This window comes from Haliotis asinina, chromosome 7, assembly GCF_037392515.1.
Source record: "Haliotis asinina isolate JCU_RB_2024 chromosome 7, JCU_Hal_asi_v2, whole genome shotgun sequence".
Classification (NCBI taxonomy): Eukaryota; Metazoa; Mollusca; class Gastropoda; order Lepetellida; family Haliotidae; genus Haliotis; species Haliotis asinina.
This window is the reverse complement of record NC_090286.1, coordinates 66,410,889-66,551,788: the sequence shown is the minus strand read 5'-3', so window position 1 is coordinate 66,551,788 and position 140,900 is coordinate 66,410,889. Positions and strand designations below refer to the sequence as shown.

Below are 140,900 nucleotides of genomic sequence, written 5' to 3'. Positions count from 1 at the left end.
TTTGCTTATTTATTTTTTTACAAGTAGCAATGTATAGTATATGTCATGAATAATTGATAATTGTATTTCAATTATGTTTGATGTTTTGGTTGCATGTGACCTTTAAAGATATGGCTAATGGCTCCAGTTCTCGTGTGCTGTCATTGGTGTTCTGTGTGGATGGATAATGATATTACATATTCTGGTGAAACCGTATAGTTACGGATGTTCTAATGAATGAAGCATATTTTGTTCTATAGGTGACATTGCACAAACATCACCTATAAAGCTTTTTAGCAGATATTGCACACACAACCCCTACAGTGCTCTATAGCAGATATTGCACACACACAACCAATATAAAGCTCTATAGCAGATATTGCACACACACAGCCCCTGTAAAGCTCTATAGCAGATGTTGCACACACAACCCCTATAACGTCCTATAGCAGATATTGCACAAACATCACCTATAAAGCTTTTTAGCAGATATTGCACACACAACCCCTATAAAGCTCTATAGCAGATGTTGCACACACAACCCCTATAAAGATCTATAGCAGATATTGCATACACATCTCATTCAAAGTACTACAGTAGATAATATGCACACACAACCCCTATGAAGTTCTATATCAGATACTGCACACGCATCCCCCGTAAAGCTTTTTAGCAGATATTGCACACACAACCCCTATAAAGATCTATACCAGATATTGCATACTGCACACACATTCCCTGTGAAAATCTATAACAGATATTGCAAACACAACCCTTACAAAGTTCTATAGCAGATAATGTGCACACATAACCCCTACAAAGCTCTATATCAGATACTGCACACACAACCCCTGTGAAGATCTATATCAAATACTGCACACACATTCCCTGTGAAAATCTATAACAGATATTGCACACACAACCCCTATAAAGCTCTATAGCAGATACTGCACACACAACCCCTAGAACGTTCTATAGCAGATATTGCACACACATCCCCTACAAAGTTCTATAGCAGATAATGTGCACACACAACCCCTACAAAGCTCTATATCAAATACTGCACACACATTCCCTGTGAATATCTATAGCAGATATTGCAAACACAACCCCTATAAAGATCTATAGCAGATATTGCACACACATCTCATACAAAGTACTACATCAGATGTTGCACACACAACCCCAACAAAGCTCTGTACCAGATATTGCACACACAACCCCTCTGAAGATCTATATCAGATACTGCACACACAACCCCTATAAAGTTCTGTATCAGATACTGTAGGCACATCCCCTGTGAATCACCTTATCAGGTCATATGTGCACACTCACCATGCAGCCACCTCTTTTGTATTAGCTGATGATATATGTGCACTGAACTGATTTACTAAAATATGCCAAGACGAAATGTTTCATAAACTACATCTCGCATTAACTCTAGTCGGGTAGTGAGGAAAGACGCGATCTCCAGTGAAGTAAAGAGTCGTTATAACACGGTAGAGAGAGGAATACCAACGACAGTGGAGATCGAGTCCAAATTTGTCTTGCATGGCGCAATCCCATGATCCATGCCGAAGAACTGTTATGTCGGTAATCGAGTGTGGGACTAAGACTTCGAGCTAGCGCTATACCACTAGGAGGAGATTAGCTGTTGGCTGCTGATAGGAGGGAACATCGTGCTATGTACAGGTAGGAACCTGTCTGGTCTGGCGTGGTGAAGGCTCGGACAAAACATGGGGATGTAGGGTCCCCATGATGAAAGTCGTTGTCTTCAACACGCTACCGTTGTCGCGTATGGAGACGTCAAAACGAGCCTCATTGTCAGGGATGGTCCGTTCAACTGAACCTTCCGGCGGTGGCTCAGTAATCGTGTTGGACTGCGTGTCATGTAAATGCTGGATCTCATTACAGAACCCGGGACACTGTTATCAATTACTAACGTTATCAACAGAAAGTACTGAAAACCGCCATCGTGCTACTTTTTGGGAGCATCTCCTTGCCAACGCTACACCGCAGTTTTCTCGGACCGTCTTCACCCGTATGCAAAACATCGTCGTCGAAGGACATGGAAAATGGAACATGGAACATTTGACATGGACGTCAGGTTCCAGTTAGATATCCTCCTGTTTAGAATAAACAGAAATTAAAGTTTGTTTTTTATAGCATTTTCAAAATCATGTAGTATATTGGCACTGAATGCTGATACTGAACTTCCTAAACCATATGTTCTCAAGGTTTCTTAATCCATATGTACTCAAGGTTTCTTAATCCATATGTACTCAAGGTTTCTTAATCCATATGTACTCAAGGTTTCTTAATCCATATGTACTCAATGTTTTCAGTTGCATTACCACGTGCCGGTGAGAAGGCTGCATTTTTTCACGTGAGGAAAGGTGATAAGAAAAGGGTAATTCTGACAGCACTGATTGGATTGTACTTACCATCTGGCGTAACAATATACACATACAGCGGGAAATGAAACCATGTTAAAAAGTGACGATTTGGTTTCGGTACTGGGAGACCTGCTTGTTTCTGTAACTAGCTGCGCCTCACAAGCAATGCCGGATGTCTCACTCTGGACGCAAGCCGACAAGCAGACTGCGTGGATGAGATGGAGTGTCAGTTGCTGATGCTGTAGCAATTTACGGGATTTCGTCCACTAAAATTAATACGCACAAGCCGTAGACAAGTGCACGAAGAATAGTGTTGAAAGAACCCAGTTTGTTTTCTGTATTAGTGGAAGTAGCCTGAAGTGCCGTGGACCTTCCAGTAGGAAGCAACATCAGTCCCCCTCCCCAAATGCATCCACGTGCACGTGTCAACACGATACCGTGCAGCCGCGAGGAGGGGTTTACACGGATTTCTTCATCAGGTTTCTTTTGTACATTATGTTACGTCACAGCACGTTCTAGAAGGAATCGTTTATATTTCTATGGCGTTGTACGGACTGCTTCCTGTAGAGACAAACTTAAAGGAGCACTCTCCATCTTTCCAGGGCAGTTACGTCGGTGCCATTGATGCTGGGGTTTGTGAAATCACTACAAAATGCTACTCCATACCGGAAATCTGCACAGAAACACACAGAATGCTTTCATGGTCCACCTTGCTCGGATTTATAACATATACTCCTGATACTCACGTATGTCACTGTGAAATAATCAAGCACATCTCCCTATGTTGAAAACATTTGATATTACACATCTGCATCCCCATCTATCAGGAGCTGTTATCATCAGTTCCACTGCTGCCATGGTGGGTCCCCCTTCTGGGCATGTTTTGCAGCGATAATCCGGTGTCGTGTTCACATATCGATTCCTCCTGTGTAGGATATCTGAATAACATGTCATACAAATCTGTTTATGACGTGAAGTGAACAAATCCCACCAAACACTGGGTATAAACACCTTTATCTCTGTGGTAAACTCATGTCCCCGTCCATTATGAGAAGGAAGTGCAGGCAGGATTACTGGCCTTTCTGAAGCCGTGATAAGTACATACTTGACAGGATATAGGGGAGGAGGGTTGACGAGTGTTTTATGTGAATGTTTATGTTCCCACCTATCGTGGTATGAGCCACTATGGTCATGTTGAATAATTTATCCTTCACACCAGATCGATTACGATTACAGCGCAACCTAGAGTATCTGGATTATCACCTTCAGCTTTAAACTCTTGCATTAGTACATATATGGCCTTTGTGGATTCCACGTATACCTACACGACAAATTGAGAAATGGATTTTAGGAGTGACGTTCAAATTATGCTCAAAGAACAGATAAACGTTCACATTATTTATCTGAGCGTGTGTTTGTCAGCGCGACTCTTTTTGAAGGAGTACCTCTGTCCTGAGGCAAGAACAGATCCACAAGCGGGGATAGCCTGAATGGCAGGTCGGGCCGGCCCGGGTAATACTAAAAATGGATTGCAGAATATTAAAACGATATCAGCACGTATAGGTAGATACACTTCCTGCCTTCACAAATGCATAGTCCTGAATTTTAGGCGATTTAGTCATCATAAAGCTGTTATGGTAGGCGTTTGTGGCTTCCGATTGATCATTATTATCATAAGAGTGTGTTGCTTTAATTGGTTGTAGGCATAGTGTTCGTTAATGGATTTATTAGCCAATAATATGATTGACCCGCCTTTGCCCGGCCCGTCCCGACTTTGGGCAGGCCATCCCGCACAGTGCTATACACCAGTTCATTCGGATGAAGCACCAATATAGACGTTGTATACTTGACATATTTTTTCTAAACATTCTAATCGGTTGTTATTGTTAGGTTTTTCATAAATCCTAACCACTCTACCTTGAAATTGCAATGAAAGTGTTGTCAATGGTTGTGATGATATGAACCCATTACCGCATTACCTCGGCGAAGTTCCTCAGGCGAGTCAACATGGAGGACCATTCAAGTCGTTCGCAATAATTCTCCGAAAGATGAAGCTTACCTATTGACAACATGGAGTGATAAAATGAGGGTACACGTCTTTTTTCTTTATGCTATGAAGATGATGTTATGTTGAGATTACTGAGTGTGGATTCCTGGCCTGCAGCAGCGGCTGGCCACAATACCTTCTTATACAGATGCTAAGTAGATAACAGCAAGGTAAACACTTACTTTGTTTATGAATTGTCCAAATGAAATGAAACACCCCCCAGCAAGCACATTCCTCGGTGAACGTTTAATTAAAGTTGTCGAGTATTTGAAAATCAAATATCTTTATATGCACATAAAGCCTAGCTTGGTGTAGAACGTTCCCCGATCTATGGCTATTCTCCAAACCTTTTTCCGTGTTGCTATATATATCCAAGAGCATTCATTCATTCATTACCCCTCAGCTGTTTACCTGGAGACTGCTTCCAACACTGCACTTGACCTACGAGTGTTAACCCTCACACACAAACACACACACACACACACTCTCTCTCTCTCTCTTTCTCTCTCTCTCTCTCTCTTTCTCTGTCTCTCCATCATTCACTCACTCCCTATGTGATGCGATATTGCTAATTTGTAACAGAGAGACAAAGTAACTGCCAGCTCACTGGAGGATTTCATGAGAAGCAATAGTCAACAGACTCCGGAGCCCGTGTAATCTGAGGACTATTGAGTGGGAGAGGCACTGAATGACCCAGGTGAGGATCCTATGCCTGTTAACCCAACAAAGGGGTGTCTGGTCTTAGGTGTCTACTGCCACACTGACACGGCGAATATGTATGTGGCAGTGTCCGGGGACAGACGGAACAGGCGTTGATTGCTCTGTGTGAGGGGTAGGGATGATCATTTGTCCGACATCCGAATGTTACCCCAGTTTCTCCAGAAGTCTCCAACACAAAAAAACATCGTGTGTGGATTCGGCCACGTGGAGAGGTCTCAGTTAAAATGTCAGATTTATGGAAAGCATTCAGCTGAAAACTGAATGCGTATTTTTTTTCAGTTACGGGGCAAATGGTATTTGAATTATGTTGACTGAGCAGCGGTCTTGTAAGAAATCCACCCGGATGTACCGGTGTGATTCAATGTTCCATCATGCCCCATCGACCCTGGATAGATACAGCCTACAGCTACTGCTACAGGTCAGATCGTGGACTACAGATCACATATGATACGTCGTTGCGAGTAAATAAGTCAGTATTCGCGCTCTCATCGTTGCCTATACTCTTTCGGTTTTCTCGGAGTATTCAGTGTGACAGTGATGTTGGCGACGGGGCTCTATCACAACCCGGATATATTGTTCAGAATTCATAATAACCTAAATGTTTGATCGTTGCCCTTATGTATCGAGCGGACTCAGACAGACGTGCCCCCGTGACGTACATACAAACACGGTGATTGTGACATGCACACGTATCGATGTGACACCGTGACGTACATACGGACGTGTTGACCCGACAGTGAACAAACCCAGAAATACATGTTTCCGACTGTTCAGATGTTGTTACATCTTACATCTGTTGTTGACGTCTTTCAAAACTGGATTAATTCGCAGTCATATTAGTGACATTTCTCAGATTGTATTTAAAACAACCACATGTATATATGCCTAAGTCTATAATTGCTCACTTTCCTTGTTATTACTGCAGTTCCGCATCCTCGTACCAGTCAATACTTCGGCAAGTCATGACAGTTAACAGTATCGGGCCTGTAGCAATATTCACCCAAGATACCATCTCCATATTGCCGTGGGTCAGGTATTCTGAATGGTGTGGGTGTGGACCTTTCAAATGTTCCGTGCTGCTCACAAGTGTCCTGGCTTTGTCATGTTTCCAACATTAGTCACATGGATCATTCAACAACACCACCTCAGATATTCATTTACTTGTCTTTATATATTTAACGATTTATTCCATTGAGGGCTAAATGCAACAATCCTTGATTGATCTTTTACAGTTTCAGTTCATTTTCTATGAGTGTTGACGTCATCATCTGTGACAATGAGTGACTGATCGAGGGCGTCAGAGTCTGGTTTTGGGTCATCAGTGTCTACCACTGGAGCTAACCAACCGCTTTCCGCCGGTGCCAACCCACAACGTCTCCCCACTGGTGCCGACTAACATAGTCTTCCGTTGGTGCTCCCCTAGAGTCTCCCAAAGGTGCCAACCATTAACGTACCCAATTTGTAACATCCAACAGACATTTGATAGTACCGGCCAAAAGATTGTCTCACTGATTCCAGCCAACAGTGACTTTTGTGCCAAGCTACGTCTCCCATTGGTAACGTAACAACCAACAGTGCCGACATTTGTGCCAACTTACGTCTCCTATTGGTAACAACCAACAGTCATTTAATGGTACCAGCCAAAAGAATGTCTCACTGGTGTCAACAAACAGAATCTTCCCTTGCCGTCAACCACCAGAGCATGCTCTTGGTGCCAACACTCCTCGAAATATTACCTATCCGCAGCCAGAGTTACCTGGAAGTAAAGTATCATTGACTATAGATATTTCTTATATTGTTTCTCTACTGAGCATACATTGTTTGTGTGTATCTTTCCACAACGGGTGGGTGTGTTTTACACCCAGTTATCATCCACGTAAGGGTATATAATTCAGTTCCTGATGTTCACAAATAGCACGCCAAGGTCTGATTCATCGTGCAGATGACAAATGTCTGTCTACTTCCACCCTTCTCGACTCCCACCTTCATTAGGCAGGGTTGTACCTTCAAGTCTGGGAGTCAGTATGGTCTTACGCCACTTTGAACGACAGTCCAGTAATATCAAGTCGGCGGACACTAGAAATGGGCTTCACACATTGTACCAATGTGCAGATTCAAACCCGAGTGAAGACTTAAACCACTAGCCTACCCCGCCACCCACTTCAAGCCTGTGGGTAGTACTCCTTGCATTAGACTACCAGAATGCAGTGTGTTGTAATTAGCGATGTTATTTTCGTAACCTTGATAATCATCAAACACCAGGTGTTATTAGTATCAGCTATACCATAGCCACACTTCCATATGGGCAAACACTCAGATTAAGGAGATGAGGTGCGCCTATAGTGTCAGGTGTACCACATATTTCAGGGTATCTTATGGAACAGATTAGCGTGGCTTACCTTGTTATATTTAACACATGTACACAATGTAACATGCGTGCGAAATGTGTTGTTAATCTTCAGTGATCAAACATGATGTGTTCCATGTGTTGGCGGTGAATGCAACACCTGATGCGGGCTTTGTAATCTCATCTGGTTGGTTAATGCTGACTCGTAACCTAGGTCCTCTGGGCGAAACGGTATCGTATGGCGGTGAGTACACCTTATTGTTCAGAATTATCTCACCGACTGCACTGTTAATACTGACTGATATATGAAGAAAGCAATGACACACGCACGTGCAATGATATCATCTCTAGTGGGTGACATGATGACCCGATTGTCACACTTCCAAACAACTGATAGAGGAAGCAGCGGCATTAGAAGGTCATGAAGTGGCCTATTGCCACTAAACAAACGCCTGTGCAGATAGTCACAATCATTGGCGCAATCTTTCAGAAACGAATACGCATACTGTACGTAGAATGCATGCGACCGCAAGAATTCATGTGCATAAACTATGATGGTTCCTAACACTTATACAGGTCTCTGGTATCAATTGCGTGATAGGGCATTTGCACAACAGGTCAAACTAAATATCTGTTTCCGGGTCAGCACGTGCAGCAATTACAATGTGTCAGGACAGCAGACGACAGGTGGGTTGCGTGTAGCACCAACACCGAAGATAAACATCCTGAGCTTATCAGTGCTGATCGAAAACCAATGTATACACACCCTTTATGGTCATTGTAAATGACGGTAATTCAAGAAATACTGATGTCGCAAAGATTTATTTCCCTTTGTCCCCAAGTTACACGTGCCATTTCACGTGTTCAGAAAATAGCACCTGTTCTTATTATCATACCTGATGTACTGATTGGGCATTGACGTCGGTGGAAACACGTCTGTCAGTGACTGAAGATGATATGCAGATGTGATGAACATGTTGAGATGCTGCCCCTAAAATGTGCCCTCAAATGTTGTCAGTGGGAAGCGGTGTAATCTCTACATATATCCGCTACAACATTACCTGACATTTGTTTTCACGAAATATATTTACAATTTTTCACTGGAAGTTCGAAGATGAAACTCACACGGTCAACCTCAATCGCTCACGAAATCAACAAATGATCAACAAAGATTCAATCATATATTTAAACATACCGTTTGAGATTCACAAATAGAAGACCAGACAGCTGACAGCAGCAATAAATACAACCTCGGAATACTGACATTGATACAGATGTGTCTGCAAATATGCCGCTTTCCTGATACAACGACTTATCGTGAAACGTTCACCTACAAAGGCGGAGATGGTTCACCCTCTCATTGGATACCAGGTCCTGTCCATCGCTGACAAGTACTACAAGCACATTAATAACGAGAATCAACCGTAACATAATGTTGTTTGATATGTACACGCGTCCAAATAGATAGGATAATTGGAATAATACTGATGCCCTAAAGGAACTTTAGTTTGAAATCAACCTAGTGTAAACGCCATAAAGGATTGATACATGAAGTATAATTCAAAATAGAATTTCAATATCTCAAATGCACCTGTTCTGTTTTGTATCTAAATCCATCAGGTGAATTTCAATATCTCAAATGCACCTGTTCTGTTTTGTATCTAAATCCATCAGGTGAATTTCAATATCTCAAATGCACCTGTTCTGTTTTGTATCTAAATCCATCAGGTGAATTTCAATATCTCAAATGCACCTGTTCTGTTTTGTATCTAAATCCATCAGGTGAATTTCAATATCTCAAATGCACCTGTTCTGTTTTGTATCTAAATCCATCAGGTGAATTTCAATATCTCAAATGCACCTGTTCTGTTTTGTATCTAAATCCATCAGGTGAATTTCAATATCTCAAATGCACCTGTTCTGTTTTGTATCTAAATCCATCAGGTGAATTTCAATATCTCAAATGCACCTGTTCTGTTTTGTATCTAAATCCATCAGGTGAATTTCAATATCTCAAATGCACCTGTTCTGTTTTGTATCTAAATCCATCAGGTGAATTTCAATATCTCAAATGCACCTGTTCTGTTTTGTATCTAAATCCATCAGGTGAATTTCAATATCTCAAATGCACCTGTTCTGTTTTGTATCTAAATCCATCAGGTGAATTTCAATATCTCAAATGCACCTGTTCTGTTTTGTATCTAAATCCATCAGGTGAATTTCAATATCTCAAATGCACCTGTTCTGTTTTGTATCTAAATCCATCAGGTGAATTTCAATATCTCAAATGCACCTGTTCTGTTTTGTATCTAAATCCATCAGGTGAATTTCAATATCTCAAATGCACCTGTTCTGTTTTGTATCTAAATCCATCAGGTGAATTTCAATATCTCAAATGCACCTGTTCTGTTTTGTATCTAAATCCATCAGGTGAATTTCAATATCTCAAATGCACCTGTTCTGTTTTGTATCTAAATCCATCAGGTGAATTTCAATATCTCAAATGCACCTGTTCTGTTTTGTATCTAAATCCATCAGGTGAATTTCAATAGGTACGCTTTGTCTGAAAAGTTTTAATAAATGTGATTCACAAATCGTACCTGCCCATTCCCAAACTGAACCTGCAAGAATCTAAATCTACTTATAAGACCATTCAGGGTTAAAGTAAGATATGTTATAGACTCTGAATCTTATACTGTACTAAGAATTGTGTCATAAGATTAACTTGACTAACAAATCCATACACACTACTGCACCATACTTACAATACCAGCACACGAAAGCTTGGCATGTTGCAATGTTTCACGACAGTTCTTAAAGATGCCAGGTGCAATATTACCTAAGCGCATTTCTAACATGTTGAAATATGTAATTGGAAAACTGTTACGTTTTGTGCTGTCTGGTTGCATCTATATGATCAGTGTTAATAATGTGATATATTGATAAATAAGAAAATGCAATAATATGAAACTATATATCATGAGTGAGTTTTGGTTTTACACCGCTGTCAGCAATATTTTACCAATAACACGGTGGGGGATTGTAGATTGTAGATTGTACCCATTTGGGGAATAGAACACAAGCATTCGGCGTCACGAGCGAACGCTTTAACCGATGGCTGCCTACCGCCCCATCTATATCATGAAATAGATATTTTGATGATGCTTTTACTTATCTTTATCATTTCACAGATTTGCATGTAAACCTACTTCAGTGTAGAATCCAAGAGTCCCGAGCAGACCAAGAGCCGACCCCGTTACAGTAATACAAGCATGCTGTTGTGACGGTGGGGTCTGGATGTGTTGGTGTGTACAGGAAATATTAGCACAATAATAAGGAGAGTTTTTCAAGGTTGGAACTATAAACAGGAGGTGCATCAGACCCCTGTGCAAGGCGGATTTGTCCCACTTACTGTTGACTTAACACTCGTATGTTCATACAGTTATTAGCTTGGAAGTGTATAGTTGTGTAAATGCTCCGATATGCTTGGACGTGGACAATCGCGCACTTCATGCTGAGGGCTAATTTACACAGGTGTTGATACAGAAGCATGGCCACACGAACAGGTGATGTACGTGGGCCCATAGGCAGATCCGGGCTCAAGGTTCACTCTCTCTCTCTCTCTCTCTCTCTCTCTCTCTCTCTCTCTCCCACCCCTCTCTCTCTCTCTCTCTCTTCCTCCCTCTCACTCTCTCTCGTTCTCACCACGCCTCTTACCTACAACAAGTACCGCAAATGCAAGCAACAAACCGCTTGACGTCAGGTCCCTTTGTCAGTCTGTTCAAAACTACTGCCTTGCATCGGGGCGGGAAGATCTCTCAGGCTTTAGATGACATTTGGATGTTGGAATAGTTCCCTGATGTGGAGTTATGAGCGGGGACAGGGGATAACGTCTGGTACATCGGATCCTGGAATGATCGAGAGGAGGGTTAAGGGGATTTTGTTTTCCTCCCAGTAGACACCATCGTTCACTCTTCCCAACCAAGGCTGTTGTCAAGTTTCATTAAGTTAAGATAGACATAAACAAAACAACAAAGTGTAGTCAAACCAACTTAACAAAACTCCTGAGACACGTAAACCCCACTCTGAGCCCACGTCCATCACCTGTTCGTGTGGCCACGCTTCTGTATTAACATCTCAGTAAATTAGACCGCGAAGCATCGTGGCGGGATACAGAGACTGGCTGGTCTGTGGGCCAGGGTCCTGGATGAGAGGAAACAGGAAAGGGATCTAGAGACTACCTGGTCTGTGGGCCAGGATCCTGGATGAGAGGAAACAGGAAAGGGATCTAGAGACTAGCTGGTGTGTGGGCCAGGGTCCTGGATGAGAGGAAACAGGAAAGGGATCTAGATACTGGCTGGTCTGTGGGCCAGGGTCCTGGATGAGAGGAAACAGGAAAGGGATCTAGAGACTGGCTGGTCTGTGGGCCAGGGTCCTGGATGAGAGGAAACAGGAAAGGGATCTAGAGACTACCTGGTCTGTGGGCCAGGATCCTGGATGAGAGGAAACAGGAAAGGGATCTAGAGACTAGCTGGTGTGTGGGCCAGGGTCCTGGATGAGAGGAAACAGGAAAGGGATCTAGATACTGGCTGGTCTGTGGGCCAGGGTCCTGGATGAGAGGAAACAGGAAAGGGATCTAGAGACTGGCTGGTCTGTGGGCCAGGGTCCTGGATGAGAGGAAACAGGAAAGGGATCTAGAGACTGGCTGCTCTGTGGGCCAGGGTCCTGGATGAGAGGAAACAGGAAAGGGATCTAGAGACTGGCTGGTCTGTGGGCCAGGGTCCTGGATGAGAGGAAACAGGAAAGGGATCTAGAGACTACCTGGTCTGTGGACCAGGGTCCTGGATGAGAGGAAACAGGAAAGGGATCTAGAGACTGGCTGGTCTGTGGGCCAGGGTCCTGGATGAGAGGAAACAGGAAAGGGATCTAGAGACTGGCTGCTCTGTGTGCCAGGGTCCTGGATGAGAGGAAACAGGAAAGGGATCTAGAGACTGGCTGGTCTGTGGACCAGGGTCCTGGATGAGAGGAAACAGGAAAGGGATCTAGAGACTACCTAGTCTGTGGGCCAGGGTCCTGGATGAGAGGAAACAGGAAAGGGATCTAGAGACTGGCTGGTCTGTGGACCAGGGTCCTGGATGAGAGGAAACAGGAAAGGGATCTAGAGACTACCTGGTCTGTGGTCCAGTGTCCTGGATGAGAGGAAACAGGAAAGGGATCTAGAGACTACCTGGTCTGTGGTCCAGGGTCCTGGATGAGAGGAAACAGGAAAGGGATCTAGAGACTAGCTGGTCTGTGGGCCAGGGTCCTGGATGAGAGGAAACAGGAAAGGGATCTAGAGACTACCTGGTCTGTGGACCAGGGTCCTGGATGAGAGGAAACAGGAAAGGGATCTAGAGACTGGCTGGTCTGTGGGCCAGGGTCCTGGATGAGAGGAAACAGGAAAGGGATCTAGAGACTCACTGGTCTGTGGTCCAGGGTCCTGGATGAGAGGAAACAGGAAAGGGATCTAGAGACTGGCTGGTCTATGGGTCTGGGTCCTGGATGAGAGGAAACAGGAAAGGGATCTAGAGACTGGCTGCTCTGTGGGCCAGGGTCCTGGATGAGAGGAAACAGGAAAGGGATCTAGAGACTACCTGGTCTGTGGGCCAGGGTCCTGGATGAGAGGAAACAGGAAAGGGATCTAGAGACTACCTAGTCTGTGGGCCAGGGTCCTGGATGAGAGGAAACAGGAAAGGGATCTAGAGACTGGCTGGTCTGTGGACCAGGGTCCTGGATGAGAGGAAACAGGAAAGGGATCTAGAGACTACCTGGTCTGTGGATCAGGGTCCTGGATGAGAGGAAACAGGAAAGGGATCTAGAGACTACCTGGTCTGTGGGCCAGGGTCCTGGATGAGAGGAAACAGGAAAGGGATCTAGAGACTGGCTGGTTTGTGGACGAGTGTTATGGATGAGATGCACTGTGGTGGTATGTAGAGACTGACTGTTCTGTGAACGAGTGTTGTGCATGAGAGACAACATAATGGGATGTAGAGACGGTCTGAACTGAGGATGATGGTGGTGGATGAGAGGCCACCTGACGGTATGTAGAGAGTCGCAGGTCTATGGACGATGGTGGTGGGTGAGAGGCAACATCACGGTGTATAGAGACTGGTCTTTGTACGATGGTGGTGGAGGAGAGGCAACAGGAGGGTATGTAGAGACTGGCTAGTGTGTGCAAGATGTTGGTGGATGAGAGGGAATAGGGTGGAATCTAGAGACTGCGTGCTCTGTGTACGATGGTAGTGGATGAGTGGTGTGTAGAGACTGGGTCGTTTGTGGATGAGTGTGGTGGATGAGAGGCACCATGACTGTATGAAGAGGCTGGCTGGTGTGTGTACAATGGTGGTGTATGAGAGGCATAACGACGGTATGTAGAGACTGACTGGTCAGAGGACGATTGTGGTGGATGAGAGTCAACACGACGGTATGTAGAGACTGACTGGTCTGTGGACGAGTGTTGTGGATGAGAGGCAACACGACGGTATGTAGAGACTGACAGGTCTGTGGACGATGGTGGTGGATGAGAGGCAACACGAAGGTATGTAGACTGACTGGTGTGTGGACGATGGCGGTGGATGAGAGGCAACACGACGCTATATAGAGACTGGCTGTCGTGTGTACAATGGTTGTGGATGGGAGGCAACACGACGGTATGTAGAGACTGACTGGTCTGTGTACGAGTGTGGTGGATGAAAGGATACCTGACGGTGTGTAGAGACTTAGTGGTTTTTGGACGAGTGTGGTGTATGAGAGGCAATATATTGGTATGTAGAGACTGAGTCGTTTGTGGATGAATGTGGTGGATGAGAGGCCACCTGACGGTATGTAGAGAGTCGCAGGTCTATGGACGATGGTGGTGGATGGGAGGCAACAAGACGGTATGTAGAGACTGCCTGGTATGTGGGCGATGGTTGTGGATGAGAGGATACCTGACGCTCTGTAGAGACTAAGTGGTTTCTGGACGAGTGTGGTGTATGAGAGGCCACACGACGGTATGTAGAGACTGACTGGTCTGTGGACGATGGTGGTGGATGATAGGTTACATGACAGTATGTAGAGACTGACTGTTCTGTGGACGATGGTGGTGGATGAGAGATAACACGACGGGGTCTCTGTCACTTGGCCCTACCACCTACAAAGTGTGATGGTTTTCTTTGTCATAAACCGCGAGTCCTCTCCTCCGTCACTGGATGAGGTTGTACGCGTAGACAACGTTTTATCATCTAGATCATAGATATAAGACGATTGTGAAAGACAAGTTTTCTACATCTTTAACTTTAGTGTCAATTGCAAATCTTACAATTATTACGATCAATACACTCTTCATGTTCATTCAGAGGGGATTATCTTCTGGATCTCTTACGGGATAACAAGAGATGTTTCTCCAGATTGCTATATCTAAAAAGGAGTATATGGTCAGCATCTGTGACTTGTGGTCGTCTGGAACTCGGAATGACTGGGGAAGCACGTGGGGCTGAGGTACAGATTTTGTTTATGTGTGATGGGAAGTCATTAGCAGTCTAGTCCTGTATGCTACTATGGTAGTGTGATAGAACGTCAGTGGCAGGCTGGTGTAATATGAAGTCAACAGCATTCCGTATGGCAGTAGGGTAGTGTGATAGGAAGTCACTAGCATGCTGTATGGAAGTAGGGTAGTGTGATAGGAAGTCACTAGCATGCTGTATGGAAGTAGGGTAGTGTGATAGGAAGTCACTAGCGGGCTGTATGGAAGTAGGGTAGTGTGATAGGAAGTCAATAGCGGGCTGTAAGGCAGTGCGGTACTAGAAGCCACAGAAATCTAGGAGCACATGCACAGTTATACACTGAAAAATGTACTGTTTAGTGGAGAGGCTAAGCAGATAAAATTTTCATTTAATGATAAAAGCACGAAACGTTGCAGTGTTATAGATTAGTGCTTAATGAACATTTTAGGATGTGGAGGTACTAAAAATAATTTCATTTTTCTCATGCGCACCCGATAAACAGTCTTCACAAACTGGAGGCTGCAGCGGCCCGCAGATACATGCATTGTTTTGTACTGGGTTTTCTGCTATTGCACATTCTGTAACTGACCTGAAGCTGGAGAGGAGTTGCACGTATGCATGCTGTTACATCATAGAAGCTGTACAGAAGCTGCACGTGCACTATCATAGACTGGAAGCCATAGAGTCCTGTAATAACACTTTCTGCAGCAGAATAGAAGCTGCAGAGGAGCTCCACGTACACTTACTTTTATAGATTGGAGGCTGCAGAGGATGTGCATTTAAGCATACCGTACTGTTACAGACTGAAAGCCGATGAGGAGGTACATGTGTGCGTACTGTTACAGACTGGAAGCCGGAGAGGAGGTACATGTGTGCGTACTGTTACAGACTGAAAGCCGGAGAGGAGTTACATGTGTGCGTACTGTTACAGACTGAAAGCCGGAGAGGAGGTACATGTGTGCGTACTGTTACAGACTGAAAGCCGGAGAGGAGTTACATGTGTGCGTACTGTTACAGACTGAAAGCCGGAGAGGAGTTACATGTGTGCGCACTGTTACAGACTGAAAGCCGGAGAGGAGGTACATGTGTGCGTACTGTTACAGACTGAAAGCCGGAGAGGAGTTACATGTGTGAGTACTGTTACAGACTGAAAGCCGGAGAGGAGGTACATGTGTGCGTACTGTTACAGACTGAAAGCCGGAGAGGAGGTACATGTGTGTTTATTAAGGCTTAACCTGCCGACTGGCTCACAATATTGTTTCACAATTTATCTCTCCCTTTTGTGTGGTGAGATCTCTGTTAGTCTCTGAATCACGGTCTGTTGAGCAATAATTTTACATGAAACCACCAGTTATGTCAGCAATGTGTCTTGATCCCCGATTGAAATGCTCACTTGACTGTTTGTTTGTGAAAGATAACAGTACCTAACTTTTAGCATTGGCATGTACGAGGGGGATGTCAATAAGTTTTGAGCCTTGAGCATTTTTCATACCCAGGTGTCACAGCCTATGGTACGACATTGAACCTTGGGGTGTAGCTGATGTGATATATAAGTTTTGGTATCCTACTCTCAGAAGTTATTGAACAGCTCACATTGACAGGAAGAGACCCCCCTCACGGCAGTGAAAATGAATAAAATTGAGTATAGAGCAGTAAATAAGTTTTTAGTTCTTGAAGGAAACACGGCGAAGAACATTGAAGAAAGGCTTTCAGCAGTTTATGGGAAGTCTTCCCCTTCATCTGCTACCATCAAACGATGGGTCAATGGATTTAAGTATGGTAGAGTGAGTCTTGAAGATGACCCCAGGTCGCCCAACAACAAGCACTACTTTCAAGAATTGAAAAAAAACACACACTTTTAAACCACAGTTCTAACGGTACTTTAAATGCCACGATTGTCAAATGTGCAACGTGTACGTGCCGTTGGAATGTTGCAAGCTGGAAAATCAGGTACTGACGTCGCAAGGGCAATGGGATGCAACAGTCCTACAGTGTATGACTTGCAAGGTCGTCTACAACAAACTGGCACCACTTCTGATCGCCCTTGGTCGGGTCGTCTATGTGTGACGTCAAGAGCAGAAAACCATCAGACAGATTTCTGCCGGCTACACGAACCAGGACTGACATGTTTAGAGGTCGATCGTCCTCACAGACCATTCGAAATCGCTTGCGGGCTGCCAGTCTCCATTCTCGACGTCCATATCGTGGGCCAATCAATATTGACGCCGTTTCATCAACGTCAACGTCTGCTGTGCGCCCGACGTCGTGAACGGTATGCCCAATGTTGTGCACAGGAAGTCGACAGATTAGGAGGCGGAAGTTGCATGGTGTGGGCTGACTTCTGGTCATCAGAGGAAACCTCACAGCTGCTACTTACCGCGATCAGGTGCTCACCCCTGTTTGTTGTGTTTGGTGGGTTAAGTTTTCAAAGCTCCACAATGAAACAAAGCAAAACTTTTGGTAAAATCCCTGACTTACCCCGACACGTGCATCGTTACACATCATCAAAATGTACGAGTCAAGGAAAACTAGCTGCACATCATGTAACAACGCATGGGCAAAAGGTGGCAAGGGAAATCCTCGAGTTGTGTTTCTGCATAAGTCATTGACACCTTTCCCGATTCAACTACTTCCGGTTGATTTGCTCAATGAAGACACCAGGTCGGATTATACAGGAAAGACAACGTGGTTGCCGTGGGAAACATTGTGACGCGTACCCTTTGCATGTGCAGGCAGTTGCCAATGCCTGTAGCACATGAAACATAGGATGAATATTTGTATGTGATGAGGTGCTGAGAGAGACGAGTAAAACTGACAAAACCTAATTAGTCATACGGGGATTGAACCTCTTGGAAACTAGGGCTGGGGAGCAACCACCCGTGTGGCTCATACTTCATGGTTGATGTGCAGCTTGATATCACGTGACAACAGTTGTCTTGAGCTCTACACTTGATATAGCACACGTTGACATCGTCCCTCATCCCTCTTCTTGGTATAGCACACGTGTTTAAATGTTAAATTTCTAACATATAATGTAACTAACAGACTAGGGGTCCTGTCCGCATGTCTAGACTTGCCTGTTGAAAGTTTAACATTGTAGTGCCTGCGTAAGCTTAGCATTCAGCACTGCCTCTGAGGTATGGACACAAGGGGCGTGCAGGTCTGTACCTGGGGATACCTGAACAGGGTATGGACACAAGGGGCGTGCAGGTCTGTACCTGGGGATACCTGAACGGGGTATGGACACAAGTGGCGTGCAGGTCAGTACCTGGGGATACCTGAACAGGGTATGGACACAAGTGGCGTGCAGATCTGTACCTGGGGATACCTGAACAAGGTATGGACACAAGGGGCGTGCAGGTCAGTACCTGGGGATACCTGAACAGGGTATGGACACAAGGGGCGTGCAGGTCTGTACCTGGGGATACCTGAACAGGGTATGGACACAAGGGGCGTGCAGGTCAGTACCTGGGGATACCTGAACAATGTATGGACACTAGGGGCGTTCAGATCACTACCTGGGGATACCATTCCTCCGTCACTGCTCGACACCGCCTAGGAAGGAAGTGCGCCATTCCTCCTGTTAAGCGTTGGCAAGTTCTGCAAGTGTCTGGGGACCATGGTGATGTTTACGGGCACGTGGATCCATTTACGTTCGTCCCAAAGATGCTCGATCAGGTTCATATCAAGCGATTTGGAAGGCCCCGACAAGGACATTTGCATTGGCGAGAGAGGCACCTGTTACACGAACTGTAAACACCCCCCTCTGGCCGTTAAAAACTGAAACGAGGCGAGGTAGCAGGATTTGGTATTCATGTACTGTATGACTGTCTTGAACTACCACAAGCTCTGATCTATCCGTGTAGGACATAGCTCCCCACGTCATGACCCTTACTCCACGAAATCTGGCCACCTGTTCCGCAACTAGCGGAAAACGTTCGTGTCGTCGTCGGTTGTCACGTTATTTCCCATCACGTAGTTGTAGGGGGAAACGCGATTCATCGCTGAAACAAACGCGTCGCCAGTTCCCGAGGTTCCATGTCTGTACCCTGTTGCACCATTGGGTGTAGTCTTGGCAGGATATGTCCTACTTTCGGTCGATATGTAGACTTCCCACTTCTCCGAGATGATGTCTGATGGTTTGGTCTGCCATTCTTCGAAAACGAGGCACCTGACCTGCAGTGTCCGTTGCTGTAGCAAACCCTTGACGTTGGTGAAACATCGATAAATCAGTCCTGAGTGGTCGCTCTTCAACATGATCATTTTCAACATGATCAACGGAATTCAAACGCAGGAATTGTCTTAATGATTGGTTCACACCCTGTCTGTGATTCAGACATAAACCTGTAGGCCTCACCCTGTCTGTGATTCAGACATGAACCTGTAGATCCCACCCTGTCTGTGATTCAGACATAAACCTGTAGGCCTCACCCTGTCTGTGATTCAGACATAAACCTGTTGGTCTCACCCTGTCTGTGATTCAAACATAAACCAGAAAGTCGCACGCTGGGTGTTTGTACATTCTGGCAATGCAAAATACACAGTTCTAAGTAAGTGACGCATAACCGTTTTCTGCAGTTCATTTAGGTATATTTCGATACAGGTTTATGTCTCAGTCTTACACAGGGTGGGACCTACAGGTTCATGTCTCAGTCAGAGACAAGGTGGGACCTACAGGCTCATGTCTAAGTCAGAGACAGGGTGGCACCTACAGGTTTATGTCTCATTCAGAAACAAGGTGGGACCTACATGTTCATGTCTCAGTCAGAGACAAGGTGGCACCTACAGGTTCATGTCTGAATAGGGCAAAAAACCCAAGAACTAACGTGTTTCATCACAGTTTCATAATGATTCATAAACACTTACTTGTCGTTGCATTTGTTGGCGACTTCTTGTGACTGTGTAATGGGCTTCGCGAACGTACCATAGGGGTTCGCCCTGTCTCGTAAACCAAACGGTTTCATTAGAAAGGAACCTGTAGGTCTCTTTTTCTCAAGAAGATGAGTGTTTTACGAAGACATGGCAAGATGCATTGGTTCGTGTATAAAGGAGATGCTTAATTCTGAAGACGAAGCCTTGTTTACGAGGATAGGGTGAGACCAGGTCCATGTGAAGATGCGCGGTTTACGGCTCATGTTATCGAATGCAATTGAATAGCTGTAGATCACATGGGCAACCGATCTGGGGTGTTTGGAATTGATTTTACTGGTCCTTGCATCTTGATGGTTGCATTTCCGGACACGAAGAAAGTTATATGGGTTACGTCACCACGTAAAGATTACGTTATTATGTTTTGAAACAAAACGAGTTATGTTACAGTTACGGCTGTTGAAATCCATTCTGCAGAGGAATGACATTTACATAACTGTCAGCCCTTTGGGATAGTGTACCTTAGCTAAAGCAGTGCATGCAAGCACCTAATCGCCAGCACACAAAGTCAGCCACCTAGCCCGCTCAGCCACCGCGACTTCCACAAGAGCGGGCTAGGCGGCTGACTTTGTGTGCTGGCGATTAGGTGCCTGACTCTGAGGGTGCGGGTTCGAATCCCGGATGGTACTAGAATTTGTACTTTACTAAGAAAGTGAAATCCCAAATATGACATATGTTGCATTTGACCACTTTCTAAATGGCATCGTGTAATCACAAAGTGGATATTACGTAGAAAAATTGTAGACAAGATGTAGGCATTGAGTGGACAATATCTAGTGAGGACCAGACAATGTAGGGGTTGACATAGTCTGTCTGTGGAATGGGAATACTACTGGATGTGAAGCTGAACCACGTCAGCGACGCTTACAACCAGTTGCCAAAAGAGGCATTCATAGCCTTCTGTCATGACCAGTGGTTGTTGTGGGTCAAGTTCAGTCTGGACCCTCACGGGTTGTTTGCTGTTCCTCGTGTGTTGACACTCCACTTGGTGTGGAAACGACTGGAATGTGCTCACTGATATCGACATGTCATCTGAAGACAAACGATAATTAAATATTGAGGTGCAGAGGGCAGGAATCTCGTGCGTCCTCGTTCTCACTCATGCACAAATGGTATTCATAAAAAACGCATTACATGTGGAAACATGCTCCTTTGATTGGGATGAGAGAAATAAATTATTTATTTGTGCTAATCTCCTTGGTTTTCTTTAGAGATCGAAGATAAGAAAAGAAGTTGCAATCAATATTAGGAGTCTCTGGGATGACGCAAACGAAATGAGGCATTCAAACCTCTGTGAGTAAGTGTACTTTGTTCAGTCGATGTGTAATTAGGAAAGTAGCGTGAAAGAACACATATCAGCTCACAGCGTGAGAAATATACTCCCGTGAGATATTCCTTTGCACATAAAATAAATTAGCCATGATGGGATTTGTTCCACTATGGGAAGCGTTAGAAGGCAGTGAATCAATACCCTTCCCATCAGTGAGCTGCGACCACGTGATAAATATGTGTCGTATTTACGAAATACTCACAATACTGAAACCAAACTTCACAGGACAAGACAACTTTGAAGTGTGTCTATATTTCTTGAATTCATTATTTATTTACTTATGGTATACAGTTTCAGCATATGTTTAAGCCATTTTGCTGTTGCTGTAGTTAAATTGTTTGTTGTTGTGTGTGTGTCAGGCCGACAAAAGCATGTTTCAAAGGAAGTTATTTACGTTTTCCCCTAGACACTTGTAGTGTGACACTTCGCAGACTCTGCGTGTGAAGAGCAACACAAACCTCTTTCAGAACTCATTATAAATACATCAGATCCTCGACTTCCACGCGGTCACGTAGTGCGATCTTACATGCTCCAACTGGCTCGTATACCCAACACCACACTCACTTCACACTTAGATATACTCCATGTGTCACACAAAACGTTCATGTCTAAATTTATGTTATACAATACGAATACTTCCACACATATGTCGTGCAACACGCATACATTATAACCCATGTCATACAACACGCACACTTTATAACCCATGTCGTACAACACGCATACTTTATAATCATGTCGTACAACACGCATACTTTATAATCCCTGTCGTACAACTAGTCCACTTCATAATCCATGTCATACAACTAGTCCACTTCATAATCCATGTCGTACAACTAGTCCACTTCTTAATCCATGTCATACAACTAGTCCACTTCTTAATCCATGTCATACAACTAGTCCACTTCATAATCCCTGTCGTACAACACGCACACTTCATAATCCATGTCATACAACTAGTCCACTTCTTAATTCATGTCGTACAACTAGTCCACTTCATAATCCATGTCATACAACTAGTCCACTTCATAATCCATGTCATACAACTAGTCCACTTCTAAATCCATGTCGTACAACTAGTCCACTTCATAATCCATGTCATACAACTAGTCCACTTCTAAATCCATGTCATACAACTAGTCCACTTCTAAATCCATGTCGTGCAACTAGTCCACTTCATAATCCATGTCGTACAACTAGTCCACTTCATAATCCATGTCATACAACTAGTCCACTTCTACATCCATGTCGTACAACTAGTCCACTTCATAATCCATGTCGCACAACTAGTCCACTTCTTAATTCATGTCATACAACTAGTCCACTTCTTAATCCATGTCATACAACTAGTCCACTTCTTACTCCATGTCATACAACTAGTCCACTTCTTACTCCATGTCATACAACTAGTCCACTTCATAATCCATGTCATACAACTAGTCCACTTCCTAATTCACGTCATCCAACTAGTCCACTTCTTAATCCACGTCATACAACTACTCCACTTCAAAATCCATGTCATACAACTAGTCCACTTCTTAATCCATCTCGTACAACTAGTCCACTTCATAATCCATGTCGTACAACACGCATACTTCACAATCCATGTCGTACAACTGGTCCACTTCATAATCCATGTCGTACAACACGCATACTTCATAATTAATGTCGTACAACTAGTCCACTTCATAATCCATGTCATACAACACGCATACTTTATAATCCATGTCATAGAACTAGTCCACTTCAAAATCCATGTCATACAACTAGTCCACTTCTTAATCCACGTCATACAACTACTCCAATTCAAAATCCATGTCATACAACTAGTCCACTTCTTAATCCATGTCGTACAACTAGTCCACTTCACAATCCATGTCATACAACTAGTCCACTTCATAATCCATGTCGTAGAACTAGTCCACTTCTTAATCCATGTCATACAACTAGTCCACTTCTTAATCCATGTCGTACAACACGCATACTTCATAATCCCTGTCGTACAACTAGTCCACTTCTTAATCCATGTCATACAACTAGTCCACTTCATCCATGTCATACAACTAGTCCACTTCATACTCCATGTCATACACATTAATCCACTTCATAATCCATGTCATACAACTAGTCCACTTCCTAATTCATGTCATACAACTAGTCCACTTCATAATCCATGTCGTACAACTAGTCCACTTCTTAATTCATGTCGTACAACTAGTCCACTTCATAATCCATGTCATACAACTAGTCCACTTCTTAATCCATGTCGTACAACTAGTCCACTTCATAATCCATGTCATACAACTAGTCCACTTCTTAATCCATGTCATACAACTAGTCTACTTCATAATCCATGTCGTACAACACGCATACTTCATAATCCATGTCATACAACTAGTCCACTTCATAATCCATGTCATACAACTAGTCCACTTCTTAATCCATCTCGTACAACTAGTCCACTTCAAAATCCATGTCGTACAACACGCATACTTTATAATCCCTGTCGTACAACTAGTCCACTTCATAATCCATGTCATACAACTAGTCCACTTCTCAATTCATGTCGTACAACTAGTCCACTTCATAATCCATGTCATACAACTAGTCCACTTCATAATCCATGTCATACAACTAGTCCACTTCATAATCCATGTCATACAACTAGTCCACTTCTTAATTCATGTCATACAACTAGTCCACTTCATAATCCATGTCGTAGAACTAGTCCACTTCTTAATCCATGTCATACAACTAGTCCACTTCTTAATCCATGTCGTACAACACGCATACTTCATAATCCCTGTCGTACAACTAGTCCACTTCATAATCCATGTCATACAACTAGTCCACTTCTTAATCCATGTCATACAACTAGTCCACTTCATAATCCATGTCATACAACACGCATACTTCATAATCCCTGTCGTGCAACTAGTCCACTTCATAATCCATGTCGTACAACTAGTCCACTTCATAATCCATGTCGTACAACTAGTCCACTTCATAATCCATGTCGTACAACTAGTCCACTTCATAATCCATGTCATACATCTAGTCCACTTCTTAATTCATGTCGTACAACACGCATACTTCATAATCCATGTCGTACAACTAGTCCACTTCATAATCCATGTCGTACAACTAGTCCACTTCTTAATCCATGTCATACAACTAGTCCACTTCATAATCTATGTCGTACAACACGCATACTTCATAATCCATGTCGTACAACACGCATACTTCATAATCCATGTCATACAACTAGTCCACTTCATAATCCATGTCATACAACACGCATACTTCATAATCCATGTGATATCAGTACCAGTCTTACTGATCTAGTCCAAATATAGAACACTAAACTAATGCTTAGTCTCTGTGTATATACATAGAGAGAGAGAGCGACAGACAGACAGACAGGCAGACAGACAGACAGACAGACAGACAGACAGATAGATAGATAGATAGATAGATAGATAGATAGATAGATAGAAACAAACCCATTGAAATGGAGTTCCAGGGAGACCTGAGATGTAGAACCTCAGTCTGAAAAAATCTAGACCTGCTTAATTTAAGGCGTTAGCATTGTCGAGAGGGCTTGAAGTAGGGAAAATAATGTGGTTCAGGGACTGTGAGACACACTTACACTCCTCATGCAAAATCTTCGCGTACAATGTACTACACTGAGAACACTGTCATACACTAAATTAACACAGTGAATAACACTGTCACATGACGGCTTTATGGAAGGGTTGTCACGTATAACACTTGGAACACTGTTACACAATGAATAACACTGTCACATGACAGCTGTATGGTTGCCATGTATTACAAATTATTAATTTATTGGGCATTTTGTCTAAAGTGTTGACAAGTACATGGAATCTTGCTTTGGGCTTTTGACAGATATATATGATAAAATATCAGAATGTCAATCTGGCTCTAGATAATATATTTATAGTAAATGCTATTATTCAACAATGTTTAGGTAGGTCTTGTCGTAACGTATGTCTAGCCTTCATAGACTTTTCAAAGGAGCTTGTGGTTGTTAGGCGTTCACATTTGTGTAAAATATTTGAAAGCATGGTTTAAGCTCCATATAAGAAATATTTTGGCCAAATGATTTCTTCGTACACAAGGTTGTTTTGACCCGTCCTGTTTTAGCGGTTCAGAATTGAAATAATACATTCAATACATATACATACAATGAGCCGCATTGGGTATATTTGTTTCAGCGTTTGTATGACAGACCTTTGGTGTACATCGAGGTTTAGATGCAGTGCGCACAGGCAGGAAATATTAATTGGTGGAATGGTAGAGAATTTAATTTGTGAACTGCAAAGCGAGTTTCATTACCGTGTAGGGAGCCCGGCATTAACTCACCTATGCTCTACACTCCTTCAAAACATCACACCCAAATTACCATAGCTGTCAAATACATTCATCCACCACCAACACAAAGCTCATGTTTGTGTCGCTAAATAAATAAGTAGATATTATATACGAGACAAAAACATGTTGATTCGCAAAGTTCTTTCATGATGGGTTGCCTCTCTTGGAAAGATCACACATAGTTCAGACCTCCAAGGTCAGTCGAATGGTCAGCTTCAAATATAGCCGTAAAACGTCTGAAACAATGTAGACAATGTAGAAAATGTAGACAATGTAGAACATGTAGACAATGAAGAACATGTAGACAATGTAGACAATGTAGACAATGTAGAAAATGAAGAACATGTAGAAAATGTAGACAATGTAGACAATGTAGAAAATGTAGACAATGTAGACAATGTAGAAAATGTAGACAATGTAGACAATGTAGAAAATGTAGACAATGTAGAAAATGTAGACAACGTAGACAATGTAGACAATGTAGAAAATGTAGACAATGTAGACAATGTAGACAATGTAGACAATGTAGACAATGTAGAAAATATAGACAATGTAGACAATGTAGAAAATGTAGACAACGTAGACAATGTAGAAAATGTAGACAATGTAGAAAATATAGACAATGTAGACAATGTAGACAATGTAGACAATGTAGAACATGTAGACAATGAAGAACATGTAGACAACGTAGACAATGTAGACAATGTAGACAATGTAGACAATGTAGAAAATATAGACAATGTAGACAATGTAGACAATGTAGAAAATGTAGAACATGTAGACAATGAAGAACATGTAGACAATGTAGACAATGTAGACAATGTAGACAATGTAGACAATGTAGAAAATATAGACAATGTCGACAATGTAGACAATGTAGAACATGTAGACAATGAAGAACATGTAGACAATGTAGACAATGTAGACAATGTAGAAAATGTAGACAATGTAGACAATGTAGACAATGTAGAAAATGAAGAACATGTAGAACATGTAGAAAATGTAGACAATGTAGACAATGTAGAAAATGAAGAACATGTAGAAAATGTAGACAATGTAGACAATGTAGAAAATGTAGACAATGTAGAAAATGTAGACAATGTAGACAATGTGGAAAATGTAGAAAATGTAGACAATGTAGAAAATGTAGACAACGTAGACAATGTAGACAATGTAGACAATGTAGAACATGTAGACAATGAAGAACATGTAGACAATGTAGACAATGTAGACAATGTAGAAAATGTAGACAATGTAGACAATGTAGAAAATGAAGAACATGTAGAAAATGTAGACAATGTAGACAATGTAGAAAATGAAGAACATGTAGAAAATATAGACAATGTAGACAATGTAGACAATGTAGACAATGTAGACAATGTAGACAATGTAGACAATGTAGACAATGTAGAACATGTAGACAATGAAGAACATGTAGAAAATGTAGACAATGTAGACAATGTAGAAAATGTAGACAATGTAGAAAATGTAGACAATGTAGACAATGTAGAAAATGTAGAAAATGTAGACAATGTAGAAAATGTAGACAACGTAGAACATGTAGACAATGTAGACAATGTAGAAAATATAGACAATGTAGACAATGTAGACAATGTAGACAATGTAGAAAATGTAGACAATGTAGACAATGTAGAAAATGTAGACAATGTAGACAATGAAGAACATGTAGACAATGTAGACAATGTAGACAATGCAGACAATGTAGAAAATGAAGAACATGTAGAAAATGTAGACAAAGTACACAATGTAGAAAATGTAGACCATGTAGAAAATGTAGACAATATAGACAATGTAGAAAATGTAGACAATGTAGACAATGTAGACAATGTAGACAATGTAGACAATGTAGAAAATGTAGACAATGTAGAAAATGTAGAAAATGTAGACAATGTAGACAACGTAGACAATGTAGACAATGTAGAAAATATAGACAATTTAGACAATGTAGACAATGTAGACAATGTAGACAATGTAGAAAATGTAGACAATGTAGAAAATGTAGATAATGTAGAAAATGTAGACAATGTAGCAAATGTAGACAATGCAGACAATGTAGATAATGCAGACACTGTAGACAGTGTAGACAATGCTGACTACTTCAGTGGAAGTCGTGTTGACTGAGCGAGTTAATTGGCTGACTTTGTGTGCTGGCGATTAGGTGCCAGACTCTGAGGGTGTGGGTTAGAATCCCGGATGGGACTCAACTCAAAACGTACTAGAATTTGTGCCTCACCAAGAAAGTGTAATCCCAAATATGACATATGTCAAGTATGTTACATTTGACCACTTTCTAAATGGCTCTGCATAATCCATGTAGACAATGTCGCAAATGTAAACAATGTAAACAATATGGACAATGAAGACAATGTGGACAATGTTGACAATATGGACCGTGTAGACAATGTGGACAATGCAGACAATGTAATGAATGTGGACAATGTGGACAATGTAGACAACGTAGATAATGTGGACAATGTACTGCAGTTATATCTAAGGACGATTGCACTGAATAAGCAGTCCAAACCTGTACAAAAAGGAAATGTATTGAGAGTATATCTAATATGTGGAACTGTCCGTGAACAAGCCAAACATGAACAATAATCTAATTCCTGATTTCCTCAATAAAGCCTATGTAAACAATGTGGACAATGTAAACAATGTAGACAATGTGGACAATGTGGACAATGTAGACAATGTAGACAATGTAGACAATGTAGACAATGTGGACCATGTGGACATTGTGGACAATGAAGACAATGTTGACAATGTAGACAATGCAGACAATGCAGACAATGAAGACAATGTAGACAATGTGGACAATGTGGACAATATCGACATTGTAGAAAATGTAAACAATGTGGACAATGAAGACAATGTAGACAATATGGACAATGTGGACAATGTAGACAATGAAGACTATGTAAACAATGTGGACAATGTTGACAATGTTGACAATGTAGACAATGAAGACTATGTAGACAATGTAGACAATGTGGACAATATCGACATTGTAGAAAATTTAAACAATGTGGACAATGAAGACAATGTAGACAATATGGACAATGTGGACAATGAAGACTATGTAAACAATGCGGACAATGTTGACAATGTAGACAATGAAGACTATGTAAACAATGTAGACAATGTGGACAATATCGACATTGTAGAAAATGTAAACAATGTGGACAATGAAGACTATGTAAACAATGTGGACAATGAAGACTATGTAAACAATGTGGACAATGTGGACAATGTGGACTGTTCTGAAGATTACGTTTTTTGTTCCTTGACATGCAAAATTTGGCTTGAAAACGCAACACAGTAAGTGTTCATAGACAAGAAACACCACATCAAAACACATCATCATGAGAAAAAGCAGGATTCACGTGCTGCTTGCTGGACTGGGGTGAGCGGACCACGTGGGTTGGCGGGATTGGTTGGGCTAGCTTGTGTGGCTCAGAGTTAGTTTTTGCCGTTTGTGATTAGATTTTTTATACACTCTGTGGAGTTTAGCAGATAAATTTCAAATCTGCATAGCCTGAAATATTCGTACAGGTCATTAGTTTAGCAGAAGTCATTTAACATATAGGAAATTCTCACATTTAGTTTGAAAAGTAAGAGTCATTCACATTTAGTTTGTTGAGTTCAAGTTATATCATTTTTTATCGTCTTAGGTTATAAATGTTATCATCCTGAGTTGTTTTTGGAGAAAAAGTTAGTAGTTCGTTTCAACATTTGGTAGCAGAGCGTGGTTGATTCTTTAGTTAGTTTCGAGTTTACAGTTTTGTCATTACATATTTTGCACAAAGTAGGCAAACGTTAGAAACATGTCACACTCGAGTGATTTGGTTGATTTAGACAAGAAACTTGTCAGTTTGAAAAAGAAAAAGGCTGTGTCCAAATCAGCTTTGACAAAATCTAAAAACAAGCTAGTTAGTTTGTTGGAGATTGAACCTTTGAACAAAAAGGTTGTTAGGGACACGGTTGATGAGGTTTCGTCTTTACAGGCCAAAGTAGTTGGTCTTATAGCTGACATGTGTCAGATTTACAAGGATTCAAAAAATGATGACAGTTTCCAAAAATTGTCAAATGAGTTAGATGAAGTTGAAGAGGAAATAGATGCTGTTATTCGGCAAGCCAACTCTTTTCTTCGCAATTGTTCTGATACCACTTCAACAAGAAGTATAAGTCTGGTTTGTCTAGGTTGTTCAAATCTGAGAAGCCAAAAGTTGATCATAGAAAAAAGGTAGACCATAATGTATCAATTGCAGACAAGCCAGTTGAACAGGCAGAGGCGTGTAGTGTGCACTCTGTAACTGCACTTCCTCCTACTTTTAGTAGTTTGCCTTCCATGAAACATGATCTTGGGGAGGACATGTGGAGGCAATTGAAAAGAGTCACAATACCAGTGTTCACGGGTGATGTCAAATTGTATGAAGGATGGAAAGCAGCCTTTATGGCATGTGTGGATCGTGCCCCAGCTACGAATGAATATAAATTATTGCAATTAAAGCAGTATCTTGGTGGTTCTGCTGCTCAACTTGTTGCCAAATTAGGTCATTCTGCAACTGCATATGACGTCGCTCTCGAACGACTTGATCGTAAATATGGGGGTACACGCAGGCAAATTGCTCTCAAACTTGAGGAGATTCGAAATTTTAGACCCTTGAGACCGGAAAATTCTAAAGATTTAGATAAATTTTCAGATATGCTTGATCTCGCTGTTATCAACTTGCGTGAGACTGATAAAGTTGAGGAACTTGGTGATGGTTGCCTCTATGCATTGTTGTTAGGCAAAATGACTGAAAGTATGATTACCCATTACAAGAGATGGGTGTATGAGCATGAACGGCAAGAATCAGTAGAATGCTTGAGAGATTGGGTATTGAAAGAAGCTGAATTTCTGACAATGGCTTCTGAAGCTAAACATGGTGTTTCAGTTAACAGTGGTTCTGAAAATCGCCGCTCTAAATCCGAAATGTATTTTGGCATGCAGAGTGGAAGTACATCTAAAGGTTGTGCCTTCTGTCATGAATTAGGACATGGTATTTGGAAATGCCGCAACTTTATATCACTTGAAGTTGAAAAGAGATGGCAAAGGGCAAAAGAGTTAAGACTCTGTTTTAGATGTCTTTGTTTTGGCCACCAAGGTAAGTCATGTAAAAGGTTCAGTAAATGTGACATTAATGGGTGTAATGCAAATCATCACCAATTACTGCATGTACACAAACCTGATGCAACATTGAAAGTTCAGGTGCCAAATAGAACATCAGTCAATAGAACATCACAAACTACGATGTCCACCTCCAGGGAATCTTTCTATTCTGCTCTTAGAACCATTCAAGTCATACTCAAAAATGGAGAGCGTAGAATTATGGTAAATGCTCTTCTTGATGATGCGAGCACTTGCTCATACATAAATGAAGATGTTGCATTTGAACTTGGTTTAGAGGGCCAGTCTGAAAGGATATCTGTCAATGTTCTAAACAACATGACCAGAACATTTGACACAAAGTTGGTGACAATGGGTTTGAAGAGCACTGATGGATCAGTAGATACAACAATGGAGGCTTTGACCACTACGAAGGTTACAGGTAAAATGTCAGTCATTGATTGGCAGTTATACAGACACAAATGGTCTCATCTAAAAGGAGTGCCATTTACAAAAGTAAGTCGTCGTCCTATAGTTGATTTACTGATTGGCATGGATTATATAGAGCTCCATTCATCTATCCATGAAATTGTTGGTCTTCCTGGAGAGCCAGTTGCCAGAAAAACGCCTTTGGGTTGGACTTGTGTGGGAAACGTGTCAGGTGTTTGCAATGACATCCAGTGTAGTCAATCTTTCTTTGCTAGCTCAATTTCAGGATACTCCAGTTCAGATGATAACCTGGATAATCTGTTGCAGAAAGTTTGGGATGTTGAAAACATTCCTTCCCAAACAGTGTTACCAATGTCTGCTGATGATAGGTGTGCACTTGATAAAGTTCAAGAATCATTGACGTACACAAATTCCAGATATGAAGTCCAAATACCTTGGAAAGGTGATAAAAGTAGTTTGCCAAACAGTCGTGATATGGCGTTAAATAGACTGAAAAATGTAGAAAAGAAACTCTTAAAGAATGATGCTCTTGGAAAAGGTTATGATGAAGTCATACAACAGTACTTGCAGAAAGGTTACATATCTAAGGTGACAGATGATGAAACCATTGCTGGTACATGGTACCTACCCCATTTCCCAGTTGTCAAACTCGATCGACAAACAACAAAGATTAGGATAGTGTTTGATGCTTCAGCTAAGAGCTGTGGTGTCTCGTTGAATGATCTCGTCTTCCAAGGCCCCAAACTCCAAAATGATGTCTTTGATATATTACTTCGGTTCAGAAAATACCCTGTGACGATCATCTGTGATATTGCAGAGATGTACCTGCAAATTGGTATTGCTCCAGAAGATCGAAGTTGTTTGAGGTTTTTATGGCGATCGTTGGATCAATCAAAAGAACCAGAGGTGTTTGAGTTCAACAGGGTTGTATTTGGTATGAACTGTTCTCCTTTTCTTGCACAATATGTCACCCAAGAACATGCAAGACGTTCAACTGATAAACACCCATTAGCTTCTGAAACCATTTTGAAATCTACATACATGGATGACACCATTGACTCTGTACAAACTGTACAAGAGGGCATTGAATTATACAAAGATCTAAAGGCAGTTTGGAATTCAGCGGGCATGCATGCCCACAAATGACTGTCAAATTCTGCTGAACTGCTGAAAATCATTCCTCCTGATGATAGATCTTCCAAGATTGATGTTAGTCTACAAGACCTCCCTTCGGTTAAGGCTCTTGGTCTAATGTGGAATGCAGAGTTGGATGAATTTCGTTTTTGGAAAGGAGAAAATACACCTTCCATCACTATTACCAAACGTACATTTCTCAGTGAGATTGCCAAGATCTTTGATCCCCTTGGGTTTTTAGCGCCTTTCACCATTAGGGGAAAGATGATCATGCAAAAGATGTGGCTATCTGGAGTAGCCTGGGATGAAAGGTTGAGTCCTGAAATTGAAAGCAGTTGTTTTGAATGGCTATCCGAACTTAAAGTGTTGGAATTGTTGCGCTTCCAGAGATGCATCAATGTTCCCAGTCTGCCCTCTGATGCAAAACTGCATGTTTTTGTTGATGCTTCTGAAGGAGCGTATGGGGCCGTCATATACCTTAGTACTACCCAGAATGATGAAAAGTCAGTCTCTCTCGTTGCATCAAAAAGCATGGTTGCACCATTGAAATCGGTGAGCATCCCAAGATTAGAGCTGATGGCAGCAGTGCTAGGTGTGAAACTGGTGACGGCAGTTCTGAATGCCTTAGGTGCATCGATTCAGTGCACAACATTTTGGTCAGACAGCCAAAATGTCTTGTGGTGGATTCGGAACCAAAGTCGTGTGTTTAAGCCATTTGTGGCGAATCGTGTGGGATACATACATCAGCATTCATGTCCAGGTCAATGGCTGTACATACCATCTGCTATGAATTCTGCAGACATGCTTACAAGAGGAGTTTCTGCACACATGCTGAAAGAAAAATGCTGGTTACACGGTCCTGAGTTTTTAACTCATGATGAAAATGAATGGCCACCTCAGCCCGAGGTGTGTTCATCAAAACCAAAGTTACAGTTGAAACAGACCTCATTGTGGGCCAATGCAATGCAACTTGCCGATTTCAAGTTAGATCCATCTCGGTTTTCTGATTGGTCAAAGTTATGCCGAATCATGGCATGGGTCTATCGGTTCATCGATAACGCCCGGAAACCTCATTCACTACAGAAAAAAGGTGAGCTTGAGGTTGAGGAGATGGATGATGTTGTAACACATCTCATTGTTGATACCCAGAGGAAAGGCTTTCCTGATGACTATGCTGCTTTGGCATCGAAAAGGAAGCTTGCAAGCTCTAGTAAAATTGCAGCACTACAGCCTTTCTTAGATGAGGATGGGCTAATGAGATCAGCTGGACGTTTAGCTTATGCTGACCTCCCATATGATGCCAGATGTCCTGTAATACTTCTTCGAAAGTACATGGTAACAAGGCTCTTAGTCAAAAGGTTTCATGAGAAGTGTCATCACATGGGCACAAACAGTACATTAGCAGCTCTGTCTGCTAAATACTGGATTCCTTCTGCCCGAGAGGAAATTAGAAGTTGGGAGAGAGAGTGCGCCGTATGTGTCCGTCGCAAAGCCAAACCATCTTCTCAAATCATGGCACCATTACCTGCTGTCCGTGTGAAATAGTGGTTGAGGGCCTTTGATCAATCTGCTGTTGATTATGCAGGACCATTTGTGACAGTACAAGGTCGGTCGAAAAAGCGTCAAAAACGCTATCTTTGTCTGTTCACGTGCATGTCAACACGTGCCGTACACTTGGAAATGGCGTATGGTCTTGATACCAATTCATTCTTAAATGCATTCTTTCGGATGGCATCCAGACGAGGTATGCCAAGTGAAATGGTGTCAGACAATGGCACAAATTTTGTGGCAGCATCCTAAGAACTGAAAGACGTTCTTGGTCAAATAGATCAAGATAAAGTTCAAACTTCGTTGGCAAAATCTAGAGTGGTTTGGAGATTTAATCCTCCTCATGCACCCCATTTTGGAGGAGTGTTTGAGTCACTAATCAAATCAGCTAAACGGGCAATGTTTGCTATTTTGACAAAGAGTGACGTTGCAGATGAGGAACTGGTAACAACTTTTGTGGGAGTTGAATCTCTTTTAAATTCCAGACCACTCACTTATCAGTCTGCACAACCTGCTGATGAGATACCCCTGACACCCAATCATTTCTTGATTGGACAAGTTGGAGGTGTTTTTGCACCATCTCTGGATGATGTGTCATTCAATCCCAAGAAGAGATGAAGACGGGTTCAGGAACTCATCCGCCATTTTTGGAAACGGTGGAATGAGGGAATGGCTTCCATCTCTTGGAGTCAGAAAGAAATGGGTGTCATCCAGCAAGGATATTGCAGTGAATGATATCGTCCTCGTTGTTTCAGCAGATACTCCACGTGGTTCATGGCCATTAGGAAAAGTTCTTCAGGTGTTTCCTGGTAAAGATGGTCATGTGAGAGTTGTGGTCCTACAAGTTGGGAAATCCCGATTGACAAGACCCGTAACAAAGATTTGTCCATTGGAATGGACTCTGGATTAGTTCTCAGACTTTGCTTCCCAGGATAGTTACATGTGTAAATAGTCGTCTGTAAATAATCTGCTTTTTGTGTGAAACATTGTTGTTGTTTTTGTTTTGTTTAAATGATAGACAGTTCTATCATGGAAGGGGGTATGTTCTGAAGATTACGTTTTTTGTTCCTTGACATGCAACATTTGGCTTGAAAACGCAACACAGTAATTGTTCATAGACAAGAAACACCACATCAAAACACATCATCATGAGAAAAAGCAGGATTCACGTGCTGCTTGCTGGACTGGGGTGAGCGGACCACGTGGGTTGGCGGGATTGGTTGGGCTAGCTTGTGTGGCTCAGAGTTAGTTTTTGCCGTTAGTGATTAGATTTTTTATACACTCTGTGGAGTTTAGCAGATAAATTTCAAATCTGCATAGCCTGAAATATTCGTTCAGGTCATTAGTTTAGCAGAAGTCATTTAACATATAGGAAATTCTCACATTTAGTTTGAAAAGTAAGAGTCATTCACATTTAGTTTGTTGAGTTCAAGTTATATCATTTTTCATCGTCTTAGGTTATAAATGTTATCATCCTGAGTTGTTTTTGGAGAAAAAGTTAGTAGTTCGTTTCAACAAAGACTATGTAAACAATGTGGACAATGTAGACAATGAAGACTATGTAAACAATGTAGACAATGTGGACAATATAGACAATGTTGACGATGTAGACAATGAAGACTATGTAAACAATGTAGACAATATGGACAATGTGGACAATGTAGACTATGTAAACAATGTGGACAATGTTGACAATGTAGACAATGAAGACTATGTAAACAATGTAGACAATGTGGACAATGTGGACAATGAAGACTATGTAAACAATGTGGACAATGTAGACAATGAAGACTATGTAAACAATGTAGACAATATGGACAATGTGGACAATGAAGACTATGTAAACAATGTGGACAATGTGGACAATGTTGACAATGTAGACAATGAAGACTATGTAAACAATGTAGACAATGTGGACAATATCGACATTGTAGAAAATGTGGACAATGTGGACAATGAAGACTATGTAAACAATGTGGACAATGTGGACAATGTAGACAATGAAGACTATGTAAACAATGTAGACAATATGGACAATGTGGACAATGAAGACTATGTAAACAATGTGGACAATGTGGACAATATCGACATTGTAGAAAATGTAAACAATGTGGACAATGAAGACAATGTAGACAATATGGACAATGTGGACAATGAAGACAATGTTGACAATGTGGACAATGTAAACAATGTAGACAATGAAGACTATGTAAACAATGTAGACAATATGGACAATGTGGACAATGAAGACTATGTAAACAATGTGGACAATGTGGACAATGTTGACAATGTAGACAATGAAGACTATGTAAACAATGTAGACAATGTGGACAATATCGACATTGTAGAAAATGTAAACAATGTGGACAATGAAGACAATGTAGACTATATGGACAATGTGGACAATGAAGACTATGTAAACAATGTGGACAATGTAAACAATGTAGACAATGTGGACAATATCGACATTGTAGAAAATGTAAACAATGTGGACAATGAAGACAATGTGGACAATGTGGACAATGTGGACAATGTTGACAATGTTGACAATGTTGACAATGAAGACAATGAAGACTATGTAAACAATGTAGACAATATGGACAATGTGGACAATATCAACATTGTAGAAAATGTAAACAATGTGGACAATGAAGACTATGTAAACAATGTGGACAATGTTGACAATGTAGACAATGAAGACTATGTAAACAATGTGGACAATGTTGATAATGCAGACAATGTAGACAACATGGACAATGTGGACAATGTAGACAACGTTGATAATGCAGAAAATGTAGACAATGAAGACAATATGGACAATGTAAACAATGTAGACAGTGTAAACAAGGTAGACAACGTAGACCATGTGGACAATGTGGACAATATGGACAATGTAGACTATGTAGACAACGTAGACAATGTGGACAGTGTTGAAAATGTAAACAATGTAAACAATGTAGACAAGGTAGACAATGTAGACCATGTGGACAATGTAGACAAGGTAGACAATGTGGACAATGTAGACAACGTAGTGAATGTTGACAATGTGGACAGTGTGGACAATGTGGACAATGTAGACAACGTAGGCAATGAAGACAATGTATTGCAGTTATATCTAAGGACGACTGCACGGAATAAGCAGTCCAAACTTGTACGAAAAGGAAATGCACTGAGATTAATATGCGGAACTGTCCGTGAACAGGCCAAAAATGAGCAATAATATATTCCTTATTTCCTCAGTGACCTTATGTCACCCCAGTTACTATAGAGACCAGTCAAGTATTTACACTGTGAATCCCAAGACAAGCCATTATGAAAAGTATTTTTCTGTTAGCATCAAACTATGGAATGAACCTCCAAACGAGTATAGTAGCTCCCACATATCCAAGACAGAGAAAACACCTTGTATACATATCTTTCAAATGCGCAAATTGCGGATGTCGCACTGGTACACTGTTTAGATTAACTAGTTCATCACGTTGTTGACACGCTGTTCAGACAAGAACATTTCATCACGTTGTTGACACGCTGTTCAGACAAGACCATTTCATTACACTGTTGACACGCTGTTTAGACGCTTACACTTGAGAGCACACTCTATCACAGTGACATTAAATTTTGTGTTTGTTTTCCTGTTCTATTGTCAAAGTTTAGCATAACACCCATGTTGTTGTTGTACTATGCACGAGGAGCCCTCCACGGAAACACATGGAGGTTTACCATACAGGAGCACATCTTGACAGAAACACAACCCCGTTCAAGTATTTCTGGGACAAGGAGACATCGTTACAATATATTGAGCAACCCCGTCATTAGGCAACTCACGGTTGTAATTAATCTCCCACTCGCTCCACAAAGGTCGAATACTTTTATCTTCGCCATTCTAGCTCTAATCTTCCCGGATTAGGACGGAAGCGATTGCAAACTTGCCTCGTAAACAATTTCGACGTTTTCATTTTCAAGCATTCAGTTGCGGATTTGGCAGGCAGCTCGAGAAACCCTGCCTGAGGAAATACTGCTGGGACACCGTTTAACCCGAGCAAGGCGTATAGAGACGGGGCCCGGAAAACACAAGGAAGGAGTACAGGGTGGGGGACCGAGTAACGCAAGGAAGGAGTACAGGGTGGGGGACCGGGTAACGCAAGGAAGGAGTACAGGGTGGGGGACCGGGTAACGCAAGGAAGGAGTACAGGGTGGGGGACCGGGTAACACAAGGAAGGAGTATAAAACGGGGAACCGGGTAACGCAAGGAAGGAGTTACAGGGTTGGGGACCGGGTAACGCAAGGAAGGACTACAGAGTGGGAGACTGGATAACGCAAGGAATGAGTACAGGGTGGGATACAGGTAACAGAACGAAGGAGTACAGGGTGGTGCACCGGGTAATGCAAGGAAGGAGTACAGGGTGGTGGACCAGGTAACACAAGGAAGGAGTATAGAGTGGCAGACCTGGTACCTGAAGGAAGGAGCACAGGGTGGGGTGCACCGGGTAACACAAGGAAGGAGTACAGAGTGGGAGACTGCATACCATAAGGAAGGAGTACAGGGTGGGGAACAGGTAACAGAACGAAGGAGTACAGGGTGGTGCACCAGGTAATGCAAGGAAGCAGTACAGGGTGGTGCACCGGGTAACACAGGAAAAGAGGACAGGGTGGGAGACTGAATAACAAACACAAGGAAGGAGTACAGGATGGGGCACCGGGTAATGCAAGGAAGGAGTACAGGGTGGGGAACCAGGTTATATCAGAAAAGAGGACAGGGTGGGCGACCAGGTAACACAAGAAAGGAGTTCGGGGTGGGGCACTCGTAACACAAGGAAGGAGTACAGAGTGGGAGACTGGATAACACAAGGAAGGAGTACAGTGTAGGGCACCGGGTAACACAAGAAGCCAGTGCAGGGTGGTGGACCGGTTAACGCAAGAATGAAGTAGAAGGTGGGGAACAGGGTAACAAAAGAAAGGAGTACAGAGTGGGGGACCGCATAACACAAGGAAGGTGTAAAGGTTGTGGGATCGAGTAACCGAAGGATTGAGTAAAGGGTGGTGGACCGCGTAACACAAGGAAGGAGTATAGAGAGTGAGGCCTGGTAACACAGGGATTACGGGGAGGGGGGACGGGTAACACAAGGAAGGAGTACAGAGTAGGGGAGTAAGGGACAAATAGCCTAGCTGTCCTAGACTCGCTCTTCGGAGTTACGTCCCCTTGGATAGAAAAACGTTGTTGGATGGAATGGGGCTTCATCCCGCTTGTGTGTCTAGGTTTATGAACATCACGCATGTGCTCGTGGGTTTCAAACCTCTAACACCTGAAAACTTTAACTGTCCTACCACCCTACGCTGATACCACGAAATAATGTTTCCTAAACAACTTTCCCGATGGTGAATCGTGGAACAAACGTGTTTAGAGACATGATATTCCAAAGTTAGTCTCCATATGGCATTTTATTACGTATTCAATGTCCATGCAGCCTTATATTATGCATACACTGACCATAAGGCCTTATACTAAGCATACACTATCTATACAGACTTATATTACATATACACTGTCCGCAGGATGTTAGATTACGTATGCATTGTCTGTATGGTCTTATATTACGCATGCACTGACCATAAGGCCTAATGCTATGGATACATTGTCTGTGTGTCCTTATACTACGTATACACTGTCTGTATGGCCTTCCTATAGGATAGACTGTTCAAATGTCCCTCTCATGGGATAAACTGAATTGTATTCTACTTAGTGTCTTCATTTAGCAGTCATTTTAAGATGCTAAATAACACAATTTTACTCTTACGCTTTACACTACAACATTCCATTACGTATGGTAAGGGGTGTTTCTTTCAAACTTCACTCGATTGTGACGAAAACAGTTTCTTCATCTTATTTTTACGTCAGGTCACTACAATAGCGTTGAGGTCCATGCACAGTGGTCACGTTACAAGAAGATCAAGTCTTCATCTCTCGCCCAGCCTCCGCCTCCCCATTGATGTCCGAGGCAGACGACCTGGTTCTGAAGCAGACGACATCCACAGGATGAATAGGGTTCATTGAAGGAGTTCTCCTCAGTCCTGAAAGCTCACATGACTATCCCACCAGCCATAGCGCTTCAGACATCTAAGGTGAATGACAGTGCTCAGAGTGTTGACGGATGGGAATTTGCATGCGACCACCATATTAAATGTTTTCAAGGAGCTGTCAGACATTAACGGAAACATAGAACCGGGAATATAAAGGCTGTGAAATATCGTGGTTTTCGGCGCACTCCAGACACCTCACCTTCTATACACCTACACCCTCCAACCACCTACATTGTCTATACTCTTATAACCGCCATACCCCCACGCCTTCCATACACATACACCCTCCAAAAAAATAAATCCCCCATACTCTCACATCCCAAATGCATCCATATCCTCCATACTCTTACACCCTCCAAACACCTAGTACACTCTTTATACATGATCAACCTCCATACACTGAAACCCCACATATACCACAACCCTTCATACTATCACAAACTCTATAAACCCACACGAGAAATACTCGTACACACTATACGCTCCTACACACTTATACCCCTACACCTACATCCTCCATATTCTTACACTCTCCCTACACATACATCCTCCACACTCCTACACTGTCCCTACACCTACATCCATCACACTATTACTGAATCCCTACACCTCCATCCTCCATATTCCTACACTCTCTCTACACCTACAACCTCCATATTCCTACGCTCTCTCTACACCTACATCCTTCATACTCCTACGCTCTCCATACACCTGCATCCTCCATTCTCCTACATTCTCTCCACACCAACATCCTCCATACTCCTACGCTCTCATTACACCTACATCCTCCATATTCCTACGTTCTCCCTACACCTACATCCTCCACATTCCTATCATCTTCCTACTCCTACATCCTACAAACTCCTACACTCTCCCTACACCTACATCCTCCATATTCCTACGTTCTCATTACACCTACATCCTCCATATTCCTATCATGTCCGTACTAAAATATCAACAGTACTCCTACGCTTTCATTACACCTACATGTTCCATATTCTTACACCTACATCCTCCATACTCCTAGACTCTCCCCACCCCTACATCATTCATAATCTTACACTCTCCACAACAACCACATCCTTCATACTTCTGCGCTCTCCCTAGACCTACATCCTCCATATTCGAACCCTCTCCCTACACCTACATCCTCCATATCACTATACTCTCCCTACACCTACATCCTCCATACTCGTACACTCTCCCTACACCTACATCCTTCATACTCCTACAATCTCCCTACACCTACATCCCGTATACTCCTACGCTCTCCCTACACCTACATCCTCCATATCCCTATACTCCCCCTACACCCACATCCTCCATACTCGTACACTCTCCCTACACCTACATCCTTCATACTCCTACACTCTCCCTACACCTACATCCCGTATACTCCCACACTCTCCCTACACCTACATTCTCCATATTCCTACGCTCTCAATACACCTACATCCTTCACAACCCTACGCTCTCAACACACCTACATCCTCCAAATTCCTACACTCTCCCTAAACCTGCATCCTTCATACTCCTATTCTCTCCCTACACCTACATCCTCCATATTTCTACGATCTCCCTACACCTACATCCTCAATATTCCTGCACTCTCCCTACACCTACATCCTTCATACTCCTACACTCTCCCTACACCTACAACTTCCATACACCTACGCTGTCACTACACCTAGATCCTTCATACTTCTACTCTCCCCCTACACCTACCACCTTCATATTCCTACGCTCTACCTACTCCTGCATCATCCATATTCCTCTACTCTCCCTACATCTACATCCTATATACTCCTACTCTCTCCCTACACCTACATCCTTCATACTCCTACACTCTCCCTACACCTACATTCTCAATACTCCTACCCTCTAATTACACCATACATCATCCATACTCCTACATTCTCCCTACACCTACATCCTCCATACTCCTCCTCTCTCCCTACACCTACATCCCACATACTCCTACTCTCTCCCTACACCTACATCCTCCATACTCCTACACTCTCCCTACACCTACATCCTTCATACTATTACTCACTCCCTACACCTACATCCTCCATATTCCTACACGCTCTCTACACCTACAACCTCCATATTCCTACAATCTCCCTACACCTACATCCTTCATACTCCTACGCTCTCCATGCACATGCATCCTCCATTCTCCTACATTCTCTCCACACCAACATCCTCCATACTCCTAAGCTCTCATTACACCTACATCCTCCATAATCCTACGTTCTCCCTACACCTACATCCTCCACATTCCTATCATCTTCCTACTCCTACATCCTACATACTCCTACGCTCTCCCTACACCTACATCATCCATATTCCTACACTCTCCCTACACCTACATCCTCCATATTCCTACGTTCTCATTACACCTACATCCTCCATATTCCTATCATGTCCTTACTAAAATATCCACAGTATTCCTACGCTCTCATTACACCTACATGTTCCATATTCTTACACCTACATCCTCCATACTCCTAGACCCTCCCCACCCCTACATCATTCATACTCTTACACTCTCCACAACAACCACATCCTTCATACTTCTGCGCTCTCACTAGACCTACATCCTCCATATTCGAACCCTCTCCCTACACCTACATCCTCCATATCCCTATACTCTCCCTACACCTACATCCTCCATACTCCTAGACTCTCCATACCCATACATCATTCATACTCCTACACTCTCCCTACACCTACATCCTTCATACTATTACTCACTCCCTACACCTACATCCTCCATATTCCTACACGCTCTCTACACCTACAACCTCCATATTCCTACGATCTCCCTACACCTACATCCTTCATACTCCTACGCTCTCCATGCACATGCATCCTCCATTCTCATACATTCTCTCCACACCAACATCCTCCATACTCCTACGCTCTCATTACACCTACATTTTCCATATTCCTACGTTCTCCCTACACCTACATCCTCCATATTCATATCATCTTCCTACTCCTACATCCTACATACTCCTACGCTCTCCCTACACCTACATCATGCATATTCCTGTCATGTCCCTACTAAAACATCCACAGTACTCGTACGCTCTCATTACACCTACATGTTCCATATTCTTACACCTACATCCTCCATACTCCTAGACTCTCCCCACCCCTACATCATTCATACTCTTACACTCTCCACAACAACCACATCCTTCATACTTCTGCGCTCTCCCTAGGCCTACATCCTCCATATTCGAACCCTCTCCCTACACCTACATCCTCCAAATCCCTATACTCTCCCTACACCTACATCCTCCATACTCGTACACTCTCCCTACACCTACATCCTTCATACTCCTACAATCTCCCTACACCTACATCCCGTATACTCCTACGCTCTCCCTACACCTACATCCTCCATATCCCTATACTCTCCCTACACCCACATCCTCCATACTCGTACACTCTCCCTACACCTACATCCTTCATACTCCTACACTCTCCCTACACCTACATCCCGTATACTCCTACCCTCTCCCTACACCTACATTCTCCATATCCCTACGCTCTCAATACACCTACATCCTTCACAACCCTACGCTCTCAACACACCTACATCCTCCATATTCCTACACTCTCAATAAACCTGCATCCTTCATACTTCTATTCTCTCCCTACACCTACATCCTCCATATTTCTACGATCTCCCTACACCTACATCCTCAATATTCCTGCACTCTCCCTACACCTACATCCTTCATACTCCTACACTCTCCCTACACCTACATCCTCCATATTCCTACGTTCTCATTACACCTACATCCTCCATATTCCTATCATGTCCCCACTAAAATATCAACAGTATTCCTACGCTCTCATTACACCTACATGTTCCATATTCTTACACCTACATCCTCCATACTCCTAGACTCTCCCCACCCCTACATCATTCATACTCTTACACTCTCCACAACAACCACATCCTTCATACTTCTGCGCTCTCCCTAGACCTACATCCTCCATATTCGAACCCTCTCCCTACACCTACATCCTCCATATCCCTATACTCTCCCTACACCTACATCCTCCATACTCCTAGACTCTCCCCACCCATACACCATTCATACTCCTACACTCTCCCTACACCTACATCCCGTATACTCCTACGCTCTCCCTACACCTACATCCTCCATATCTCTATACTCTCCCTACACCCACATCCTCCACACTCGTACACTCTCCCTACACCTACATCCTTCATACTCCTACACTCGCCTTCAAATGTATCCTCAATATTCCTACACTCTCCCTTCACCTACATCCACCATACTCCTATACTCTCCCTACATGTACATCCTCCATACTCCTACAATCTCCGTACACCTAAATCCTCCATATTCCTACACTCTCCCTACACCTACATCCTTCATACTCCTCCGTTCTCATTACACCTACATCCTCCAAATTATCATCATCTCCCTACTCTTACATCATCAATACTCCTACACTCTCCCTACACCTACATCCTCCATACTCCTACCCTTTCCTTACACCATACATCATCCATACTCCTACACTCTCCCTACACCTACATCCTCAATACTCCTACACTCTCCATACACCTACATCCTCCATATTCCTATACTCTCCCTACACCTACATCCTTCATATTGCTACGCTCTAGTTACACCTACATCATCCATATTCCTACGTTCACCCTACACCTGTATCCTCCATACTCCTACGCTGTCCCTACACCTACATCCCTCATACACCTACGCTCTCCCTACACCTACATCCTCCATACTCCTACGCTCTCAGTACACCTACATCCTCCATGCTCCTACACTCTCCCTACACCTACATCCTTCATACTCCTACACACTCCCTACACCTACATCATCCATCTTCTTTCATTCCCCGTACAAATCCTTCATACATTTACTCTCTCCCTGCAGCTGCATCCTCCATATTTCTACGTTCTCCCTACACCTACATCCTCCATGTTCCCTTGCTCTCCCTACACCTACATCCTCCATACTCCTACACTCTCCCTACACCTACAACTTTCATACTCCTACCCTGTCACTACACCTACATCCTTCAGACTTCTACTGTCAAACTACACCTAGAAACTCCATCCTCCATACCCCAACGCTCTCCCTACACCTACATCTTTCATACTCCTACGCTCTCAACACATCTACATCCTTAACAACCCTACACTCTCAAAACACCTACGTCATCCATATTCCTACGCTCTCCCTACACCTACATCCTCCATATTCCTACACTCTCTCTACACCTACATCCTCCAGATTCCTACACTCTCCGTACACCTACATCCTCCATATTTCCACGCTTTCCCTACACCTACATTCTCCATAATCCTACACTCTCCCTACACCTACATCCTCCATATCCCTACGCTCTCCCCACATCCTTCATACTTCATACCCCTACACTCTCCCTACACCTACATCCTCCATATTCCTACGTTCTCATTACACCTACATCCTCCATATTCCTATCATGTCCCTACTAAAACATCCACAGTACTCGTACGCTCTCATTACACCTACATGTTCCATATTCTTACACCTACATCCTCCATACTCCTAGACTCTCCCCACCCCTACATCATTCATACTCTTACACTCTCCACAACAACCACATCCTTCATACTTCTGCGCTCTCCCTAGGCCTACATCCTCCATATTCGAACCCTCTCCCTACACCTACATCCTCCATATCCTTATACTCTCCCTACACCTACATCCTCCATACTCGTACACTCTCCCTACACCTACATCCTTCATACTCCTACAATCTCCCTACACCTACATCCCGTATACTCCTACGCTCTCCCTACACCTACATCCTCCATATCCCTATACTCTCCCTACACCCACATCCTCCATACTCGTACACTCTCCCTACACCTACATCCTTCATACTCCTACCCTCTCCCTACACCTACATTCTCCATATCCCTACGCTCTCAATACACCTACATCCTTCACAACCCTACGCTCTCAACACACCTACATCCTCCATATTCCTACACTCTCAATAAACCTGCATCCTTCATACTCCTATTCTCTCCCTACACCTACATCCTCCATATTTCTACGATCTCCCTACACCTACATCCTCAATATTCCTGCACTCTCCCTACACCTACATCCTTCATACTCCTACACTCTCCCTACACCTACATCCTCCATATTCCTACGTTCTCATTACACCTACATCCTCCATATTCCTATCATGTCCCTACTAAAATATCAACAGTATTCCTACGCTCTCATTACACCTACATGTTCCATATTCTTACACCTACATCCTCAATACTCCTAGACTCTCCCCACCCCTACATCATTCATACTCTTACACTCTCCACAACAACCACATCCTTCATACTTCTGCGCTCTCCCTAGACCTACATCCTCCATATTCGAACCCTCTCCCTACACCTACATCCTCCATATCCCTATACTCTCCCTACACCTACATCCTCCATACTCCTAGACTCTCCCCACCAATACACCATTCATACTCCTACACTCTCCCTACACCTACATCCCGTATACTCCTACGCTCTCCCTACACCTACATCCTCCATATCTCTATACTCTCCCTACACCCACATCCTCCATACTCGTACACTCTCCCTACACCTACATCCTTCATACTCCTACACTCGCCTTCAAATGTATCCTCAATATTCCTACACTCTCCCTTCACCTACATCCACCATACTCCTATACTCTCCCTACATGTACATCCTCCATACTCCTACAATCTCCGTACACCTAAATCCTCCATATTCCTACACTCTCCCTACACCTACATCCTTCATACTCCTCCGTTCTCATTACACCTACATCCTCCAAATTATCATCATCTCCCTACTCTTACATCATCAATACTCCTACACTCTCCCTACACCTACATCCTCCATACTCCTACCCTTTCCTTACACCATACATCATCCATACTCCTACACTCTCCCTACACCTACATCCTCAATACTCCTACACTCTCCATACACCTACATCCTCCATATTCCTATACTCTCCCTACACCTACATCCTTCATATTGCTACGCTCTAGTTACACCTACATCATCCATATTCCTACGTTCACCCTACACCTGTATCCTCCATACTCCTACGCTGTCCCTACACCTACATCCCTCATACACCTACGCTCTCCCTACACCTACATCCTCCATACTCCTACGCTCTCAGTACACCTACATCCTCCATGCTCCTACACTCTCCCAACACCTACATCCTTCATACTCCTACACACTCCCTACACCTACATCATCCATCTTCTTTCATTCCCCGTACAAATCCTTCATACATTTACTCTCTCCCTGCAGCTGCATCCTCCATATTTCTACGTTCTCCCTACACCTACATCCTCCATGTTCCCTTGCTCTCCCTACACCTACATCCTCCATACTCCTACACTCTCCCTACACCTACAACTTTCATACTCCTACCCTGTCACTACACCTACATCCTTCAGACTTCTACTGTCAAACTACACCTAGAAACTCCATCCTCCATACCCCAACGCTCTCCCTACACCTACATCTTTCATACTCCTACGCTCTCAACACATCTACATCCTTAACAACCCTACACTCTCAAAACACCTACGTCATCCATATTCCTACGCTCTCCCTACACCTACATCCTCCATATTCCTACACTCTCTCTACACCTACATCCTCCAGATTCCTACACTCTCCGTACACCTACATCCTCCATATTTCCACGCTTTCCCTACACCTACATTCTCCATAATCCTACACTCTCCCTACACCTACATCCTCCATATCCCTACGCTCTCCCCACATCCTTCATACTTCATACCCCTACACTCTCCCTACACCTACATCCTCCATATTCCTACGTTCTCATTACACCTACATCCTCCATATTCCTATCATGTCCCTACTAAAACATCCACAGTACTCGTACGCTCTCATTACACCTACATGTTCCATATTCTTACACCTACATCCTCCATACTCCTAGACTCTCCCCACCCCTACATCATTCATACTCTTACACTCTCCACAACAACCACATCCTTCATACTTCTGCGCTCTCCCTAGGCCTACATCCTCCATATTCGAACCCTCTCCCTACACCTACATCCTCCATATCCCTATACTCTCCCTACACCTACATCCTCCATACTGGTACACTCTCCCTACACCTACATCCTTCATACTCCTACAATCTCCCTACACCTACATCCTGTATACTCCTACGCTCTCCCTACACCTACATCCTCCATATCCCTATGCTCTCCCTACACCCACATCCTCCATAGTCGTACACTCTCCCTACACCTACATCCTTCATACTCCTACACTCTCCCTACACCTACATCCCGTATACTCCTACCCTCTCCCTACACCTACATTCTCCATATCCCTACGCTCTCAATACACCTACATCCTTCATAACCCTACGCTCTCAACACACCTACATCCTCCATATGCCTACACTCTCAATAAACCTGCATCCTTCATACTCCTATTCTCTCCCTACACCTACATCCTCCATATTTCTACGATCTCCCTACACCTACATCCTCAATATTCCTGCACTCTCCCTACACCTACATCCTTCATACTCCTACACTCTCCCTACACCTACATCCTCCATATCTCTATACTCTCCCTACACCCACATCCTCCATACTCGTACACTCTCCCTACACCTACATCCTCCATACTCCTAGACTCTCCCCACCAATACACCATTCATACTCCTACACTCTCCCTACACCTACATCCCGTATACTCCTACGCTCTCCCTACACCTACATCCTCCATATCTCTATACTCTCCCTACACCCACATCCTCCATACTCGTACACTCTCCCTACACCTACATCCTTCATACTCCTACACTCGCCTTCAAATGTATCCTCAAAATTCCTACACTCTCCCTTCACCTACATCCACCATACTCCTATACTCTCCCTACATGTACATCCTCCATACTCCTACAATCTCCGTACACCTAAATCCTCCATATTCCTACACTCTCCCTACACCTACATCCTTCATACTCCTCCGTTCTCATTACACCTACATCCTCCAAATTATCATCATCTCCCTACTCTTACATCATCAATACTCCTACACTCTCCCTACACCTACATCCTCCATACTCCAACCCTTTCCTTACACCATACATCATCCATACTCCTACACTCTCCCTACACCTACATCCTCAATACTCCTACACTCTCCATACACCTACATCCTCCATATTCCTATACTCTCCCTACACCTACAACTTTCATACTCCTACCCTGTCACTACACCTACATCCTTCAGACTTCTACTGTCAAACTACACCTAGAAACTCCATCCTCCATACCCCAACGCTCTCCCTACACCTACATCTTTCATACTCCTACGCTCTCAACACATCTACATCCTTAACAACCCTACACTCTCAAAACACCTACGTCATCCATATTCCTACGCTCTCCCTACACCTACATCCTCCATATTCCTACACTCTCTCTACACCTACATCCTCCAGATTCCTACACTCTCCGTACACCTACATCCTCCATATTTCCACGCTTTCCCTACACCTACATTCTCCATAATCCTACACTCTCCCTACACCTACATCCTCCATATCCCTACGCTCTCCCCACATCCTTCATACTTCATACCCCTACGCTCTCCCTACACCTACATCTTTCACACTCCTACGCTCTCAACACACCTACATCATCCATATTCCTACACTCTTCCTACACCTACATCCTCCATACTCCTCAACGCTCTCTACACCTACATCCTTCATACTCTTACACTCTTCCTACACCTACATACTTCATGTTCCTACGCTCTCCCTACACCTACATACTTTATACCCCTACACTCTCCCTACGCCTACATTCTATATACTCATACCCTCTCCATACACCTACATCTTCCATACACCTACACTCTCCCTACACCTATATCCTTCATACTCCTATACTCTCCCTACACCTACATCCTTCATACTCCTACGCTCTCCCTACACCTACATCCTCCATATCCCTACGCTCTCCCCACATCCTTCCTACTTCATACACCTACGCTCTCCCTACACCTACATCTTTCAAACTCCTACGCTATCAATACATCTACATCCTTCACAACCCTACACTCTCAAAACACCTACGTCATCCATATTCCTACACTCTCCCTACACCTACATCCTCCATATTCCTACTCTCTCTCTACACCTACATCCTCCAGATTCCTACACTCTCCCTACACCTACATCCTCCATACTCCTACACTCTCCCTACACCTACAACTTTCATACTCCTACCCTTTTATTACACCTACATCCACCTACACTCTCCCTACGCTTTCCCTACACCTACATCCTCCATACTCCTACACCTTCCCTACACCTACATACTCCATACTCCTGCACACTCTCTACACCTACATTCTTCTCACCCTACACTCTCCCTACACCTACATCCTTCATACTCTTACACTCTTCCTAAACCTACATACTCCATACTCCTACACTCTCCCTACATTTACATCTTTGAAAACCCTACGCTCTCAACACACCTACATCCTCCATACTCCTACACTCTCCATACACCTACATCCTCCATACTCCTGCACACTCTCTACACCTACATTCTTCTTACCCTACACTCTCCCTACACCTACATCCTTCATACTCTTACGCTCTTCCTACACCAACATACTCCACACTCCTACACTCTCACTACACTTACATCTTTCAAAACCCTACGCTCTCAACACACCTACATCCTCCATATTCCTACGCTCTCCCTACGCCTACATCCTTCATACTCCTACGCTCTCCCTACACCTACATCCCGTATACTCCTACCCTCTCAACACACCTACATCCTCCATATTCCTGCGCTCTCCCAAACATCTACATCATACACCAACAATCTCCCTACACCTAGATCCTCCATACTCTTCCACTCTCTCTACACCTTCATACTTCATACTCTTACACTCTTCCTACACCTACATACTCCATATTCATACACTCTCCCTACACCTACATACTTTATACCCCTACGCTCTCCCAACACCTACATCCTTTATACCCCAACGCTCTCCCTACACCTACATCGTCCATACTCATCCACTCTCTCTACACCTTCATCCTTCATACTCGTACACTCTTCCTACACCTACATAGTCCATATTCCTACGCTCTCCCTACACCTACATACTTTATACCCCTACGCTCTCCCTACGCCTACATAATATATACTCAGTCCCTCTCCATACACCTACATCCTCCATACTCCTACACTCTCCCTACACCTATATCCTTCATACTCCTACGCTCTCCATACACCTACATCCTCCATACTCCTACACTCTCCCTACACCTACGTTCTTCATACTCCTACGCTCTCCCTACACCTACATCCTTCATACTCCTACACTCTCTCTACACCTACATCCTTCATACTCCTACGCTCTCCCTATACCTACATCCTCCATATACCTACGCTCTCCCCACATCCTTCATACTTCATACCACTACGCTCTCCCTATACCTACATCTTTCATACTACTACGCTATCAACACATCTACATCCTTCACAACCCTACACTCTAAACACACCTACATCATCCATACTCCTACACTCTCCCTACACCTACATCCTCCATACTCCTACACTCTCTCTACACCAACATCCTTCAGATTCCTAAACTCTCTCTACACCTACATCCTCCATATTCCTACACTCTCCCTACACCTACATCCTCCATACTCCTGCACTCTCTCTACACCTACATTCTTCACACTCCTACCCTCTCCCTACACCTACATCCTTCATACTCTTACACTCTTCCTACACCAACATACTCCATATTACTACGCTCTCCCTACACCTACATCCTTTACACCCCTACGCGCTCGCTACGCCTACATCCTATATACTCATACCCTCTCCCTACACCTACATCCTCCATACTAATACACTCTCCCTACAAATACATCCTTCACACTCCTACGCTCTCAACACACCTACATCCTCCACATTCCTACGCTCTCCCAACATCTCCATCATACACCTACACTCTCCCTACGCCTACATCCTCCATACTCGTACAATCTCCCTACACCTACATCCTCCATACTCCTCCACTCTCTCTACACCTTCATCCTTCATACTCTTACACTCCTCCTACACCTATATCCTTCATACTCCTACACTCCCCCTACACCTACATCCTTCATACTCCTACACTCTCTACACACCTACATCCTTCACAACCCTACACTCTCCACACACCTACATCCTCCAAACTCCTACCCTCTCCCTGCACCTGAATCCTCCTTATTCCTACACTCTCCCTACACCTACATCCTCCACATTCCTACACTCTCTCTACACCTACATCCTCCAGATTCCTACACTCTCCGTACACCTACATCCTCCATATTTCCACGCTTTCCCTACACCTACATTCTCCATAATCCTACACTCTCCCTACACCTACATCCTCCATATCCCTACGCTCTCCCCACATCCTTCATACTTCATACCCCTACGCTCTCCCTACACCTACATCTTTCACACTCCTACGCTCTCAACACACCTACATCATCCATATTCCTACACTCTTCCTACACCTACATCCTCCATACTCCTCAACGCTCTCTACACCTACATCCTTCATACTCTTACACTCTTCCTACACCTACATACTTCATGTTCCTACGCTCTCCCTACACCTACATACTTTATACCCCTACACTCTCCCTACGCCTACATTCTATATACTCATACCCTCTCCATACACCTACATCTTCCATACACCTACACTCTCCCTACACCTATATCCTTCATACTCCTATACTCTCCCTACACCTACATCCTTCATACTCCTACGCTCTCCCTACACCTACATCCTCCATATCCCTACGCTCTCCCCACATCCTTCCTACTTCATACACCTACGCTCTCCCTACACCTACATCTTTCAAACTCCTACGCTATCAATACATCTACATCCTTCACAACCCTACACTCTCAAAACACCTACGTCATCCATATTCCTACACTCTCCCTACACCTACATCCTCCATATTCCTACTCTCTCTCTACACCTACATCCTCCAGATTCCTACACTCTCCCTACATCTACATCCTCCATACTCCTACACTCTCCCTACACCTACAACTTTCATACTCCTACCCTTTTATTACACCTACATCCACCTACACTCTCCCTACGCTTTCCCTACACCTACATCCTCCATACTCCTACACCTTCCCTACACCTACATACTCCATACTCCTGCACACTCTCTACACCTACATTCTTCTCACCCTACACTCTCCCTACACCTACATCCTTCATACTCTTACACTCTTCCTAAACCTACATACTCCATACTCCTACACTCTCCCTACATTTACATCTTTGAAAACCCTACGCTCTCAACACACCTACATCCTCCATACTCCTACACTCTCCATACACCTACATCCTCCATACTCCTGCACACTCTCTACACCTACATTCTTCTTACCCTACACTCTCCCTACACCTACATCCTTCATACTCTTACGCTCTTCCTACACCAACATACTCCACACTCCTACACTCTCACTACACTTACATCTTTCAAAACCCTACGCTCTCAACACACCTACATCCTCCATATTCCTACGCTCTCCCTACGCCTACATCCTTCATACTCCTACGCTCTCCCTACACCTACATCCCGTATACTCCTACCCTCTCAACACACCTACATCCTCCATATTCCTGCGCTCTCCCAAACATCTACATCATACACCAACAATCTCCCTACACCTAGATCCTCCATACTCTTCCACTCTCTCTACACCTTCATACTTCATACTCTTACACTCTTCCTACACCTACATACTCCATATTCATACACTCTCCCTACACCTACATACTTTATACCCCTACGCTCTCCCAACACCTACATCCTTTATACCCCAACGCTCTCCCTACACCTACATCGTCCATACTCATCCACTCTCTCTACACCTTCATCCTTCATACTCGTACACTCTTCCTACACCTACATAGTCCATATTCCTACGCTCTCCCTACACCTACATACTTTATACCCCTACGCTCTCCCTACGCCTACATAATATATACTCAGTCCCTCTCCATACACCTACATCCTCCATACTCCTACACTCTCCCTACACCTATATCCTTCATACTCCTACGCTCTCCATACACCTACATCCTCCATACTCCTACACTCTCCCTACACCTATATCTTTCATACTCCTACACTCTCCCTACACCTACATCCTTCATACTCCTACACTCTCTCTACACCTACATCCTTCATACTCCTACGCTCTCCCTATACCTACATCCTCCATATACCTACGCTCTCCCCACATCCTTCATACTTCATACCACTACGCTCTCCCTATACCTACATCTTTCATACTACTACGCTATCAACACATCTACATCCTTCACAACCCTACACTCTAAACACACCTACATCATCCATACTCCTACACTCTCCCTACACCTACATCCTCCATACTCCTACACTCTCTCTACACCAACATCCTTCAGATTCCTAAACTCTCTCTACACCTACATCCTCCATATTCCTACACTCTCCCTACACCTACATCCTCCATACTCCTGCACTCTCTCTACACCTACATTCTTCACACTCCTACCCTCTCCCTACACCTACATCCTTCATACTCTTACACTCTTCCTACACCAACATACTCCATATTACTACGCTCTCCCTACACCTACATCCTTTACACCCCTACGCGCTCGCTACGCCTACATCCTATATACTCATACCCTCTCCCTACACCTACATCCTCCATACTAATACACTCTCCCTACAAATACATCCTTCACACTCCTACGCTCTCAACACACCTACATCCTCCACATTCCTACGCTCTCCCAACATCTCCATCATACACCTACACTCTCCCTACGCCTACATCCTCCATACTCGTACAATCTCCCTACACCTACATCCTCCATACTCCTCCACTCTCTCTACACCTTCATCCTTCATACTCTTACACTCCTCCTACACCTATATCCTTCATACTCCTACACTCCCCCTACACCTACATCCTTCATACTCCTACACTCTCTACACACCTACATCCTTCACAACCCTACACTCTCCACACACCTACATCCTCCAAACTCCTACCCTCTCCCTGCACCTGAATCCTCCTTATTCCTACACTCTCCCTACACCTACATCCTCCACATTCCTACTCTCTCTCTACACCTACATCCTCCAGACTCCTACCCTCTCCCTGCGCCTACATCCTCCATACTCCTACACTCTCCCTACACCTACAACTTTCATACTCCTACCCTTTTATTACACCTACATCCACCTACACTCTCCCTACACCTACATCCTCTTTACCCCAACGCTCGGCCTATACCTACATCCTCCAAATCCCTACGCTCTCCCCACATCCTCCATACTTCATACCCCTACGCTCTCAACAGACCTACATCTTTCATACCCCTACGCTGTCCCTACACCTACATCCTCCATCTTCGTACGTTCTCCCTATATCTACATCCTTTATACTCTTTCACTCTCCCTACACCTACATCCTTCAGATTCCTAAACTCTCCCTACACCTACATCCTCCATACGCCTACACTCTCCCTGCACCTACATCATCCATACTCCTGCACTCTCTCTACACCTACATCCTCCATACTCCTACACTCTCCCTACACCTACATCATTCATACTCTTACACTCTTCGTACACCTACATTCTTTATACTCCTACATTCTCCCTACACCTACATCCTTCATACTCTTACACTCTTCCTACACCATACATCCTTTATAACCCCAGGCTCTCCCTACGCCTACATCCTATATACTCATAACCTCTCCATACACCTACATCCTCCATACTCCTACGCTCTCCCTACACCTACATCCTTCATACTCCTACGCTCTCCCTCCACCTACATCCTTCATACTCCTACCCTCTCCCTACACGTACATCCTTCATACTCCTACCCTCTCCCTACACCTACATCCTTCACAACCCTACAGTCTCCCTACACCTACATCCTCCATATTCCTACACTCTCCCTACACCTACATCCTCCATATTCCTACTCTCTCTCTACACCTACATCCTCCAGATTCCTAAACTTTCTCTACACCTACATCCTCCATACTCCTACACTCTCCCTACACCTACATCCTCCATATTCCTACGCTTTCCATACACCTACATCCTCCAAACTCCTACACTCTCCCTACACCTACATCCTCCATACTCCTGAACTCTCTCTACGCCTACATCCTTCATACTCTTACACTCTTCCTACACCTACATCCTCCATATTCCTACACTCTCCCTACACCTATATCCTTCATACTTCTATGCTCTTAACACATCTACATCCGTCAGAACATTACACTCTCCCTACACCTACATCCTCCATACTCCTACTCTCTCCCTACACCTACATCCTCCATATTCCTACGCTCTCCATACACCTACATCCTTCATACTCCTACGTTCTCCCTACACCTACATCCTTCATACTCCTACGCTCTCCCTACATCCACATCCTTCATACTCCTACGCTCTCCCTAAACCCACATTCTTCATACTCCTACGCTCTCCCTACTCCCACATCCTTCACACTCCTGCTCTCTCCCTACACCTACATCCTTCATACTTCTACACTCTCCCTACACCTTCATCCTTCACACTCGTACACTCTTCCTACACCTACATACTCCATATTCCTACGCTCTCCCTACACCTACATCCTTTATACCCCTACGCTCTCCCTACGCCTACATCCTATATACTCATATCCTCTCCCTGCACCTACATCCTCCATACTCCTACGCTCACCCTACACCTACATCCTCCATATTCCTACGCTCTCCCTACACCTACATCCTTCATACTCCTACTCTCTCCCTACACCTACATCCTCCATACTCCTACACTCTCCCTACACCTATATCCTTCATACATCTACGATCTTCCTACACAGACATTCTTCTTACTCCTACGCTCTCCCTACTCTCACATCCTTCACACTCCTACTCTCTCAACACACCTACATCCTCCATATTCCTACATTCTCCCTACTCCCACATCCTTCACACTCCTACGCTCTCCCTACACCTACATCCTTCATACTCCTACGCTCTCCCTACACCCACATCCTTCACAACCCAACACTCTCCGTACACCTACATCCTTCATACTCCTACGCTCTCCCTACACCCACATTCTTCTTACTCCTACGCTCTTCCTACTCCCACATCCTTCCCGCTCCTACTCTCTCAACACACCTACATCCTTCATACTCCTACGCCCTCCCTACACCCACATCCTTCATACTCCTACACTCTCCCTACACCTACATCCTTCATACTCCTACGCTCTCAACACAACTACATCCTTCATACTCCTACGCTCTCAACACACCTACATCCTCCATATTCCTACCCTTTCCCTACACCTACATCCTCCATACTCCTACTCTCTCCCTACACCTACGTTCTTCATACTCCTACGTTCTCACCACACCTACAACTTTCATACTCCTCCCCTGTTACTACACCTACATCCTCCATATTCCTACACGCTCCCTACACCTACATCCTCCATATTCCTAAACTCTCTCTACACCTACATCCTCCATACTCCTATACTCTCTCTACACCCATATCCTTCATACTCCTACGCTGTCCCTACTCCCACATCCTTCATACTCCTTCGCTCTCCCTACACCTAGATCCTTCACAACCCTACGCTCTCAACATACCTACATCCTTCATGTTCCTACGCTCTCCCTACACCTACATCCTTCATACTCCTACGTTCTGCCTACACCTACATCTTACATTTTCTTTCACTTCCCCTACACCTGCATCCCTCATACTCCTACTCTCTCCCTGCACCTACATCCTCCATATTTCTACGTTCTCCCTGCACCTACATCCTCCATTTTCCTTTGGTCTCCCTACACCCACATCCACCATACCCCTACACTCTCCCTACACCCACATCCTTCATACTCCTGCACTCTCCCTTCACCTACATCCTTCATACTCCTACACTCTCCCTACACCTTCATCCTTCACACTCGTACACTCTTCCTACACCTACACACTCCATATTCCTACGCTCTCCCTACACCTACATCCTTTATACCCCTACGCTCTCCCTACGCCTACATCCTATATACTCATACCCTCTCCATACACCTACATCCTCCATACTCCTACGCTCTCCCTACACCTACATCCTTCATACTCCTACGCTCTCAACACATCTACATCCTTCACAAACATACACTCTCAACACACCTACATCCTCCATATTCCTACGCTCTCCCTACACCTACATCCTCCATACTCCTACTCTCTCCCTACACCTACATCCTCCATACTCCTACACTCTCCCTACACCTATATCCTTCATACTCCTACGCTCTCCCTACACCCACATTCTTCTTACTCCTACCCTTTCCCTACACCTACATCCTTCACACTCCTACTCTCTCAACACACCTACATCCTCCATATTCCTACATTCTCCCTACTCCCACATCCTTCACACTCCTACGCTCTCCCTACACCTACATCCTTCATACTCCTACGCTCTCCCTACACCCACATCCTTCACAACCCAACACTCTCCGTACTCCTACATCCTTCATACTCCTACGCTCTCCCTACACCCACATTCTTCTTACTCCTACGCTCTCCCTACTCCCACATCCTTCACACTCCTACTCTCTCAACACACCTACATCCTTCATACTCCTACGCTCTCCCTACACCCACATCCTTCATACTCCTACACTCTCCCTACACCTACATCCTTCATACTCCTACGCTCTCAACACAACTACATCCTTCATACTCCTATCCTCTCAACACACCTACATCCTCCATACTACTACGCTCTACCTACACCTACATCCCTCATACTCCTACTCTCTCCCTACACCTACGTTCTTCATACACCTACGTTCTCACCACACCTACAACCTTCATACTCCTACCCTCTCCCTACACCTACATCCTCCATATTCCTACACGCTCCCTACACCTACATCCTCCATATTCCTACACTCTCTCTACACCTACATCCTCCAGATTCCTACTCTCTCTCATCACCTACATCCTCCATACTCCTATACTCTCTCTACACCCACATCCTTCATACTCCTACGCTGTCCCTACTCCCACATGCTTCATACTCCTTCGCTCTCCCTGCACCTGCATCCTTCACAACCCTACGCTCTCAACATACCTACATCCTCCATGTTCCTACGCTCTGCCTACACCTACATCCTTCATACTCCTACGTTCTGCCTACACCTACATCTTACATATTCTTTCACTTCCCCTACACCTGCATCCCTCATACTTCTACTCTCTCCCTGCACCTACATCCTCCATATTTCTACGTTCTCCAAACACCTACATCCTCCATTTTCCTTTGCTCTCCCTACACCCACATCCTCCATACCCCTACACTCTCCCTACACTTACAACTTTCATACTCCTACCCTGTTACTACACCTACATCCTCCATATTCCTACGCTCTCCCTACACCTACATCCCTCATACTCCTACGCTCTCCCTACACCTATATCCCTCATACTCCTACGCTCTTTCTACACCTACATCCTCCATACTCCTTCGCTCTCCCTACACCTACATCCTCCATACTCCTACACTCTCCCTACACCTACGTTCTTCATACTCCTACGCTCTCAACACACCTACATCCTCCATATTCCTACGCTCTCCCTACACCTACACTCTCCATATTCCTACGCTGTCCCTACACCTGAATCCTCCTTATTCCTACGCTCTCCCTACACCTACATTCTCCATATTCCTACGCTGTCCCTACACCTGAATCCTCCTTATTCCTACAGTCTCCCTACACCTGCATCCTCCATATTCCTACACTCTCCCTACACCTACATCCTCCATATTCCTACACTCTCTCTACACATACATCCTCCAGATTCCTAAACTCTCTCTACATCTACATCCTCCATACTCCTAGCCTCTCCCTACACCCACATCCTTCATACTCCTGCGCTCTCCCTACACCTATATCCTTCATACTCCTATGCTCTCCCTACTCCCACATCCTGCATACTCCTACGCTCTCTCTACACCTACATCCTTCACAACCCTACGCTGTCCCTACACCTACATCCTCCATATTCCTTCACTCTCGCTACACCTACATCCTCCCTATTGCTACACGATGCGTACGCCTACACCTTCTAAAGCAATGTATCCTCTGTACACCTCATCCTCCCCACCCCATATCCACCCTTTTATAGATTTCAATAACAAGTCAAAATGAAGACGTTGGGTTGTATATCCCAATTAATTAGTTTGAGACGTCTACAAAAGCCATATTGTCTCATTAGTGTGTTATAACCACACACCATATCTGATCCACGAAAAACAAGTACTTTCTTCCAGCAAACGGATTGCAACCACTCTGGGCAACACAGTTAGCGAGTCTCCCTCCTGCAACACTGTTTTGTAGCTGACAAACCGAACCATGTCCAGACGGTTCAGAGACCAATAACAGTCGACAAATCGAACCATGTCCAGATGGTTCAGAGAGCAATTACTGCCTGGAGATAACAGTCAACAAACCGTACCATGTCCAAGTAGTTCAGTTACCAATTACTGCTTGGAGATGACACTCAACAAACCGGACCATGTCCAGGCAGTTCAGTTACCAATTACTGCCAGGAGATAACAGTCAACAGACCGAACCATGTCCAGGCAGTTCAGTTACCAATTACTGCCTGGTGATGACAGTCAACAAACCGAACCATGTCCAGGCAGTTCAGTTACCAGTTACTGCCTAGAGTTGACGGTCGAGAAACCGAACCATCTCCAGACCGTTCAGAGACAAATTATGTTTCCTGAATCTTGAATCCTGACTTGCTAACTTTAACGGTAGCATCGTCCTCAAGAGCATAAACAAATAGTCAAATGCACGGTACAATACTCGTTACAGTATTATGACCCCAGTGATTCTCCATGGCTGAAAGCAAAACCCAGGCTTCTAAGTAGAGTTCTCCTCCTTCAGAAATCTGGGGAAGTCAGAGATGATGAGCAGATAGATTTACTTCAGTATGATGCAGAGGATAGTGAGTTCCAAAAGTTCAAGATTCTGTGACAGCTGCTATGATAGCAGCATTTCAAGTGCAGACAATTATGATGTTGAAGATTCTCCCAGTGAAGTCCTTATGATAATTTAATGTGAAGATAATAATCCCCACAGTGATTCTCTGTGTGTGCGTGCTTGCGTGCGCGCCATTTCCGGAGCAAATAGTTGAAAACGTCCAATTCTTTTCACCAAACTTGGCATATAGATAAGTGTAGTGGTTTGCTGGTGTGGTTTCGTACTTTGGGAATTTTGATTAAAATATTTTTGTGTTTCCATAGCAACAAGACTGGCTTCAGCTGAAGTTGGTGGTATTGCTCCTTTATGGAGCAGAACTTAAAACCGTTCAATGCTCTCCTTCCACTCTCCTATATACACGCCAAAACATTTGACATAATCAGAACATGTATACATCTTCATAAGGGCGTTTTGTCATTGCAGGAAATACTGATGATTTTGTCTTCTTGTTGGAAATGTATGGGTTAGAGTTCAGTTAAATGTGTGGGTTTACTTTGACTTCTTGTTGGTAATGTATGGCTTAGAGTTCAGTTAAATGTGTGGGTTAAATGTACTGTTCAGATTTAATAGTCTGAAACAATTAATTTGTGAAATGAACACTCGAACCCTTCTCTTATGCGCCGTTTTATTGTCTAAAACTTATCATTAATTATTCGGGCCAGTAAGGTGTCTGAAGGGCTAGTGACATTTGACAATTTGAATCTATTTCTAACACTGATGTGCAGGCGGTTCAGAGACCAATTACCACCGGGAGATGACAGCAGACTGAAAGCATGCCGACAAATACAGTACATGTTCGTCAGCATATTTGGACAAATCTTTCTCTTCGTGAATATCAGTCGCGCAAATGATCACTTCAGCTGCTTAGAGTAGGCTGGCGAGGGATTACGCTGTAGCGCCAAGGTTGTCAGTCCTCGTAGGCCGGAAGTAAGTTGATCATGAGGTAGAGAGACGAAGGCGGACAATCCCTCAACCCCTCAACCCCTCAACCCTTCAACACCTCAGCCCCTCAACACTTTACCCCTCAACCCCTCAACCCCTCAACCCCTCAACCACCTTTAATGAAGGACAGGAGCCCTCGCATTTCACAACCTGCAGGGACATTCGACATTACGTTTCACCAGTCGTGTGCAGAGCATGCGCAGACCTTGCTAAGGGGAGATAAGAGCCTCGGCGCGTGCCTCAATGAACCTTTACGACTTCGTCTGTCAACATGGGCCCGCATTGATGGCAGTTTAAAAGGCACTGGTATGTTTGCCTTGTATGGATCTTCACACCTCGACAAGGGGTGGTTGTCTCACCTCCACACAAGTGCTCCAGCAAACCCCCGACGTGAGCGCGTACTCAAACATGTCTGTCGTCTGCTGGTCGTCGCCAAATGTGCTGCCCCTTATGACACCAAACATGTGGTTTCAATGGGGTCATCGTATAAGACGAAGACACGTTTCTGTATGTGTTGATCTTTGCATAAAGGTAATATTCAGCTTGTAGGTCAACTACCCGAAACTGCATATCGAGCTTGACATGAACATATATTTGATTGCATACGGAGTGTAAATACACACAGAACTAGCGGTTTGACGGCTTGTGACGTGTCACGTTTCATTACCGATTTGTAATGTGGTGAGGGTATCACTTTGACATGTTGACAGTGATGTCCAAGTTGACTGATTCCGAGTTCCTCGTCACGTGATAAGGTCAGCACGTTGACAATGGTGAGCATATTGACTGTATTACGCGCCCTACGTCACACGAAAAGGGCATCACGTTATCGTGTTGGCATTGAGGATTATACTGATTATACTGATTATACGTCAGCGTCCCAGGTCACGTGATGAGTGTCTCACACTGAGTGTTGGCACAAGTTGACTCTTTCTTCGTCACTTGACACGTGATGAGAGCATGATGTTGACATGTTGGCAATGATAAAGATGCTGACTTTTCTTCGTCTCTTGTGACTTGATAAGGGCATCACGTGGATTTGCCAGTGATGACCAAGTTGACATTTACAAGTGGAATGCATAAGGAAAGCAGGACTTATGGATGTCAACTGCTTTATTGTGAATAACACGGAACGTATGCTTGCTCCTTCATCAGGTGGATGGTTGGGAGTATGAAGTTGAGTATATAGACATACACGAGGGATTCCAAAGAAAACGCGCAACAACGTTTATCAAGGAATGGAAACACGCGGCCAGTACTGCACTAAAGCAACATGGTAATCCACTTGATGGGATATAATACAACAATGAAGAGGCCAGTGATACACTAAAACTACAACATGAAGAAGCCAGTTTGGAAACTGTTGTAGCCAGTAGTTGGTCTGTAACAGTTGTATACAGCAGTTGGTCTGTAGCAACTGGTCTACTGCAGTTGATGTGTAACTGTTGTCCAGAGCAGTTGGTATGTAACAACTGGTCTACAGCAGTTGGTCTGTAACTGTTGTCCAGAGCAGTTGGTATGTAACAACCAGTCTACAGCAGTTGGTCTGTAACTGTTGTATATAGCACTTGGTCTGTAACAGTTGGTCTACAAGAGTTGGTCTGTAACGGTTGTTTACAGCAGTGGTCTGTAACAGTAAATGTCTTGACAATTACTACTAGTTATACGTATGTCCATTACTTATATATTTCGATGACCCTCGTTCAGATCACAACCGTTGCTGTCGAGGATACCCAGACGTTACATGGAAACAGTTACATAACCTGATTGAAGGCTGATCCAACACCTGCAGCAACTCCAGCCAGATCGGGTATCTCCAACTCCACCAGATCCGTGTAAAGTATATACCAAAGACATGTGAACATAACAATAAGTTTAAGTTAAAACTGGAATTTATCAATGCTTCTTCACCAAATTATTTCATTGTGATAAATGTTGAGTTTTATTGTTTTTCAACATGATTGATGGCTGAACTATCGTCAAGGAAGGAAAATTAGATCTACAAGTAATCCTTGGTCAATCTCTGAACTCCGGGCTTGCCTCTTAATCACCCCTCTCTTATCTCGGGTATGGTCACTGGAGGATTTGGGAGATAGATTTTCAGCAAATATGAGGGGCAGAGATTTGAAGCTTTCATAACATGGAATTAGGACGGATGAGATAATTTGTAGTTGGATTACAGTTATCTATTCATAAGGGTCGAAGTGGGGATTTGTCCCGACTTGACTGAGCAGGAACGATAGCAAGGATCCCCCACCTCAACCTCAGGTCAGGGTTTTGTGTCCTCGAAATATACACACCGGGCGCCGCTTCCTACAGTTCTCCGTTCCTCATTTATTTGAGGGTTGTGTTTGCGTGTGTTGTATGTATCCTCTTTCAATCTTGGTCGTATGAGTGTGATCTTTGCTTCCGAACTAAGTCTGGGTTGTGTTGTAGTGTGCTCTGTGTTTCCCGAGTTAAGTCAGGGTTGTGATTTAGTGTGCTCTATGTTTTCTGGTTTAGTGTGGGTTGTCTGTCTTACATACACTGGAAAATGCATCGCACCAACAAATGTTTCTCATGGTATCAGGATTTTACCGTTAATCATGCCTACAGAACTTATCCAAACTTGTATTAACTTGTATAGACTCACAAGGAATGATTTAATGACACATCCAAAGACAATAAGAATACACTATTGCAATTTATTCAGAGAGCAAACTTTAAAAATTGTACTCATTTTGTAGCCTTGCCACTATGGTCGTTCAACGTTACCAGGTACCGTATTTTCTGGCATACAATCCTCAAGAAATCACATAAGTATCAATAACCGAGCACAAGGTCAACAATCCTCCGCCAAATGCAGCATAATCCCAGATGATCCTCCACGTTAACTGTATTAGAGGTTGACTTTGACGTGAATACTCAATTTCATCTAGAAAGTGGTCAAGTGCAACACATGTTTATATATACATTCCAGTACTTTTGTTCGGGTGTCCGTGGTCTTGTCAACCAACTGTCCATCTTCCATTGTCCCTGGTCTGAACAACCACTTGTCCAACTTCCGCTGACCGTATTCTGGACCATCAGTTGTCCAACTTCCATTCTCCATGGCCTGGACCATCAGTTGTCCAACTTCCATTGTCCATGGCCTGGGCCACCACTGGTTCAACTTCCATTGTCAGTGGTCGGGACGGCCAATTGTCCAACGTCCATTGTCAGTGGTCGGGACCTTCAGTTATGCAACATCCATTGTCAGTGGTCGGGACCACCATTTGTCCAACATCCATTGTCAGTGGTCGGGACCACCAGTTGTCCAACTTCCATTGTCAGTGATCGGGACCACCAGTTGTCCAACGTCCATTGTCAGTGGTCGGGACCACCAGTTGTCCAACGTCCATTGTCAGTGGGCGGGACCACCAGTTGTCCAACGTCCATTGTCAGTGGTCGGGACCACCAGTTATGCAACATCCATTGTCAGTGGTCGGGACCACCAGTTGTCCAACATCCATTGTCAGTGGTCGGGACCACCTGTTCAACTTCCATTGTCAGTGGTCGGGACCATCAGTTGTCCAACTTCCATTGTCAGTTGTCGGGACCACCAGTTGTCCAACGTCCATTGTCAGTGGTCGGGACCACCAGTTGTCCAACGTCCATTGTCAGTGGTCAGGACCACCAGTTATGCAACATCCATTGTCAGTGGTCGGGACCACCAGTTGTCCAACATCCATTGTCAGTGGTCGGGACCACCAGTTGTCCAACTTCCATTGTCAGTGGTCGGGACCACCAGTTGTCCAACGTCCATTGTCAGTGGTCGGGACCACCAGTTGTCCAACGTCCATTGTCAGTGGTCGGGACCACCAGTTGTCCAACGTCCATTGTCAGTGGTCTGTACCACCAGTTATGCAACATCCATTGTCAGTGGTCGGGACCACCAGTTGTCCAACTTCCATTGTCAGTGGTCTGTACCACCAGTTGTCCAACGTCCATTGTCAGTGGTCGGGACCACCAGTTGTCCAACGTCCATTGTCAGTGGTCGGGACCTTCAGTTATGCAACATCCATTGTCAGTGGTCGGGACCACCATTTGTCCAACTTCCATTGTCAGTGGTCGGGACCACCAGTTGTCCAACTTCCATTGTCAGTGATCGGGACCACCAGTTGTCCAACGTCCATTGTCAGTTGTCGGGACCACCAGTTGTCCAACGTCCATTGTCAGTGGGCGGGACCACCAGTTGTCCAACGTCCATTGTCAGTGGTCGGGACCACCAGTTATGCAACATCCATTGTCAGTGGTCGGGACCACCAGTTGTCCAACATCCATTGTCAGTGGTCGGGACCACCAGTTGTCCAACTTCCATTGTCAGTGGTCGGGACCATCAGTTGTCCAACGTCCATTGTCAGCTGTCGGGACCACCAGTTGTCCAACGTCCATTGTCAGTGGTCGGGACCACCAGTTGTCCAACGTCCATTGTCAGTGGTCGGGACCACCAGTTATGCAACATCCATTGTCAGTGGTCGGGACCACCAGTTGTCCAACTTCCATTGTCAGTGGTCTGTACCACCAGTTGTCCAACGTCCATTGTCAGTGGTCGGGACCACCAGTTATGCAACATCCATTGTCAGTGGTCGGGACCACCAGTTGTCCAACATCCATTGTCAGTGGTCGGGACCACCAGTTGTCCAACTTCCATTGTCAGTGGTCGGGACCATCAGTTGTCCAACGTCCATTGTCAGTTGTCGGGACCACCAGTTGTCCAACGTCCATTGTCAGTGGTCGGGACCACCAGTTGTCCAACGTTCATTGTCAGTGGTCGGGACCACCAGTTATGCAACGCCCATTGTCAGTGGTCGGGACCACTAGTTGTCCAAAATCCATTGTCAGTGGTCTGTACCACCAGTTATGCAACATCCACTGTCAGTGGTCTGGACTTCCCGTTGTCCAGCCTCCACTGACCGTGGTCGGGACTACCACTTGTCCAACTTTGATGGCTTTGGAAGCCGCGGCAGTTAGCGATCAGGTAGGTTCACTGCCCGGATGTAGCTGACCCCAACATAGGATCTGGATCTGTAGTTACTTTCTTATACTGTCGTTGTTAATCCCTATGGTAGACACACAAATACGAAGTCCGAAGTGGTGTCCACTGACCACTGGCGCGCGAGAGGGGGCGGGGGAGGGGGGGGGGGGGGTTGAATCGTGTGGTCCTGGCAAGCTGCCCACAAGGGGGTTCTCGGTTGCTGACAGCCCCCACCCTCGAGCTGGGGGAAACTGATAACAGGGTAAGATTCTTTATGGATAACAACTTATTACATATGAAAATGCTGGGAAACAACTTGTTTTCCTAGCCCTTGGATAAAGCATTAATAAGGGTGGACACTAATATCAATCACTGTTTACAGGCAAAATCGTCCTGCCCGCCCCATATTCACCTGGTAAAGGCGGCACCTTTGATTTTAACTTTATCACATCTGGGTGTGAAATTATGGGAAATACGAAACTTTAATGAAAGAGGATGATTCTATTGGCTGCTATATAATGTTGCCGTGTTTGTAAATAAGAGGGGCATTTGCCGATAAGGTTGGTATCAAGAGTAACTGTGTCCAGAAAGGCGGCATGTGCCTTTACTTGAGAGACAAGAGGGGTGTGCATGACTAAGATGTATATATACTTTGTCAATGACTATTCAATAAAGACAACGAATTTTTCGCGGGTGGATAGCCTGGCATCTAGATTGTGGAATATGAACCATTTACTGCACTGCAAGACAGATGTAGCGATGTGTGTCAGCATGTGTACATGTGTGCGTGTGTTTGTCTCAAGTCCCTGTTGAATTGCACAAGACACACTCACAGTAATCTATTACGTTAGATATCTAGTATCTAGCTTTGGAGCAATAGTTTCTCTCCTCCAAATTCTGAATCTTTTGAACCTCCCACGACAGTACCGGTGTCGGTGCTCGGGGCTACTACGTCCGACGACAGTACCGTTGTCGGTGTTCAGGGCTAATACGTCCGACGACAGTACCGGTGTCGGTGTTCGGGGCTGCTACGTCCGACAACAGTACCGTTGTCGGTGTTCAGGCTGACATCAAGCAGCTGAATCAATGTACAAATCTCTCATTTGGTGTGATGTGGTGATGAGGGCGTCATTTGAAACCTGTGAAACCATATGAAAACATGTGAAAACCTGTTCTTGATAGGATTATGGAGCACTATATTTGCCTGGAATGTTGTCAGTGCATAGTAATTAAAGTTACTGTAATGGTCAAGACAACGACTGACCTTGTTTATCCACAACCGGTCACAGGCGAGGGACATTCAGTCTACAGAGTGGTCGGTATGTTTACAATATTGACACTGTTAAGCTGTTGGTCATTGTGCCTCCAGTGTTGTTTGTGCTTTGACTTTCATAACATTTAATAACAAAACAAAGGAAAACTGCCACAGACTCCCAATAAGCAGTGAAGGGAGGTGCGTGATATCAGCGTGTGGTATCAACATGTACGTTCCTGCTATGTACGTGGGGCGTGTCTCCCGGTGACGGTGATTCCACGTCAGTTTTATAACCACCACAAAGCCTGCCTAGCAGGACGTTCTGTTCACATTATGCTGTAACTCTCGTAAGCGCGGCTTTAGTCCTACACACGTCACTCCTCTACCCGGCCATGTGTTGAAGGAGCAGACATGTCTGAATACATGTAATGTTATCTTTCGGAAACAAGGTTAGATCTACGTCCCCAGACATATGCACATTTTCATATAATGTGTCGTCATCAAACTAACCAGAGAAAGGATAATTCATGTCCGCCTTCATTTCTTTACCTGCTGATGCCTGCTGAGAGCCTGCAGCTACTACCACGGGGTGCCTGGTCTTTCCCTCATTCCCCAGTCCAGTCTTTGATGACGGTAATCCACCCGCAGCGCCCCACAGTCAACTCTCAGTTCAGTTTCATCTGCCGCTTATCTCGTCCTTCAGTGGCAGGGTAGGAGATTATATACCTTTGATGTTGTCGGAGAAACACGGGTAGAAGCAAAAGTTACTCTCCTCTGGAAGATATCAGAAAGCCTATCTAACTGGGCAGGATGGTAACGTCTTGAGAGACATTTCCATAGGTTTGGTAGGAAATGTAGGCTGATCTCATCCAGATCCATTATTTCCGTGATGTTCATAGAGTCAACCATGTGCATAGACTATCTGCGTACATAGACTCGGAAAACAGTCAACCATGTTTATACAGTATCTTTGTACACAGACTCGGTAAACAGTCAACCATGCGCATGAAATCTCTCTACAGTCAGCCATGTAGGTGATATCTCTACAGTCAGCCATGTAGGTGGTATCTCTACAGTCAGCCATGTATGTGATATCTCTACAGTCAACCATGTAGGTGATATCTCTACAGTCAACCATACACGTGATATCTCTTTTACGTTTTTTAAACATACGACAATTTCCACAAAATTGTCATTGACACCGCAGAATGGATGGGTGAGTGTTCCCTGTCCACATGGTAAATGAGCGCACTATGGTGTGCTCAGAACGAGCTGTTTCAGTAAGTAAACACGCCTATAGTGTCACCTGGTCTAATTAGTTAATCCTCTCTCCTCACGAGACAACAGGTAGGTGTGCCCGAGGGTGGGATTACAGGGCTCAAACGGCCTGCCATTCAGGTAAATACGATATAGTCCATTAACGCTGATAAAGGTGACAACACTTGCTGAAGCATTAAGTAAAGCGCATGTGATATTCCATTACCCTCATATACTATGTAGCCAAGCCCCAGGGCCCGCTCCAGCCCGCTCAATGGTATCTACCCGGTGGATGTACCGGTTACCTGGCAGGTGCGCACTGTTTAATCCAGGTGGAAATTCAACTGGTGATATATTTGATATGGACGTGTTGGATGTCGCCAAGTATACATGATAAACGCCAACTGCGTAGAGCGAGTTGTGGGATTTCCGGAAATTGAAACTGAAATTCCCTGTCCCTGAAATTGTGACTAGGAAACTTTGATTGGTTACTCTCATGCAAAAACAGGCTAACCCGGTTTGCCATAGTAATAATTGTACCATTCCACCCGGTTTCCCAGAATAATAGTGGTACTAGTCCACCCGATTTGCCCATCTAATAGTGGGACCAGCCCACCCAGCTTCACCAGTAAAATAGTGGTGCCAGTTAAACCTGAGATGGTGGTAATGGTTCTCTGTTGAGTGGGTGTGCCCCGTGACAGGGAGGAATCTAGGTGAGCTAGGTGAAACACAGTTTGACATGAACAGAAATAGAGTTGTGACTTGCATACACCACCGTCTGTCTAGCAAACACCAAAGACACACGCAAGGTCGTTAACGTCCTTTCTTAGGGAGACACCGGCTTAATGATTGCACGCGCATGGTCTAAACCCATACGGCCTTATGTACAAGAAATATGCCGTTTTCAAATGTGCCTATTTACAAGTCCAGTGTTTGACCTATGACCCGAAGCAAACCACAGATCATGTCGACGTAACATGTTTCCAGATCAGAGAAGGGCAGAGGTCAAAAGAAAGAATGATAGAGAGAGAGAGAGAGAGAGAGGAGAGAGAGAGAGAGAGAGAGGAGGGGGGGAGGAGGAGGAGGACTGGATATAGTTTATGTGGACGTGTAGATCAAACACTATCAAGTATAGTGTGTGTTTATGTCGCCAGTGTTTGATCAACTCAAGTGCCATTCTCTACAGTTTGTGATCGAGTAAAGTGTTATATTCCCCAGTTTGTGATCGAGTAAAGTGTTATATTCCCCAGTTTCTGATCGAGTAAAGTGTTATATTCCCCAGTTTCTGATCGAGTAAAGTGTTATATTCCCCAGTTTCTGATCGAGTAAAGTGTTATATTCCCCAGTTTCTGATCGAGTAAAGTGTTATATTCCCCAGTTTCTGATCGAGTAAAGTATAATGTTGGCCTGTCTGCAATCTAGAAAAGCACACTGACACTTCTGACTTAGAAAGACACTAATCTCTCATGTTTCTCATATAGTAAACGTTCTAGTTTACCTAGTTTATCTAGCTCTGGATTTCTATTTTTTTGTTTTTGATCAATAAAGCATTATTCTCTCCTATTTGTGATCTAGCTATGGACTTCTATTGTGTTTCTGATCAATAGAGCATTGTTCTCTCCTGTTTCTGGACTAGCAAAGGACTTTCTATTTTGTTTCTGATCAATAAAGCACTATTCTCGCCCGTTTCTGATCTAAGGACTTGCTGTTGTATTTCTGATCAATAAAGCACTATTCTGTCTTGTTTCTTCTCTAGCTAAGGACTTTCTATTGAGTGTCTGATTTGACGATCGCAGTGTTTTCTCCTCGTTTCCGTTCTAATAAAGTGTTATCATGGTTTTGATGTAAATTCTCAGTACTACTATTGAGACTACTATTCCTGTACAAGGGTTCCTGTATATGACTCATCGTAGTTGTCGCCCAGACACCCCTCCAGTCTCTACATACCCCATAGAACATGATATATTGAAGTTAATATCGCCTGTATATGCATACATTATGGACTATTTCAGTCACAACGAAGCCTGAAAGTGTTTTAGGTTACTGGTGGGAGGTGAGTTTTCACATCGTGTGAGAGATTCTTCTAGATGCGTGTAACATGGCTGTTCCGCTCAAATAGCGGAGCAGCATCGATCAAGACCTGATCATTTAGACTGAGTTGTACCGACATCTCCCCGTCAAAATTAATACATTATGTCATACAATCAATAGTTTGTGCATGTTTCACGAGATTCTGCAAACACTGTATGCGCGCGCACTACTGGCTGGCAGACGTCAGACTTGTAGTGTGGAAGACCGTCAGCACACCGCTGTCAAACAAGAGCAGATGGAGATGTCTGTGTAAATATTTCACACATACAATTCCCTGCGACCCTGTCTGCCGATAACTCCATTGCCCTGGCGCGGGATGAGCAGACCAACATACCAATCTCAGCAATTTGTAAATATCAGAAATATGTCGGTTAATAAAGCAATACGGTACATCAGAACATTGCGTGTAGACTAAGATTGGCTTGTGTATGTTCTTCGTTACAAAGTGATGTTAATATTTCACCTCGTTAATACAGTTGTCGATGATATTAATGTTTTAATCTGGAACAGCATTCATATTTCACCTTGTGTAATTACGGTTATAGAGACCGCCATACTTGCCACTTGGCTTTGTTCGCAAAGCGGCTTACACACGTACACGAAATCCTAAGAAGAATAAAGTCAAGAGTATTTCGACAAATTACGTCGAATCCGTTTTTCACTTTACCTTTCAGAACAAATTTTCGAAAGGAGATTTTGTGACGGAATACACACTCGGCTCTTTCCGTCAGTTATCCAGAGTTAACATTTTAAATTCTTTTTCTGAAAATACCCCAAAACAGAAGTCCCCAGGTAAAGCCGGGGTGTGGTCTTCAGAGAGAGGGTGGGACTACAGGTGAGGAACCAGCGCCTAGAAGGGAGATCAGCCTCACAGGTTTGTCGTCCGTACAGTCTGAAAGAGGCCTCCACTCGATGTATGAGCGTGAACGCTGACTAACGCTAGGCTGCGATCCCCGTTGTACCTGCTTCACAAACTGTGATTCCCCCGAGCGAGAGAGAGACTACCGTCAGCTTGCTGTGGATACCCTAACAGCGGCGGAGGACTATACTAGGCCTATGAATGGCCCGCCCGACGCTACTACTGGTGCGTCAGCTAGTCCATGGCCTGCAGTAGAGGTGGCAAACGGGTGGATGCGAGCTGACCACATCATACACAGGATTTCTATGGAATGATTTCTCTGATTCTTTGTGGATTGTGGAAAAAAATTGAAATTGTGTTTGATCGAACAGTGAGTCGTCGCTAACTGTCTTGCGGGGCTGAAGTTTGCGAATCGATGTAAAGTGTGTAGGGCTGACGGATTCGTCCTTCTCGTGCACACAACGGCGGGAGTTTGCGCGTGACGAGCAGACGAGAAACAGAAAACGGCAGACGACATAGTCACACACAAAACATGGCGCGGTATAGAGGTGTATAGGCGACGGGTGAGTGAACAACAATTACCATTTTATTACAAAAGAAATTATTTGAAACATGTTCCCATGACGTGTGAAATAAACCTATCCTGTTATAGAATGAACGATAAGAACTGCTGTCTAGCTACAAACATGGTTTAATCGTGTATCTGTAAGCCTGTACACCAGTCTGTGTGAATCTATATACCTTGACGCTTGTCCAGGCAGCATGGTGAGTGCAGAGCATGGGCTGTCAGCACTTCTGTAACAGTTACTAGTAGTATGCGGAGCTCAGTTCAGTAAGACTGATAGTTGTGACCACGAGAGAGACATGACGACCGGCTATCACACCGTTCTGTACCTGTCAGCTGATTGCAGCTCACTAAAGTGCCAGTGTTTTAAGTATTGGGCACAAACTGTCACCACGTAACGCTTGCTGTGCTGTTGTATTTCATCCTGTGCAAGCACCGACTCATTGCACGCCTACTTTACCCAGCTTGGGGGGAGTCGACACTGTATTAATCATAAATCGAGCGATATAACCGCTGTCAAAATCTGGCAGGTTACCGTGGAATGATCACGTCTAGTTTGATCACCGCAGATTTAAAACTTTATTATAAGTGTCAGATTTTAAATTAACCAAACACCCTGGCTCAGCTGGAAGTTTATCTTCAAGGATTAAAACGTTGCAAGTCACTGCGTGCTCTGCGCTAACCGCTGTGAACATATGTAATATAATCCCCTGGTACTGAAGGTGGGGACTTTCTAAATACCTAAGCTTCCTGTCTACACTATGTCTCAGAGTTCATCACCTATGCAACACCTATGGTTTTTAATCATAGAAACATCATGTATGAAACAGCTTAGACTGTACGAGGTACATGAAGGACACATGGAAAGTGTGATATGTGAAATGAACTGAACTACCTTGGAAGTGTGTGTTGATGTACCCCAACGTGTTATATAAACACATCCGATATCTTTTCGTTTGTTGATTTCACCAGTATGTTAGTTGTAACCCAAGTCTTCCTAACCTTCGGCTTGTTGTCCTAGGTGTAAGTCCCTCCGTTCGGCGTGCAGCCAGCGGACGAAATAGCCCCAATGTAAAATCATTTACCATTATAACGTGATAAAATTCGGGCCGCCGGATTTCAACATGGAAGAGCATGCACCAAGGGCCTTCCTTGTATGACTAAAGTGGGTCTGGGAAGGAGATGGTTTGGATTTCTTAATCGAAGGGAGCTGTGGCGTATTACTGGTATCATATAACCAAATGTTTAACGCATCATTGTGTCGGAGAGAAGACAATTATCCAGCCACGATTTGAAATAACGAGAAGCTATCTGATCGCTCTCAATGTCTGTAGTTCGTGATGGTAGGGATTTAGTGTTGTCGGCTGATAGTGGAGGAAGGGTGGCATGCCTTCTCTCTGATGAGAGTCGATCACTGCAGTGTGCTGAGCCAATCGGAGCCTGTGGGGGCAGGTATATCTGTCACAGGTAGCCTGTACGTCAAACAGTCTCCACTTCAACATCATTTCCTGTCCGAGGTCTTAAGTTAGAGCAGATTGTTTGAAGTTAATTATCATACACACAGATTCCACGTATCAGAATGAATTACCGTTCAACCACATCGTTTTTTGCCAAATTTCAGGAAATACAACGTGGACTATGCAATGGTATTGCTGCATGTTTTGTTATTACGAAATATAAACGTGTTTAGTAACATAAGGGGTAATCCAACATTCCACTTTCAACAAGAACGCCTAATCACCGTATTTAAAATAACATGCCATTTTCCCTTAGCCTGTTGACGATCAAACGAGGGGAGGTGAAGGCGTAATGAGTTCCTGTTGAGTTATTATACTATTGTCTCTGTGGCGCGCACACACGCTGCACTCCCCCCAACACCGTTCTCACCCCACAACGCCGGTCCTGGGTACATAACCAGCAACAACGTGTGATGTTGCGAACGCTAGGGTTCGTGGGAACGATCATCCCATGTCCTCAGACACCTGTCTAGTCCAAACATTGTCTGTGCCGGGCAGGCCAAGTCGCATGGACTGACTGTCCACCACATCCCCCATATGTCTGTCTCAGTGCTATGTAATGTAGAGTTATGTGCGACAGTTGTGCCCACATGGAATAGAATAGTGAGGATTCTGGTTATGTGCTCTGACTCTACCCGAAGACAATCTTTAAAAAAATTACAGGAGATGTCGTCAAGCAATATTTTAAGCATCTGCATTTTTATACGACTATAGTTTCTTAATTATATGTGTAGATACTGCGGAATGAGCAACGAGTTGCATAGTAAAGAAGTGATTAAATGAATCAACTAATAGTTGTATTAGCAGCAGTTGTAGTTTGTTATAATCACAGTGATATATTGATCTATGGCGCACAACACTTCCTGCCAGTATTACTCAACATGTAGTCTGTACTCAGTCCCATGCGTGGGAAGGTGGTTGGAGTGTGTGTGTGTGTGTGTGTGTGTGTGTGTGTGTGTGTGTGTGTGTGTGTGTGTGTGTGTGTGTGTGTGTGTGTGTGTGTGTGTGTGTGTGTGTGTGTGTGTATGTGTGTGCGTGTGCGTGTGTGCGTGTGTGTGAGTGTGGTCGAGGTGGTGGTGGTGGTAGACGGGGGATGGTTGTGGCTGGGTGGGGGGAGGGGGGGGGAATGTTGGTGTGGCTAGGGGGTCCCACTGTGATGTCCCTGTATGAGGTCCTAGTGCGAGGTCCCAGTATGAGGTTTCAGTGTGAGGTCCTAGCGTGAGGCCCCAGTGTTGAGTTTCAGTGTGAGGTCCTAGCGTGAGGCCCCAGTGTTGAGTTTCAGTGTGAGGTCCTAGCGTGAGGCCCCAGTGTTGAGTTTCAGTGTGAGGTCCTAGCGTGAGGCCCCAGTATGAGGTTTCAGTGTGATGTCCCTGTATGAGGTCCTAGTGTGAGGTCCCGGTATAAGGTTTCAGTGTGAGGTTCTAGTGTGAGGCCCCAGTGTTGAGTTCCAGTGTGATGTCCTAGTGTGAGGTTCCAGGGTGAGGTCCTAGTGTGAGGTCCCGGTATAAGGTTTCAGTGTGAGGTCCTAGCGTGAGGCCCCAGTGTTGAGTTCCAGTGTGATGTCCTAGTGTGAGGTTCCAGTGTGAGGTCCTAGCGTGAGGCCCCAGTGTTGAGTTCCAATGTGAGGTCCTAGCGTGAGGCCCCAGTGTTGAGTTCCAATGTGAGGTCCTAGCGTGAGGCCCCAGTGTTGAGTTCCAGTGTGAGGTCCTAGCGTGAGGTCCCAGTGTTAAGTTCCAATGTGAGGTCCTAGCGTGAGGCCCCAGTGTTGAGTTCCAGTGTGAGGTCCTAGCGTGAGGTCCCAGTGTTGAGTTCCAGTGTGAGGCTCTAGTATGATGTCCTAGTGTGAGGTTCCAGGGTGAGGTCCTAGTGTGAGGTCCCGGTATAAGGTTTCAGTGTGAGGTTCTAGTGTGAGGCCCCAGTGTTGAGTTCCAGTGTGATGTCCTAGTGTGAGGTTCCAGTGTGAGGTCCTAGTGTGAGGTCCCAGTAAAAGCTTTCAGTGTGAGGTAATAATGTGAGGTTCCAGAGTGAGACTCCAGTATGAGGTTCTAGTGTGAGGACCCAGTCTGATGTTCCAGTGTGAGGTCCTAGTGTGAGGTTCCAATGTGAGGTTCTAGTGTGATTTCCTAGTGCCATGTCCTAATGTCATATCCCAGTGTCATGTCCTAGTGTCATGTCCCAGTGTGATATCCTAGTGTGATGTCCTGCTGTCATGTCCCAGGGTCATGTCCTGCTGTTCATGTCCCAGTGTGATATCCTAGTGTCATGTCCCAGGGTCATGTCCTACTGTCATGTCCTACTGTCATGTCCTACTGTCATGTCCAAGAGTCATGTCCCAGTATGAAGTTCCATTGTGATGTCCTAGTGTGAGATTCCTCTGGTGAAGGGGTTCGTGGTGGCGCAGTTTATACACCTTGGACGAGATGCTATAACATGACATTCCTATTGTTTCAGACACACAATATAATGTTCTTGGATACAAGCAGCCCCCGGGACGTGTCGTAGCCAGGATTATACAATGACAATGGATACTCTACGCATAATGATGACACTAGCCTTGTCATGGGTGGTGCAAGGCCAGATTCTCGTGAGGAGGCGAGATTTGACCGTCAACGTGGGACGGTCAGTGTTCCTTGAGCGAGAGGATCTGGTGTTCGTGAGGGCTAGACGCGGGGTGGACTGCCGCGTGGAGGTGGTGGATACAGACCCTATCACACAGAGAGTCGGCACGATCGAGCCCCCGGTGAGTACAGAGACGGTGTCGGGGTTTCGAGTATCGGGGTGAGACTAAAAGTTACACACACTATCAGGATATGTACAGACGTGGTTACCAAGTGCTTATGCTTCGATCAATAGAAACGTCCGCTTAGTGTTTAAATGTGTCACCATCATATCAAGATGAAGGATATAGGGGTCTGACAATTTCGTATAGCGCTCGGCAGCCATTACTGAGGACACAGTACAATACTCGTCAGACTTCAGTGTAGCAGGCAAATTCGAGCAGTTTCCATGTCCAACATTAAATGTTCAGTAACTAATGTGTTGGACAAAACTATTCCCTGTACACAATCACAAGCAGCATCCTGGGACAGGTAAATGTTGGACAAAACTATTCCCTGTACACTATCACAAGCAGCATCTTGGGACAGGTAAATGTTGGACAAAACTACTCCCTGTACACTATCACAAGCAGCATCTTGGGACAGGTAAATGTTGGACAAAACTATTCTCTGTACACTATAACAAGCAGCATCTTGGGACAGGTAAATGTTGGACAAAACTACTCCCTGTACACTATCACAAGCAGCATCTTGGGACAGGTAAATGTTAGACAAAACTATTCCCTGTACACTATAACAAGCAGCATCCTTTGACAGGTAAATTTTGGACAAAACTACTCCCTGTACACTATGACAAGCAGCATCTTGGGACAGGTAAATGTTGGACAAAACTACTCCCTGTACACTATAACAAGCAGCATCCTGGGACAGGTAAATGTTGGACAAAACTATTCTCTGTACACTATAACAAGCAGCATCTTGGGACAGGTAAATGTTGGACAAAACTACTCCCTGTACACTATCACAAGCAGCATCTTGGGACAGGTAAATGTTGGACAAAACTATTCCCTGTACACTATAACAAGCAGCATCTTGGGACAGGTAAATGTTGGACAAAACCACTCCCTGTACACTATCACAAGCAGCATCTTGGGACAGGTAAATGTTGGACAAAACTACTCTCTGTACACTATCACAAGCAGCATCCTGGGACAGGTAAATGTTGGACAAAACTACTCCCTGTACACTATAACAAGCAGCATCTTTTGACAGGTAAATGTTGGACAAAACTATTCTCTGTACACTATAACAAGCAGCATCTTGGGACAGGTAAATGTTGGACAAAACTATTCCATGTACACTATAACAAGCAGCATCTTGGGACAGGTAAATGTTGGACAAAACTATTCTCTGTACACTATAACAAGCAGCATCTTGGGACAGGTAAATGTTGGACAAAACTACTCCCTGTACACTATCATAAGCAGCATCTTGGGACAGGTAAATGTTGGACAAAACTACCCCCTGTACACTATCACAAGCAGCATCCTGGGACAGGTAAATGTTGGACAAAACTACTCCCTGTACACTATGACAAGCAGCATCTTGGGACAGGTAAATGTTGGACAAAACTACTCCCTGTACACTATGACAAGCAGCATCCTGGGACAGGTAAATGTTGGACAAAACTATTCCCTGTACACTATCACAAGCAGCATCTTGGGACAGGTAAATGTCGGACAAAACTACTCCCTGTACACTATGACAAGCAGCATCTTGGGACAGGTAAATGTTGGACAAAACTATTCCCTGTACACTATAACAAGCAGCATCCTGGGACAGGTAAATGTTGGACAAAACTATTCCCTGTACACTATCACAAGCAGCATCTTGGGACAGGTAAATGTTGGACAAAACCACTCTCTGTACACTATAACAAGCAGCATCTTGGGACAGGTAAATGTTGGACAAAACTACACCCTGTACACTATAACAAGCAGCATCGTGGGACAGGTAAATGTTGGACAAAACTACTCCCTGTACACAATGACAAGCAGCATCTTGGGACAGGTAAATGTTGGACAAAACTATTCCCTGTACACTATAACAAGCAGCATCTTGGGACAGGTAAATGTTGGACAAAACTACTCCCTGTACACTATGACAAGCAGCATCTTGGGACAGGTAAATGTTGGACAAAACTACTCCCTGTACACTATCACAAGCAGCATCTTGGGACAGGTAAATGTTGGACAAAGCTATTCCCTGTACACTATAACAAGCAGCATCTTGGGACAGGTAAATGTTGGACAAAACTACTCCCTGTACACTATCACAAGCAGCATCCTGGGACAGGTAAATGTTGAACAAAATTATTCTCTGTACACTATAACACGCAGCATCCTGGGACAGGTAAATGTTGGACAAAACTACTCCCTGTACACTATCACAAGCAGCATCTTGGGACAGGTAAATGTTAGACAAAACTATTCCTTGTACACTATAACAAGCAGCATCCTGGGACAGGTAAATTTTGGACAAAACTACTCCCTGTACACTATCACAAGCAGCATCTTGGGACAGGTAAATGTTGGACAAAACTACTCCCTGTACACTATCACAAGCAGCATCCTGGGACAGGTAAATGTTGAACAAAATTATTCTCTGTACACTATAACACGCAGCATCCTGGGACAGGTAAATGTTGGACAAAACTACTCCCTGTACACTATCACAAGCAGCATCCTGGGACAGGTAAATGTTAGACAAAACTATTCCTTGTACACTATAACAAGCAGCATCCTGGGACAGGTAAATTTTGGACAAAACTACTCCCTGTACACTATCACAAGCAGCATCTTGGGACAGGTAAATGTTGGACAAAACTACTCCCTGTACACTATATCAAGCAGCATCTTGGGACAGGTAAATTTTGGACAAAACTACTCTCTGTACACTATCACAAGCAGCATCCTGGGACAGGTAAATGTTGGACAAAACTACTCCCTGTACACTATAACAAGCAGCATCTTGGGACAGGTAAATGTTGGACAAAACTACTCTCTGTACACTATAACAAGCAGCATCTTGGGACAGGTAAATGTTGGACAAAACTACTCCCTGTACACTATCACAAGCAGCATCTTGGGACAGGTAAATGTTGGACAAAACTATTCCCTGTACACTATCACAAGCAGCATCCTGGGACAGGTAAAGTTTGGACAAAACTACTCCCTGTACACTATGACAAGCAGCATCTTGGGACAGGTAAATGTTGGACAAAACTATTCTCTGTACACTATCACAAGCAGCATCTTGGGACAGGTAAATGTTGGACAAAACTATTCTCTGTACACTATAACAAGCAGCATCTTGGGACAGGTAAATGTTGGACAAAACTATTCCCTGTACACTATAACAAGCAGCATCTTGGGACAGGTAAATGTTGGACAAAACTACTCCCTGTACACTATCACAAGCAGCATCTTGGGACAAGTAAATGTTGGACAAAACTACTCCCTGTACACTATCACAAGCAGCATCTTGGGACAGGTAATTGTTGGACAAAACTACTCTCTGTACACTATGACAAGCAGCATCTTGGAACAGGTAAATGTTAGACAAAACTACTCCCTGTACACTATGACAAGCAGCATCTTGGGACAGGTAAATGTTAGACAAAACTACTCCCTGTACACTATGACAAGCAGCATCTTGGGACAGGTAAATGTTAGACAAAACTACTCCCTGTACACTATGACAAGCAGCATCTTGGGACAGGTAAATTATATGACGTTTGGTTGTATCCCAAGTATCATGCCTGCTTAACAGGTGACAAAACACGGCTGTGACATGACAATTTGAGAATTGGGATGAATCTGTCTCAAGTATCTATGTGAGTTGGGCTGCTGCTACTGAATGGGTTGACTGACCAGTTTCAGGGGTACTCCTAGCGAGGGTATTGAATCGCAGATGTGGTGGAGGTTGGTCTAGCCGGAGAAAAAGTGGCTAGACACGACTAGAAGGCATTGCTGATGACGTGACAATAGTTCACTACGTACATAAAGTCACACGTCGCCTTTCCATACGTGTCAGAATCTAAATTTGGACGTATTTTCGAGGGTTACGTATCAGAATCTGAAGGTGGACGTATTTTCGAGGGTTTCGTGTCAGAATCTAAAGGTGGACGTATTTTCGAGGGTTACGTGTCAGAATCTAAAGGTGGACGTATTTTCGAGGGTTACGTGTCAGAATCTAAAGGTGGACGTATTTTCGAGGGTTACGTATCTGAAATCACACACAAACACACAAACACACAAACACACGCACACATATATAGTCATGCCCATGAGTATGAACGCTCGGGGTGCTTAAATGAAATGAGTATCTTCAAGCATGGCTGTACTTCTGAATGACATGTTGACATGAGCTGTATCTGTTGCGCGAAGTGGGTTACATATGTGTGTGGATCATCTGCCATGTCCAGCAAGAGAACAGCGAGAACAGATTGTAACCTGTTTACACCCTGTTTATAGTTATCTCCAGAATCCTCTCCGAACGCTTCAACTCCACCAGAGCGCCAATGTCATAAGTAGTAATAACGGGCACAGCCACATGCCTACAGACATAACAAGAAGGGGACGAGGACAGTGACTGCTGGATATCTTACAGGCATGTAGTGGATATACAGACCTAAGCAATTCTACTACTAAGCATAGATCAGCTGTAGAATTCTATGGATCAAAAGCTACTATATTGTGGTGAAAACTATGATAATCCATACCGACACTATTTTGTCAAATTTGAAAGATGAAATGACATCATTATCTTTTATGAATTTGGCATTTCTTTAATACCACAAAGTGACCAAGAACGACGACTGACCATGTTACAATGATACGTATTTTGTCGGGTTGTCTTATTCACGGAGTCTGCTTCCATCACCTGGGGTAAACAGAACGCTGACATTTTGTAACCTTAAGCGAACGACTGACTGGTGCATGCTACCCAAAAAGACGTTCAGGGGTTGCCTTGTCACTGCAGGAGCTTAGTCGAGTCCTGTCTTCTGTCTGTCGAAAACCTCCTTATCTTACTTGCCATATAAAACATTGCCTGAACTCGACCGTTCCTGACGTCGCTGCTGTCAGATACGATAGCGGACAGCGCCAGCCATGTTGAGATCAGGGTATGACTATTGGTTTCAAACCATACCAGTGATTCCATACTGGGCCATACGCATCTGTCAATTTTGATATATATCTTTCTGCAAAATGTGCAAACTTCAAGACTTTAGAGACAGCCGTATGCAGATTTGTTTCAGATCACTATCATAAACGATAAAGCTAAATTGAGAGGAACATACTCCCTTATAGGAGCTTTAAATATTGTTTACCTAGACACAGCATTGCTCTTTCACCTTTTTAATTACTCCATAGTACTGAAAAGAGAGAACATAGAAATTCATGATCGTGACCCACGGAGCAGTGGGTTGGGCGAGACATTGTTAATGCTAGATATTTGGCAATGTACAAGAGATTGACAATGTTTAGTTGACGGAGTGTCCCGACCACCGGGATAAATATGTCATCATTCACGGGGGCTGATTCCTCCTGTCATCATTTTAGTGATAAATTCCTACCCTTTCTCCTCAGTCGACTCACTTACCTATCCACCCGCCATTAATTTCTCAACTTTACCCGGATACCCCTTTTCAAAAAGGTATTTTTTCCCGAAGCATTCGCCTGTTGACTGTACCTTACAGTCTGGTCGCGTTCTTTCAACGGCTACTGTCGCGTTTTAACTGCTCATTTCTGGCCGTGCGTGATACGTGCAACAAATGAACGTGTTTACCATTAAGAGTGAAGCGATGAGAAAATACACCGTGCAAATAATTCTGTAGACGCTGTTCGTTTAAAAGACATCTTCGAGTTTGTTAAGTAATGTTTTCATTGAAAATATCTTCCACATTCCTGCAACGAGAGAATAAAACGAAGAAACGGCAGGACTTGGAAATATATTCTGCTGGATTAAAGGAAACTAAGTAGCTTGGGATACTTTTTCTCGGTCGAATGAACTTTGAAATGGTGCAATAAGTCTCATGTATCAAAGGACATACCTCACAGATCAGATTAAAGTATATCTGTGTTCAAAGCTTGTATCGTAACGAAGTACCATCTTGTGGACTCTCAGCAAGGTGAAAGTGTGACAGCTGACTAACGCTTAGTCTCTGAATATGTAATTTCGATTGTAACAAATCATTCCATTTAAACTGAAAAGGGTCCCCAGGGAAACAGTCTAGACTCGCTCCATTTAGGGCTTTAGTATTCCAGGAAGGACTTGGCTGTCGGGAAAATAATGTGGTTCAGGGACTGTGAGACAGACTACATTGCAGGGAGGGCGAGGCAACAGGGAAAATAATGTGGTTCAGGGACTGTGAGACAGACTACATTGCAGGGAGGGCGAGGCAGCAGGGAAAATAATGTGGTTCAAGGACTGTGAGACAGACTACATTGCAGGGAGGGCGAGGCAGCAGGGAAAATAATGTGGTTCAGGGACTGTGAGACAGACTACATTGCAGGGAGGGCAAGGCAGCAGGGAAAATAATGTGGTTCAGGGACTGTGAGACAGACTACATTGCAGGGAGGGCGAGGCAGCAGGGAAAATAATGTGGTTCAGACTGATTAGTGTGCCAGTAACACTATACCTCGATCAGACAGCAAGTACCACCAATAGTTCCTCATTCCTTTCCACTGGTGCTCAGCTGGAGGTCATACAGTCATTAATTTACATCAGACTCAGTGTGTTTTTGTAAAATGACACACCAGACAGATGTAACAGCAAACACGACCTGCTGTCATACTCAGTCAGGAAAGAATAACCGCCAACCTCAAAGTGTTGGAATGTGGTGGGTAGTGCTGGAACACTCAAGATGACGTCGGGATATAGTGCTGTAACACTCAAGATGACGCCGGGGCATAGTGCTGTAACACTCAAGATGACGCCGGGGCATAGTGCTGTAACACTCAAGATGACGTCGGGGTATAGTGCTGTAACACTCAGGATGACGTCGGGATATAGTGCTGTAACACTCTTGATGACGTCGGGATATAGTGCTGGAACAGTTCTGGTGATGTCGCATGACGGCACTGTTTGTAGACAAACATCTTCACGATGCATTGGCCTATACGCTGAAGTTGATTCTGTTCATCATGACAATGAGCCGCCGTGATAAAATTCAGCGGAGAACGAAGGGGATTATCCTACCTGATCCTAGCATTAGCCTTATTGTTGAAAAGTTGTCCAGGTGAACGATATTTGAGTCTTACAGATGTTTTCACTGAAATATTAATTACGTACAGACAAGTCAATTTGTGCAAGTGCACCTTGAGTTGAGGGAGCTTGAAATAATAAGTTAGGAAAACACTAGCACTGCCATGCGCCCATTTGGCGGGTTTGCAACTTGATTAAGTAAAACATATCTACATGCACAACGAACCGCCAGTTCCTCCATCTTCTTCGAGAGCCATGCCTAAGTGATTGAGTAGCGTAAGACGTTCGAGGAAAGCAGTTTTATGTTCCGTTGTATATATGGGGACCACAACCCAGCACAATGATGGTGCTAGCAGCGAGTTTGCTATTCATTTGGTCTACACTGAATACCTATAGTAATGTGGTGATATACCCTGACGGCCATGCAACAAAAGATTACGGATTCCATTCACAAGTTTGCCAAATGTGCATAAGTCGTTTAATTATTCAGCACTTTTGAATAACGAACCCACTGCTGGTTAGTGTTTCGTTATTCAGAGGTGCTGAATAATTAAACACGTCATGTACACTCGGTACACCTGTGAAAAAACTCCCAGAATTCCTCAGCCAGTAAGACACATGTTCCTTGTTCCTATACTGCGCACTGACGACCAAACTTTCAATTTACTTGACATGTGTTTGCCATTTAATTACAAAGTCTATTTAAATGCATTCCTTGTTCATTAACGTATCTGTGTCCCATGGAGGCGCCGTGGATACATCTTCCATCGTTTATCTTTTCTGCGAACGATCTAAAACATGATGTTCTGTTTTGAACGCATTTTCTGTTCACCATTCATACATTTCTGTCATGTATTTTGTTATTAATCATCCTAGCTCTTGAATACCAGGACATGCTCTAGCCTGACCCGGCTACAATCCATACCCCTTGAATCCCTGGACATGCTCTAGCCCCACCCGGCTTCAATCTATACCCCTTGAATCTCAGGATAGGTTCTAGCCGCAACTGGCTACAATCTATACCCCTTGAATCTCAGGACAGGTTCTAGCCGCAACTGGCTACAATCTATACCCCTTGAATCCCAGGATAGGTTCTAGCCGCAGCTGGCTACAATCTGTACCCCTTGAATCCCAGGACATGCTCTAGTCTCACCTGGCTACAATCTATACCCCTTGAATCCCAGGACATCCTCTAGTCTTACCTGGCTACAATCTATACCCCTTGAATCCCAGGATAGGTTCTAGCCGCAACTGGCTACAATCTATACCCCTTGAATCCCAGGACAGGTTCTATGCACCTGTCTTCTACACCTCTTTGCTGTACGACATGGAGTCTGGGATTCCAATGCTATGTCTCCGTATCTCATTATGTGAATGAGATTATTGTCTGGGTTGGTTATTTGCGGTTGTACTATTGCTGTGCGAGGCGATAAAGAAACAAACAACAAACATGTGCCATGTTATGGATGTATGAAGTGTGTTGTGGCTAGTCCGTATATACCCCTACCATGACGCATATACACCCACCATGACGCATATAGCCCCACCATGACGCATATACCCCCACCATGACGCATATACCCCCACCATGACGTGTATACCCCCACCAGGACGCATATACACCCACCATGACGCATATACCCCCACCATGACGTGTATACCCCCACCATGATGCATATACCCCCACCATGACGCATATACCCCCATCATGCCTGTCCCTCAGTCGCACATACGTATGTGTCCACCTGATAAACCGAGGTTTCACTTACTCGTTTTCTGTTTCACCTTTTCCTCAGATGTTTCTATGAACGCCAAGTGGGCTTTGTTAACACAGTAGCAGATGTCAGCTAGGTTACGTCTTCAATGGTAGTGTTTCACTTGCTTTTATGGGACTATTTCACTTCTCATGTACTTCATGTTAACCTGAGTCGAAGGCTTCCAGTCAACACAGTCGTTAGTCCTCACGGAAAACCAACACCTGTGTCAAAGGCAGGTAACAACATTTTGAGATGTCTACGTACTAGAGACATACGGGCACCTGGTCACACATACTGCAACGTAAACAGGGTCCTGTGTATCCCGGAATAGTCTCATCGTTACATAGTTCAAATTATATATGTGGTCTATGATTACTCAAAGAGAAGGAAGAAAATATGGTCAAACACTCCTTTCAACGATATCAGCGATGTCTATATGCAGGCTTTTACCAGCCATTTGAAAGACAATGCTATGACAGTAAAAGTGGAAGCAAAGTTCTTACCTAGTGTTGTATCCCCAACCCCTTCTATTGTACCCCGCCATGGAGGGTCTGTCCGCTGATTTATGACGCCAGACTGTGAGCTGGCGACACCCCAAGAGTGACGATACATAAACCTCACAGTATCGTGGTGAGAGGAACTGACTGACTGAGCCAGGAAGGACGATTGGGGCGGGTGCATAGCTTTGATGTACCTGTTTCTTACAAAACGGTCATGTAATGCATAAACAGATTTTTGTCTGTTGTCGGCATGCGTATTTCAAAAAGGATGTTAGACAAAAGAATGTATGTCCCACCACTTTGTGCTTGTGTCAACCTTGCACCTCTCATTTACGGATTGTGTGTGATGCCTATTGTGTGAGGTGCCTGTTGTGTGTGGTGCCTGTTGTGTATGATACCTGTTGTGTGTGATGCTTGTGGTGTGTGATGCCTGTTGTCTGCTGTGCCTGTTGTGTGTGATGCTTGTGGTGTGTGATGCTTGTGGTGTGTGATGCTTGTGGTGTGTTGTCTGTTGTGCCTGTTGTGTGTGGTGCCTGTTATGTGTGATACCTGTTGTGTTTGATGCTTGTGGTGTGTGATGCCTGTTATGTGATGTGGCTGTTGTGTGGGATGCCTGTTGTGTATGGTTTCTGTTGTGTGATGCCTGTTGTGTGTTGCGCCTGTGGTGTATGATGCCTGTTGTGTGTGATGCCTGTTGTGTGTTATGCCTAGTGTGTGTTCTGTCTGTTGTGTGATGACTGTGGTATGTGGTGGCTATTGTTTGTGGTGCCTATTGTGTGTGATGCTTTTTGTGTGTTATGCCTCTTCTTTGACGCCTGTACTTTGTGATGCCTGTGGTGTATGAGACCTGCTCTGTGTGATGCCTATTGTGTGTTGTGCCTGTTGTGTGTGATGCCTATCGTGTGTTATACCTGTTGTGTATGACGCCTGTGGTGTGTGATGCCTGCCCTGTGTGATGCCTGGTGTTTGTGATGACTATTGTGTGTGGTGGCTGATGTGTGTGATGCATGTTTTGCATCGGCTACAATACAACAGTTTCATACCCAGCTTCACCTGTCCCAAACTACTGCCGACAGTGAGCTGCAGCGTGATTAGCAGCTTCACCTGTCCCCATCTACTGCCGGCAGAGAGCTGCACTGTGATTAACAGCTACACCTGTCCCCATCTACTGCCGACAGTGAGCTGCAGCGTGATTAGCAGCTTCACCCTCCCCATCTACTGCCGATAGTGAGCTGCAGCGTGATTAGCAGCTTCACCTGTCCCCATCTACTGCCGACAGTGAGCTGCGGCGTGATTAGCAGCTTCACCTGTCCCCATCTACTGCCGACAGTGAGCTGCGGCGTGATTAGCAGCTTCATCTGTCCCCATCTACTGCCGGCAGTGAGCTGCGGCGTGATTAGCAGCTTCACCTGTCCAAATCTACTGCCGGCAGTGAGCTGCAGCGTGATTAGCAGCTTCACCTGTCCCCATCTACTGCCGGCAGTGAGCTGCAGCGTGATTAGCAGCTTCACCTGTCCCCATCTACTGCCGGCAGTGAGCTGCAGCGTGATTAGCAGCTTCACCTGTCTCCATCTACTGCCGACAGAGAGTTGCAGCGTGATTAGCAGTTTACCGAGCTCCCGGTGGCCGGTGGCCTGTATTACTGTAACATTTGTTACTTATTACTCGGTTACTGTATTTGTATTACAGTATTTCCTTTACCAAGATTTAATAGGGTTACTTAAAAGTGGCTGATTACATTCCGCTCTCACACGCGGCGTGACTTGTGCCTCGTTCACTGTAATATCAAACGTAGGTAAACTTGGCCTCTCGAACCATCAACTAACTACATCCCCCAGACATGCCACGGCTCACAATTTACGTAAATCTGCAAATTCAAAACACATGGTAACACCATCTGATTCGCACCTTGAAGAAATTTTGAGATTTCCTCGAGTTTTCGTTGAAGGAAGGAAAACAAAGGTTTCCTCCAGAGCTGCATGCACAGCAGCCATTCCATCCAGGGCAACCGATACGTGTACATCGTGAGCGTTACCTCAACGATGTCCTGTAACACGGACCGTTAATGCTGGCATACTCGGCTTCGTGCGGGGTGCCACCGCTGTATTCCTAGGGGAGCGGCCAGGTGTGCCGGACAAGACTAACATGAAGATACCATATCCATCAAACACTTTCTAGATCAAGTGCATTCTTGTTCTACGTAAAAACATTGAGTTGTTCACGTGCGAACACATTCTGAGTTTGTCTATAACTATATATGTGATTTGGTAGCAACGAAGCACTTGTAATACCGACCATAAATATGTAACGAATATGGGGATATATCTTTGATAATACTTTAGAATCAGCTCCACACGTTGAAATAAGATTGACTAGAGGTCTACAACGCGCACCTGCTTCCACCAAGCAGCTGACCCACGTCAGATCAGAATGGCTGAGTGGAGATTTTTCCTTGTCTCACGAAGTCCTAGCCGACTCTGTATATGCACAGTGACTTTGGTCAACCACCCAGTACTGTGGTGACAGGAAATACATGGCTGGAGGGGAAAGTATACAGACTTCAGTGTTCAGTACAGTGTTGTTTCCTTGACTTTGGTGTACAGTACAGTGTTGTTTCCTTGACTTTAGTGTACAGTACATTGGTGTTTCCTTGACTTTAGTGTACAGTACAGTAGTGTTTCCCTTACATTAGTGTACGGTACAGTGTTGTTTCATTGACTTTAGTGTTCAGTACAGTGGTGTTTCCTTGACTTTAGTGTACAGTACAGTAGTGTTTCCCTTATAGTAGTGTACAGTTAAGTGTTGTTTCCTTGACTTGTACAGTACAGTACAGTGGTGTACAGTACAGTGGTGTTTCTCTGATTCCCTTGTTGAGCATCGCACTTAGGACATTGTGTCACAATACCTGGATGAAACGATGTGTATAATACTCCCCTTTCATTGTGAGTATATACGCCTGTTATTGTGGCTGGTCCAACTTGTCAAGGAATCCTATATGTATGATAGGACTTAATGAGGGTGTGTCTTCCGTATAACTGTCCACACTCCGCCAGAGGGCAGCTCATCCTCCTGTCTGTACTGCCCTGAGGGTCCGACGTGCACAGAGATCACGGGTTGGTGAGGAGGTGACCACAGGAACCGGCCTCAGCACTCTGTCTGATCTTGCCGCCGACACCACATGTATCTAGTAACAGTCCACGGCCTTAGCCCGATTGTGAAAGGCTGAGATTAGAGGATAATGTCGTTGTGATAATCTGCTTATGTATATTATGATGGTGTTTGTTAACGTAGGTCCCCCAGAGCCGGGCGGTGCAGGGGTGGGGGTGTTTCAGGGCGTACGTGGTAGGATGAGGGGTTAATAAGCAACGGTGTACGGACAGGCAGTAGGTATTCACTGTCTAGCAAAGGTATATACTTTGACTTGTAGATTAATCTTAAATTGATAACTGTTTCGGTTCAGCAAACAATCTGAATGCAGTTGTACATTGAGCCCCTGAAGACCGCCATCTGGCAAATATAGGTGAGATCTACAACTTTATAGTGATGACCATCAACATCTGTGTGAGCGGTCTTTATTGGGGTGTATTTGTTTCAAGTTTGAAAAGCCTGTGACTTTAGTGACTTTGTGAGGTGTATTCAGTATATAATCCTTTACATAGTACCTTTATAAGGTTTCCTACTTATGAGGTATGCTGAAATTGTCCCTAGGCAGAGTTGAGTAGTATAGGGTCCGAGTGATCTACCAGCGTGTACATGACCGCAGTGGACTGACATTCCGAGTGGGACTGGTGAACACAAGGTTACAATGGAACGTGTTGACCGTACAGAACGGCGCGGTTCCCATATAGGTTCCTTTCATGTGGCTCCCTAGGGTGGAGTCAGTCACTGAAGTGCTTAGGATGTATGTAACTTTCAAACTTTCTGAGAAATCTAATTTTCAGGTCAATAGCATGCGTTATAAATACGGCTTCAGTCCCTGACTGCCATTCAGTGATGGAGAAACTACAACTGGGTGTGTGGGGCCGGAGTTCCCACTTCAAACTTCAGTGAAAGTGTTTAGAGGATGGATGGACGAGTCGACCGCTGGGCTGGGCTGTTTAACCTGGGGCAACACCAATTACCACGACTACTGAAAGCTAGAAAATTAGCACGAGTCGAATTTCATACAAATTGCATGAAAAGACCTGCCATGAAAAAAGCGAGTAAAAAGCTTAGAACCAGATGGGCTGGATAAAGGCTGCCCAACACGGAGGTCATTTACGGGTGCCATAAAGCGGGTATAGAGAAGGACTCAGCGAGCACCTGCGTGAATACAAAAGCTGGACCTGACTGACCACGGACAGAGGGTATACAACATAGCTAAATGACCCTCCCTCCTCTCGGGGGGGTGGGGGGTTGAGATGGAGGTTCATCTCTAATCTCCACGGTTCTAGGGTTAGACTTCTTCATTTGCCTCAATATAAAATGGTGTAGTTTTCAGACCGAACCTCGTTGAGTGGTTCGACTTAGAGGAAGGTAAGCCCGCGTGAAGAGGTTTTTGATAGGGAGTAAACATTGACTGACCACTGAGGACCTCGTCAATCGTCCAGGTGGGACAAGTGCATAAAGGAACGTGTGATTGTAACACTGAGGACAACCGGGGGTCGCACGCTACTGTTTCTCAATTAACACTCCTGGCGACAATTTCTTTATCAGACATCGCTGATATGGACCCCGTGGTGTGGGGAGCTGACATTAATATGGCAAACAGTGTGGCTACTTCAGACCATTGCATTTCTCTGACAGATTAACTTGGAGATACTGTATCCCGGTATCACATAGTGTTATCACATATATGCAGAACTTAATCCAAGCTGTCATGGAGTGCCCTTGCACTAGACACTAAATGTTCTAAAGATGACTTGTACACAGACAAAGCTGGTGTATTTCAACTTCACCAACCATTCAAGGTCAATAGAAGGACCAACAGCAGCATCAATGCTGTGGTTTATCAGAAAAGTCATCATCTATCAGACAGCAAATGTGTGGAAAACATGCTTTTGTCACTAGTGTTAATTTTCCAGTAATCCCTGATACTCCATACACCTTTGTCCCTCGTTCCATCTGCTTATCTTAATCGACCTTTTAAATATTTGCGCTAAACAAAGCCTCGGGCGCCAATCGGAGGTAGTAAAATGTATTAAGCAAATATTTTTTTCTGAGCAGAACATGATAAAACGTTAGTTTGGTGAGAGAACAGGCGTAGGTTACCATTAGCCGGAGCAATTACTTGACACTCTCGCTAATCCTGCCTCGCGGCCACAATCTGCGTCTCATTTCATTGGGTTGTTACGGGGCAAAACAGCAGTCGATACTGGAGAACAACGTCCTTCTTGGCTTGGCTGGGAGATCGTGGATAACTAGCCTATACTAACCACCCCCACCCCCCTCCTCCTCCTCCTATGATGTAGAGGGGCTCTCCGGACTAGATATGATGTGGAGGGGTCTCAGGAAGAGATACGATGTGGATTGGCCTCAGATCAATCTTCAAATCGAGCTTCTTCACTACCGCTTGGCCCCACAAATCACTTACCAGCATAACTGGTCGTCCGTCATTCCTCCTGTTTGTTGTGGCACATGCACAGTTTCATCCTACATCGTAAATAACTGTTGTTACTATGACAATAATATGGTTCCTGTGGCAATATTTATAGTTACGGGTGGTGCCGCTTTCCCTCTACCCGATATCCTTGAAGTGGTTGCGTGCGCACACAGACATATTGAACGTTGAACTCTGGAAGCAGAAATAGGTCTTATCTGGGACAAATCAAACTCGAATCTGTGAAAACGGCCCCCTTTCAAGTACGTGTTTGGTAATGTTATCTTCAAGATTGCCCAGAGAGGTAATCCTCGCCACAAATCACCCGCAACTAACCACATTCCTAACACGTTGAATAAACTTGACTTCTTTCTTCATATTGTTCAGAATGTTGGGACTGAATTAGCGGCGCGGGACGACAGTGGTAGGTGTGCATGAAGTACCAGGATTGGTGGGGGAGGGCAGCTCTCTCTAGCTCTCTCTAGCTCTCTCTAGCTCTCTCTCACACATTATTAAGATTTCAGTCGTGTTTCATCAGCCTTTCTTTGCTTGATTGTATGGGTTAGTGCAAAATGTGAAGAGATACTAAGTCACTTGATTGTATGGATTAGTGTAAAATGTGAAGAGATACTAAGTCACTTGATTGTATGGATTAGTGCAAAATGTGAAGAGACACTAAGTCACTTGGTTGTATGGATTAGTGCAAAATGTGAAGAGATACTAAGTCACTTGATTGTATGGATTAGTGCAAAATGTGAAGAGACACTAAGTCACTTGATTGTATGGATTAGTGCAAAATATGAAGAGACACTAAGTCACTTGATGTATGGATTAGTGCAAAATGTGAAGAGACACTAAGTCACTTGATTGTATGGATTAATGCAAAATGTGAAGATATACTAAGTCACTTGATTGTATGGATTAGTGCAAAATGTGAAGAGACACTAAGTCACTTGATTGTATGGATTAATGCAAAATGTGAAGATATACTAAGTGACTTAAATGCTTTCTCTAACCGAATCAGCCCATTTACGATTTACCCCTTTTCATTGCTGGAACAGATTTAACCGAGACGGTGTATTTGGAGGGTGTAGCTAAGCGTTTCCCTGTTGGTTTTAGAAACGTCACGCTACCTCGTGTCACTAAAGACGCTTTGATTGTTGGATTACAGTTTGACAGTAATGAGGGCACGAATCATGAATGCAAATGTTAAAATATATACTTTTTGAAACAGGTGAATTTCACTAATTATGTTACTTGGTTTAGGAAATTTCAAATTTTGGATGCTTTTTATTGGTTTGACAAGGAGACTGGGCCGTTTCTGAAAGACGTTCTGAAGTGAGATCAGAGTATTTTGATTGAGCGTGTGTAAGGTTAAGGGGGCTTTCTGTATGCATGAAGTCAGGGAGGATTTTCCGCATCGACGGGACAAAACACAGATTAATATGGACAACCTGTTTGCACGTTTGTGTAATGAGACAAACAAAATTGCACATATCTCCACATGAGATCAGTTCTATCAACCAGAAGTGTCTGGTTATCATCAGTATCAAGTCTGTGCATCATCAGTATCAAGTCTGTGTATCATCAGTATCAAGTCTGTGCATCATCAGTATCAAATCTGTGCATCATCAGTATCAAGTCTGTGTATCATCACTATCAAGTCTGTGCATCATCAGTATCAAGTCTGTGTATCATCAGTATCAAGTCTGTGTATCATCAGTATCAAGTCTGTGTATCATCAGTATCAAGTCTGTGCATCATCAGTATCAAGTCTGTGTATCATCAGTATCAAGTCTGTGCATCATCAGTATCAAGTCTGTGTATCATCAGTATCAAGTCTGTGCATCATCAGTATCAAGTCTGTGCATCATCAGTATCAAGTCTGTGCATCATCATCATGATATCACCAAGGAAGTGTAGTGACTGTACTCCGACCGTGCATAAATGTATGGAACTAGTTCTAGGCGATGTTCCCTATTGCCTACAGTCACTACATCCTCAATACTGACCAATACTGAGTATGCTGGCGTATGTATAGCTGCTGACTGGGTAGATCCACCCCTATCAGGGCCAAGTACATCAGTTCGCCGGGTACAGACCCTAGCGATAGACCGGGTACTGGAATGCCAGGCGCTGTTTGGGTTCATCTGGTCAGAAAGCCCAGTGATTTATTGGAGGGATTTAGCCAACGCTAACCACGCAGGTGCAATTCAACGTCAGCTGAAAGCGCCGCGCAATTTCTAAACAGGCCTGGTTGAGACATACCCGCTTTATTCTGGAAATCGTTTTCGATTTTGACTAAGAATGGCGTGTCCTCCCTCCACGGGTTTATTAACGGGGTGATAATGTATCAGAGAGAGTGTTTTCGTGTACGAATGAAGCCATTTGGGTCTCTTGAAAATACATTTTTCCAGGCGAGCGGTCACATTTATAGTAAATGGGTGCGCACTGAGCGTACAGCTTGCATTGGCAACTCGGCTAAATACCATCGTTTGTAGCTTTGTGACCGCCGCGCCTTGTTTCTATAACCACCGACTCACGTTATGAACGGCTCAGATCGCTTTGTATGGGGTAAAAAAGTCTAATATTTATGCGCACAGAAAAGTCGCCTTCAGTGCAATTCTATTACTGAAGACGAGAATCCTGTGGAAAGTGGGGCTGTTACCTAACAGGCAATATGTCAGGCTGAAACTACCGCCCATGTGTAAAGTCGGTAATGGCGGTGATTACCGATGGCTAACTATCACAGTGACAAAGCACACTGCGTGTCAATGTAGGAACAATTCGATGCCATTAACTATCCACTATGTGTCATTTACTATCAATCCTGCTGACTGGATAGACCGCGAGAGGGATGGTGAGGCGGTAGACGTGGATCGTTCGTGGAATTAGGCTGTTGCTACACCACCATGGATTTGTTTTAGGTGCCAACTTGACAGGGTTATCAGTGCTACACTCTGCAGGGTAAAATAGTAACTTGAACAGGTTTTACTTGACGTGTATGTACTTAGGGTGTAACCATCATCATCATCATCACTATTATAGAATAGTGCAGACCAAGACAAAGTCAGTCAAACAGAACCATGACACTGACAGCTGACAGTATGTCTTGTATACACAGACGCTCCCCCCAGTCTGACAGCTGACATTATGTCTTATATACACAGACGCTCCCCCCAGTCTGACAGCTGACATATATGTCTTGTATACACAGGCGAACCCCACAGTCTGACAGCAGCTGACAATATGTCTTGTCTACACAGACGCACTCCACAGTCTGACAGCTGACAATATGACTTGTATACACAGACGAACCCCACAGATACATCAGGCAGTCTGAGAGCTGACAATATGTCTTGTATACACTGATACAACCAACAGTCTGGCAGCTCACAATTACACAGATACACCCCGCACACTGAATACCCTAAACATGAGATCCGTCGCCCCTACACCTAGACCAGACCAGCTCATCCCAGTACACCCCAGTATCAAGTCCGTCACACACCTAGACCAGACCAGCTCATCCCAGTACACCCCAGTATCAAGTCCGTCACACACCTAGACCAGATCAGCTCATCCCAGTACACCCCAGTATCAAGTCCGTCACACACCTAGACCAGACCAGCTCATCCCAGTACACCTCAGTATCAAGTCCGTCACACACCTAGACCAGACCAGCTCATCCCAGTACACCTCAGTATCAAGTCCGTCACACACCTAGACCAGATCAGCTCATCCCAGTACACCCCAGTATCAAGTCCGTCACACACCTACACCAGACCAGCTCATCCCAGTACACCCCAGTATCAAGTCCGTCACACACCTAGACCAGATCAGCTCATCCCAGTACACCTCAGTATCAAGTCCGTCACACACCTAGACCAGACCAGCTCATCCCAGTACACCCCAGTATCAAGTCCGTCACACACCTAGACCAGACCAGCTCATCCCAGTACACCCCAGTATCAAGTCCGTCACACACCTAGACCAGACCAGCTCATCCCAGTACACCCCAGTATCACGTCCGTCACACACCTAGACCAGATCAGCCCACTCCAGTATACCCCAGAATCAAGTCCGTCACACACCTAGACCAGATCAGCTCATCCCAGTACACCCCAGTATCAAGTCCGTCACACACCTAGACCAGACCAGCTCATCCCAGTACACCTCAGTATCAAGTCCGTCACACACCTAGACCAGATCAGCTCATCCCAGTATACCCCAGTATCAAGTCCGTCACACACCTAGACCACATCAGCTCATCCCAGTATACCCCAGTATCAAGTCCGTCACACACCTAGACCAGATCAGCTCATCAGAGTACACCCCAGTATCAAGTCCGTCACACACCTACACCAGACCAGCTCATCCCAGTACACCCCAGTATCAAGTCCGTCACACACCTAGACCAGATCAGCTCATCCCAGTACACCTCAGTATCAAGTCCGTCACACACCTAGACCAGACCAGCTCATCCTAGTACACCTCAGTATCAAGTTCGTCACACACCTAGACCAGACCAGCTCATCCCAGTACACCCCAGTATCAAGTCCGTCACACACCTAGACCAGATCAGCTCATCCCAGTACACCCCAGTATCAAGTCCGTCACACACCTAGACCAGACCAGCTCATCCCAGTACACCCCAGTATCAAGTCCGTCACACACCTAGACCAGATCAGCCCACTCCAGTATACCCCAGTATCAAGTCCGTCACACACCTAGACCAGACCAGCTCATCCCAGTACACCTCAGTATCAAGTCCGTCACACACCTAGACCAGACCAGCTCATCCCAGTACACCTCAGTATCAAGTCCGTCACACACCTAGACCAGACCAGCTCATCCCAGTACACCCCAGTATCAAGTCCGTCACACACCTAGACCAGATCAGCTCATCCCAGTACACCTCAGTATCAAGTCCGTCACACACCTAGACCAGATCAGCTCATCCCAGTACACCCCAGTATCAAGTCCGTCACACACCTACACCAGACCAGCTCATCCCAGTACACCCCAGTATCAAGTCCGTCACACACCTAGACCAGACCAGCTCATCCCAGTACACCCCAGTATCAAGTCCGTCACACACCTAGACCAGACCAGCTCATCCCAGTACACCCCAGTATCATGTCCGTCACACACCTACACCAGACCAGCTCATCCCAGTACACCCCAGTATCAAGTCCGTCACACACCTAGACCAGATCAGCTCATCCCAGTACACCCCAGTATCAAGTCCGTCACACACCTACACCAGACCAGCTCATCCCAGTACACCCCAGTATCAAGTCCGTCACACACCTAGACCAGATCAGCTCATCCCAGTACACCTCAGTATCAAGTCCGTCACACACCTAGACCAGACCAGCTCATCCCAGTACACCTCAGTATCAAGTCCGTCACACACCTAGACCAGACCAGCTCATCCCAGTACACCTCAGTATCAAGTCCGTCACACACCTAGACCAGACCAGCTCATCCCAGTACACCTCAGTATCAAGTCCGTCAAACACCTAGACCAGACCAGCTCATCCCAGTACACCCCAGTATCAAGTCCGTCACACACCTAGACCAGACCAGCTCATCCCAGTACACCCCAGTATCAAGTCCGTCACACACCTAGACCAGACCAGCTCATCCCAGTACACCCCAGTATCAAGTCCGTCACACACCTAGACCAGATCAGCCCACTCCAGTATACCCCAGTATCAAGTCCGTCACACACCTAGACCAGACCAGCTCATCCCAGTACACCTCAGTATCAAGTCCGTCACACACCTAGACCAGATCAGCCCACTCCAGTATACCCCAGTATCAAGTTCGTCACACACCTAGACCAGACCAGCTCATCCCAGTACACGCCAGACATCAAACATCCGGACCGAGGACGTCACTCCCAGTTCAGCCATGGCACTATATAGACATGTGGCCCCAAAGGCAGCTCTGCAAACGCTACTCCACCGCACGCCTCTTTCCCTCCCCAATCATCAAATCTCTTACCCCTGACAAGATTTAGAGCTGGATGGGAAGTTTTTGTATCCTTTTATCCTTGAAACAAATTTCTCCGATTTCAGCCAAGCCTTCCCTTTCAAGCCGGGTAATCTTCAAGTGTATGAGCAGGAGCTTAGATGTGTAGAAAAACAGAATTATGAGTTAATATGGAGGGGTATTTACAGTGAAATAGATAGCGAGAGCTCGTCAGCTTTACACATTAAGACACTGGACCACGGGCCATCATCAAAGAGCTGACGCATGTGAAGACAAGCAGCCTGTGAATAGTCCCAGATTGAATTATTTAGTCCACTGATTCTAGGATTACTTACTTCATCTGAGCTGTTCGCCCCTGCAAGTGGGGCCTAATTGGGTTGTATACTTTGAAAGCGCAGAGGGTTTAATCAGGTAGTCTCCACAACAGTGTAACGTGTCTACACAGGACACTGACCTAAATTTGAAATGAACCTATGGAAGGTGATTCACGCATCTATGAATAATTGGAACTCCTTGCTAATGAATGTCATGAACATTGCATCGTGCCTAAGCACCATGCATAAACCTACATGCATGTGTATAACTCCATACATGGTCCTATATGTGATGGTGTTCACCTCTATATATGTTGGTGTTTACCTCTGTATATGATGGTGTTTAGTTCTGTATATGCTGGCGTTTACCTCTATATGTGCTGGTGTTTACCACTGTATATGCTGGTGTTTACCTCTATATGTGCTGGTGTTTACCTCTATATATGCTGGTGTTTACCACTGCATATGGTGGCGTTTACCTCTACCTCTATATGTACTGTGTACCTCAAAATATGCTGGTGTTTACATCTATAGATGCTGGGTTCGTAAAACAGAGCTCCACCTATGAACCTATATACTGGTCTAAAACTCCATGTATGAACCTACATGCTGGTGTATAACTCCATTTATGAATCTATGTCGTGGTGTCTAAGTCATTCCATGAACTTACATGTTGTATAACTCCATCTATGATCCCATAGCTATATACAGGTGTATAACTCCATCTGTGATCCTACATATTGATGAATAACTCCATCTATGATTCTATGTATTGGTGTATAACTCCATCTATATGATCCTATATATTGGTAACTCCATCTATGATCCTATATATAGGTGTATAACTCCATCTATGATCCTATATATAGGTGTATAACTCCATCTATGATCCTATATATAGGTGTATAACTCCATCTGTGATCCCATAGCTATATACAGGTGTATAACTCCATCTGTGATCCTATATGCTGGCGTATAACTCTGTCCACGAACCTGCATGTAGGTGTATAGCTCCATTATATGAACCGGAGGCAATTTACTGGTGAATAACTCTATCTATCATCCTATATGCTGGTGTATGAGTATATGAATGAACCGCCACGATGGTGTAAACGATATATGCTTGAAGCCTCCTGTCTGTCAGTCCTTTCCTGGTAATCTGATACATCCTGGGTTGATCCACCTCGTCAGATCACGATACTGATGTCTTATTCTTAAGTGGGCACTGTCAGAATAGAGCACGACATATATTTTAATCGTGTAACATTATCGTCTACGGCAGATCTGACCGTCGCGGTCTTCGCGCCGATGTAGCAATTTGTAAGGAATACATCAAATCTGTTCTCTGACCAGAGGTCGACTCTGGAACAAATGGCCGCGTTCCACCCTGCTCAGATTGAGAACTACTCGCATTAAGGCATGTCAAACATCCCAGAAACCCAACACTGACGACTGTCCAGTCCGTGTGTTATCGACGGGAGTACATCAGGTCAGAACGACCACAGAGGATTAGGGGACGAGTCAGGGGTCAGGTGGTGTCAGTGACGACTCCCTCTGAGCATGTCTATCTTGATCGAGTCCGGTATGTTGCGCACTTGTCCAGGTCCAGTGTCAGCATATGACCCACAGTCTGTTGCTTTCTCAGTACCTCTGCTGTGGGACAATCTATTCAACAGCTTAGAACTGCAAGTGTGTGTGTCTTGAACCCCAGTGTACAGACATGTCCACTTGAAATTGCTAACAGTAGGTATGCAGCAGAGAATTCCATGCATGGAGTGCCTAGTAATTCAGAACGAATTCGTGAGTGAATTTATTGTATATACAATTTCCATCAACATTAGATCTTTAGGTTGTTCCTGATTATTATACACGAGATATATACATTATACAGGGTTATATACATAGAGATATATACATTATACATCTCGTTTAAGTAGTTTAGAGGATATTGGCACTATTCCTTGCGAAGTGAAATAACTTGCATCTCGTGCACTCGGTTGGAGATCTGGATCCATAATTGACCATTCACTTTATTCAGAATAATCATCTGAGAGATTTTCTTCATGAACAATTTAGTAATTTGATTAAAACAGATCAGTTTGCTGCTTCAAAGTCAATATTTCATTTGATTTATCCACAATCATTGTGTTGACAAGCTGTCATTACCGTGCTCTTTGTGCTCACTCTCTATTTCATAGCTTTTTAAATTATTAGTTTATGTTTTAATAACTCGAGCTGACAACACTGACGCCCATTTCCTGGCAGTGACAGGAGGCGTTGTTCATTGTTCAGATCAATGCTCCCCTTGAACCTCCGGACTCGCCGTTCAATACGTTTCCCTGGGATCGATGTCTTAGACAAAGTGCATTCAGGTGGCTGTACATCCCATCCTAACTTGTGTTTGAGTGCTAATATTCTGATGATGAGTGTCACCATGAGTGTCGATAAGTGCGAAAACTGTCAACACTGCCAGAAAATGGTTCGAACGTTTCTCTCCGAATACTCCCAGCTTAATGAATGCTAGTTCGATCTTGAAGATGACAGTTCAAGAATAGATTTTATCGCTGGTATAGCTTCAGTTATGAGCGATGTTCTGCATGGTGTGGCTGTGGCTGACAGCGGGATGGAGCGACCACATGCTGGGTCGGCCGCCGTAACCCCAGGAAGGCTGCTGTGATGTTTACATCCTCTCGACTGGTTTTATGAAGATCTTTGTTGCCAGACATTCGCTACTTTGCTCGGATATGAAACATCAATTTATCAGCAAAGCGCGGCTATTACAGCAGCAATAGATGGTCAGTCCTCCGTGCTAAGCCGGGACAAAAACACCATGGTGAACATACATTTTCATAGAAGCCCAGCATATTGTTCCTTGAGGCAGTAGCTGCCTCGCCCGCAGCTCCCCCAGACCCTGCCCCGCCCGCTGCTCTATAGGGATGCCCTGCAAAGCTTGCCATTGACAATCTAATGACGAGTCTTTATATGAACTCGGCCATTTGTGTCGCGCCATTGGACACGTGACAGAGTCGCTGATCCACATCATGACGACTGTGTCCCTCGTAGAAAGAATGGGTAAACAGTCAGTTGGCTTCCCTGTACATGACATTGTGCAACGTTCACAAATGCAAGAAGCGCACCCTAGGATACTTGTTGGCGAGATCAGGGGTGGGTTTAGGAGCGTTTGTTAGGAGGATGGGATTCTGAAAAGACTTAAACACAACTTGTCACTTGCTGCAGAAAATTATCATTTTAATCTCACAATTATCTCGACGCCCGTCTAGATAGCAAACCGTCGGGTCTCGGGAGGTAGTTTGTATGGAGTGATCCTGGGAGGACAGAGACAGAGTGATATCATCTCCTGCTCGAGGTGAAAGTTTATCAAGTGCTCTACAATTAGGCTGTCACGTATATAAGGCCACTACCAATTATATTTTCCTTTATATGTCAAAAGTTATCAATTTGGGTTTGATATCGTTATTATTATGCTTGGGCGATGAAAGGATGTACACTGCACGTCGGCACTGAGACCACGACACGTGAGGTAACACCTGAGATGACGGCACATCTATCTTATGCTGTAGAAGAAGGACAGAGCGGCGCCCCATTCAACTAATACTCCTGATAGCCAGATTTACTATTTCCCCTTTTAGGTTTCCTTATTGTGCGAGTATTTCACTGACGTATGGTGTTACCTTACCTCGACAATGCTGAAACTCCGAACCCAGTTCTAACCACGATACAAGCGAATGTGTCATGGACACTTTTTTAATGTTATGCGCTCTCTCCCATCCGCGCGTTGCTATTGGCTGCCAATTTTAGCGAATGAAAATATGTCCTGAATTGGTTAATGATAGCTATGAGATGTCAGATGACATCCCAGGGGCTCCAGCGTGCAAGTTAATCCAGACAACTTCTACCCATCTCTTGGGAATGTTAGTGGAAACAGATGCCTGTCACGGAATTCCGCGTGGACCAGCAAATCATCCCCCTTCCCCTCTCTGTATCGAAAAGTCTCTTTCACAGAATAACAGATGTACATCCATAACTTTACGTTCTAAAGTGTCACTGACCAATATGCAGTGGCAAGGGGGTTCTCTTTCCCAGCAGGTAGGGACCGTGTCGTGATGGGTGGAAACACTCTTGTGTGCCGCTGTGATTGTGTCTCTTCCGCAGCAGGTAGGGACCGTGTCGTGATGGGTGGGAACACTCTTGTGGGCCGCTGTGATTGTGTCTCTTCCGCAGCAGGTAGGGACCGTGTCGTGATGGGTGGGAACGCTAGGCCAGAGAGATATGTGATTCCATCAATGTTTCATTCGCGATTGAGAACTCGTGTACAATTTCTGTGAGCGAAGATTTCGAAGGCATGCTTTCTGCAGCTGTGCCGTGTAGATGATTGATAGTGTAAACAAGTCGCAGGACACTAGAATATGCTGTGGAAGTTTCATAATTAATCAATACGTATTATATACACCCATATACAGCCAGTGCCCACGGGATGGTGGGGCAGTTTCGTGGTTAAAGTGGTTCTCTCGTCACGCCGAACACCCGGGTTAGATTTCCCACATGGGAGCACAACGCCGAACTAATGGTGCTGTATTACCGAACATGTCCGACACATTCCGACTGGCGTACCTGCAGCACGCATATTCCCCGCACGGAGACCCTAAATTAGATACGCTTTTGAAGATGTTGCCATACTGTCCCCGAGGCTACCAGTGGTCGTGGCAGACGTGCAGGCAACACCGACTCTGGCTGAGCTAGGATCAACGTATCTCTATTCCTGTACATATACCCAGACTAAGGCACATCTGTTAAATCTTCAGTCACGCTGGAATTCTTAAGGAAATGACATTTGTCACACGTAACAGATATCTCACTTTAAATAGCGCTTTGTCTCGCGTGTAGATTTGACACGCGACTTCCAGTCGGAGCAACAACCATTTACTTTCAGGCCAATGTACGGGGTTAGTGCTCGTGGATAAACCTAGGGGTTTGGTCCTTGAACACCATGGGCGAAGTCGTTGACGTGAGTCTGGTGTTCCTATGTATCTTGCCAAAGGGGAAAAGTAACCTTTGTTCAACCCGCCTGCGGTCCTACTCCCCTCGATATTAAGGGGCTGCAGAATACAGTATGCCCGCACCCCAACCCCCAACCCCCACCAATCCCCCATGCAGACTCACAGACTCATGTGTGTGCTTCTCCTGTCACGTGGGGGGTAATCCCCCAGTGGGATTAATACGTGATATTTCATAACAAGACACTTCTCAAAATGGTTTTGTCTGGGGAAGGCCAGGGGACATCGTCGGTTCCAATGCCCCTGCTTGTGTACAGCCAAACTGGGTCATGTAAGGGACAGTTTCTTTTGAAAATACACAATTATATTTATTTATATAATTATATCTGTTGACGTGCGTGCGTTTGTGTGTGCGTGTGTGTTAATGTTGACGTGTGTCGATGTGCGTTACGTTTATGGTACGTCTTCAGATTACGATGTTAATAATGTCGATCCATTCCCCGGGCTAACATTCCGCCCCAAGCAGCCCCTAGTCAGATTCCGTGGCTGCCACCTTTAATATATATGTTGAAATTAGCAAGACAAACTTGCAAACCTTAACTTGCACAAAAGAGGAATCTTAACTCAAATACTGTAAATATTTCCTTTTCAAAAATGAAAAAAAATATCCGGGTGTGTCTTTGAAACTAAATTAAACAGTAGCGTGTGGCATTGTGGAAGAGGATAACGAAATTTGAGATGTAGTTCTTGACAAACAAATTGAGTGCCCCATCGTACCTTGCCTGGTGCATGGCCCGCGGAGATGGGTAGACTTATCAACGACAGATTCCAGGGTAAATATTAACTATTACAGGTTCGTATTTGTTTGCATATATTTAGCAAAGGTCAGAACTGTTCGCTGTATTTGCTGGAAGAGAGAGAGTGGATATAGGTGGGTCACGGTGGATGTAGGTAGATCTGGGTGGATGCAGGAAGATCAGGGTGGATGGAGAGGGGATCAGGAGGGTGCAGGTGGATCACTGTGAATGGAAGTGAATCAGGGTGGATGGGGTGGATCAGGATGGATGGAGGTAGATCAGGGTGGATGCGGGTAGACCAGGATAGATGGAGGTGGATCAGGGTGGACTGAGGTGGATCCGGATGGAAGTGGAGCAGGTTGGATGGAGGTGGATCAGGGTGGATAGAGGTGGATCTGGATGGAAGTGGAACAAACTGAATGGGGTGGATCAGGGTGGATGGAAGCGTGGATCAGAGTGGATAAGATACGATAAGTTAGCTGTCTCCATGTGTTGGAGGCTGTGTGCACGTGTAGTAGGCTGTGTGCACGTGTAGTAGGCTGTGTGCGCGTGTAGTAGGCTGTGTGGACGTGTAGCAGACTGTGTGCATGTGTAGTAGGCTGTGAGTGCATGTAGTTGGATGTGTACTCGTGTAGCAGGCTGTGTGCACGTATAGCAGGATGTATACTTGTGTATTAGGCTGTCTGCGCGTGTAGTAGGGTGTGCACGTGTAATAGGCTGTGTACAGGTGTAGTAGACTGTGTGTACCTGTAGTAGGCTCTGTGAAGCCGAAGAGGGTGGGCGAGAGGGCTGTTTCCTTTTTATCCCCGGCCATGTAATGCGGGCGGATATAGTCGACGCCTCGTCTGTTCGTCCGTCCGTCCGTCCGTAATCATTTTGTTTCCGGAGCATAACTCAGAAACTGTTCAATATTTTTAGACCAAACTTGATACATATAGTAATCTCAGCCTATGGTTGTACCGTTTGCTATTTACATCGTTTTGGCATTTATATTTTTTTGGTATTTATATTTTTTTTGGTTTTTCCATGGAACATTTTGGTGTTAGTCTTATGGTGGGGTGGGCTTCGTTTCCGGAGCAGAACTCCAAAACCGTTCAATACTTTTCTGCAAAACTTGGTAGATATATCAGTCAGAACCTGAAGTGGTGCCTTTTGGTATTTACAGATTTTTGTGATTTATTATTTTCTTGATCTCTATGGAAATGTTTTGGACTTAGTCTCTAAAGTGAGAGGTGTGTTTCGTTTCCGGAGCAGAACTCTAAAACTTCTTAATATCTGTCAGTAAACTTGGTAGTATGTGTGGCAGACCCAAGAGTGGTGCCTTTTGGTATTTACAGGTTTTTGTGATTTATTATTTTCTCGGTTTCCATGGAATTGTTTCAGACATAGTCTCAAAAGTTAGAGGTGTGTTTCGTTTCCGGAGCACAACTCAAAAACCATTCAATATTTTTCTGCAAAACCTGGTAAATATATCAATCGGAACCTAAAGTGGTGCCTTTTGCTATGTCCAGGTTTTGGTGATTTATCATTTTCTCAGTTTCCATGGAAACATTTTTGACTCTCTGTCAATCAGAACCTGTAGTGGTGCCTTTTGCTATGTACAGGATCTTGTGATTTATTATTTTCTCGGTTTCCATGGAAAGGTTTCAAACTTAGTCTGAAAAGTGAGAGGTGTGTTTCATTTCCAGAGCAGAACTCAAAAACTTCTTAATATCTGTCAGTAAAACTTGGTAGATATATGTGGCAGAACCCTAAGTGGTGCCTTTTGGTTTTTAAAGGTTTTTGTGATGTATTATTTTCTTGGTTTCCATGGAACCGTTTCCGACTTAGTCTCAAAATGGAGGGATGGGCTTCGTTCCCAGAACACAACTCGAAAACCATTTCATATGTTTCAACAGATCTTGGCAGATATATGAGACAGATCTTGAGATTTTGACTTTGCTGATTACAGATATATAGCATTTATAATTTTCAAGAATTCCGTGGAAACAATTCAAACGTAGTCTAAAAAAACAATGAGTAACTGTGAGATGATTTGTCCGTTCAAAAATGTGGGGGCCGGGGGGATATGTCATCTTTTGATGACTCTTGTCAAATTCAATACGGCCTTTCTTGACTGCCTGATTCTCACGAACAGATAAACCCGTCACATTCCATTACCTGTAATTGCCGCCATGGTCAATGAAACTTGTATACATGAACATGTTAATGTAGGACACGCACCTGCTACGTTCAGGTGGTACGTCCCCGATAGTATTACCCGTATTTACTTTATTACCTGAGCAGTCGTCAATCACGTTCAACACTCACCTGGTATATACAATCGGGTATGTGCCCAATCATGTGCTGAAACCGCATAGGTGTGAAGGAAATGTTTTTACACGTGTACTTGATAACACACGTGTGTCGTGACTTCTTGTTTCAGAAATCACATGTACTCTGCTATGTCATGTGCTCATGGACGCGGTTTGTGTACTCGTCTATTTGTGGCTGTGGGGGAGCCATGTCATAACGCAGAGGTGACTATAGGCACGTTGTGACGCCCGGGACTACATATAGGAACACAGGTAGAGTTTAACACAGTGAGATGACTCCCCGTGCCCTGACAGATCATACACACCTTACTGACCTCAACGTTCATGCCCGAGCTATTTCTCCAATATACTAGAGCCACTGGAGTCCACTAGCAGAGGCAATTGATGCTGTATGTGGGTACTACCACAAGCAGAGGGGGTTGATGCTGTATGTGGGTACTATCACTGGCAGAGGGAGTTGATGCTGTATGTGGGTCCTGTCACTGGCAGAGGGGGTTGATGCTGTATGTGGGTACTGTCACTGGCAGGGGGAGTTGATGCCTATGTGGGTACTGTCAGTGGCAGGGGGAAATGATGCTGTATGTGGGTCCTGTCACTGGCAGAGGGGGTTGATGCTGTATGTGGGTCCTGACACTGGCAGTGGGAGTTGGCGCTGTATATTGGTACTATCACTGGCAGAGGGAGTTAATGCTGTATGCGGGTACTATCACTGGCAGAGGGAGTTGATGCTGTATGTGGGTACTATCACTGGCAGGGGGAGTTGATGCTGTATGTGGGTACTATCACTGGCAGTGGGAGTTGATGCTGTGTGTGGGTACTATCACTGGCAGAGGGAGTTGATGCTGTATGTGGGTACTATCACTGGCAGAGGGAGTTGATGCTGTATGTGGGTACTATCATTGGCAGAGGGAGTTGATGCTGTATGTGGGTACTATCACTGGCAGTGGGAGTTGATGCTGTATGTGGGTACTATCACTGACAGAGGGAGTTGATGCTGTATGTGGGTACTATCACAAGCAGTGGGAGTTGATGTTGTATATGGGTCCTGTCACTATCAGAGGGAGTTGATGCTGTATGTGGGTACTGTCACTGGCAGAGGGAGTTGATGCTGTATGTGGGTACTATCACAAGCAGAGGGAGTTGATGCTGTATATGGGTCCTGTCACTATCAGAGGGAGTTGATGCTGTATGTGGGTACTGTCACTGGCAGTGGGAGTTGATGCTGTATGTGGGTACTATCACAAGCAGAGGGAGTTGATGCTGTATATGGGTCCTGTCACTGGCAGGGGGAGTTGATGCTGTATGTGGGCACTGTCACTATCAGAGGGAGTTGATGCTGTATGTGGGTACTATCACAAGCAGAGGGAGTTGATGCTGTATATGGGTCCTGTCACTGGCAGTGGGAGTTGATGCTGTATGTGGGTACTATCACTGGCAGAGAGAGTTCATGCTGTATGTGGGTACTATCACAAGCAGAGGGAGTTGATGCTGTATGCGGGTACTATCACTGGCAGTGGGAGTTGATGCTGTATGTGGGTACTGTCACAAGCAGAGGGAGTTGATGCTGTATGTGGGTACTATCACTGACAGGGGGAGTTGATGCTGTATGTGGGTACTATCACAAGCAGAGGGATTTGATGCTGTATGCAGGTACTATCACTGGCAGTGGGAGTTGATGCTGTATGTGGGTACTATCACAAGCAGAGGGAGTTGATGCTGTATGTGGGTACTGTCACTGGCAGGGGGAGTTGATGCTGTATGTGGGTACTATCACTGGCAGTGGGAGTTGATGCTGTATGTGGGTACTATCACAAGCAGAGGGAGTTGATGCTGTATGTGGGTACTGTCACTGGCAGAGGGGGTTGATGCTGTATGTGGGTACTGTCACTGGCAGAGGGAGTTGATGCTGTATGTGGGTACTATCACTGACAGAGGGAGTTGATGCTGTATGTGGGTACTATCACTGGCAGAGGGAGTTGATGCTGTATGTGGGTCCTGTCACTGGCATAGGGGGTTGATGCTGTATGTGGGTACTGTCACTGACAGTGGGAGTTGGCGCTGTATATTGGTACTATCACTGGCAGAGGGAGTTGATGCTGTATGTGGGTGCTGTTTCAGAGTCAATTTCAGCTGCAAAGCATGGCAAATCAAAACGTATAACATGTGGGATAACCACAGCGCAATAGACTCAAGGCCTGCCTAAATCCAAGAAGTGCTTGCAGTTAAATAACACCTGATATAGAGAATGTAATTACCATTACATATTTGCGTTGACAAATTAACGCATTGTTTCGGGGAGAGCGTTTCGCACGTGTGGAGCTGCAGGTAATCAGGTCATTGACTGTATATGCGAGGATATTGGACACCAGTGGGTTCTATTGTGTTCCTCGATACATGGCCTGTGTGGGCCGACGCTGCTGACTGCAAGTATGCCGTGTAATTACCCAGAGTCACATACCTGAGACAATATACGACATGCAGGTGAAAGTCTACACAGGTGAACAATGGTCCCAGAATATCTCGCTTGTCAGTGATTGAGGCAGTGAAACTTGCTGAGTGGTGAGGACCTGGCACAGACTGTACAGGACCTGATACTACAGCCAGGGTCACCGTTCACTACTGCCCTGATTGACACAGACTGTACAGGACCTGATACTACAGCCAGGGTCACCGTTCGCTACTGTCCTGGTTGGCACAGACTGTAAAGGACCTGATACTACAGACAGGGTCACCGTTCACTACTGCACTGATTGACACAGTTTCTACAGGACCTGATACTACAGCCAGGGCCACCCTTCACCATCCCGGTTGACACCCAGACTGTGAAATAAACCATTTATCTTATGAAATATTGCCTTACCAGACTCTCATCAAGATTCCATCAACGGCCACTTACGTGACGTCAGGATGTACGTGAAGCCTATCTTTACATCAGCACATTTGACGTTTCCGGACTTTAATGAAATCACAACACTTCCTCGTAATGCGGCGGTAAGTTTTATATCGAAGGAACTGTGAATGTGATGGCATAGTATTGGTAATCTATTGGATTCATGCAAGGAGGGACAACCGAGATGTGGGGAACGACTGAACGTGTGTGGGGGCGCTTATTATTAAATAATTTCATTCTTCAATTTTTTGGAAGCGGCACAACATATCTGGAGAGGCAAGCAGCAATAGTATTTTATCAGTAGATAATTAGACAATGTCCTTCTCAGAACAGCTCACAAAGTATCTGTCAACATTAGATCAAGAGATCAGCTGAGCACAAAATGCATTTCAATAGATCTGCTGATCACAAAATATATTTCAACAGATCAACCTGATCACAAAGTATTTGTCAGCAGATCAGCTGACCAAAAAGCCAAAATATATGGTCTGTGATCGCAATACATTCGGAACGTCCCTGGACACAGATTGTACGAGTGCTTTTGTTTCTTTATTGAATTGTATTTAATTACAACAGCTGAAAGTCTTTGTGTTTCTGTTTCAATAATGCCCCTGTCACACCCGACAGACCATGCCCTTGTCATCCCAGTAGTTAATGCCCCTGTCACACCCGACAGACCATGCCCTTGTCATCCCAGTAGTTAATGCCCCTGTCACACCCGACAGACCATGCCCTTGTCATCCCAGTAGTTAATGCCCCTGTCACACCCGACAGACCATGCCCTTGTCATCCCAGTAGTTAATGCCCCTGTCACACCCGACAGACCATGCCCTTGTCATCCCAGTAGTTAATGCCCCTGTCACACCCGACAGACCATGCCCTTGTCATCCCAGTAGTTAATGCCCCTGTCACACCCGACAGACCATGCCCTTGTCATCCCAGTAGTTAATGCCCCTGTCACACCCGACAGACCCTACAGTAGGAGCAGTGTAAATGATTCCAACCATAGATGCCGTGCGTTTCCATGGAATCCTGTGTTTCATCCAATAAGACAGTTAAATGGAGATAACATCAGTTCGAGGATGTCGTAGTTATGCTCTTACAGATCTGGCAGACATACCTACGCTTCGTTAAGCAGAGTGGCGAACTTATATCACATTCTATAAGGTCTTAGCGTCACAAGTGAAAGTCCCTACAAAGTCCCCTTTTACTTCAGCAGAGACAAAAATGAGTGAGTTAGTGGGTGAGTGAGTGAGTGGTTGGGTGGTTGTTGCTTCATATGGCAATGTTTCAGCAAGATCAGGTGAAGACTTCACGTGAGCTTTAAACATACTACTTTACACGGCTATAAGCGAATCACGAAACTGGTCGGATCCAAGGATTAATGAGGTGAAGACGAACCCCATCTAACAACGCACATGCCAACACTGGCAACACATAGCTGTTTGTGCATTGACCAAGGTTCATACTGCTTTAAGGTAGACTCGCAGGAGTATTCGTCTAACACATTAACTCACATCCAGTTTGTCACGTTTTGTTAAACCTAACTTAACAAGACTCATATTGCCTGACGGTTCATGAAGAGATTCCAAAGCAACAGTCCACTAAAATTCCACATATCCTAAGGAAATTGTCCTTTAAAATTCCAGTCACACTTGAACACAGTTGTAAGCTAATGCATTCACTGCACTGTATACAGCCATGTAGCAGGATGCTATAGATGTTTAACCACTACACACAGGGCAACATTCACAGACTACAGCAGAGGGAGGAGAGGCATCTCCGCCGCCGCCGTCGTCTACCCACTGAAGCATTCCAGCTCGCAAGTGAAAAGAAATCTGTGTTAGTTATTACCATGTGAAACCATAAAACCCGCTTGGGAGGAAACTTACATACTCACACACACTCATAAAATATTAAATTTTGAAATGGGATTTTCCATAAATCAGCCATTACAGTGATGTAAGGACGACTGGTGACAGTAACGGAGGTTTGAGCAGAATGGCATCCGTGATTGGCTCTGAATGAGTTGGAGTGGGTTGGGTTTTTTTCTCTTTAGGCCAACTTTGAAATAATAATGAGGTAATGATCTAGTGCCTGGATACAATGTTACATTAATCTCTCTCTCTTTCTTAAAGTTGACAGGTTTTTAATTGTTGTACCTAGACTTTGATTATTGGACATATTTATCGGAATGTTGAAGAGATTAGAGCATGACATGACAGATGTGCAGTTAGGATCGACCAGGATAACTCTCCCTCTCTCAGTGACTCTCCCTCTCACAGTGACTCCACCTCTCTCACTGACTCTCCCTCGAGGTCTCTATGACGCTCCCTCTCTCACTGACTCCACCTCTCTCAGTGACTCTCCCTCTCACAGTGACTCTACCTCTCTCAGTGACTCCCCCTCTCACAGTGACTCTCCCTCTCTCAGTGACTAACAGTCTCAGTGACTCTCCCTCTCTCACTGACTCCCCCTCTCTCAGTGACTCTCTCTCTCACAATGATTCTAACTCTCTCGGTGACTCTCCCTCTCCCAGTGTCTCTCCCTCTCTCTGTGACTCTCCCTCTACCTGTGACTCTCCCCCTCACAGAAACTAACACTGTCTCAGTGACTCTCCCTCTTACAGTGACTCCCCCTCTCTCTGTTACTGTCCTCACAGTGATTAACACTGTCTCCGTGACTCTCCCTCTCTCGGTGACTCCTGCTGTCATTCACAGTGGACTGCAACACGCAGAAGCTACTTAAAGATCACCAGAGACTGTCCAGTACAACAGTGTTGATTTTTACCGCCAAGCCGACCGTGAGGGGCTTGACACCGCCAGGGGACGAACTGTTATAAGTTTGATCACGCATATCCTCAACTAGACAGGAAGAGTGTAATGCAAGCACTTACACATGGCTGGACATTTGTCAATCACCTAACTGTGGTCATTATCACTGTATAACGTGCTGTAATAGACTGCACACAAATCTGTTCACTGGGAGATAACGCCACTCACGCTGCCCCAGCAAACTCGTCAATAGCATTAATAACGGTGCACTAGATTATTCTAATGTGTACCCCATATACACGTTTACTAGTGGATGTTTCCATGCTCTGGAATTATGCATGAGCGTTCACTTTGAAATACGCGACTCGATTCTATTTGGCTCCACTTTGTATCATGTCGCGTCAATATTGCAATATTTGTGGCATTTCCACTGCAACCATCGCAACATGTGCACCTTGACAAAGCCAGATCACAAGCTCCACCTCAGCTCAATACTGACCTTTGGTGGTAATAAATTACATCTAGCTCCGTGCGTAGGGATAAAAGCATGATTTACCACAATGTAGTCAGAAAGACACCCGGTGGTTGCAACCATATCTCCGTGTTTAGCGGTAAATTCAGACACCTGGTGCGATTACCTCCATTATGACTCCCTGTGTATATGCATGTGTTTGTTTTGATACACCGATGAACCATATTTAGCCAGTAACGACAGATGGTATTTATAAACATAAAGAACACATTTACTACATTATACCCCGATGTTCACTCACCATTCGTGAGTTTTCTTTTCGCTTTCGACACAGATGCAATATGTCTCAAATTGTTTCCACTGCCAGCGTTAAGTACAGCTGAACAAATCTTTGCTTCGTCATGGCTCCTCAGTAGCCATGTGACGATTCCATTTCAAGTTTTCTTGTCACAGTTGATGCGAAAAGTTGTAATTTCCTGAATTGAAGCAGAACTTGGACAGTCTAATATGCTGTGTATCTTTGATGCTCACTGCACAATCAGATAAATGAGCAAGAGAAAATTCCTTTTAGTGATGTTAGCAAAACAAATTCGATCCGTTCTTTGATCATTTCAAGCATTGTCAGAAGTATTTGAAATGCAACAACATTGCATGTTATTTTTCACATTTCATTCATTTATATTTTTTGTTTGGTTTTAGAAAATACGCAGTGAAAAGCCATGGATATGTTTAAAACGTTCATTAATATGGTGTAAAAGATGTGCCCCACTTAGCTATGTTCGTGAACATTGTGTTACAAGATCTTCTTCACATAGCTATCTCCGTGAACATTGTGTTTCAAGATCTGCTACACTTAGCTTTTTTCCGTGAACATTGTGTCACAGGATCTCCTACTCTTAGCTATGTCCGTGAACACTGTGTTACAAGATCTGGTACACACAGCTTTTTTCCGTGAACATTGTGTCACAAAGATCTCCTACACTTAGCTATGTCCGTCAACATTGTGTGTTTCAAGATCTGTTACACTTAGCTTTTTTCCGTGAACATTGTGTCACAAAGATCTCCTACACTTAGCTATGTCCGTCAACATTGTGTGTCACAAAGATCTCCTACACTTAGCTACGTTCGTGAACGTTGTGTTACAAGGTCTGCTGCACTCCGAGATGTGTGCTTACCTTTAAGTTACCACTAAGTATCCTAGTATTATACATACATCTGTTACTCGTAACGGTTACACGCACTTTGCTATTAGACATGCCTGTGTAACTTCCCACGATTAAAGACCCGTGAAAGTCCTGGGGTAGAATAGGCCTTCAGCAACCCATGCTTGCCATAAAAGTGCTGTGCTTGTCGGAAGAGGCGACTAACGGGACGGTCAGGCTCGCTGACTTGGTTGACATATGTCATCGGTTCACAATTGCGCAGATCGATGCTCATGTTGTTGATCACTGGATTGTCTGGTCCAGACTCGATTATTTACAGACCGCCGCCATATAGCTGGAATATTGCTGAGTGCAGCGTAAAACTAAACTCATTCACTCACTCTCACGCTCAAACACACCTTCCTATCAGACATACCTGTGATACTCGAAACAGTTACACACACCTTGCTGTTAGACATACCTGTGATACTCGTAACAATTACACACACCTTGCTATTAGACATACCTGTGATACTCGTAACAGTTACACACACCTTGCTATCAGACATACCTTTGATACTCGTAACAATTACACACACCTTGCTATCAGACATACCTGTGATACTCGTAACAGTTACACACACCTTGCTATTAGACATGCCTTTGTTACTTCTTACGCCTAAACACACCTACATATCAGACATGCCTGTGTTCCATGTAACGGTTAAACACACCTACATATCAGACATGCCTGTGTTCCATGTAACGGTTAAACACACCTACCTATCAGACATGCCTGTGTTCCATGTAACGGTTAAACACACCTACCTATCAGACACACCTGTGATCCATGTAACGGTTAAACACACCTCCCTATTAGTAGTATCTGTGGTACTTGTTATGGTTAGGCTGTTAAACATGCTTGTGTCACTTGTTACGGATAGACGTAACATTGTCATTACTCTCTCTTACATGTTGCGGTTAAGTATAACTTCACTGTCCTCCCTCTTACTACCCTCCTTCCACACAACCGTGGCTGTGGACTGTCCTCCCTCTTACAACCCTCCTTCCACACAACCGTGGCTGTGGACTGTCCTCCCTCTTACAACCCTCCTTCCACACAACCGTGGCTGTGGACTGTCCTCCCTCTTACTACCCTCCTTCCACACAACCGTGGCTGTGGACTGTCCTCCCTCTTACTACCCTCCTTCCACACAACCGTGGCTGTGGACTGTCCTCCCTCTTACTACCCTCCTTCCACACAACCGTGGCTGTGGACTGTCCTCCCTCTTACTACCCTCCTTCCACACAACCGTGGCTGTGGACTGTCCTCCCTCTTACTACCCTCCTTCCACACAACCGTGACTGCGGACTCTCCTCCCTCTTACTACCCTCCTTCCACACAACCGTGACTGCGGACTCTCCTCCCTCTTACTACCCTCCTTCCACACAACCGTGGCTGTGGACTGTCCTCCCTCTTACAACCCTCCTTCCACACAACCGTGGCTGTGGACTGTCCTCCCTCTTACTACCCTCCTTCCACACAACCGTGGCTGTGGACTGTCCTCCCTCTTACTACCCTCCTTCCACACAACCGTGGCTGTGGACTGTCCTCCCTCTTACTACCCTCCTTCCACACAACCGTGGCTGTGGACTGTCCTCCCTCTTACAACCCTCCTTCCACACAACCGTGGCTGTGGACTGTCCTCCCTCTTACTACCCTCCTTCCACACAACCGTGGCTGTGGACTGTCCTCCCTCTTACAACCCTCCTTCCACACAACCGTGGCTGTGGACTGTCCTCCCTCTTGCAACCCTCCTTCCACACAACCGTGGCTGTGGACTGTCCTCCCTCTTGCAACCCTCCTTCCACACAACCGTGGCTGTGGACTCTCCTCCCTCTTACAACCCTCCTTCCACACAACCGTGGCTGTGGACTGTCCTCCCTCTTACTACCCTCCTTCCACACAACCGTGGCTGTGGACTGTCCTCCCTCTTACTACCCTCCTTCCACACAACCGTGGCTGTGGACTGTCCTCCCTCTTACTACCCTCCTTCCACACAACCGTGGCTGTGGACTGTCCTCCCTCTTACTACCCTCCTTCCACACAACCGTGGCTGTGGACTGTCCTCCCTCTTACTACCCTCCTTCCACACAACCGTGGCTGTGGACTGTCCTCCCTCTTACTACCCTCCTTCCACACAACCGTGGCTGTGGACTGTCCTCCCTCTTACAACCCTCCTTCCACACAACCGTGGCTGTGGACTGTCCTCCCTCTTGCTACCCTCCTTCCACACAACCGTGGCTGTGGACTGTCCTCCCTCTTACTACCCTCCTTCCACACAACCGTGGCTGTGGACTGTCCTCCCTCTTACTACCCTCCTTCCACACAACCGTGGCTGTGGACTGTCCTCCCTCTTACAACCCTCCTTCCACACAACCGTGGCTGTGGACTGTCCTCCCTCTTACTACCCTCCTTCCACACAACCGTGGCTGTGGACTGTCCTCCCTCTTACTACCCTCCTTCCACACAACCGTGGCTGTGGACTGTCCTCCCTCTTACTACCCTCCTTCCACACAACCGTGGCTGTGGACTGTCCTCCCTCTTACTACCCTCCTTCCACACAACCGTGGCTGTGGACTGTCCTCCCTCTTACTACCCTCCTTCCACACAACCGTGGCTGTGGACTGTCCTCCCTCTTACAACCCTCCTTCCACACAACCGTGGTTGTGGACTGTCCTCCCTCTTACTACCCTCCTTCCACACAACCGTGGCTGTGGACTGTCCTCCCTCTTACTACCCTCCTTCCACACAACCGTGGCTGTGGACTGTCCTCCCTCTTACTACCCTCCTTCCACACAACCGTGGCTGTGGACTGTCCTCCCTCTTGCAACCCTCCTTCCACACAACCGTGGCTGTGGACTGTCCTCCCTCTTGCAACCCTCCTTCCACACAACCGTGGCTGTGGACTGTCCTCCCTCTTACAACCCTCCTTCCACACAACCGTGGCTGTGGACTGTCCTCCCTCTTACTACCCTCCTTCCACACAACCGTGGCTGTGGACTGTCCTCCCTCTTACTACCCTCCTTCCACACAACCGTGGCTGTGGACTGTCCTCCCTCTTACTACCCTCCTTCCACACAACCGTGGCTGTGGACTGTCCTCCCTCTTACTACCCTCCTTCCACACAACCGTGGCTGTGGACTGTCCTCCCTCTTACTACCCTCCTTCCACACAACCGTGGCTGTGGACTGTCCTCCCTCTTACTACCCTCCTTCCACACAACCGTGGCTGTGGACTGTCCTCCCTCTTACTACCCTCCTTCCACACAACCGTGGCTGTGGACTGTCCTCCCTCTTACTACCCTCCTTCCACACAACCGTGGCTGTGGACTGTCCTCCCTCTTACTACCCTCCTTCCACACAACCGTGGCTGTGGACTGTCCTCCCTCTTACAACCCTCCTTCCACACAACCGTGGCTGTGGACTGTCCTCCCTCTTGCAACCCTCCTTCCACACAACCGTGGCTGGTGGACTGTCCTCCCTCTTACAACCCTCCATTTCAACAGACGTGGCTGGGGACTGTCCTCCCTCTTACAACACTCCACTTCAACAGACGTGGTTGGAGACTGCCCCTCCCTCTTACAACCCGCCACTTCAACAGACGTGGCTGGAGGCTCTCCTCCCTCTTACAACCCTCCACTTCAACAGACGTGGCTTGGGACTGTCCTCCCTCTTACAACCCTCCATTTCAACAGACGTGGCTGGGGACTATCCTCCCTCTTACAACACTCCACTTCAACAGACGTGGTTGGAGACTGCCCCTCCCTCTTACAACCCGCCACTTCAACAGACGTGGCTGGAGGCTCTCCTCCCTCTTACAACCCTCCACTTCAACAGACGTGGCTTGGGACTGTCCTCCCTGTTACAACCCTCCACTTCAACAGACGTGGCTGGAGACTGCCCCTCCCAAATGTTTGTCCATTTCCAAATGTTACACCAGTTATGTATGTATCAGTGTGAGACATGAAGTTGTGGCCGGTAGCATCTCCTTTCCGTCTGAGTCCTCCTCATCTCTCAGTGTAGTGTAGCCGGGCTGGCAGTAGTTGGGAGGATAATAAATGTCAGTGTGCATTGTGCCATAAGGCTTTGAGGTGGACCGGGGTAGGCGGCGTGTCAGGGTGGATTACACTGCCAGCCCGTCACACACGTAGCTAATGGCCGCACATGCTGTGTAACGGGAAAAAAATTACTTTAATGTTAGGTGCGCTTTTTCACTTCAAGTGCAAATCTTTTGGCAAAGTATATTTCCGAGTTTATGTCGGAATCATCTGTTTTATTGCAGTCTCGCTTTAATGGTAGGAATGATTGAAACGTTTCTCTATATCTTATTTTGCAAGAGGTATTTTTGACACGGAGTTAAATGGCAAGGACAGGTTTAAAACAACTGTATGGTACTAATGTATGTATTACACATATAAGGTACACATGTAAACTAACAATGTGTACTTGTAGACTAAACCTTTCAACTACACCTATAAACAACGCTGAACCTGGAACTACACCTTTATACTAAACCATGTAAACTAAACCTGTAAACTACACTACACCTGTAAACCTTTAACCTAACCCTCTAAATAACACCTGTAAACTACACCTGTAAACTACGCCTTTAAACTGAACATGTAAGCTAAACCTGTAAAACACACAATGTAAACAACCACCTTTAAAATAAACCTGTAAGCTAAATCGGTAAACTACACCTTTAAACTACACCTGTACACCACACCTTTAAACTAAACCTGTAAACCAGTACACTACACTTGTAAGCTTCACCTGTAAGCTTCACCTGTAAGCTTCACCTGTAAGCTACACCTGTAAGCTACACCTGTAAGTTACACCTGTAAGCTTCACCTGTAAGCTTCACCTGTAAGCTACACCTGTAAGCTTCACCTGTAAGCTACACCTGTAAGCTTCACCTGTAAGCTACACCTGTAAGCTTCACCTGTAAGCTACACCTGTAAGCTACACCTGTAAGCTTCACCTGTAAGCTACACCTGTAAGCTTCACCTGTAAGCTTCACCTGTAAGCTACACCTGTAAGCTTCACCTGTAAGCTTCACCTGCAAGCTACACCTGTATGCTTCACCTGTAAGCTTCACCTGTAAGCTACACCTGTAAGCTTCACCTGTAAGCTTCACCTGTAAGCTACACCTGTAAGCTTCACCTGTAAGCTACACCTGTAAGCTACACCTGTAAGCTTCACCTGTAAGCTTCACCTGTAAGCTACACCTGTAAGCTTCACCTGTAAGCTACACCTGTATGCTTCACCTGTAAGCGTCACCTGTAAGCTACACCTGTAAGCTTCACCTGTAAGCTTCACCTGTAAGCTACACCTGTAAGCTTCACCTGTAAGCTACACCTGTAAGCTACACCTGTAAGCTACACCTGTAAGCTTCACCTGTAAGCTACACCTGTAAGCTACACCTGTAAGCTACACCTGTAAGCTTCACCTGTAAGCTTCACCTGTAAGCTACACCTGTAAGCTACACCTGTAACCTACACCTGTAAGCTACACCTGTAAGCTTCACCTGTAAGCTACACCTGTAAGCTTCACCTGTAAGCTACACCTGTAAGCTTCACCTGTAAGCTTCACCTGTAAGCTACACCTGTAAGCTTCACCTGTAAGCTACACCTGTAAGCTTCACCTGTAAGCTACACCTGTAAGCTACACCTGTAAGCTTCACCTGTAAGCTACACCTGTAAGCTTCACCTGTAAGCTACACCTGTAAGCTACACCTGTAAGCTTCACCTGTAAGCTTCACCTGTAAACTACACCTGTAAGCTTCACCTGTAAGCTTCACCTGTAAGCTACACCTGTAAGCTTCACCTGTAAGCTACACCTGTAAGCTTCACCTGTAAGCTTCACCTTCACACGATTAGAGATGCAGTAATAGAGCGGCCATATATATTTTTTTTATTTACATTTGTCTACATCGAGATCAATGTTACTCGTAGCTGTAGGACTTGGGCACCAACAGAGTAATGATTTCCCCAATCCATGTCTGTGGCACATACGGCACTGGTGTTTCAGTACGTGTTGATCAGTGCATGCTACAATGTCCATGTCGGTACGTGGGTATGTGCCAGGTCGACTCTGTTTTCGCAGATGCGATGTACACATGGTGTCAGCGAGCCCTCACCATGTACACATGGTGTCAGCGAGCCCTCACAACGCCGACCATGCTGCATCCATCGCAGGCTGCATTCAGGATGCGCTCACGATAACCTGCACAACTAGCTGTAGTCTGCTTTAAACTATGGCGGTGCGTGTGCATGAGAGGTATTTATAGAAACAGCTACAAGTACTATAAAAACAAATGGCAGATGCTTATAGATGAGTATCCCCTACTGCTGGTAGAGAGCCCCTGGATGGCTGAATGGTGCGAGGGGCGGGGTATGGGTAGGACAGTTAAACAGTTCTTACTGAGCTAGTCAGGACTGGAGAGTTTACATGTTTCTTCATTGTTTTGTTGTACAGCACCGTCGGGGTGTTGTGTATTATCAAGATACTATATCACCAGAAGCAACAGTAATAGTTTGTATGAATGTAATAATGTTTAACCCCGTTCTTGAAATGCAATATGTATTCTGCATTAAAACATCAATATGTCGGAGCATGCATCTGGTAACGTGTGTGTTATGTAGTAAGTGCCCAAGTCTCACGTTACACAAATTCCGAAAAGGCGTCTCCTATTTCACAGTTAACTTTAAAGTAGATGTAATTTCATCATTATTGCAGTACGAAGTGGCTAAGGCTATTGTCGTCTTTGTCTGGTCACACACACGTGGACCAAAGGAGTGAATGAAACACAAGGGCAGATCTGTTGATGTCAAGGACGCCTCGTGTCTGTGAATGCGATCCTCCTCACACAGAAAACTACAGGGTCAACACCACATGCCCCCCACATGTAAACTGTAACATGTTCCCTTGTTAACACATTGAAACAGGGGAAATGTGGAGAACCACAACCTATTCCCTTCCACTCTGTTATACATGGCTCTTCGCGGTAGTAAGTCTTCAGCTCCGTTGTCATGGCGGGCTCTTCGCTGTAGTAAGTCTTCAGCTCCGTTGTCATGGCGGGCTCTTCGCTGTAGTAAGTCTTCAGCTCCGTTGTCACAGAGGGTCTTCACGGTAGTAAGTCATACTTCTTCTCTACTGTCACAGAGGGTTCTTCACTTTAGTAAGTCACACTTCTCTACTGTCACAGAGAGAGGGCTGATGTTGTACCGGCCATAGCTGAGTGTGTTGGAAGTAACATATAGCCAATGTGAAGCTTACCATGTGGACAGTCCTTTGTACATCTGCAGGAGGGACTGACGAGAAACCCACAACTAACAAGTACAAACTTCGTCATTAGGTTTGAAACAGACTGTTTGCATCGTTATCCTCTCGGCGCATCATGATTACATAGTAGAGTGCCTGGCTATGGGAAAGCCAGCTCAAAACATCCTACAGCTCTCGTTGAGGACAAGCATGGGAGACTGATGGGCCTGTGATTGTGATTGATCACTCTTGGGGCATCACTGACTTAATTTGCCATACCCACCAACACTCGCCCCAGGAAGATGAGATAATATTTGTAAATCTACAAGCCCAGTAGGATAATGTTTTGAAAATAAGGCTTTATTTTGATTTCCGTTAGATAGAGGAATTGGCCCATTACATGACCGGGTGATCAATGAGGTGTCGCAGATATTGGAAAAACAGCCTATGGGGAAATAATGTTCAAATCTATATATAACCGAATGCTTTCAAAGTTCAGCATGTTAATCAAGACGTTTGCAGACTAAGTAAACAACGGAATTGCCTCAAAAATGTATGTGGGTTTAAGGTTGGGCATTAATGGCGGTTTACCATACTACGTCACTCACATAGATGGTCTTTACCACAATATATCAGTCACAATGTTTGAGGTTTTAGGTTCGGATGGTTGTTGAATGAATGAATTAATGGATAATTAGTTAATACTCTTTATTCCGTCAATCGTTTGAAGAGTATGCTACGTTATGTGACATCGCACATCGTTATGTGACTAAAGGGACATGCACAGGACACGGAAAGAGGAGTTTCACAAATCAAGAGAAATGTGAAGAGTTACACACTCACACCATCGTGAGGTGACATTTTAAGCGTCGATACTCATGAATGTTCCCCAGCTTTCACGCATCATATCGTGGACCTCCTCAGTAATGTTGTAGGTACTGATGGTGTACACGGTGGTGACTGTTTTGGGTAGTGAGGGTGTGCATGGTGGTGACTGTTATGGGTAGTGATGGTGTGCAGTGTGGTGACTGTAATGGGTGGTGACTGTAATGGGTAGTGATGGTGTGCAGGGTGGTGACTGTTATGGGTAGTGAGTGTGCACACGGTGGTGATTGTTATGGGTAGTGATGGTGTGCAGGATGGTGTGCACTGAGTGTGCACACGGTGGTGACTGTTATGGGTAGTGATGGTGTGCAGTGTGGTGACTGTTATGGGTAGTGAGTGTGCACACGGTGGTGATTGTTATGGGTAGTGATGGTGTGCAGGATGGTGTGCACTGAGGGTGTGCAGGGTGGTGACTGTTAAAGGTAGTTATGGTGTCCACTGTGGTGACTGTTATGGGTAGTGATGGTGTGCAGGGTGGTGACTGTTATGGGTAGTGAAGGTGTGCAGGGTGTTGACTGTTATAGGTAGTGATGGTGTGCAGGGTGGTGACTGTTATGGGTAGTGATGGTGTGCAGGGTGGTGACTGTTATAGATGGTGATGTTGAGATAGGTGACCAGACTCGTAGTGATTTTGTGGAGAGTGACAAGATGAGTATTGATGGTGTGGTGTGGAGTGGCGACAAGATTGACAGTGATGGTGTGAAAGGCGACGAAATGGGTAGTGTTTTAAAGTTATACCTCCTCTCTATGCCTGTCTTCAGTGTTGTGCAGAAAGCACAACTGACAAACTAAATACTGCTCTTGTCATATTCTGTTTCAAGTCACCCGACATCGTTTACACACTGAGCCAAACTGATTAAGCTCTATTTTGTTTCAGATCTTTGACTGTGACTTCCTGTCGAAGACGGTGAAATATGTTCACAATGGGTCTCCGCTGCTGTACGCTGACGAAGTGAAGCTGAGAGCTCACCGCTTTACACAGACAAGTACTATCACTGAAACTTTCTACCTGCGAGTTCGGATAGTGAACGCCTCCCACGAGGTCATAGTGACTAGAGGTCTCAGGCCTGTGGTTGTTCCCAAATTCAATGGATTATCCAATACGATAGATTCTTCGGTTATCCGATTCCGGAACAGTGATAATCACAATGTGTCGTGCACAGTTGGTTTTTCTAAGTATCACTCCCACTGGCCCCTGGTAGGACAGATGGTCATGGGAGCGGATCGACACGCTGTTGATGCTGTGAAGAAAGATTGCCGCGAATTTCTGTTCATGCAGCTCCACTACGAGCATCTACGATCTCCAACTCCTGACGTGGATTACCTCCCTTTAACTGTCGAAATATTTGATCCCATGCGCAGTGATGAAGTGGTGTCTGAAAATTTTTATCTTCCAATTTATATCAAAGGTGCTTTACCAAATTCTCCACCGAAAAATAAGATGAGCAGCATGAACATGATGGATGTGGATCAGTTCATTCTTACAACAATCATTCCGGGAGTTATATCTGCTGAGGACTACGAGACCCCCAGTAACCAGCTGGTGTACAACATATCGAGAGCGTTCCCCCAAGGACACGGATACCTTGTGAAGCGTGGCGATCACGCCACACCAATCACATCATTCTTGCAGGACGACCTGGAGAACCACAGAATTGCCTACCGACCGCCGAATGTTAGTTTCTCGGAGCGGCGAATGTACGAGGTAGAGTTCACTGTATATGACAGTCATTTCAGCAATAGCATGCCACTAAGGTTCCACGTGGCGGTTCACCCCTCGTCCACCAATGCCCCAAGGGTGGCACACAACCTGGGTCTGGTCCTTCTGGAAGGTCAGTCCAGAGCAATTTCAACGGACATCTTGCAGATTGTTGACCGCGACAACCTGGACAGAGTGAAATTGTATGTGAAAGGGGGATTGCAGTATGGGAATATCGAGGTTCATGGCAGTCAGTCAATTGTGTTCAGACCGACTGATTTGTTGAACGGTGGAGTGGTATATCATCATGACGATAGTGATTCAACAAAAGATCGTATAGAACTACGTCTAAGTGACGGCTCCAACACCGTGCTCTTCACCTTCCCCATAAGCATCATTCCCAAGGACGACACGCCGCCTCACCTAATTAACAACCTCGGTTTGCAGATCAACGAAGGCGATATGAAGAAGATAAGTGAAGACCTTCTTCTGGCCCACGACACAGATTCCCTGGACTCCAACATTATCTACACCATCCTGGCCACCCCGAAGACTGGAGACATCATTAGGAAGGTGAGGCCGTCGGACTCAGGTACCAAGATATTTGGTTTCCGGCAACGTGACCTCCTGAAAGGTCAGATCTACTACCGGCATTCTGGAAGAGAGGAGTTCAGGGACTCCTTCCGGTTCACGCTCCAGGATCAACAAGAGCCACCAAATGAGTCTGAACAATTCGTATTCCACATCCTCATCAACCCCATGAACGAAAACCCTCCTCGACTGGCTTTAGAAGCAACTCGTCTGTTGTTTGTTCCTGAGACGGACATCGCCTACCTGAGCAGCACAGAGCTGCAATACACAGACGTGGAGTCCGAGGACAGACAGTTGACCTTCACCATCACAACCCCGCCATATTTTGTGTACAATCGCGGAGAGCGAGACGCGGGGCGGCTCATCTCCACCCATAACCTCACGATGATGATGAAGGACGGTTCAACTGCTTCAGCACAGACCTTCACGCAGGAGGACATCAACCACATGAAGATAGCGTACATGCCGCCCATGAACGACATCGGCGCCGAATCCCGACTTGTCAGGTTTGTGTACACCGTGGAGGACTCCAGTAGGAACAGACTGTACGGTCAGACATTTGACATTGAGGTCCTTCCTGTCAACAACCGCGTTCCGCAGTTTGTTACCTCCAAGCTGCTTGTAGAGGAGGGAGGTATCCTCAGTATTACATCCAATCAGCTGTCTGCCAATGATGTGGATACCTCTGAGGAGAAGTTGCGGTTCATGCTGGATGCGTTACCACGGTATGGCATCCTGCAGAAGGGGGGCATCGCATTGAGGAGGGGAGAAGGGTTCAACATTGCAGACTTGGAAAAAAAGGATATCAGGTATAAAGTCTTTTAGTTAAACATTGCAAACTGATTAAGATCTTTTTCACAGCCACAGTGTGATCATGGCTGTAAAAGACGTAGCAGGTTAGTTGACCTATACACTACATACTAACTCCTCACTCAGGTATGGCCATGATTTGTGTCTTATATGAATGACGCATGTGTGCACAATACACTGCTTCATTCGTAGACATGGACATACAAAAAAAACAAGGGGACGCCAAAGTACCGCCAGGTAGGCATTATAATCTCTTCATGTGCACTGTATGCTTCCGCTGATGAGCCGATGTCCGTACGGGGCAATCCGAATGGGAAATAGATGCATGCAAAGCAAACAGTTACATGAAAACCTAGTAATTCCTCCATGCCGGGGATGTTATAGAAACATGACTAGCTGAAAAAGCCAGGTTTGTTGTCTGCGGGAAGGCACCGTGTGATGTAACAGGCAGAGTCGAACAGTCTTGAATCATGCGCAGATGTGCCACTCTCTGATGTCAGCTTCGACAAAAACGTGGAACATCTCAGAACACTCCAATACCAGAAAGAACATTAGCTGATATGCCAGTCTCCTTGTATGTTGGTGTGAGATTGTCTAGGTACCAGTGAAACAGTTAAAAAGTGTGCTGTGTAATCCTGGTTGATTGTATCTGTGATGTGGGAGACCACACAGATACAGGTGGAGTACGTACGGTGGCTGGCGAGAACAGCACGCTCCAGCATCCCTATCTGCTTCATGAAGAATCAGTTGAGGGAATGCCACCTGAATCAATAGATTACAGGTGTATGTGTTAACTGCATAATTGCTATGATGCCTTTTGGACTGCTATAATTAATCCGTTCAACAACGGTTTTGTCATAGACAGTGCTAAGTTCACCAACATGATACCCCACTGACAGGTTCACTAGACCTTATAGAAGAGTAAGCAAGCTCGATTCGGAGATTTCTTCCATGATAATGTGAAGAGAGGGAGGCAGAAGCTGTATGACATTTTTTCGAACCGCACGCTTGTACGAGGGACCCCATAGGTGTAGGGACAAGTGTCTTTAGATATTAGATGGGGCTGTGGCCAGTGTCTCCATACAGTGCATGTGGTGAGGGTCAGGGCAGATCTGTTCGTGGTGGTGTAACCATGCTCTTTGAGACATTACGATATGGAACGGCAAGGCCAATCTTCCCAAGAAAACTAATTATAATTAGTCCTGTTCTCCGACGACATATTGACATTATTGACGTTAAGGTCCGCCAGATTGTTCAAACGATGTCATACCTAATTAGAAGCAGTCTCCTTTTAACTGCCAGACGAATACATTCACGATATGGAAGATAGCAGCGAAACCCAGTTTCGCACTTACGGGTCTACATAGCTATCTGAAGCATGATAGAAATTATGGTGTCGTAGTTGACTACAGCTGTAAGTAGAAAAAGCGGCAGGTTAATGAGGTACTGCAAGGCCAAGTGGGAGAAGGGCGTGTCTAGCATTTAGTGGCATTGTTCTGCTCGACGTATGATTCGTTTAATGGGTTTTAGGCTATTGGATGCAGTTGGCTTCAGATGGTAATGTGTTTGATGCAGTCAGTGAATGTGCTTGATGTAGTTAGTGGCGTATTGGCCGTAGTTAGTGATTTGCTGGCTACAGTTAGTGACGTGATTGATACAAATGGTAAATGTGTTGGAGGCAGAGAGTGAGCTTTTGGATACAGTTGAAGCAGTGTTGGTTGCAGTTAGTGACCTACTCGAATCACCTCTTGACGTGTTTGATACAGGTAGTGACGTGTTGGGTGTAGGCAGTGACCTGTTGGATACAGGCAGTGACATGTTGAATTCAAATAGTAAAATAGTTAGATGCTGTTGGCGTTTGATAATGACATGAAGGAGGCAGTTAATTATGTGTTGGGATGAGTTAATGACGTGTTGGGGTCAATCAGTGACGTGTTGGGGTAAGTTTGTGCCGTGTTAAAGTGAGTTAGTGAGGTGTTGGGGTGAGTTAGTGACGTGTCGGGGTAGGTTTGTGACGTGTTGGGGTGAGATAGTGAGGTGCTGGGGTGAGTTTGTGACGTGTTGGGACGAGTTTGTGACTTGTTGGGTGAGTTAGAGAGGTCTCCTTGTTTGGTGATTGCTGTTCTGGGCCTAGATTTTCGAAGCTCTTTTAGCGTAAGTGCCATACATTAACATTAACTTACGACTATCTTAACGCTAAGAGAGCTTCGAAAATCGAGGCCCAGGTTATTTTCTCAGTTAGCTGGATGTCGTGCACAAGTGAGGTATCAGGGGGACAGGGTATAACTTCAGTGCAAGCGTCGGGTCTGTTTCCCAAACCGTCTACTTTGGCTGGAGTCACGGACGGCTGTGCGAGGGGTTCAGACATATTATACGTGTGCTTCATTCTATGACCCGGTATTTTGCCCATTGGTGTTAAAGGGCGGGGTGTATATTTTTAGACCAAAGTGGCATTATTAATGTTTTTCCTGTTTTGATTGTAATACGTATTTTACGTGTTTTACAGAGCGGTGGTCACACAAATGTTCGGATACGCTTACCTAGTGCCATTTCTTACTAAATATAAAATATTTTTGATGTAGCGTGTAGTAGTTGTCCCTCAAGTAAAAAACACCATCAAGTTCTCTTTATTGTTTTCAGGTACGTGCATGATGGGTCAGAGTATATCCTGGATACTTTCACACTGAGCGTATCTGACGGCCTCAACTCCGCCACTAAAGTTATCTCCATTGACATTGTCCCAATTGATGACGAGACTCCACAGATGACCAACAATCTCCGTCCCTTCCTAATAGTCTCAGAAGGTGGAGACGCCATTGTGACACAGAGGACCTTGTCCGCTACCGACGCGGATACAGACGAGTCGTCCCTGGTGTTCCTTATCGTGCGACAGCCCAAATTTGGCATCCTCCAACTGGAGTCGCAGCCAGTGACAAAGTTCACGCAGACCCATGTGAAGGAAGGCAAGGTGAGCTACCTGCACACCAGTGGAGAGATTGGGATTACAAAAATTCACGACGTTGTTACCTTCATTGTGTCTGATCAAAACTTCCTCCCGTCAGCAGACATGCCGATGTATGATCTGAACATCACAGTCACCCCCGTCAACAACCAGAAGCCAACGATCAACTTAGGGAACCCTGTGTTTGTGTCTGAAGGCGAGATCTTTAAGATCACCAGCGACATCCTCAGTGTATCTGACCCTGACTCCAGGACCAAGGACATTGAGTTGATGATTACGAAACAACCTCAGTGGGGCTTCCTTGAAAACACGAAGCCGAGTCCAGGGTCGGAACGAAGCAATGCTGGAGTCCGCATCAACATGTTTAAATTCCGAGACGTTCTGGACGGATCAATCAACTACGTGCAAGCCAACCACAAGGGCGTGGAGCCAGTTAGAGATGAGTTTAGCTTCTACGCAACAGATGGAAAACTGAACTCACCCACTGAAAACATCGCCATCACAATCGTCCCAGCCAATGATGAGGTTCCAGATCTGATGCTGAGAGACTTTTCTGTTCCTGAAGGGGGCAGCAAGATGATTGACCAGTCAATGGTGGACGCTATTGACCTTGACATGCCCAAGGATTCCCTTGTCCTGACTGTGTCGCAGCGGCCGGAACACGGGAACATGGTCATGATGCTGCACACACGCAAAGGGGAGGTGGAGACGGACATTCACGACTTCACAATTGATGAACTTCACAGCGGAATGCAGCTGAAATATGTCCACGATGGATCGGAAACCTACTCCGACAAGTTCGCGGTGACAGTGTCTGATGGAAAGCATGAAATCAAGAGGGTCTGTAATGTCTCCGTCAAACTAAACAATGATGAACGTCCAGAAATAATCAAGAATGCAGGGTTGCACTTAGACTATGGAGAATCTGCTCTTATCTCCAGCGTGGTTCTCCAGGCAACAGATGAGGACAACGGGGATGCGCAGCTCTATTATATAATTGTCCAGCTTCCCAAGAAGGGATTCCTCCAGTTCTGTCCAGACCCCTTCTCCAACAACCTCGCAGTGGACTGTCGAGACTTCCAGGAGGGTCAGAACTTCACTCAGCATGATGTTGACCAAAATAAAATCCGATACATCCACACAACAAGCATGGGCAGCACCGAGTCAGACAGCTTCATGTTCGTTCTCACCGACAACAGATACAAGCGACCCGAGGAGACGTTTGAGATCCGGATAGCCAATTCAAAGAAAGCTAACATTGCTTTGCTCAACCGTGGAATGGCAGTCCGTGAGGGTGAGCGCGTCGCCATCAGCACATCCAACTTGAGTGCTTCCGATGAAAGTACCAAAGCTGAGGAGATTGTGTTTGCGGTGATCAGGGCCCCAAGGCTTGGTCAGATTGAATATATCGACCAGCCCTTCACACCCATCAGTAGCTTTACGCAGTTAGACATAGCATCTCAGAAGGTCGTGTACAACCACCTAACAAAGAACGACATCATTGAGGACTCCTTCACCTTCACTGTAACAAACGGCCTCAGTGAAGCTAAGGATGGAGAGTTTAGAATCGTCATTCAACCGCTAGATCAAGTACTGCCCTCCCTCGTCGCCAATAAACTGCTTGAAGTTCTTCAAGGCACCGAGGAGGTGGTGACCCCACTCCAACTCAAGGTCACTGACCCAGACACGTCAGCCATGAACCTCACGTACGTCATAGCTAAACCTCCGACTTATGGCAAACTGTACAACAGAGGAGTCCCCATCAAGCAGTCATTCACACAGAATGAAGTAGATCTTGGCTTTGTTACTTACGAGAGTGATGGTACTCGAGCTGGGCTGGACAACTTCCTGTTTAAAGTAAATGATGGCAGGCATGAGGGATTCCTCATCAATGGAACTCTTCAGACGAAACCTGCCATGTCGAGTATTTTCATTAAACCTCTCATCGAGGATGCGCCCAAACTTGTGACAAAGAAACACCCAAACAACCTAGAATATTTTGGAGGACAAAGGTATGGCTATGTCCTGAACAACCGTGTATTGCGAGTGGTGGACAGCGACACCGAGAGCTCGGGACTAGTGTACATCATGTTGCAGAAACCTAAACATGGCCATATTGAAAATACTGCATCGAAACGATTTGTCAGACGTCGTTTCACCCAGCAGGATCTAGATGATGAAAGTTTGATGTACATCATCAACAAGGCAGACAAGTCTACCAATGACAGCTTCACGTTCAAGGTTGAGGACAGTCGAGGCAATGCTATGGACGAGCAGGTGTAAGTACTGATTTGTAAGTCATCGCTTTTAATTATTGCAAATGAAGTGTGTGAGTTCTGATTTAGATACACCAAATGCCAACATGTCTCTGTTTTAAACTATATGTTGTCAATAGATTTGGTCAAGAAAGGTTAATATCCATTAGAAGTTCAAACCTTGTCTGCATTTCGTGTTTCGTTTGTATTGCTAGGTTTGAAATGAAGTGGTCTAGAATTGAGTTCCTGAAGGAGGATGTTGTAGTTTGCGAGAACGTTGGCACGTTGTCCGTGACGTTAGAAAGAACTGGTGCTATTGACCAATCAGCATTCATCGGTATCAATGTCCGCCAAATGTCGGCACGAAGGGACGATGACTTTTCACCAAGTTCAGCAAAACAGGTTCAGTTTGACCCTGGTGAGTGACTAGTGGACATTAAATACCCTTACAATTGTGACGACGTTGCGTTTGTTATTGTTTCTTACAAATACAATATACACGAAATTAGGTTATAACCTTTACATGAATCTTAGCTAAACGTTTCAACTTGTATGTTCTATTAAATCATATATATTGAATTATATTTTGATGAAAGAGTGTATGACATTAGGGACGCTTCTCAGCTGCTGAAGTAACAGGTGTTTGTTTTCCCAGGTAAATCCCAGGCCACGTGGGACATCACAATCAAAGATGACGGTATTGAGGAGAACAACGAGAAACTTCGACTCATCCTCGCCGATCCTATTAACGCCGTCATCGGAGATCAACGTAAACTACGACTACGCATCATCAACGCTGAACATGGTCAGTACAGCAAGTACCTTATTTGACGGCACCTTTAATTTAGAAGAGAACATTCGTGGCATAAAGTGCCTGTGCGTATAAATTAGAACTTGATGATCCAAAGGAAAGCATCTCTGAGCTAAAAATGACTATTGCCCATGGGGTGACCAGAAAAGGATGTTTGTGTGTGTCTCCGTGTGTGTGTGTTGAGTTGCATGTAAGGTACAGAAACTTGTGTACGTTTGCGTGTGTGTGAGTAGTAATAGTAGTAGTAGTAGTAGTAGTAGTAGTAGTAGTAGTAGTAGTAGTAGTAGAGAAGCTAAAGAGTTCGGTGTGTGCCCTGTTGTTGCAGGTGAATGCCCCCAGTACCTTGGAATGGTAAGCAAGAACCGAGGGGAGGACCAGTTAGCTATCGAGGAGAACATGTTCGTACCTTCACGGACCGACGCCAACAAAGACACGATCGTCACGGTGAGTTTTTCTTGATACTTATGCAACTGTGACATGCATCCCATCTGTTGATGATAGGAAACTAACCCTTGCGAATCATGGAATGTTATATTGATGAATGTGCAGCTCCAATGTTTAGCACAGTACTAACTATTGTTTCACTTCTAAATGTACGCTTATGCTGTATGAATGTATATTTCTAACACGATGTAACGGTGCTGGGGCTCTCATCTACAACAAATCAGATTCTCTGTAAGTAGTAGTATCATAAATGAATGAAATAGAACACAAATGGAAACGTTGTTTCAGTATCACAGAGTCAACAAACTGGCCCCAGTCAACACGTTCGAGAATGCATTCTTAAACACCGAGCCAAAGACGGTAGTTGGCAAGGAAATAGAGTCTCAGCCCAAACCTGCGATGAAGAAACGGAAGCAATCGAAGAAAAATCGCAAGAAGAAGAAGAAGAAGAAAAAGGATAAGAAAAATAGAAAGAACAAGAGAAACCAGTCTATACCGAAATCCCCAAAGAAGGACCCCAGTCCCAGCTCAGCTCCAGTCAAGGTATATATGGCCCAGGTAGAGAAGTGACACCAGCTTCCGCTACTACTGTTGTTCACATCCATACAAGGGAAATATTCCAGCTATACTGTTCCAAGAGAACTATAAGAGGCCGTTCATAATTTATGGCTAAGGAAGGACCTCCCCCAACCTCCACAAACACACTCACACACACTGAAAATCATCTGTCCCTGCCTATACTGTACCAACTAGCCACCTTTTATAAATAAAATCCTGTGATGCCATGTTTACAGAACATAAAGAAGTGCACGGCTTCCACGAAGGATTTGCTGACCTTCGACAATTTCAAGCAGCAGCTCCTCAAGTGTAACGGCAAGGAATGGCAGGTTTGGACGTCAGCCTCCAACAGTGACGAGCGGCCGCGCAGCAGCCTGTGTCAAGCAGGTCAGTTATGTGACGTTGTGTGCAACGACATTAATGTATTATGTAAGCCGTCATGTACAATGCAGTTGGATTAGTCACAACACACCGGATAACCACAGGAATAATGTATGAAGCAGGTCAGTCACGTAGCGTTATGGTGGCTCACAGGATTAATGCATAAAGCAGGTCAATCACTTAGCGTCCATTTGGATCTCAGGAATTAATTTGTGGATCAGGTCAATCACGTAGCGTTCAGATGGATAACACGATTAATGTGTAAAGCAGGTCAGTCACGTAGCGTTCAGATGGATAACACGATTAGTGTGTAAATTAGGTCAATCACGTAGCGTTCAGATGGATAACACGATTAGTGTGTAAATTAGGTCAATCACGTAGCGTTCAGATGGATAACACGATTAGTGTGTAAATTAGGTCAATCACGTAGCGTTCAGATGGATAACACGATTAGTGTGTAAATTAGGTCAATCACGTAGCGTTCAGATGGATAACACGATTAGTGTGTAAATTAGGTCAATCACGTAGCGTTCAGATAGATAACACGATTAGTGTGTAAATTAGGTCAATCACGTAGCGTTCAGATGGATAACACGATTAGTGTGTAAATTAGGTCAATCACGTAGCGTTCAGATGGATAACACGATTAGTGTGTAAATTAGGTCAATCACGTAGCGTTCAGATGGATAACACGATTAGTGTGTAAATTAGGTCAATCACGTAGCGTTCAGATGGATAACACGATTAGTGTGTAAATTAGGTCAATCACGTAGCGTTCAGATGGATAACACGATTAGTGTGTAAATTAGGTCAATCACGTAGCGTTCAGATGGATAACACGATTAGTGTGTAAATTAGGTCAATCACGTAGCGTTCAGATGGATAACACGATTAGTGTGTAAATTAGGTCAATCACGTAGCGTTCAGATGGATAACACGATTAATGTGTAAAGCAGGTCAGTCACGTAGCGTTCAGATGGATAACACGATTAGTGTGTAAATTAGGTCAATCACGTAGCGTTCAGATGGATAACACGATTAGTGTGTAAATTAGGTCAATCACGTAGCGTTCAGATGGATAACACGATTAGTGTGTAAATTAGGTCAATCACGTAGCGTTCAGATGGATAACACGATTAGTGTGTAAATTAGGTCAATCACGTAGCGTTCAGATGGATAACACGATTAGTGTGTAAATTAGGTCAATCACGTAGCGTTCAGATGGATAACACGATTAGTGTGTAAATTAGGTCAATCACGTAGCGTTCAGATGGATAACACGATTAGTGTGTAAATTAGGTCAATCACGTAGCGTTCAGATGGATAACACGATTAGTGTGTAAATTAGGTCAATCACGTAGCGTTCAGATGGATAACACGATTAGTGTGTAAATTAGGTCAATCACGTAGCGTTCAGATGGATAACACGATTAGTGTGTAAATTAGGTCAATCACGTAGCGTTCAGATGGATAACACGATTAGTGTGTAAATTAGGTCAATCACGTAGCGTTCAGATGGATAACACGATTAGTGTGTAAATTAGGTCAATCACGTAGCGTTCAGATGGATAACACGATTAGTGTGTAAATTAGGTCAATCACGTAGCGTTCAGATGGATAACACGATTAGTGTGTAAATTAGGTCAATCACGTAGCGTTCAGATGGATAACACGATTAGTGTGTAAATTAGGTCAATCACGTAGCGTTCAGATGGATAACACGATTAGTGTGTAAATTAGGTCAATCACGTAGCGTTCAGATGGATAACACGATTAGTGTGTAAATTAGGTCAATCACGTAGCGTTCAGATGGATAACACGATTAGTGTGTAAATTAGGTCAATCACGTAGCGTTCAGATAGATAACACGATTAGTGTGTAAATTAGGTCAATCACGTAGCGTTCAGATGGATAACACGATTAGTGTGTAAATTAGGTCAATCACGTAGCGTTCAGATGGATAACACGATTAGTGTGTAAAGCAGGTCAATCACGTAGCGTTCAGATGGATAACACGATTAGTGTGTAAATTAGGTCAATCACGTAGCGTTCAGATGGATAACACGATTAGTGTGTAAATTAGGTCAATCACGTAGCGTTCAGATGGATAACACGATTAGTGTGTAAATTAGGTCAATCACGTAGCGTTCAGATGGATAACACGATTAGTGTGTAAATTAGGTCAGTCACGTAGCGTTCAGATGGATAACACGATTAGTGTGTAAATTAGGTCAGTCACGTAGCGTTCAGATGGATAACACGATTAGTGTGTAAATTAGGTCAATCACGTAGCGTTCAGATGGATAACACGATTAGTGTGTAAATTAGGTCAATCACGTAGCGTTCAGATGGATAACACGATTAGTGTGTAAATTAGGTCAATCACGTAGCGTTCAGATGGATAACACGATTAGTGTGTAAATTAGGTCAATCACGTAGCGTTCAGATGGATAACACGATTAGTGTGTAAATTAGGTCAATCACGTAGCGTTCAGATGGATAACACGATTAGTGTGTAAATTAGGTCAATCACGTAGCGTTCAGATGGATAACACGATTAGTGTGTAAATTAGGTCAATCACGTAGCGTTCAGATGGATAACACGATTAGTGTGTAAATTAGGTCAATCACGTAGCGTTCAGATGGATAACACGATTAGTGTGTAAATTAGGTCAATCACGTAGCGTTCAGATGGATAACACGATTAGTGTGTAAATTAGGTCAATCACGTAGCGTTCAGATGGATAACACGATTAGTGTGTAAATTAGGTCAATCACGTAGCGTTCAGATGGATAACACGATTAGTGTGTAAATTAGGTCAATCACGTAGCGTTCAGATGGATAACACGATTAGTGTGTAAATTAGGTCAGTCACGTAGCGTTCAGATGGATAACACGATTAGTGTGTAAATTAGGTCAGTCACGTAGCGTTCAGATGGATAACACGATTAGTGTGTAAATTAGGTCAGTCACGTAGCGTTCAGATGGATAACACGATTAGTGTGTAAATTAGGTCAATCACGTAGCGTTCAGATGGATAACACGATTAGTGTGTAAATTAGGTCAGTCACGTAGCGTTCAGATGGATAACACGATTAGTGTGTAAATTAGGTCAATCACGTAGCGTTCAGATGGATAACACGATTAGTGTGTAAATTAGGTCAATCACGTAGCGTTCAGATGGATAACACGATTAGTGTGTAAATTAGGTCAATCACGTAGCGTTCAGATGGATCGCAGGATTGATCTTTATTGACTTTGGTGCTTCTTTATTACGATTGATTAATTTCATTTTGAAATTTTACATTTTATTTTACCATATTTTCACCAATCTAAGATTGTGATATTAAACCATTGGCTCATTTCCTAAATTAGATCCTGGTTCCTGACAGTTTCCTCCTCTGCTATGGTCAGCAGCTATTTTGTACATGAAGAACTACTTGCTGTTTCAGACTGGAGTGAGTACGAGGGACGGTGTTACAAGTTCATGAACGACAAGTTGCCGTGGGATGAGGCTGAGCAGCTTTGTTTCTCGTCCTACCAAGCCCACATGACCAGTGTCCACTCCATCAAGCATCTAAAGTGGCTGTTTGAGCAGGCTGGCAAGAAGTCCTTCTGGATCGGTCAGTTGACACTCGTTGACAATGTCACATACCAGTTTCCCCCTGTATGAGCCTGTTCACGTCATGACAGAGGTGTCATCCTTCTCGGTCTATCAATAACCATGTTGATACATGGATGGTCTTTCTTGATCTATCAATACACATTCTCTTATAGAGGTTGGTTTCACTCGGTCTGTCAATACATATTCTATCATACAGGCTGACCCATCAATACTTATTCTTATACACAGGTTGGCACAACTCGATCTGCAAATATACATTCTTATACAGAAGTTAGCATAACTCGAGCTATAAATACCCATTCTCATACAGAGGTTGGCATAACTCGATCAATAAATATACATTCGCATACAGAGGTTGGCACAACTCGATCTATAAATATACATTCTCATACAGAGGTTGGCACAACTCGATGTATAAATATACATTCTCATACAGAGGTTGGCACAACTCGATGTATAAATATACATTCTCATACAGAGGTTGGCACAACTCGATCTATAAATATACATTCTCATACAGAGGTTGGCACAACTCGATCTATAAATATACATTCTCATACAGAGGTTGGCACAACTCGATCTATAAATATACATTCTTATACAGAGGTTGGCACAACATGATGTATAAATATACATTCGCATACAGAGGTTGGCACAACTCGATGTATAAATATACATTCGCATACAGAGGTTGGCACAACTCGATCTATAAATATACATTCTCATACAGAGGTTGGCACAACTCGATCTATAAATATACATTCTCATACAGAAGTAGTCAGTGTTCACCATGATTCTGATTCTGTTGTTCCAGGCCTGAACGACAAGCGGCAGACTGGCGTTTGGAAGTATATCAATGGCGACCCTGTGGGGGTGACAAACTGGAAGAACGGTCGACCCCGGGTCAAAAGGATGTTGCACAAGAAGAACTGTGTTGTGGTCAAGAAGCGTATGAAGTGGAGGAACAAGCACTGTGACAAATACAATGCCAGGTTTATCTGTGAACTCAGTGTCAAGGGTCAGCAGGCACGCCAACACAAAAGGTCACGGAAAGGACCCTCCAGGAGGCATGTTCGCCGTGATCGAAAAGTTAGAAATGGTGGTGGGTTCTTCTTCGGTTGAAAGTGCAAATATTCGGCCACCAGGCAGCCTGTTAAGCTCAAATATGTATGACTGCCATCAACCAGTTGTAGCCAGTCTTAACTGGCAGAGTAAACTAGAGATGACCAGTCAGACAGATAATACTTGTTGAAACAAGATACAACTGGTCGGAACTGTTTTGGTCTGCCAGGAACTAAGAATTCAAGGCGAGTACTACAGCCCAGTGTTAATTTTTTTCCTACGCTAGTACAATCTGGATTCTCGGGCCTCCATACCTGGAGAGTGGTGGGCGGAGAAGTGCCGTCAGGAACATGGAAGCCGATGGCAGAGTTATGATGTAATGTGGTGGTTTCCATCCCTGTATTAATACTAGATGTACATGTATGTTATGAGAGTTAGCACACTGTGACGCTTCCTAGGTTAGGGGCAACATCACCAACTGTACACAGCACCAGGCACCAATTGCCAGTATCTGAAACTGCTCTTTACATATATCATACACTAGTCTTTGTACGCGAAACGGTCCTTTGAAGACGTGCTTCGATGGTTTATCAGTGAAGATTATTTGGAACTGTAGTGTTCAGGAACAAGTATTTAGGGGGAAGCGTTCTATAAGGTCCTCATAAAACCGGGGCAAACCGACCAACCACAATAGAACAAACCGACATCTGTTCTTATATATGATCCGGTGCCGTGTGGTACACGTCACGTGATCTACAGCCCATGTTTTTGTACGGCAGCAGTAGTTTTGTATCAGAATCAGATGGTTGTACAGCAGTATTCACATTACCTGCATTCGCTGGTAGTCACTGGTTCGCTCAGACATCGTATATAGTCATACCCCGCTGCAGCGTGTCTGAACCTAAAGCATTAACACAATACAAAGCATAATGAGAAAGCAAAGTTCATAGTAGTTTATTGTCATAATCACTAGTTACCACACATCACAGCAGTAGAAACTATAGACTAGCAGAAAAACGTGGACATTGTCTTTCAAAGCTGACAAAATGGCTTCTGGTTACGTATTTGCCTACACGTTCAATCTAATTATTCAGTCCCATGTTGGCAATAGCCAGTAACTTAGACGTTAACAAACTATTTCTCTTTACGTCAGAGTGTATCCCCGAAACTAATATGCTCCTTTGAGTAAGACATAAATTTTCATGTCTACATTAAAATAACATTTTCGGTGACATTTTCAATATTTTCTCCTAGAGTACTGTAGTTATAGCAGCCTTGGTGTTGTATCCACGAGGGTACATCATACGTATCCATAACTGCCACGTAGTATATATGAAGCATTGCCCGTTTCTATGTTGTCTATTTAAGAACATGTTGTTTGTACCGGGAGTCGCGGGAGTTCACAGTAAATCCACATATAATAACATTTAATCTGGTCGGAATAATAGCCAATAAGAGAACCTTTAAATAATGAGTACTTGGAACTTTATGACTTTGCTATTTTTCCATACACATGAACATATTATTTGCAAACTGTTTTAGAATAACATGTCTTTACCGTTTTCGAGGTGTTCAGGGCATATGTATATGTATATATATAGGTGGCTTACTGTGAACTGAGTGCGATAACTGTTTAGTAAGCAATACATGAGCTATGTGATGACTTGTTTAGATGTACATATACTGTCCCCATCGACTACCTAAACCGTCTCCTATATATTCTGTATATAGTCCCTCTAGCTACTACACCACCTCATACAGCACGTGCAGCACGTGCAGCCTATACTGAATCATGGCCATGTGACTGAGAATGAAATTTACAATCTGATTATCCTAATAATTAACATGTAAAGTTTGTACTTCTAACAATACTAAATCAGTTATTACAATGTACACAAGACTTGGTAAACCTATGGCACGTGCATATCACTATTTTATAGCATATAGTTCTTCCAACATATCAACAAATATATTCTCGGTTATCGATTTCGGAGGACTTAGATTTGGCCATTCCTTGATTTGTTTTTTTTTCTTTTGCTTTTTTATCAAACACATGTATACGAATTATACACATTGACATACTAGTGTCTACCATTTGAACTAATCACTTATCATTGCCAGAGTGTGGAGGAGGTTGCAAGCCTAGTGCTACAGTAATGGTGAAATCCAGGCCCATTGATGGCATATTAATATAACAAACAGTTTATCAAATAAGGTTGTGTTCAACTTTTATAATTTCTTTTGTACAAATTTGTATATTTGTAGCTATGTTTAGCTGTGTCAGTATTTTTGTCAGTCTCCTGTCTGTCACCTTTCTCTCAATAAAAAACATCAAAATTTGTCTTAATGTTTAAAGCACCAGTCCGGTCCAGGCAGAAATGGATGGCGGTAACATCCACGGCGGTCATCGGTTAACAACCTACACTGGACCTACCTGACTGCATGTCATTGGTTAACAACCTACATTGGACCTACCTGACTGTATGTCATCGGTTAACAAACTGCACTGGACCTACCTGTCTGTATGCCATCAGTTAACAAACTACACTGGGCCTACCTGACTGTATGCCGTTGGTTAATAAACTACACTGGACCTACCTGTCTGTATGCCATTGCTTAACAAACTACACTGGGCCTACCTGACTGTATGTCATTGGTGAACAACCTATACTGGACCTACCTGACTGTATGCCATTGGTTAACAAACTACACTGGACATATCTGATTGTACATTATTAAAACAGACAGCACTGGGCCTTCCTGATTGTGTGTCGTTAGTAAACACTACGCTGGACCTGCCATAGCATAGAATTTTAGTTTGCAATCAATACTACTTCTCGGATATATGATATTTTCTGCACGTTGGAGGTTCATTTGTTGATGCCGAACTTTCGACTCGGTGAGGTTGGATCGGGCAGGTTGGGTTAACCTGTATGCCAGCCCACGTGGCCACCGTGTCACAACAAACAAGTGCTTGTCCGCCGCGAAGTCATGGTGACGTCATCTGCAGCTTGTGGTGTGACACATATGATCATTATGCAGTCGGGAACAATGCTTGTCATGACACAAGATATTCCACATTCTATATTCACTCACATATTTTGGAGGCCCAAGGAATTCTCTGGGTACAAATATATGACAACCTACGTAGGGTGTGTAATTACATAATCCACATCGTTTCAAATCAGGTCAAAAACACTGTTCTACCTTCGAAGGGCATACCGGACATTGCGCTGCCCCACTCTTCACCTCAAGGGTATATAAGACATCGCATCGAA

The 140,900-nt window shown here is 44.6% G+C and overlaps 2 protein-coding genes across 2 annotated transcripts; both read left to right on the top strand.

Annotated features, from left to right (window-relative positions):
- The first annotated feature begins 28,036 nt into the window (after nucleotides 1-28,036).
- On the top strand, nucleotides 28,037-37,191 carry LOC137292134 (uncharacterized protein PF3D7_1120600-like). The gene is made up of 5 exons (XM_067823675.1): nucleotides 28,037-28,162; nucleotides 28,272-28,913; nucleotides 32,811-32,926; nucleotides 34,581-34,794; nucleotides 35,464-37,191. Exons 1-5 carry the CDS (start codon nucleotides 28,037-28,039, stop codon nucleotides 37,189-37,191), a joined length of 2,826 nt encoding a protein of 941 aa, XP_067679776.1.
- Nucleotides 37,192-72,990: 35,799 nt separating this feature from the next.
- On the top strand, nucleotides 72,991-139,963 carry LOC137290951 (FRAS1-related extracellular matrix protein 1-like). Its single transcript, XM_067822174.1, has 11 exons — nucleotides 72,991-73,312; nucleotides 77,283-77,571; nucleotides 123,301-125,522; nucleotides 128,164-130,764; nucleotides 130,956-131,158; nucleotides 131,396-131,545; nucleotides 131,877-131,995; nucleotides 132,284-132,538; nucleotides 132,790-132,940; nucleotides 136,388-136,558; nucleotides 137,375-139,963. The coding sequence occupies exons 2-11, from the start codon at nucleotides 77,347-77,349 to the stop codon at nucleotides 137,680-137,682; spliced, it is 6,405 nt and encodes a 2,134-aa protein (XP_067678275.1). The 5' UTR covers nucleotides 72,991-73,312; nucleotides 77,283-77,346; the 3' UTR covers nucleotides 137,683-139,963.
- The last annotated feature ends 937 nt before the right edge of the window (nucleotides 139,964-140,900 follow it).

What these genes read in the sequence shown, in the direction of transcription:
- LOC137290951 (XM_067822174.1), top strand. Translation starts at nt 77,347, where the DNA reads ATGACAATGGATACTCTACGCATAATGATGACACTAGCCTTGTCATGG. An exon ending in AATGCTATGGACGAGCAGGT is followed by an intron (nt 130,765 to 130,955) that starts GTAAGTACTGAT and finishes TTGTATTGCTAG; the next exon opens with GTTTGAAATGAAGTGGTCTA. An exon ending in CATCATCAACGCTGAACATG is followed by an intron (nt 131,546 to 131,876) that starts GTCAGTACAGCA and finishes CTGTTGTTGCAG; the next exon opens with GTGAATGCCCCCAGTACCTT.
- LOC137292134 (XM_067823675.1), top strand. Translation starts at nt 28,037, where the DNA reads ATGGACAATGAAGACAATGTGGACAATGTTGACAATATGGACCGTGTA. An exon ending in ACTACCCAGAATGATGAAAA is followed by an intron (nt 32,927 to 34,580) that starts GTCAGTCTCTCT and finishes TTCAATCCCAAG; the next exon opens with AAGAGATGAAGACGGGTTCA. An exon ending in TTCCTGGTAAAGATGGTCAT is followed by an intron (nt 34,795 to 35,463) that starts GTGAGAGTTGTG and finishes TTGTTTTTGGAG; the next exon opens with AAAAAGTTAGTAGTTCGTTT.